The sequence below is a fragment of the Schistocerca nitens genome, chromosome 11 (assembly GCF_023898315.1).
Source record: "Schistocerca nitens isolate TAMUIC-IGC-003100 chromosome 11, iqSchNite1.1, whole genome shotgun sequence".
Classification (NCBI taxonomy): Eukaryota; Metazoa; Arthropoda; class Insecta; order Orthoptera; family Acrididae; genus Schistocerca; species Schistocerca nitens.
The window spans coordinates 7453353-7597531 of NC_064624.1; the positions used below are offsets into that span (position 1 = coordinate 7453353).

Genomic DNA, 144179 nt, shown 5'->3' on the forward strand with positions numbered 1-144179 from the left:
TAACCTAAGGACATCACACACATCCATGCCCGAGGCAGGATTCGAACCTGCGACCGTAGGAGTCGCACGGTTCCGGACTTTCGCTCCCTGAATTTGACTCCCGCCACATTGAGAATTTGTGAGAGAGTATGCCAGTCAACATTGTCGAAAGCTTTCTCTAAGTCTACAGATGCGAGAAACATAGGTTAGCCTTTCCTTAATCTATCTTCTAAGATAATTCGTAGGGTCAGTATTGCCTCACGTGTTCCAGCATTTCTACGGAATCCGAACGGGTCTTTCCCGAGGTCGGCATGTACCAGTTTTTCCTTTCGTCTGTAAAGAATTCGTGTCAGGATATTGCAGCCGTGACTTCAGCTAATAATTCAGTAATTTTCACACCTGTCAACACCTGCTTTCTTTGGGATTGGAATTATTATATTCTTCTTGAAGTCTTGGGGGTATTTAGCCCGTCTCTTAAATCTTGCTCTTAAATCTGGCTCTCCCAAGGTTATCAGTAGTTCTAATGGAATGTTGTCTGCTACCGCGGCCTTGTTTCGACGTAGCTGTTTCAGTGCTCTGTCAAACTCTTCATGCAGTATCGTATCTCCCAGTTCATCTTCACCTCCGTCCTCTTCCATTTCTATAATATTGCTCTCGAGTACGTAGTCCTTGTATAGACCCTCTACATACTCCTGCCACCTTTCTGCTTTCCCTTCTTTGCGTAGAACTGGTTTTCGATCTGAGCTCTTGATATTCCTACAAGTGGTTCTCTTTCCTCCAAAGATCTCTCTTAATTTTCCTGTACGCAGTATCTTACCCCTAGTGAAATATGGCTCTACATCCTTACTTCTTTCTCCTCCAGCCGTCCCTGGTTAGCCATTTTGCACTTCCTGTCAATCACATTTTTGAGACGTTGGTATTCCTTTTTGCCTGCTTCATTTATTGCATTTTTATATTTTCTCTCATCAATTAAATTCAATATCTGTTCTGTTACCCAAGGATTTCTCAGCATATTTCATAATAATTTTAATGCTCTGAAAACTCAAATACCCTGCAGTCTAATTTTTTCTGTTGGCTATATACTACTGACCATTAAAATTGCTACACCACGAAGATGACGTGCTATAGACGCGAAATCTAACCGACAGGAAGATGCTGTGATATGCAAATGATTAGCTTTGCAGAGCATTCACACAAGGTTGGCGCCGGTGGCGACACCTACAACGTGCTGACATGAGGAAAGTTTCCAACCGATTTCTCATACACAAACAGCAGTTGACAGGCGTTACCTGGTGAAACGTTGTTGTAATGCCTCGTGTAAGGAGGAGAAATGCGTATCCTCACGCTTCCGACTTTGATAAAGGTCGGATTGTAGCCTATCGCGATTACGGTTTTTCGTATCGCGACATTGCTGCTCGCGTTGGTCGTCATCCAATGTCTGTTAGCAGAATATGGAATCGGTGGGTTTAGGAGGGTAATACGGAACGCCGTGCTGGATCCCAACGGCCTCGTATCACTAGCAGTCGAGATGACAGGCATCTTATCCGCGTGGCTGTAACGGATCGTGCAGCCACGTCTCGATCCCTGAGTCAACAGATGGGGATGTTTGTAAGACGACAACCATCTGCAAGAACAGTTCGACGACGTTTGCAGCAGCATGGACTATCAACTCGGAGACCGTGGCAGCGGTAATCCTTCTCGCTGCATCAAATACAGGAGCGCCTGCGGTGGTATACTCAATGACGAACCTGGGTGCACGAATAGCAAAACGTCTTTTTTTTTCGGGTGAATCCAGGTTCTGTTTACAGCATCGTGATGGTCGCATCCGTGTTTGGCGACATCGCGGTGAACGCACATTGGAAGCGTGTATTCGTCATCGCCATATTGGCGTATCACCAATTGAAAACGTCTGGTCAATGGTGACCGAGCAACTGGCTCGTCACAATACGCCAGTCACTACTCTTGACGAACTGTGGTATCGTGTTGAAGCTGCATGGGCAGCTGTACCTGTACACGCCATCCAAGCTCTGTTTGACTCAATGCTCAGGCGTATCAGGGCCGTTATTACGGCCATAGGTGTTTGTTCTGGGTACTGATTTCTCAGGATCTATGCACCCAAATTGCGTGAGAACGTAATCAGATGTCAGTTCTAGTATAATATATTTGTCCAATGAGTACTCGTTTATGATGTGCATTTCTTCTTGGTGTAGCAATTTTAATGGCCGGTACTGTTTTTTATCATCATGTAATAAGACATTAAAAGCTTTATTAAACATTAAAAAACTACACTACTGATTTTCAGGTTTTAATTTTCTTCTCAGAGGTTTCCTGTGCACAAAGTTCGCCGTCTATGCGGTAATGGTTGACTCGCTCTTTATTGTGCCGTGAGCAACGAGTTTGCAGGATTCATCAAAAAATCAAAGCGGCTCACCTGAGTATAGTTTTTGTAGGAATTGTGAAGGACAAACGCGTTCACACCACTTACGTCCAACACGCGGAAAAGTATTATCGTCTGCCATCGCTGGAAGAGGCTTCGGCCACCTCCGACATTTGTTTCAATGAAACGTATATCTAGCAGGACCTTAAGCTAAAGATGGAGTCTCTACAATTGTCTTTACCTCTTCGATAACTGTCATCATTTAAGGATGTGCCAGGTGGCGAAACAAATTCGTCTGCGCTGTTCCTGTAGCGAAATAATTTTCCCTTCCAATTTCGTTGTGACTATCTAATCAAACACGATAAAACAGTATTCTCAAAGTGAAGGAGCGTAACACGGACAGCAGAGGGAGACTCGGCCACTGAATCCGTAGCGCAGAGTCCACAGGTGTGGCCTCGGAGAGCGCTGGCACGAAAGCAGCAGCGGTGGTGTAGCTTCAGGTCAGACTGCAGTGGCTGCTGGCAGAGAACTGCCCCGCCCGTACGCATCAGCAGCAGAGTGGCAGCAAACGCTGGATCGTTACGGCTTAGCTGTCAAAATGGCGCTGAGAGGGGCTGAGCGGACGTACAGGGAGTTGGTTTATTCGGAATGCAGTGTTCTGTCGCGGGAAGCGTGGAGGCTGCTCCGTTCTTGGAGAGAGAGAGAATAATAGTGCACGAGGCGCGGACGTGACGGCTCGCTGCGTCAGCTGCTGGTGTTGGGGGGGGGGGGGGGTCACGTGACGTCGCAGCCGCCGCCCCTCCTCTTCTAGAACAGTCTCTTGCGAGGCGGCGCTCAGTCGCTTTCCTACAGCAGGGCAGGCGTATTCGTGGACGCAACAGGTAGGACTAGTTACGTAAACGTCGATAAACTAACGATCAATTATTAGCCTCTGCACTATCGTCATTATCGGGTCGTTTATAATGAAATCTTCTTCTATAGACGCGCGAATGTTTTCGGATGTTGTTTTACTGGATTCCTAATATTCACGGTACACTCGTGAAATCCTCGTTCGGGGAAAACCCCACTTGATCGCTACCTCGGAGATGCTTTGTCCCGTGGCTAGTCCGCCGACTGTCACACCACGTCCCAACTCACTTCACTGTTGTTAACCTGCCCTTGTAGCAGCAGTAACCGATGTCGGGCTGAGCGCAAATCATTTTTTTTTCACTCCAGTCACTAATTTTTTAAGAGTTATCGACAGCCATAGTGCGCGTCATTTACGACGGCGGCCGAGTTTAGGTTCGTTCTGCGCATCTGACGCCACAAAACACAGTCATCCAATGAACAGAGAACGACGTTGCCAGAGCTCGACTGCAGTGCAGAGCACGGACGAGTGTCTTCAGTTTTAGAAACGTTCAGTCATAAATAAAGTAATTGAACAAAAGCAATGTCATGATAGCAGACTTTTATAGAATGTTTGGAAAAAGCATTCTTTATACCAATTGCTTCATATTCTATTAATTAAACCAAACAAGCAATAAGCCTACTAATTCAGGCGATAGCAAGGAAAGGTGTTTGTATCATTCTCACAAACCGCTTTTTTCGCAATAAAGAACAGCGGTAATTGTTTATTTCCTATTGTACTTCGACGAAACGTGAGTAATTCATAGTCATACCAACAGCGTTTGTCGGTATTTTGCGTCCTTTTTAGAGTCCTCCAGGAGTTCTGTTCACCGACGAGCTGCGTTGGCATAATGGTTAAGGTGCATAGGTGCTACGCAAAAGGTGCTGAGTTCAAACCTTGATGCCGGCACACTTAACTCGGCGTGTTCGGTCAGAGGGTTATCTGCCCTCTGAAATAAAAAAAACTGAGTTAATTGATCAACGACGAACCGAAACTGGTGTCTTGCGACGTATGCCACGAGCAGATGCAACGAACAAACACGAACAAAATGAGATTAAAAAAAAAAAAAACCTTGTTCGGAGCTTGATATTTTCTTTAATTATAAACAATATCAAAGTATCCAACTGCATGAATTTCAATGTAATTTTTTGAAATTCTAGTGCTTTGTCTCTTCATTATAATCATAAGTTCTCGGTTTTTCTAATTTCGTCCTCCAGTATTTCTTTTCACATCAATTAAAAACAATGAAAAGGCACACATACAAAATTCATGTTATCTGTTTTGTTTGTATATCTTCCCTTCCGCAGTCGCTGTTTTACTGTTCATATTGAGCTATATTCTTTCGCGACAGTATTAAAAGTATTATTGAGAGCAGAATTTCGGCTCGTACGTTGCCGAGCTACTTGATTGTCTGACGCAGTTCTTTGCTTCGCTGCTTTGGCAACGTCATATTCAATGTTTTCGTCGACTGATATATGTTTTGGCAAGTATTTGCTGTCCGTTGTGACAAACACAAATTGTTTGCGCATGGTGCCTCACTGACAATAATTTTAGTTCTATGTTTTATACATCCACAATTCAGTTTTGTGTAGTTCCCCAACTTTGTTTTAATCAGAACGTTTTGGAAAAAAGCGAAATGACTGTGGTATAAATAAAAGTTTTATTACAGTCACTAAAGATGGAATATTTCCCAGTTTATAAACACTGTTTATGTTATAAAGGATGTTCATTTTAACTGGGGACATGCTTTTGTAAGTCCACAGTTTTGTTTAATGTAATTTGTCCTGCCTCGTGAAGACTGGGTGTTGTTTGATGTCCTTAGGTTAGTTAGGTTTAAGTAGTTCTAAGTTCTAGGGGACTGATGACCATAGATGTTAAGTCCCATAGTCCTCAGAGCCATTTGACCCATTTTTTGTAATTTGTCTACTTCCTTTTGATTGATTGAAGTCCTTTAAAATACAGTCAAACGCGCCCGGTGTAAATAAAACTTTTATTTCAGTCGCGAAAGACGGAATATTTCTCAGTATTACATACGACACCTATCAGGTACCTAAATGAAATGAGATATTGTTATACAGTAAATTTTATATGAAATATAGATATCTTGTCCACATTTCATTCTCAACATTGTGGCAACTAAAATCGACCATACGGAAAGTATACGCTATGGACTTTTACCTCTGCAAAGTCTTCAAAATTTCGTGCAATGGTTTACTACATTTAATGCTGCACATCGAAACAAAATTAAGTCATTTATGGGGGGAAGGTATCAGTCAAGAACATGTGTAAAAACCAAATTTTGGGGCCAAACAGTTTATGTGAAATCGAATGATAAGAGTGTCAAAGCAGTCGGAACACCACGTGTCAGCACAGGCGAGCAGTGCAGTGATGACAAAATCGCGCACAGCGCGGAATGCGGGGAGCACGTCTCTGCAACAGCGAAAGGGTCAATGCGGCCGTGGTGGCTTTACTTCATGAACTGCGCGCTCCCCCGTAAACGTAAGCTTGCGAACTGTAGTATACTATGGCGCTGCTTCTCTTGGGCCGTACAACTGGCAACGCAGCAATCTCCCGCGTCTGGGCGGGCATGCGCGAGCCGCCGAGATAAAAGAATTGATATAGTGAAACAAGGTTTCCCTAGTATGAAAATAAACATCAAATTTCTTCTCTTATGTTACTCCAAAGTTTCGTAAGCTATTGAGGTCTTTGTTGCCAATTACTTGTTTAATGAGGCAGAATTCTGTCGCAGTAGCTGCTGTGAGATGAGTTTGTGCTAATTACGCTTTGTTTTGACAATGGAAGTACTATTAAACCTGTGAACAAGAAATGTGGACGTTACTCATAAATGGTGATGTTTCTTCGAATCAGAAAACTTTAACAACTCACACAAAGACTGCCAATTCTGTTGCAATTTTGGTTGAATCCCCATAACCCATCGGTATTTTTAACACTGAGCGACTGGAATAGAAACTTGCCAAAGGATTTTATTCCTTCTCTTGATCTGAGGATGATTTAAATTAATGACGAACGTTCTTTCAGGCGGAATGATAGGAACATGCCAGATGCTGGTTACTCACATACGGCTTGCAAAACTCACAATGTGCAGTTCGCGAATAAAATAGTTCTTACTGAGAAAAATAAAAAAATGATATGTCGCACAACACAATGGTCAGTGCATTGTCAGCAGTTGAGCATAATGCGCACGAAAGTAATGCGGAAGGTAGCCATTTGTGCCTTGTGAGCGATAGTTCGAAAAACATTGTCATGAAAGTAGAGGTACCTTTGTCAGAAATACATTTCAACAAATTAAATGTATTTAATTACCACACTCTTTCAGGAAACTCCTACTTTCGTAATAATACCGACATTTTTTTTTATTTGTGTAGCCTGTTGCATAATTAGTTTATTAATGCTGATACTATGTATGCAACAATTGAAATCGTTTCTCTCAACATGGCGAGCCAATGAAAACATGATTATTTGGACTGTTTTTCGACTGTTTCTAGCTTGCAGTGGAAATGTGATGTCCACCTGTACATAGAGTAATGTCTCTTATTACATCAGTATCCAAATAACGATAGTGGAACTTACGTACTACATTCCTTTGGACGATTTTTTCCAGATGCACAATGGGGTCATATCTGTGGAAATTACACGTTTTCGACTTTTTGCAACAGATCGTAGAGATACGTCAGCATAACAGGCAACGAGTAGATAACCATGTTTTACTTTCCTGCCTTGCCTCGAAATCACGTGATTTTATAATATTCCTTACTTCCTTAATCACCACCTTCAGGATGAATCGTCTGTCTGTTCTTACGGTCTGAAAACATTGTGGAGGCAGAAAATATAATCAGAATTGCTAATGGCTCACCAGTTATTGAACTGTGCATTGTTCTTGATGAAAGAATAAACAAAACGAAAGAACTGTACAGATGTATGTAACTGTAAACTATTATGTACTAACGAAAATAGATGGAGCGCTTAAACGGCGAAAAACGAAACATTACTCAGTGACAGTAAAATACAGTATACAGAAAGGCCATATTTTTCGGATGGGCAGTACTTTCACTGGCCATATGCGCCATGCCAAGTGGACATACGGCAGGACTGCCTCCCCCCTCCATCCCTGCCTCAGTGCTCGCGCGGCGCGAGAAACTGTGCCGCAACCAGAGCGCCACGCGACCTGGCGCAGACGCGCGTCGCGTCCCAGTCGCGTCGCGTCGCAGTTCGGGCGGTCCCATTTGAACCTGTGAACTTACGAAAACGCGTGCTGCGCTGCGTCTTGCTATACGCGTCTCAGTTTGCGTCTAGCCTGTGTTTGAATACGCATAGCTATACCAGTTTCTTTGGCGCGTATGAATAGTTTTGAAGAACATCAATAGTGTGTCGGCTATCGATGCTTAAGTAACACTAAGTAGTGGCCTTCTTTTGTTGCGGGAGCGTGAGGCCGTGGGGCGGCACGCGGGGGCAACCGCTGCCGGAGGGTGCGGCTTTGGCCGCCCCGCCTCCCCCACTTCCGCACCCGCCGCCCATACAGCGGCAGGGCGGCGCGGCTCTCACGCTGGCATTCTGGCCTAGCGTGAACCAGTGCAGACGTGACCACGTGCGTGAATTACGTTACCCGGTCGCGACTGACGTGAGGTGGCCATTCTGTGCCGCCTCAGAGGCGAGGACAACTTTTCCGCTACTGGAGACCTGCCAGTTTAGCAGTGCGGAAGTACACTTCTCGGCGAATTTGACGAATTCTTCCGAGAAAGTTTGCCGAGTAATGTGTCTCACGTCGCCAGAAGACGTCGTACAAGTGTTGCCGGTACATCGCTCCTAGACGAACGCATTACTCGGGGACTTCGACGTCGAGAACCCGTAGTGTCTGTTCCTTAGTTTAGCTGTTAAGTCCCACAGTGCTCAGAGCCATTTGTTCCTTAGTTTCTGTCGCCTAGTGTTTTCAGCCAACGTGTAGAGCACCTTTTCGGCCCGCTAGATGGCGGTGCCATAGGTCCAACGGATATGAACTGCGTTTTTAAATAGGAACACTCATTTAGCCAGATGGCGCTACGGTTGGCCCGCTAGATGGCGCTGCCATAGGTCAAAGGGATATCAACTGCGTTTTTTTAAAAATAGGAACCCCCTTTTTTATTACATATTCGTGTAGTACGTAGAGAAATATGAATGTTTTAGTTGGACCACTTTTTCCGCTTTGTGATTAATGGCGCTATAATGGTCACAAACGCATAAGTACGTGGTATCACGTAACATTCCACCAATGCGAACGGTATTTGCTTCGTGACACATTACCCGTGTTAAAATGGACCATTTACCAATTGCGGAAAAGGTCGATATCGTTTTGATGTATGGCTATTGTGAACAAAATGCCCAACGGGCGTGTCTTAAGTATGCTGCTCGGTATCCTGGACGACATCATCCTAGTGTCCGGACCGTTCGCCGGATAGTTACGTTATTTGAGGAAACAGGAAGTGTTGAGCCACATGTGAAACGTCAACCACAACCAGCAACAAATGATGATGCCCAAGTAGGTGTTTCAGCTGCTGTCGCGGCTAATCCGCACGTCGGTAGCAGACAAATTGTGCGGGAATGGGGAATCTCAAAAACGTCGGTGTTGAGAATGCTACATCAACATCGATTGCACCCGTACCATATTTCTGCGCACCGGGAATTGCATGGCGATGACTTTGAACGTCATGTATAGTTCTGCCACTGGCCACAATAGAAATTACGGGACGATGACAGATTTTTTGCACGCGGTAGACTTAGCGTCATTCACCGACAGCGGTAACGTAAACCGGCATAGTATGCACTACTGGGCAACGGAAAATCCACGATGGCTGCTACTAATTGTGCAATCTAAATTGTGCAATGTATACTGATTTCCCATGTAAAGTTCTACCGGCGTTACTACAAGATATTTCACTGCATGACAGAATGGCGATGTACTTCCAACTCGATGGATGTCCGGCACATAGCTCGGCGTGCGGTTGAAGCGGTATTTAATAGCATATTTCATGACAGGTGGATTGGTCGTCGAAGCACGATACCGTGGCCCCCACGTTCACCGGATCTGACGTCCCCGGATTTATTTTTGTGGGGAAAGTTGAAGGATATTTGCTATCGTGATCCACCGACAACGCCTGACTACATGCGTCAGCGGATTGTCAATGCATGTGCGAATATTGCGGAAGGCGAACTACTCGCTGTTGAGAGGAATGTCCTTACACGTATTGCCAAATGCATTCTGGTTGACGGACATGATTTTGAGCATTTATTGCATTAATGTGGTATTTACAGGTAATCACACTGTAACAGCATGCATTCTCAGAAATAAGATCACAAAGGTACATGTATCACATTAGAACAAGCGAAATAAAATGTTCAAACGTACCTACGTTCTGTATTTAATTTAAAAATCCTACCTGTTACGAACTGTTCGCCTCAAATTGTGAGCCATTTGTTTGTGACTATTACAGCGCCATCTATCACAGAGCGAAAAAAGTGGTCCAACTGAAACATTCATCTCTCTTTACGTACTACACGAATATGTAATAAGAATGGGGGTTCCTATTTAAAAAAAAAAAGCAGTTAATATCCGTTTGACCTATGGCAGCGCCATCTGTTTCCCTCCTTAAAGGTAGACAAGTTTCGTTTTTTTTGTCTTTTCGTTTGACGCTTATTTCGTGAGATATTTGGCCCGGTCTCTATCAATGGACCACTCTGTGTGTGTGTGTGTGTGTGTGTGTGTGTGCGTGTGCGTGTGTGTGTCACAATGACAGTTACCTTTTAATTATTTTCCTTAATTGTGCTTCATATTTTAGGAATAAATGCAACGTAATTCGTGGAATTTGGGTCTAAGAATGTAGGCGCCGTCTGACGTACGTCATGCACACCTCAGGCCGTAAAATGCTGCGTAATGTGCCGCTGAGGTGTCGAAATCTTTCTTAAAGCCGAAGATACCGTCGTGTTGTATTTACAGTCTAGTCTAAACGTGCTCGGAGCTGCAGACACGGAATGTCGGCTATCCGGTGACACAGTGACTCCGCATAGTGTTCGTCTAATACGTGATCGTATGTTTAAGGGTGTATAAAGGGCCGAAAACTGGCGGATTGGAACGAAGCAGGTACAAGCACGTCCTTATTGATCAGTGAAAATGAGAATGCAGTAAAGAAACACAGGTTTGCTGCGTGAATAAACACGGTTAAGCATTCAGAAGTACAGATAGGCAATGTAAGGCGCAAAATTAGTATTCGTCTGCAGTACTGTAAATCACACTTTGAAAATAGAACGTTGTCAGTAGGGCCTCCTTTCCTCCTATAATCGCTGGCATTCTTCTTGGAATGGATTTCACCAGAGATTCTGTTGTTTGCACTGTAATTTTACGGCATTCCTCTTGGAGAGCGGTCTGTCGATCAATTCTATTGGATGTCTGACGTGATGTTTTGGTCGAGCAAATGCCACAAATTGTCGATAGGATTAGTGTCTGGGGTGTCTGCACCCAGTGGGGCCTGTTATACACCAGCCACAGTTAGAGCAGCACGTTTTGAATGAATGTCTTGTGTGAAAATATAATACCCATATGATTCACAGTACTGTTTTTAGGGTATTTATGGTGCATCTTGTGGTCCATAATGCCATCAATAAGCACCCTCACACATGTACTGAAACCATGTGTAACTGGAGATATTACATTTCTCTCTTCAAGTTCACAATTCTTTTTCCTCCACGCTGTTACGCGCCCTTTACACGTAAACAGCTCAAATCCATTATCGTCAGTAAATACAATCTTCCTGCAGAAATCAAACGCACCTGATTTATGTTCCCTTTGAAATGCAACGCGCTTTCTTCTACTCACTTCACTTCACTGACGTACGGTTTTCTGCGGTCTGTTCGTGCAGAAACAGGCATTCCTGTACGCACACGAAAATCAGTAGCGAGATGTGGGGCGCTCAGTTTCGAATTTTTGATGTCTTCTCGAAGTAGCTGTCGTTTCTCCATCTCGGACAGAACTGCAGCACGACCGCTTCGCGATTCGTTTTCGTACTTTCTGCTCCGATTGAACGTGTGTGTAATACTCGTAACTGTACTTCTGTGTGTACCGGCGGTTTCTCCAAAACACTTTCCTCGTCGAAACAACCTGAGGCACGTATCTCTTCGTTTATAGTTTCGCAACGCTCTCGACCTATATGGCGTGAGTATGACTGAACGGCTTCCAGACCGGAGAGGCAGCTGTTCGGTGGGCTGGATGGAACACGAACGAACGCGACAGGCCGTGTGTCGGCGCGGCTGTTGCCCAGTGGGGGAGGACTCGTTTGACGGTCTTACGTAGCGTGCGTTTGGTCACAAATAGAGGTGAAGACCGGTTTATTGCCAAGTGTAGAAATCAACCGATGTAAGGAAATAGTTGCTATTCGTTTCGCAGCAATATTTGTATGACTGTATTACAGTCTATGCGCCACGGTCGGTCGAATAGTTTGTAGGGTGACTGTACTTGGGGTCACAACACGTTCCACGAACGACGCCCTGTTCTCCGAACTGTGGTAGCTTTGTTTACAAAAAGATGTTGCAACTTTTGCCGGTAGCAATACGTCAAATTCAGTGTAAAGAGCGGTGAAGTGTATACTACTCTAATTACCAATATGTGCTCAGTTTACTTTGAAAAAAAGTTGCTCTAGTGACCCGAAGAGGCGGCAACGTGTATCTCAGACTTACTCGGGCTATGCAGGCAGAATAGGTCCAGCTTGCTACTAAATGGCCGAATAGAAATGAAAGAAAATTGAAGAGTTCGCTCAGAAATGCTCAGTTACGAAACAAATGTTACTCCTGTTTAGAAGTGAAACCGTGAAAGAAAGTACACCCGAAGAAATAGGCAGCATACTTCGGACTTGGTCTTCTTCTCAATAAAATTGCCTCGTGTTTAATGTACGGAGCCCTGGAATGCAACCGATGTGATACTGTCGTAATTGCCGGCGGATAGTACCACGGAGGGCACTAGTATCAACTAAAATACTATTATGCTCAACACGATGTTTCGGCTCTTATGCAGTTTATAGTGCCCATGCGCTGATCACGAGAAAAGTGCCTATTTTTGAAGGGAACGCGTATTTCTGAAGATATAAGCATATATATGCACGGAATACCAAAAAAGTACTTATTTTCATATGGATGCAAAAAAAAAAAATCAATTAACTGTCTGCTTCGACCAACTTGCCAATATGCTGCAGACTCTTTAATATATTTCTTCACAGTCTTTACCCGTAGGTAAAGCTTACAGTTTCATACATCCTAACCATGATAGCTATAGTTGGCTTTGCATATTGTTGCATATGGTATATGTCCCTGTTGCTCACAGTTATATATATCTTGATCAGTGCGCCCAACAACCTATATTTTTCTGTTGAGGCTGTCTGTTTTGAATTATCGTATATCACTGTGTGTGCCAAAATGGCAAGAAATTTTCGAGATGTGAGTGACTTTGTAATGGAAGATTTATACCATGTTACGGAGAACACCCAAAGTTCTATACAATGGGCTAGGCAACAAGGTCTTTTGAAGAACGATATGGTGTGTGAAAATGGGAATTGTGTTGGATACACAGGAGAAAACTACGGGGAAAGATGGCGAAATTTGGCGCTGCTCCGTTGGCAGGGCCTGCAGAATGAAATGTTCAGTCAGGAAAATGTCATTTATTGCTGGCAGTCATTCGGACATTTGTAAAATTTTGCGACTGTCTTAGATGTGGGCTTTCGAACTCAATAAGCAAAAGTTTTTAATGAGGGAGCTCAAAATTGGCAGTGAGCAGACTGTGGTCGATTGGTGCCAATTTTGTAGGGATATCTGCCATGAATATTTCGTAATTGAGCCAATAGTTTTGGGCGGCCCTGGCCATACTGTTGAAGTAGACGAGAGCTGCTTCGTCAGGAGAAAGTAAAGGTCATAGTGTGCGGGAGCAATGGGTCCTGACGTTGAGACAAAGCAAAGCTTTATGGTTGCTGTGCCACGTCGTGATGCTACGCATTTGCTGCAACAGTATATTTTGCCTGGAACCACAGTAGTTTCCGATTTGTGGCAAGCTTACAACACCATAGGTAACATGGGCTACAATCATCTGTCAATCATTCGCTTTATTTTGTCGATCCCTTTACAAACGATACCACAAATCACGTGGAGTCAGTCTGGCAAAAAGCTAAAGAAAAAAATAAAAGGCGTTTCGGAACTCACCGTGCTCTGCTGAATAAGTACCCGGCGGAATTTCTCTGACGTCAACGTTTTGGGAAAAATACATTCCACAGTGTCATTGAGCGTGTTCGAAAAATCTATCGCAATGCCGCAAATTAACTTGAGGTAGCTGTTTTTATCTAATCTGTGATTCGAGCTTTAATGTATATCTGTGCAAAATAAACAAATACGATTTTTTGAGAAAATTTTGTTATTAATTCCATCTTTTTTGCAAAAAAAAATGATTTTGTAATTCCGTGCAGACATATGCAATACATCATTCCTGATAAAAAAAATTTTTTTTGAGGCAGTTAATTGATCTATTTTTTTTGCATCCGTACGAAACGCATCAGATATGATTGTAACACACAATTTTTGAAATAAAAAATGTTTTGGTATTCCGTGCATATATGTGCTTTCGAACTCAATAAGCAATTGAGAAATACGCGTTTCCTCGAAAAATAGGTACTTTCCTCGTGATCAGGCATTTACTCCCTAAACTGCAGAAGTGCCGATTTTTCTTCATAATACTACCCGTTTATGCCAGTTCCGCTCGCGAATTCCGGATTTCGCCCTCGTGCTCATTTCGCTGCAAGCCCGTAAGTCTGGAGGAGGCGCGCTGGCGCTGCGAAACAGCAGTCTGGCCGCAGGAAGCGGGCGTCCGCGCACCGCAGGTCAGCTAACTGCGTGTCGCCAGCTCAGGGTCAGCCGGTGACGTCAGCGGCAGGGAAGTGCGCAGCGGCGAGGCCGAGAGTGCGCACACTACCCTCCTCCAAATACCGCAACGTGGTGCAGGCGGTTACTCAGTCTTACTGCACTCCCCATCACAGTATTAATTCGGTACCACTTCCCGTTTAGATTTGGTTGTTGCACGAGACATGTGTTGCAGTAGAGCAATTAACGAATTACGATTGCGCGGGTGAGAGCGTACTGTTGGATTCACAATGGTAGATTCCGTACGCTTCATATCTTCGACAGCGATGTTTCAGACTGATGCGTAAAACATCGGGCCATAAAAAAATGTGTAGGCCACATGAAGTTTTCAGGTGGAAGAATGTTTCCTTCAGCTCATATGAAAGATGTGATTGTTCGTATGTTGGCGTAGTTTGACAACACAAATTGTATCGTTTATCGTTCCGGTTATAAAAGTGTTTGGTCGACTGTGAGTCAGCCTCTCCTCTCCTCTCCTCTCCTCTCCTGTCCTGCGCTTCGTTAGTGCTGCTCCCTCGTCACTGACTTCACGACGCTCCCAGTAGAGTCCCCCAGCCACCAGGAAGAGCTGCCTCAGCAGTCGGGCAGAGGTGAAGATGGGGTGAGGTGACGGGCGCCAGCCGAGAGACTCGGCCGGGGATCGAACCCGGCTACGCTGACCGCGAGAGCACGGGCTGGTGCGCGCTGCTCACTGCTGGTCGCTGCGCTCCGCCCCGCCCCTCCCCCCCCCCCCCCCGCCCCTCCCCTGCTGCACGTACTCACCCTCCCGGGATTCTTCAGTTCGTTACTCATATAGCGATGTCTGGACGAACGCCGGACATATGCCACGCCGGACATTTGCCACGCCTGCCACTTCACCAGGTAGCGATCCCTCAGGTAAGGGACGCCCTTCCTCGTACTTATTCTGTCCGCTTTCAAACCGCCGTCTCCACATCTTACTCGGTACAACCAGTACGTAAGGGACCTTCTTCCTCGACATCTTGGCCAAATACAGAGCTCCTTTTCCGAAATCGAAGTATTAATAACTTTTGGGAAATGAAAGCAATACCGACGCTTATGCCAGTATGTAATTAGTTCTGCCAAATATAAATATAGATTCGTATGTCTGTACGGTAGCTTCCTTTCACGCTTACTGATTGCGATAGAAACAATTCGTCGCCATGGGAGCAACAAGAAAGGAACGATGTAAAGAGAATGCGAATGTACGCTAATCATTTCTTTTTTATCACTGCATTTGTGCCTACTTTAATTACTACAACTGCATGCTGAAAAGACAACAAGGAAAGAAGAAATGGGTATGTCAATGTTTGAAAAGAAGAACGACATACTCCATATTAATTTACTCTCTAAAATGCGATATCCCTACTCTCTAAAATGCGATATCCCTTGCGGCGAAACATTAGTTAGTAAAGTATAGCGGGACAATGTTCAAAACATGACTGAAAATTCGTTCACTAAATAAAGGTAAGAACATCTGTGATTGACGTGTCGACGTTACAATTTTAAAATGTTAGAAATAAGGAAATAAAGTAATACAGAATGCTGTGCTTGTAACGTACGTTGTTGTTCTACATTTTTTACCTCTGGTATTTACAGGGTCACAGAGAAAGCATCCTAGGTTTTGGAGGGAAAAGCCGTGATTTTAATGATCTACACTAAAACAGAAGCAAGATGCACAACTTAAGGAAAAACAATGTAATGCGTGTTCCAGCTCACAAACGACATTGAAACAGATAGTTCCTGTGACTTAGTATGGGCAGAGGTTATATTGGACAACCGCAATAAATTGATAACTGGCTCTTTTTACCGACCCCCGGTGTCAGATGAAACAATTGCTGAACAGTTCAAAGAAAACTTGAGTCTCATCACAAATAGGTGCCCTACAAATACAATTACAGCTGGCAGTGATTTCAGTCTACCTTCCGTATGTTGACAAAAATTTATTTTCAGACCATATTGTAGATAGAAAACAAGTTCCGTAATCGTTCTAAATGCTTTTTTAAAAATTATTTTGAAGAATTAGTTCACGAAGCCATTCAAATTGCAAATGGTTACGAAAACGCACTTACCTCTTAGCCACAAATAATTCTGAGCATCACGGCGGATACAGTCGTAGCGAGGCTCAATTCTGTAACAAAGAAATTCACCAAAACTAAACGCGAAATATATCTATTTATAAAAGCAACTAAAAATTCGGTTGACGTCTTTCTAAGAGACAGTCTCCAATCCTTCAAAAGTATGTAAGTGAAGACCATATGTGGCTTAAGTTCAAACAAATAGTATCAACAGCTGTCGAGAGAAAAAATGGTTCAAATGGCTCTGAGCACTATGGGACTCAACATCTGTGGTCATAAGTCCCCTAGAACCTAGAACTACTTAAACCTAACTAACCTAAGGACATCACACACATCCATGCCCGAGGCAGGATTCGAACCTGCGACCGTAGCGGTCGCGCGGTTCCGGACTGAGCGCCTAGAACCGCTAGACCACCGCGGCCGGCAGCTGTCGAGAGATTCATACCAAATAAATTAAAGGAACTGATCCCCCATGGTACAAAAAACACGACAAAAAGCTGCTGCAGGAGCACCGAAAAAAGTATGTATAATTTAGACGAACGCAAAATCTCCAAGATTGACCAAGTTTTACCGAGGCTCGAAATTTGGTGCGGATTTAAATGCGACATGCATTTAATAGTTTCTACAACGAAACTATCTCTAGACATGTGGCGGAAAATCCAAAGAGACTGGTTCTGTGTTAAGTAAACCAGCCCCCCCAGGGGGTCCACAACTCTTTTGTGGACACGTGCGTAGCGAGCACGGGACCCCGAGCTAATGTGGCCCTCCTTCCTTTCCGGGCTGCATACCTTCCCTTTCCGCATCCTTACCCGTCCCTCATCGTCGCCCCCCCCCCCCCCCCGCTCCACGCCCCTGGTTCTTTCCTTCCCTTTCTCCCCCTCTGGGAGTATGGTTTGTGCCTACGTCCGGAGACGGACGCTCGAAACTGTTACAAATTCCTTGCTTTCAACACTTGCAAGTCTTCGTCCTTCCTCTGTCCTTCTCTTTTCCTTCCCTCTTCTCTTTGCCCTTTTCTCCGCTGCGGCGTTTGAGACCCCTCTTCTTTCCTTTCTCTTTTTTCCTCCCTGTGCGTGTCTGAAGGCCGACCCACGCACTTCCATGCGTAGCCGGTGACGGGGTAACGCGTAATTCCCCGCCCCGGGTAGACAGGTAGGACACATACGTACCCCCTGGTAACGGCCAGGCCCAGGGAGGGGTGATTACCCGAGCTGATACCTTCCGAAAGTGCCCATTGTCGGGAGGTGTGACCTGAGGTGTGAACAATCACCTAAGGCGGGAGTGCCCTCAGTGAGGGCCCCCACAAGGGAGGAGCGCGCCATCGGAGACGCCGGTAATCATGGGGGATTATTCCGCAATGGTTTCCTCACCTTCCACTATGTCTGCTCACAAACGTAAGTTCACTGAGTCTCAGCCACAGACAGTTCTTCCATCGTTGCCACAGTTCCTTGTTGTTTCCCGGTCTGCCGAAGGTCACGACTTCTCCACGGTCAACCCTTTCATTATTCAGAAAGGTGTCGACGCAATTGCAGGTCCTGTAAAGTCTTGTTCCACATTACGGAATGGCACCTTGTTGTTAGAAACAGTCAGTGCCCTCCAGGCACAAAAATTGCTGCGTTCCTCTCTGCTCCACACCTTCCCTGTCCGGGTGGAACTGCACCGTACCTTAAATTCCTCGCGTGGAGTCGTTTATACACGCTCCCTCGATGGATTGTCTGACGAAGAAATTGAGCACTACCTGTCTGACCAGGGCGTAACGGCTGTTCATAGAGTTACGAAAAGGGTTGACACGAACATCATTCCAACCCGCACTGTCTTCTTGACATTTGACATTCAACTCCCATCGAAAATCAAAGCAGGCTATGAGATAATTTCCGTTCGCCCTTACATCCCAAACCCTACGCGTTGCTATCGGTGTCAGCGGTTCAATCACACCAGCCAGTCCTGTTCCAATCCGGCCAAATGTGTTACGTGTGGCAAGGATGCCCATGAGGGTGCTTGTCCACCTCCATCCCCTCGCTGCATCAACTGTATGGGTGACCACGCTGCTTCCTCTCGAGATTGCCCCGTTTTTAAGGACGAAAAGCTCATCCAGGAAATCAGAGTGAAGGAAAAGGTGTCGACCTTTGCTGCTCGAAAATTATTCGCCAGTCGACAGCCCACTGCCTCAGACAGGCAAATACAGCACTGTCCTTGCCTCTCCTCGGCCAACAAAAGGAGGCAGCCACGCAGACTTGCGACCTCACCTTTAGTGCCACGGTCGTCAGATCGGCCAGCGCAAAGATCGCCCGTTCAACCTTTCGCCTGCCCACTCTATGGCTCACCCTTCGTCGGGTTCTGCTAAATCTCGAGCCCAAAAGTCAGACGCCAAGTCTTCGAAAAAAGAGCATACTCGTGAAGAGTTTTTACGTACCGCAACTTCACAACCATCGGTTCCTCCTTCATCTAAACATCATACTTCCAAGAAGGCTACAAAGAAACCCAGTTCCTCTCCTTCTCCGCCAAGGCGTGTCCCTTCTACAGCTCCACCTGGCGGAAATCGCCCTCGGCCGTCTTCCGTGTCGCCGAGGCGCACTGCTGGTGGCCGGTCAACCGGCCGATCGCTGGTGGCAGGAGCTGCTCCTGACCAACCTATGGATCAGGGTCTTCTGCCTTCGGCTGAATGCCATTCCATGCTGTCTGTCGCAAGCTGAGCAGTCGTTGAGTTGACAGCACCCTTGGTCCCCCCCAGGGGATCCACAACTCTTTTGTGGATACGTGCGTAGCGAGCACGGGACCCCGAGCTGATGTGGCCTTCCTTCCTTTCCGGGCTGTATACCTTCCCTTTCCGCATCCTTACCCATTCCCCATCTTCGCCACCCCCCCCCCCCCCTTCACCTCTGGCTCTTTCTTTCCCTTTCTCTGGGGTTATGGTTTGTGCCTACGTCCGGAGACGGACGCTTGTACATATCCTACATTCTTCGCCTTCATTCCTTGCTTGTAAGTCTTCATCCTTCCTTTGTCCTTCTCTTTTCCTTACCTCTTCTCTCTACCTTCTCCGCTGCGGCGTTTGAGACCTCTCTTCTTTCCTTTCCCTTTCTCTTTCTTCCTCCCTGTGCGTGTCTGAAGGCCAACCCACGCACTTCCATGCGTAGCCGGTGACGGGGTAACGCGTAATTCCCCGCCCCGGGTAGACAGGTAGGACACGTACGTACCCCCTGGTAACGGCCAGGCCCAGGGAGGGGTGATTACCCGAGCCTTCAGAAAGTGCCGATTGGTCCCTCCGTCCGTTTGTCGGGAGGTGTGACCTGAGGTGTGAACAATCACCTAAGGCGGGAGTGCCCTCAGAGAGGGCCCCCACAAGGGAGGAGCGCGCCATCGGAGACGCCGGTAATCATGGGGGATTCTTCCGCAATGGTTTCCTCACCTTCCACTATGTCTGCTCACAAACGTAAGTTCACTGAGTCTCAACCACAGTCAGTTCTTCCATCGTTGCCACAGTTCCTTGTTGTTTCTCGGTCTGACGAAGGTCACGACTTCTCCACGGTCAACCCTTTCATTATTCAGAAAGGTGTCGACGCAATTGCAGGTCCTGTAAAGTCTTGTTCCAGATTACAGAATGGCACCCTGTTGTTAGAAACAGTCAGTGCCCTCCAGGCACAAAAATTGCTGCGTACGTCACTATTACACACCTTCCCTGTCCGGGTGGAACCGCACCGTACCTTAAATTCCTCGCGTGGAGTCGTTTATACACGCTCCCTCGATGGACTGTCTGACGAAGAAATTCAGCACTACCTGTCTGACCAGGGCGTAACGGCTGTTCATAGGGTTATGAAAAGGGTTGACACGAACATCATTCCAACCCGCACTGTCTTCTTAACATTTGACAAAGTTCAACTACCATCGAAAATCAAAGCAGGCTATGAGATAATTTCCGTTCGCCCTTACATCCCGAACCCTACACGTTGCTATCGGTGCCAGTGGTTCAATCACACCAGCCAGTCCTGTTCCAATCCGGCCGAATGTGTTACGTGTGGCAGGGAAGCCCATGAGGGTGCTTGTCCACCTCCATCCCCTCGCTGCATCAACTGTATGGGTGACCACGCCGCTTCCTCTCGAGATTGCCCCGTTTTTAAGGACGAAAAACTCATCCAGGAAATTAGGGTGAAGGAAAAGGTGTCGACCTTTGCTGCTTGAAAATTATTCGCCAGTCGACAGCCCACCGTGCCTCAGAAAGGAAACTACAGCACTGTCCTTGCTTCTCCTCGGCCAACAAAGGAGGCGGCCACGCAGACTTGCGACCTCACCTTTAGTGGGCTGGCTCTGAGCACTATGGGACTCAACTGCTGAGGTTATTAGTCCCCTAGAACTTAGAACTAGTTAAACCTAACTAACCTAAGGACATCACAAACATCCATGCCCGAGGCAGGATTCGAACCTGCGACCGTAGCGGTCTTGCGGCTCCAGACTGCAGCGCCTTTAACCGCACGGCCACTTCGGCCGGCCTCACCTTTAGTGCCACGGTCGTCAGATCGGCCAGCGAAAAATCGCCCGTTCAACCTCACCACTTTCGCCTGCCCACTCTCTGGTTCACCCTTTGTCGAGTTCTGCTAAATCTCGAGCCCAAAAGTCAGACACCAAGACTTCGAAAAAAGAGCATACTCGTGACGAGTTTTTACGTGCGGCAACTTCCCAACCATCGGTTCTTCCTTCCTCTAAACATCATACTTCCAAGAAGGCTACAAAGAAACCCAGTTCCTCTCCTTCTCCGCCAAGGCGTGTCCCATCTACAGCACCACCTGGCGGAAGTCGCCCTCGGCCGTCTTCTGTGTCGCCGAGGCGCACTGCTGGCGGCCGATCAACCGGCCGGTCGCTGGTGGCAGGAGCTGCTCCTGACCAACCGATGGATCAGGATCTTCTGCCTTCGGCTGAATGCCATTCCATGCTGTCGGTCGCAAGCTCAGAGCAGTCGTTGAGTTGACAGCGACCTTGGTCGCATTCCTCCATTTTCTGTTCACCCTATGTCCATTATCCACTGGAATATCCGCGGTATTCGAGCCAGTCGGGATGAATTGTCGATCCTCTTACAATCCTACTCGCCGGTCATCTTCTGTCTTCAGGAAACAAAGCTGCGTCCCCATGACCGCTTTGTTCTCCCTCATTTTCAGTCCGTCCGATATGATCTCCCCTCTGTTGAAGGCATTCCAGCACATGGAGGACTCATAATTCTTCTCCATGAAACTCTCCATTATCACCCAATCCATTTAAACACTTCCTTCCAAGCTGTCGCCGTCCGTCTTTCCCTTTCCGGATACACGTTCTCTCTTTGTACTGTATACATTCCATCGTCCACACCAATGGCACGAGCTGATCTCCTTCATCTTCTTGGTCAGCTTCCACCCCCATATTTGCTGGTTGGGGACTTCAATGCCCACCACCTGCTTTGGGGATCTCCACATCCTTGTCCACGTGGCTCACTATTGCTAGACGTCTTCCACCAAGCAGATCTAGTTTGCCTCAACACTGGGGTCCCTACGTTTTTGTCTGCCTCCACGGCAAATTTCTCTCATTCGGACCTTTCGGTCGGTACTGTTCCGCTAGCTCGGCGCTTCGAATGGTTCGCCCTTGATGATACACACTCCAGTGACCACTTTCCATGTGTCCTTAGACTGCAGCCTCAACGGCCATATATGCGCCTGCGACGCTGGAAGTTTGCTCAAGCCGATTGGACACTTTTTTCGTCTCTAGCGACAATCGATGACCGTCACTTTCCCAGCGTCGACGATGGGTTCACACGTATTACAGACGTTATTCTTACAGCTGCGGAACGTTCAATACCACGCACCTCCGAATTGCCCCGGCGCCCCCTAGTTCCTTGGTGGAACGAGGCATGCCGTGACGCAATACGTGAGCGGCGACGTGCTCTCCGCGTTTTCCGCCACCATCCTGCTTTGGCCAACTGTATCCGCTATAAGCAGCTACGAGCGCGATGCCGTCGTGTCATCCGCGATAGCAAGAAGGCCAGCTGGAAATTCTTTACTAGCTCATTTAACACCTCCACTCCCTCCTCGGAAGTTTGGAGTCGGCTTCGACGGTTCTCAGGCGCGCCTAGTTTCTCCCCGGTCTCTGGGCTCACTGTCGCGCATGACACATTAGTGGACCCCGTCGCAATTTCTAACTCGTTGTGTCAGCACTTTGCCGAGATTTCGAGCTCTTCAAATTAACCGCCAGCGTTTCTCCCGAAGAAACGTGCAGCGGAAGTGCGACATCTTGCTTTCTCCTCTCAAAATCGCGAAAGCTACAATACTGTTTTCTCCATGAGGGAACTCCAACATGCACTCTCTTCTTCTCGCTCCTCCGCCCCAGGACCAGATGGTATCCACGTCCAAATGTTGCTGCATTTATCAACCCATAGTCTGCGTTACCTCCTTCGCCTTTATAATCGAATTTGGACCGACAGTACTTTTCCCAGACGATGGCGGGAAGCCATCGTCGTTCCTGCCGAAACCTGGAAAGGACAAACATCTCCCCTCTAGCTATCGCCCCATTTCTCTCACGAGTAGTGTCTGTAAGGTTTTGGAGCGTATGGTGAATTACCGGTTAGCTTGGTGGCTGGAATCCCGCAGTCTTTTAACACCTGCCCAATGCGGATTCCGAAAGCATCGTTCTGCAGTTGACCATCTTGTTGCTCTCTCCACTTATATCATGAACAATTTTCTCCGGAAACGCCAAACGGTAGCAATATTTTTTGATCTGGAGCGAGCATACGATACCTGTTGGAGGACAGGCATCCTCCGCACACTGTTCTCTTGGGGCTTTCGAGGCCGGCTGCCCCTTTTTCTTCGCGAATTTATGGCAGAGCGCACATTTAGGGTGCGGGTGAACACTACTCTCTCCCGCACTTTCTCCCAAGAAAACGGGGTACCCCAGGGCTCCGTGCTGAGTGTTGTACTGTTTGCCATCGCTATAAATCCAATTATGGATTGTCTCCTTCCCAATGTCTCGGGCTCCCTCTTTGTGGATGATTTTGCGATCTACTACAGCTCTCAACGGACCAGCCTTCTTGAACGACGTCTTCAAGGATGTCTCGATCGCCTCCACTCTTGGAGCATCGAAACCGGCTTCCGTTTCTCTCCCAGTAAGACCGTTTGTGTTAATTTTTGGCGACGTAAGGAGTTTCTTCCGCCCTCCTTGCATCTAGGACCTGTCAACCTTCCGTTTTCAGACGTCGCTAAATTCTTGGGTCTTACGTTTGAAAGAAAACTGTGCTGGTCCTCCCACGTTTCCTATCTTTCGGCTCGCTGTCTGCGATCGCTTAACACCCTCCGTGTCCTGAATGGTACCTCCTGGGGAGCGGACCGAGTGGTCCTTCTCCGCCTCTATCGCGCCTTAGTGCGCTCGAAATTGGATTATGGAAGCATAGTTTACTCCTCTGCTCGGCCGTCTATTCTTCGGCGTCTCGACTCTATCCACCACCGTGGATTACGTTTAGTGTCTGGAGCTTTTTACACTAGCCCTGTGGAAAGCCTTTATGCTGAGACTGCTGAACCTCCGCTGTCCAATCGGCGAGCAGTCCTTCTGAGTCGTTATGCTAGCCATCTGTCTTCCATGCCTGCTAATCCAGCCCATGACCCTTTTTTCGACGCCTCCTTTGATGTAGGGTATGCTGGCCGCTCCTCCTCCCTACTACCCCCGGGAGTCCGCTTCCGTCAACTGCTCCATTCTCTTTCCTTCCGCTTTCCTAAAACCTTTTTGACAACTTGGGGTACAGCACCGCCTTGGCTCCGTCCCCGGATCTGCCTGCTCCGCGACCTTTGTCGATTTCCCAAGGATGGTACCCCTACACTTGTTTATCGTCGGGCATTTGCTGCTCTATGTGCACAAATGACGGACGCCACATTTATTTACACCGACGGCTCGAAAACATCGTTAGGTGTAGGGAGTGCCTATATTGTTGGCGACACCCCAAATCAATTTCGGCTTCCCGACCAGTGTTCGGTGTATACTGCGGAGCTTTACGCTGTTCTCCAGGCTGTCCACTACATCCGCCGCCATCGGCGGATACAGTACGTTATCTGCTCAGATTCTCTCAGCTCTCTCCTCAGTCTCCAAGCTCTTAACCCTGTGCACCCTCTGGTCCACCGGATTCAGGACTGTCTGCGCTTGCTCCATCTGGGGGGCGTCTCGGTGGCGTTCCTCTGGCTCCCGGGACACATTGGTATCTGTGGGAATGAGGCGGCCGATATAGCGGCCAAGGCTGCAGTCTCTCTTCCTCGGCCAGCTATTCAATCGCTTCCCTTCACCGATCTACGGAGCGGTTTATGTCGCAAAGTTGCTCATTTATGGCATGCGCATTGGTTAACACTTCCCAATAATAAATTGCGGGAAGTGAAAGCTCTTCCTTGCGCTTGGACTTCTTCCTCCCGAACGCGTCGTCGGGAGGAGGTAATTTTAACTAGACTCCGGATAGGGCACTGTCTTTTTAGCCGTCGACATCTTTTAAGCGGCGATCCTCCCCCACTCTGTCCCCACTGCTCTCAGCTGTGGACGGTAAGACACCTTTTAATTGAATGCCCCTATTTTACTCCGTTACGCGCCCGTCTACAGCTATCGCCTGATCTATCGTCGATTTTAGCAGATGACACGCGCTCAGCCGACCGCGTTCTCCAGTTTATTAGTGCTAGTGAAATGACGTCAGTCATTTGAAGCTTTTTTTGGGGACAACCAACCCCTTTCTGTAGTGGATTTTTAAGCCTTCCTTCTGCTTTTAGTTTCTCCAATTTTATGACTTTGTTCCCATTGCTGCTGATTTTCAGTTTCGGTTTTTTTTTTTTTTTTACTATTTCCTAAGTCACAGGCTGGGCGCTAATGACCATAGCAGTTTTGCGCCCTAAAACCAAACCCAAAAAAAAAAAAAAAAAAAGCACCCTTGGTCACAATCCTCATTTTCTGTTCACCCTATGTCCATTATCCACTGGAATATCCGAGGCATTCAAGCCAATCGGGATGAATTGTCGATCCTCTTACGATCCTACTCGCCGGTCATCTTCTGTCTTCAGGAAACAAAGCTGCGTCCCCATGACCGCTTTGTTCTCCCTCATTTTCAGTCCGTCCGATATGACCTCCCCTCTGTTGAAGGCACTCCAGCACATGGAGGACTCATAATTCTTCTCCATGAAACTCTCCATTATCACCCAATCCATTTAAACACTTCCTTCCAAGCTGTCGCCGTCCGTCTTTCCCTTTCCGGATACACGTTCTCTCTTTGTACTGTATACATTCCATCGTCCACACCAATGGCACGAGCTGATCTCCTTCATCTTCTTGGTCAGCTTCCACCCCCATATTTGCTGGTTGGGGACTTCAGTGCCCACCACCCGCTTTGGGGATCTCCACATCCTTGTCCAGGTGGCTCCCTATTGCTAGACGTCTTCCGCCAAGCGGATCTAGTTTGCCTCAACACTGGGGTCCCCACATTTTTGTCTGCCTCCACGACAAATTTATCTCATTTGGACCTTGCGATCGGTACTGTTCCGCTCGCTCGGCGCTTCGAATGGTTCGCCCTTGATGATACACACTCGAGTGACCACTTCCCATGTGTCCTTAGACTGCAGCCTCAACTGCCATATATGCGCCCGCGACGCTGGAAGTTTGCCCAAGCTGATTGGACACTTTTTTCGTCTCTAGCGACATTCGATGACCGTCGCTTTCCCAGCGTCGACGACGAGGTCACACATATTACCGACGTTATTCGTACAGCTGCGGAACGTTCATACCACGCACCTCCGAATTGCCCCGGCGCCCCCCAGTTCCTTGGTGGAACGAGGCATGCCGTGACGCAATACGTGAGCGGCGACGTGCTCTTCGCATTTTCCGTCACCATCCTACTTTGGCCAACTGTATCCGCTATAAGCAGCTCCGTGCGCGATGCCGTCGCGTCATCCGCGATAGCAAGAAGGCCAGCTGGAAATTCTTTATTAGCTCATTTAACACCTCCACTCCCTCCTCGGAAGTTTGGAGTCGGCTTAGACGGTTCTCAGGCGCGCCTAGTTTCTCCCCGGTCTCTGGGCTCACTGTCGCGCATGATACCTTAGTGGACCCCGTCGAAATTTCTAACTCATTGGGTTAGCACTTTGCTGAGATTTCGAGCTCTTCAAATTACCCGCCAGCGTTTCTCCCAAAGACACGTGCAGCGGAAGTGCGACATCTTGCTTTCTCCTCTCAAAATGACGAAAGCTACAATACTGTTTTGTCCATGCGGGACCTCCGACATGCCCTCTCTTCTTCTCGCTCCTCCGCCCCAGGACCGGATGGTATCCATGTCCAAATGTTGGCGGGAAGCTATTGTCGTTTCCGTTCCGAAACCTGGAAAGGACAAACATCTCCCCTCTAGCTATCGCCCCATTTCTCTCACGAGTAGTGTCTGTAAGGTTTTGGAGCGTATGGTGAATTACCGGTTAGCTTGGTGGCTGGAATCCCGCAGTCTTTTAACACCTGCCCAATGCGGATTCCGAAAGCATCGTTCTGCAGTTGACCATCTTGTTGCTCTCTCCACTTATATCATGAACAATTTTCTGTGGAAATGCCAAACGGTGGCGATATTTTTTGATCTGGAGAGAGCATACGATACCTGTTGGAGGACAGGCATCCTCCGCACACTGTTCTCTTGGGGCTTTCGAGGCCGGCTGCCCCTTTTTCTTCGCGAATTTATGGCAGAGCGCATATTTAGGGTGCGGGTGAACACTACTCTCTCCCGCACTTTCTCCCAAGAAAACGGGGTACCCCAGGGCTCCGTGCTGAGTGTTGTACTGTTTGCCATCGCTATAAATCCAATTATGGATTGTCTCCTTCCTGATGTCTCGGGCTCCCTCTTTGTGGACGATTTTGCGATCTACTACAGCTCTCAACGGACCAGCCTTCTTGAACGACGTCTTCAAGGATGTCTCGATCGCCTCCACTCTTGGAGCATCGAAACCGGCTTCCGTTTCTCTCCCAGTAAGACCGTTTGTGTTAATTTTTGGCGACGTAATGAGTTTCTTCCGCCCTCCTTACATCTAGGTCCTGTCAACCTTCCGTTTTCAGACGTCGCTAAATTCTTGGGTCTTATGTTTGACAGAAAACTGTGCTGGTCCTCCCACGTTTCCTATCTTTCGGCTCGCTGTCTGCGATCGCTTAACACCCTCCGTGTCCTGAATGGTACCTCCTGGGGAGCGGACCGAGTGGTCCTTCTCCGCCTCTATCGCGCCTTAGTGCGCTCGAAATTGGACTATGGAAGCATAGTCTACTCCTCTGCTCGGCCGTCTATTCTTCGGCGTCTCTATCCACCACCGTGGATTACGTTTAGTGTCTGGAGCTTTTTACACTAGCCCTGTGGAAAGCCTTTATGCTGAGACTGCTGAACCTCCGTTGTCCAATCGGCGAGCAGTCCTTCTGAGTCGTTATGCTAGCCATCTGTCTTCCATGCCTGCTAATCCAGCCCATGACCCTTTTTTCGACGCCTCCTTTGATGTAGGGTATGCTGGCCGCTCCTCCTCCCTACTACCCCCGGGAGTCCGCTTCCGTCAACTGCTCCATTCTCTTTCCTTCCGCTTTCCTAAAACCTTCTTGACAACTTGGGGTACAGCACCGCCTTGGCTCCGTCCCCGGATCTGCCTGCTCCGCGACCTTTGTCGATTTCCCAAGGATGGTACCCCTACACTTGTTTATCGTCGGGCATTTGCTGCTCTATGTGCACAAATGACGGACGCCACATTTATTTACACCGACGGCTCGAAAACATCGTTAGGTGTAGGGAGTGCCTATATTGTTGGCGACACCCCAAATCACTTTCGGCTTCCCGACCAGTGTTCGGTTTATACTGCGGAGCTTTACGCTGTTCTCCAGGCTGTCCACTACATCCGCCGCCATCAGCGGATACAGTACGTTATCTGCTCAGATTCTCTCAGCTCTCTCCTCAGTCTCCAAGCTCATTATCCTGTGCACCCTCTGGTCCACCGGATTCAGGACTGTCTGCGCTTGCTCCACCTGGGGGGCGTCTCAGTGGCGTTCCTCTGGCTCCCGGGACACGTTGGTATCTGTGGAAATCAGGCGGCCGATATTGCAGCCAAGGCTGCAGTCTCTCTTCTTCGGCCAGCTATTCAATCTATTCCCTTCGCCGATCTACGGAGCGTTTTATGTCGTCGTGTTGTTCATTTATGGCACGCGCATTGGTCAACACTTCCCCATAATAAATTGCGGGAAGTGAAAGCTCTTCCTTGCGCTTGGACTTCTTCCTCCCGAACGCGTCGTCGGGAGGAGGTAATTTTAACTAGACTCCGGATAGGGCACTGTCTTTTTAGCCGTCGACATCTTTTAAGCGGCGATCCTCCCCCACTCTGTCCCCACTGCTCTCAGCTGTGGACGGTAAGACACCTTTTAATTGAATGCCCCTATTTTACTCCGTTACGCGCCCGTCTACAGCTATCGCCTGATCTATCGTCGATTTTAGCAGATGACACGCGCTCAGCCGACCGCGTTCTCCAGTTTATCAGTGCCAGTGAAATGACGTCAGTCATTTGAAGCTTTTTTTGGGGACAACCAACCCCTTTCTGTAGTGGATTTTTAAGCCTTCCTTCTGCTTTTAGTTTCTCCAATTTTATGACTTTGTTCCCATTGCTGCTGGTTTTCAATTTCGTTTTTTTTACTGTTTCCTAAGCCACGGGTTGGGCGCTAATGACCATAGCAGTTTTGCGCCCTAAAAAACAAAAAAAAAGTAAACCAGCGGAAAGGCTCAGTAAGTGATGAGGAGGGGGAGACAAGGGACCCAACGCTTCGGAGCAGTGAAGTCGTGGCAAATGTCCGCACATCTGTCTGGACACCACAACCACACTGCAGTGACGTTTCAGAGATCATTATCCGTCCCTTCCTGAGTGTTGTCTTTAGAAATGCGTGGAAAATTACGTACTACGCTCCAGGTGTTACACGTGCCTCGTGTACGGGTCTCAGCCGGTCGTAGAGCTATCAGGTCACCCAAAATATACGCACAGTATGTACCGAGGTCCGGCTTCCGCTGAACTATAGCAGACATTTAATGAAATTCCTGACTACTCCAGTTTCAGCGGATCTGCACTTCGGGTTAATTAGGATTTTTAAATGACACACGCACCTAATTTTTCCCTGTAAATTGGGAAAGCCACGTGTCCCGAAGAATAATGAAAACCCGACAATTGTGGATACAATTACAACGGAATCGTTACTGCGCGACTAGTTTTGCACGGTAGCGATAGAAAGAAACGTGAAACTAAGAAATAGTTACTGAAATTTGTAATAAATAATCTGAATCTGTTACTTTAGATGGCAAATTACTTGAACCGTCGCCAGCTCCATTTGTGAGCAAAAATAGCTGTACTCTCTATATAAGAGCCAGTGTTCTGACTGAATCATCGCCCAATCCAAACCGCTGAGGGCAGAAAGTCGATCTGCAGGTGGTATGCACCTTACACTGTACGCGTCGTTTGATGTTTCGTGTAGCGAAGAATCCGTAATTTTGCAGTTCTCTGTTGACGTAGTATTCAGATGTGAGTAGAGTTTGCAGCGCACACAAAAAACATGTCATTCAGAGGTAATATTTCGTCAACATTTCATTTAAATTATGGTTCAACTCTTCTACGTTGTCATTATTCGTTAACTAGTTGCTTTACGGAGCAGCAAAGTTCACCGACGTTAAATAACAGTTTTGAGTAGCACTGTTTCACTTCTTTATCGTATTTACCGAAATTAAATAATGTAACCAATCCAATATTTTAATATTCTTTCGCTCGTGGTGTTCCCGGAGTCAGTAATGGTGAAGGGATAGCGCCTGTCAGGCAAATGACTGACGTAAAGTTCATTAGATTATAACACTTGCTGATCTCAACAGCCTCACTCAGTTACGAAACAGTACTGCACCGGCCGGCCTGTTACAGCCTCAACGTGAGACTACTCGGGTCTCAGTTGGATGAGCTGGTGCTAGGTACGGCGTTAGTGGTGGACAGTGTGCGAAGACACGCAGTTCTCCAATGTCGCTCGACGTAACAAGTTTGAGGCGACAGTAGCGTCGTGGGATATTGGAGCCCCCCACTCGCCTCCGCAGGGTACGGCCGGCCCTCTATGAAGGACAGTGTCTTAAAAGGAGAATATAAGATGAACATCAACAAAAGCAAAAAGAAGATAATGGAATGTAGTCGAATTAAATCGGGTGATTCTGCGGGAATTAGGTTAGGAAATGAGACACACAAAGTAGTAAAGGAGTTTTGCTATTTGGGGAGCAAAATAACTGATGATGGTCGGAGTAGAGAGGATATGAAATGTAGACTGGCAGTGGCAGGGAAAGCGTTTCAGAAGAAGAAAAATTTGTTAACATTGGTATCAGGAAGTCGTTTCTGAAAACATTTGTATAGAGTGTAGCCATGTATGGAAGTGAAACATGGACGATAAACAGTTTGGTCAAGAAGAGAATAGAAGCTTCCGAAATGTGGTGCTACAGAAGAATGCTGAAGGTTAGATGGGCAAATCACACAACTAATGAGGAGGTATTGAACAGAATTGGGGATAAGAGGAGTTTGTGGCACAACTTGACCAGAAGAAGGGATCGACTGGTAGGACATGATCTCAGGCATCAAGGGATCACCAATTTAGTACTGGAGGGCAGCGTGGAGGGTAAAAACCGTAGAGGGAGACCAAGAGATGAATACACTAAGCAGATTCAGAAGGATGTAGGTTGCAGTAGGTACTGGGAGATGAAGAAGCATGCACAGGATAGAGTAGCATGGAGAGCTGCGCAAACCAGTCTCAGGACTGAAGACAACAACAACAACACAGCCCTATTCCGTCTTCGTGTGTGATGTTAAACAGAAATTTTTATGTGGGAGAAAAAGGAGAGGTTAATATTACGTCCTTCCCCTTGAAGTGCAAGATGGCTGTCAAAAAGTGCGGTAAGCGATTTGCGACGTGGCTTTCTTGGCGGGGGGGGGGGGGGGGGGTGGCAGGTGGCGAGGAGGGGTCAAAGTGATGGGAGGGGGGGGGGCGTGACGTCAAAGCCGCGTCCGCTTCTGGAACAGTGGCTGGATCATGGAGGTGGAATGAGGGGAGACGGCGCTGCAGACTGACGCTGTTAAGTCAGTGAGCGGGGCTGCCGCCATCTTGGATCCCACAAAACATTAGCAGACGAGTGTTTACAATTGCTGCTTGTTCGTTATTTCTGTCTTGTGCACGCGATATTTATTTTGTGCAGTAAATGTTACACTGTTTTAGTGAACAACACAGCATAAGGAACGCAACTTCAAACGTTTAATGCGTATTCGATACAGTAATACGACACGAAAATATGACGCTTCTGGCCCCAGTACTGTAATTCCGTTTTGTTTATACACTTCGAATAACCGAGAATACAAGTATGTGCTCTGAAAAGCGTGCTTTCGTAATCCATTTCTCTTCACTTTCATTGTGTTTGTGTCAATAATTGATAAAGCGAGAACTCCGAAAGCAATGATTGATAGTTTAGAGGCACCCATTTGTATTCGTTGCATTTTCATGTCAAATGCAAATTTTAAATGTTCAAATTTGCAAGAAACTTACTTTATTTCCTTTGGTGTCCCAAAGATGTCTGCAAGGATGATTTAAACAAGCCAGCTGTCGTATCAACAGAGTGAAAGATTGGTTAAATTGCGAAGGAAGTGGACGGAATTCAAGATTGTCAGGCCCATTGTAATTTACACATCTGCTTTGTTCTTAAATTGTACGTACCAAGTGACATTCCGTGTGGCGAATAACAGCAATTTACAGGGTAACACGACAGCACAATGCTTCATGTAATGATCTAAGTAGCCTGGACTTGGATAGCGAACTTTGCTGTAACAAATATCCAACCCTTTAAATACTTATAATTTAACCACTGTAACAGGTGTTCCACACATTTCACTGAAGATTCAATTAACTACTTGTAGTTACATTACTTTTGTATTAAACTATCGCAATTAAAACATTGATCTCCATTTCCAGGATATTTCCTGCCAGGACTTTCCAGTTACTTGGTAATAAGCAAACACTGAAGAGCAAGTGCATCGCTCACTTCGGCAGAGCTGTTCGCGTTGGATTGACAGAAGTCTAAAGTCACATCACAGAAATAAAACCACACTGTAAAACTTTACAGTTCATCAGAATTTCAAGTATGTATAAGAAAATAGCGCTTAAATAAGTCCACTTACGAATGAAATGTGATTTGTTTAGACTTTACTTTAGACTACAATCAGAACGATGCAAGCCGACATTTTTCCTCTTATTTTTACCTCCATGGACAGCGGCGAGTGCCCTCTCCACAGCAGAGCAGGTTGTGTGTGTGTGTGTGTGTGTGTGTGTGTGTGTGTGTGAGCGCGCGCGCGCAGCAGCAAGTAACGTACCTCTGTTGTGGACACAGATTTTTGTAAGACGCGAAGTTATTAACCTGCTACAATAAGTTTTAAAATCTTTTAATACGTATCTATTTCAGATGATTGTTTCCAGCCTGAGATCACTTTGAAACTGTAATGTTTGGAAGATACAGGTTGGCTGGTTGGTTTGTGGGAGGGACCAAACGAGGTCATCGCTCCCATCGGATTTGCGGAGGAAGGGCAACGAAGTCGGCCGCGCCCTTTCAAAGGAACCGTCCCGACATTTGCCTGAAGCGATTTAGGGGAATGACGGAAAACCTCAATCAGGATGGCCGTGCGCGGGTTTGAACCGTCGTCCTTCCGAATACGAGAACATACAGGGCGTCCGAAAGTGCGCAGCTTAATACACTATTTCTCTCTCCTGAAGCATAACAAACAGTCGTTGAAACGTGGACAATGAAAGAAACGTAAACTCGATGCTTGAAGAAACTGGTGTCCAAATCTTCTATTTACCCTTCGATTTAATAACTGAGTAATACATTTTTGCCAGCGACGAAAAGTTTCACAAACAGTAATGAAAACATAGCACAAATGTAGGTTACGGTATATTTATAACTGTCGAGAAACTGCCTTCAGTCGTAGAGTATACTGTCGTTTTCAGGTGACACTTTTCCCTCGCACACAGAAGCACTTACTCAGAATTTCTCTTGCACATATGGTAACCATAGCTTCCACACGTTAAGTCGCTTTCTGTGGTCTTTATCTCTGGCTCTCTGCTTACCTGCGTTCCTGAAGCGTGTGTGGCATCTGGCTTTCTCCTAGTTGGTTCTTCATTTGGAACAGGAGTAACTTAAATAACCTCTAGCTTCTTTGCGGGTGTGCCTCTTACAGCGCAAATGATGGGCAAATGCAGTCCTTTCAAGTCGTCGAATCGTTCTTCAAAAGTTACAATCCCGATTCGCGCGTCTGCAGTTCTCTGCCGTTCGTTGCGCCGAGGCACACCCACGCTGGACGTTGCGTAAGAGCTGACCGCAGCTACGGGAAGCAGACTGCAGAACACACGCCTCCCGTCCCTGCCGTTTGGTCTGCAGCACCCACTCCTCCCTAAGGTTTTTCTGGGCTTTCTTCTTCCGTGCGTCAAGTTGTCATTCCTGGCAGCAAATTTTTCTTCGCTTTCTCCTTTGTGATTCAAGTATAACTCTTACTGGAGGCTTACTGGTCGGTAAATCTGCGAATGCAAACCTGGAGGAATACACCTCTTTGCCTGCTGCCGTCTTAGCTCTTTTGGTGTGCGTTTCGTGTTTCATCAGGAAGTCCCAGCTGAGATAAGCCTGTAGTCCTGTGACAGAGACGGTGGGCTGCGGTGTCGCAGCCTGTATTCCTTTCCTCACCGGCTCCACCGGTGGCTCCAAACTCTCTCTCAGCACGGCGTCCACAGGCGCGCCTGCTCTCCCTTCGTTCCTGTTGTGTATCACTCGGCTGCACTACCGAACGTGCTAACGTGTACGCCAGGTTTGCCTTTGGGGAAAGCGTTAAATGGGAAGACACAACATCCCGTCAATTGTATTGTGACGACCACCTTGCGAATATACCGTTCACTTCTTCGAAGAATGTGGCAAATATCCAGGTAAGCTCTCATTTAAATTAAAATTCACAACAAACCGTCTATTTCAGAATCGCTAATGGGAGATTCATTTTCTCATTATGATTCTTCTGTTGTAGGATCGCAATTTTCCTAACAATTTCCAGAGTGAAATTTTTTTGAATGGTTCACACACACATTCCTCTCGCAGCTGTAGTTACTCGCTGAGGCTTGTGGACCAAGTTCACAAACTCACTTTTCACAGACTCCGGGATGCGCTCTACCAGAGCTTGTAGCGTATTTGGAGTGTTACCTGTGTGGATTGTTTCTTCGTTGTCCTCCATTTCTTTTTAATTTGCATTCTCTCCAACTTGTATGTAATCCGACTCGTAATCTCGTAACGCTCATAATTTTTCCACTGCTGAAAAGTTAAGCGTGAATTTCTGCCTCGTCCAGGCAAATCTATTTTAGAAGAAACACGTTTTGTCTATTGTGACAAACTGCTGCTATTAATGGTTAGTCTATAAATCAGCTATGAAAATGGAAGTAAACAATTACATTCACTTAAAACTTCCGGGCTGATAGGGCGTGTCCGAAGTATAAAACTCTCTCCTGACGTTTCGTCTACAACTGCGGGAGACATCCTCGGAGGTAAAGCGGCGAACTGCGAAGAGAACTCGAGGAAGCGCTGATTATATAGGCAGTGCAGAGGGCGCCACAGTCGATCACGTGGCGTCGGATATGAGATTGTCTCTGGTAATGCCAACATTCTCGATTGAAAGTAATCGATCGTCACGCTTGCGGTGCAACGCCGACACCCAAATTTTATCCAGTTTAACACGTTCGTCTTTCCTGTTAAAATTATTACGTTGTTTATCAATCTCGATAGCCTCTCTATACAAGCGTGCATAATAATGCGAGGTTTTGGATATGACGCTCGTCTCGATGTATTTTATTTCATGAGCACCTTCCTGGTAAACATGTTCCGCTACGGCCGATTTATCCGTGTGACCCAGGCGGCAATTCCTCTTGTGTTCTACAAGACTGGTGTTCACACTTCTCTTCGTGGTACCGATATAAACCTGTCCACAACTACAAGGAATTTTATATACCGCCGGTGTAGCCAAAGGGTGTCGTGCATCTTTCAAAAAAAATGGCTCTGAGCACTATGGGACTCAACATCTTAGGTCATAAATCCCCTAGAACTTAGAACTACTTAAACCTAACTAACCTAAGGACATCACACACACCCATGCCCGAGGCAGGATTCGAACCTGCGACCGTAGCAGTCCTGCGGTTCCGGACTGCAGCGCCAGAACCGCTACACCACCGCGGCCGGCTCGTGCAACTTTTACCGACCTTAAAAATTCTTTTATTTTTCTGGTGAGTCTGAAAATAGTTTGCACTTCATACTTGCGTAAAACTTTCCCAATGCGGTCTGTGACCTTACTAACGAACGGAAGAAAAACTTTGTCCTTGGGCGACTGTTGTTCGTCGTTACTCTTGATTCTCTGCCTAGAGCGAAGTGCTCGATCTATATCCTTGCTAGAATAGCCATTCTTCACGAAAGTCGACCGTAGATGCTCACTCTCTTCTTTTAAATAAACAGGTTCACAAAGTTTGTACACCCTGTCTACCAAAGTTTTCATTACACCTCTTTTTTGTCTAGGGTCGTGGTTTGAATCTTGGTGTAGATAACAATCAGAATGTGTGGGCTTTCTATGCACCTTATGGCCCAACGTTCCGTCCCGTCGTTTAATCACAGACACATCCAGGAAGTTCAATTGCCCATTCCTTTCCGTCTCCATAGTGAATTGGATTTTCGGATTAATGCTGTTTAAATGTGTCAGGAAGGAATCCAACTCCTCTGTTCCGTGTGTCCATACTACGAACGTGTCATCGACATAGCGACACCATCTGGCTGGTCTCTGACTGGCAGTCTGCAACGCTCGTTGTTCAGAAGTCTCCATGAATAAGTTAGCCACAGCAGGACTGAGAGAACTGCCCATAGCCACGCCCGTCAATCTGTTCATAAAAGTCATTATTGTATTGAAAGTAGGTTGTGGTGAGGCAGTGTCGGAATAATGCCACAGTATCGGTTTCAGAACATTGACCAACCATCGACAGATCTAAAATGCAGAAAATAGCATAAGAGGTGAAGAATAACATACACATTTTATCTTTAAACTTCCACTGTTTCATACGTACAAAAAAAAAAAATTGCTGCTTAATTATGTCAGGCATGAGGCATTAGACATCGTCAGGATTGGTTGTGCTGACTCGCTGACTTGTTAAAACGTTATTTTAACGCCGTTCTGAGCATTTTTCGTGAGACGTAGCGGTAGCGAGTGCGTATGCGTACCGTCGCTAGTCGAGTACTGACGTAGCCAAAAGTCGGTCGCGTCGGTTACATAATGTACGACGTCAGCCACGCAGGTCTCCCGTAGTCGCAGTGTGTGAGCGCAGTGTGACGTCAGTGGTGGCCACAACGCAGTGCGTGTGTCGACCTAAAGGCCTGGCCACACACAGTCCGTCAGCGCCCAGGGGCGTTAGTCGGCTGTTACAGGCTGGAAGGGGCCGAACCGCATTGTTAAGCTTGCATGCGTAGCGCGATTGTCTTGGCGTTAAGACGGTTTGGAATCTTCACGCGGGACACGTTACCTCTGTCCGAGGAAATGAGTAGCTCGCACTAGCGATACGAAATGGCACCGAGAAGACGAGACGTTGAGTGCACGACATTAATAGCGAGAGAGAAAGCTTAGGAGAATAGCATCGTCTGTGTATTGATCTAGAGTCTGACGAAGATAGTTTCTTCAAATATTTTCACACGTCGCGAGGATGTTTCGAGGAAATGCATCGCCTGATAAAAAGGTAGCACCGAGAAGTGCACAACGAACTGGAGAAAGCCAATTGATACAAGACACAGACCAGCCATTTGTTTGAGGTAAGTTTTACCATTTGTGGCCTCTTTGTGCTTCAAACAGAAGTCATATAATTTATTCCATTTCAGTTTTGCTGTATGATACGAAATGTTCGGCGGAAGAAAGTGCTGTCCCACTACGTAGTTACGAGTGGAGTGATAAATTTATCTGCAGCGTTTACGAATATAGCAAACGATAGTAACATCTGGTTCCGTATGTTCCGCTAGAGATAACTTTCTACTTAAGAGATTGCTTTGTTTCATTGTATTCATAACATTGTCATTGAATTTAAACAAACATATCTTTGGTCGTTAACTTATCTATTCGTTCTATCGGCATAATTTATTTTAATCTTTTCAATATACCCGACTACTAGCGACAGTCACCAGACTGTAGCTTTTTCTTCTCGGTTAGGACGTTCGACAGTCTCAGAAATTGTGAAACAAGTGAGCCAGGCACTATGGACTGTTCTACAACCCAAGTATTTATGGTTCAAATGGCTCTGAGCACTATGGGACTCAACTGCTGAGGTTATAAGTCCCCTAGAACTTAGAACTACTTAAAACTAACTAACCTAAGGACATCACACACATCCATGCCCGAGGCAGGATTCGAACCTGCGACCGTAGCAGTCGCGCGGCTCCGGACTGAGCGCCTAGAACCTATAGACCACCACGGCCGGCCCCAACTATTTACCTACTCCTACAACAGAGATGTAGAAGAAATCTGAAGAAGGATTTCTAGAACTTTGGGGGTTTCCGAACTGCCCCGGAAGCAGAGGCGGAAAGCGTATCAGGTTAAAATGTCCGAAGGATAGTGGATCCCAGTTCTCCTGTTACAAACAATTCTTTTCGTTGCTTCTCCTGGCGATCGTTGATCCATACTAAGAGTTTACAGTAGTTGATATTGGAAATTATGAACGCCACAGTGACAACAGCATTTCTGATAATTCAGCTTTCTGTCAAGAGTATATCGAGGGCAAAAGTATTCTACCTCCAAATCAGGATCGCGTGTATCGTACAAAAAGTTGTACTGCCTCACCTCCTCTATAAGTCTTTCCGTGTCCACGATGCGTGCACCACGAGCTGCGAGACAAAAACCGCCTCACGCCGCTGCTTGCAGCCGAATGCACCAGCAGAGGCAGGCAGCCGCTCCGGCTTGCGGCGAGTCTGTGACCTGTGGCAACCCGAGCCGCCATACGACGACGAACGACTCCGCAGTGCGGCCGCGTTCTGTCTGGCGGCGTATCGCTGGCAACGCCTCGCCTCGGCTGCAGTGTAGCAGAGGTGGGCCAAACTGTTACTCTGGAGCAACCGTTACCACAGTTCCAGTTACTCTTTGATAACTGTTATGTTTAACGGTTATTAATAACTGCCAAGTTATTTTTCGCTAGCGAATACCGAATACTCAGAAGGGCTACAGTTGAATACCGACATTGTTGGAATCCTTCCATTTAGTTGTCAGTATAACTGCGAGTAGTGTGAAATGGCAGGAATGTCGCATGAATCGTGCCATAACCTTAGCTTATTAACTCCGGGTACATTTTAGTCGATGTTAGAACGATTTAGTTAGTGTTTCATATTATATGTTTGTAGGTTATCGGTCGCTATTAGAAATATTATCTTCGCAGCTGCAACAGAAAGTACGCGTAACTTCGCCACAGCACTGTTCAAGTAAAATGTTAACAACGTGCGTTTTTAAGTATGAAGTAATATGTAAACTGAATACTGTAGGTTAAATCCCAAGCTTAATTTCCTGTGCTGCTCACTTGATAGAATAAGTGTACAGCCTTGTAATACAACAAAAAATATACGTAATGTGACAGATTCGTTTACTCCTGTCATGTAAAAGATAATCCTATTGGGGAAAGTGTCAGTGCGCTAATCCAAGTTTCATGTGAGATTTGGAAACTGCTCGATTTCTCCAGCTACAACATGTTTATAACATATGAAGACACGCAGATCGAAAGGTTGACAGTGTTACATTTCTTGCAGTACACCTCGATAATAAATTCAGTTGGGAAGGGCATACCACATTTTTTCACTCTTATTATTTCGTAAGGGAGCATATTCTGTGGTAACTCATCAAACGTAGCAAACGTTTTTCGCATGTAAAAGCGTGTAATGAAAATCGTTTGTGGTATAAATTCGAGAACATCATGTAGGAACCTGTTCAAGGCACTTTGTATTCTAACCACTGGTTCCTAGTGTAATTATTCCTTAATGAAATTTGTTACAGGTATTTCCAACCAATAGCTCAATACATAATATCAGTACTAGAAATAGGAACAGCAATCTACATAAAAACCTAAAATCACTTACCTTGGTCCAAAAATGGTACAATATTCAGGAACATGCATTTTCAGTAAACTGCCAGCAAGTCAGCAACCATTAAAAACTCGGTTTCAGATAAAGCACGGTTTACAGTGTGTTTGAAAGACTTTTTGATACGGAAGTGTCTGATTCCACCCGTCTGCTTTGGCCCAGGACGTCATCAATATGCCGGAAATGGCTATTTTAAGTGTGTCTATGACGTCACTACATACACATGGCAACAAACACGATGATACATATAAATAATACAATAACATCTCCCACCAAAAATACAATCAAACCAACGGGACAACTGCGAGAAGTTGCGGGTTTTAGGGTGAGGACAAGCTAGTATAAAAAAAAAAAAAACACACCATGGTCCCAAAACACAAAATCAAGAACAAAAAGAAAAAAATACAGCATTCCGCTACACCAACAAAAATCTGCAGGAATCGGACACTTCCCTTGAACAACATAGGTGAACCATAGGTGACCATACCAAAACACCAATACCCACAACTAAAAGTACGAAAATTGGAATCTGACATTTCCCTTGACCTACATAGGTCAACCTCAGATGACGATACCAAAACATCAACACCTACAACTATGAAAATGGGAATCGGTCATTTCCGGTGACCTATATAGGTCCACCACAACTACTGATGCCAAAAAACCAATACCTACAACTGCGAAAAATAAAACCACAATCCCAAAAATCCACAAATCAAACATCCCTACATAAATTAAATCACATTCAGTACTCCATAAATACACAAAACATCACAACTAGAAAAAAAAAATTAATTACCACCAGCAAATTTCGGCACTGCCCCCCCCCTCCCCTCCCCCCCACACACACACAAAAACCAAGTCATAAACACCGTGCCGTAATGACATTCAGACACACCTTTACGTCGAAGCAGACGGGTGGAATCGGACGCTTCCATTGACCCCTCCTTCTACTCTGTAGATGAATATCGTAACAGAGACTGATAGACCAGCTTAGGTAAAAATTCTGCTATATTTCAGTTTTGACAGCACTTGGTTGCAACAGTTAAAGATCGGGTATTCTGTGTATGATAAATTTATTAAAAGTGCGTAACTGTAATATTCAAATATTTTGACAATCCCCTGACTGTAATATACTCACATATTTTGACAATCTCCTGACAAATGATGAGGATAATAATTATTATATTCAACTGTATTATGTTATACTTCCTGACATGTTATTTGTCATTCGCGATGGCCAGCGGCTATTTCCGAAGAAGTACGTAACGTAAATATTTGTTGGCTCCAGTAACTATCGTCTCTGAAATGTCACCGGGGTCTAAGACGGGAGTGACTGTGTCAGCAACACAGACACACAGTTATTCCGTTACCAACCTCCAGGTTACCTGTAGTGGTAGCCCGATAACTGCCAGAGGAGAATACCGATCTCTGACAGTTATTTCCATAGTCGCTCGAATTCCTTATGGTAACTCTCCTTGTACTACCCGTGCAAACTAAATTAACACTAAGGCGGTGGCTCAAGGGATCGACTGTACTTGTTAATGCCTGTACTGCAGCTCCTATCAGTCACCGCTCGGACCTAAACTTTATTTGTTTGTGCTAAAAGTAACGAAGGCCCACGAAATAGTACACAGTTCTTATCAACAGATGGCGCGCAGTCTCAGTTATTCCCATGGCCTATAGAACGCCTTCCAAATGCGCAGTACGATCTTCGGTCAACAGATGGCGCGAGGCACTGTTGACACTAGACAGTTATTGAAATAACTGCCAGAATCAGAGGAACGGTTATCGCAGTAACCGTTACTTCTCAGTTACGTTATTTTCTGCCACTTCTATGCAGTGAAAGGCAGAGTGGCAGGCGGCGCTGGTGGCCAACGGATCTGTGCCTCTGTAGGAACACAAAGGACTGCAACGTAACCAACTCCCTACCGGGTCTGCCTTACAAGGGTGTGACAAACTGGTCGGTTTCCACAATCTGTAGTAACCAATTCACCGAAGCTGTTTGTAAATTTGTACAAAACAATGACATTATAAAAAAGGAAATTAATACGGTCACAATGGAAAGCAATGCAATATTTTAAGATACAGGAAAAGTTCGAGGGCTAACCACAAAGTACATTACGTTTTGGAATAAAAAATAAAAATAAATAAAGTATTGGAATTTTTTTTATTATATACAGATGAAAGTCACACTTAAATACTACTTTTCTACATAGTTGCCATTTAAATTAAGGCACTTATCGTAGCGATGGACGAGCTCTGAAATTCCTTCGTCGTAAAATTCGGCCGCCTGCGCCTTCAACCACGTGGTCACCTCTTCTCGAAGCTGTGCGTCGTCATCAAAACGCTGCATAGCCAACCACTCGGCAAGATCTTTGAGCCCAACTTTCCCCTGCGCTTGTTTTGTATCGCTCTTCTGAGGTTGTGCAGAGTTTGGCAATACCTTTGAGAGTTTATTGTATTGCCTCTTTCCAGGAAATCCACAAAAATCACACCTTTTCTGTCCCAAAAGAAGAGGTAACCACGTGGTTGAAGGCGCAGGCGGCCGAATTTTACGACGAAGGAATTTCCAAGCTCGTCCATCGCTACGATAAGTGCCTTAATTTAAATGGCAACTATGTAGAAAAGTAGTATTTAAGTGTGGCTTTCATCTGTATGTAATAAAAAAAAATTCCAATACTTTATTTATTTTTTATTCCAAAACGTTATGTACTTTGTAGATAGCCCTCGTATATGCAATACTACTGATAAAAAATTTTAATCCACAACATTATTAAAGCGAGTATTAACGTAACCTGAAGTTCAGATGCCAGTTACAATATGAGTTGTAAATGGCTTCAATCAGAAGCGAGTAAACAGATGGATAAAGCCTCATGGCTAAAATTGAGACATTATACGATGCATTTATGACGGTTACCACTTCATGAATGTAATCATACTACGTCACATCTAGGTATTTGCTACAAATTATACACCAAAACCGAGACATACATTGCGTGTCAAAACACCAGTCAACTGATAAACTATAAGCATTTTCTGTTGGTCATACAGAGGACGAACGCGTGTGTATAACCCAAATGAGTCTCAAGGTCGAGGTGTTGAGTCCACAGTACTTACATGTCGAGTAGGACAACTGAGTTTCAGAGGTCCACACACAAACGAACCGCTCGAGTTCGGTGGTGTTGTGAGCTGAGGTGCAGCAGCCGTGTTCATTGTACGCGGCTGACCCCACGAAGCCAGACAGACGTCGCCCCCTGCCAGCCAGTGATGGGATGGCGAGGCGCGGCGACTCGAGCGCACCGAGAATATCTCGAGCCTCTAGTTCTCGAGCAGTTCTCGAGAATCTCACGAGAAACGGCTCGGCGGCGTGCGCCGCTGCGCGCAAGTTGGCTGCCACAACATATGCCGCGCCGCTGTTTTATGAATTGAATGCCGCCGCTAGACTTCGTTTCTTTGGCAACGTGTAGATATACAAACCAAATTAGAAGAGACAAATTGAACACACAACAGTTACGACTCTAGATCAGTTTTTACCAAAATATGCGTAGCTGTTGACACAAGAATAATTGTGCTGTACACCAATTAGCGCAAGGAACATTAAAATTGTGAAGTAAAAAGTTTCTAACATGAAAATGTGCTTATGTCTTGCGATTTTATACTGCGATCTGTAGCCCGCGACCAAGTGAGAGGAAACGCAAATACCAGCCAAACAATCGAATAATTAAGTGGCCACTTGTTCAGGCAAAAAAAGATGATGTGTTTCATAACCTACAATTGTGAGTCCACTGGGAGTGCCTTAAAGTAAAAGGCGAAAAGCGTCTTGGGCAAATAAAATAAATCACAGAACGAAAATGGCGTTTGTTATTTACAAAATGAATATTTATGTGCTTGCTGCAGGTGATGGCCACGTTAACGAACTTATTGTTAATTATTTCGTTTTGCCTTAAAGACATTTTATTTGCAACGTTTAGAATTTATAATTACCTATAATAACACCAGATTGCCAATTACTCTTTCCAGCATCGCTAAAATTGTCTTCACAGGCAGGCTGTATACGCTGTAATAAGTCGATTTCTTTTACCGAAAGATTTTACATCCCTGATCGAATCTTTGTGTCAAACACCTTGGGACAAAGTACCAAATACACTACTAGCCATTAAAAGTGCTACGCCAAGAAGAAATGCAGATGATAAAAGGATATTCATTGGACAAATATATTATGCTAGAACTGACATGTGAGTATATTTTCACGCAGTTCGGGTGCATAGATCCTGAGAAATCAGTACCCAGAACAACCACCTCTGGCCGTAATAGTGGCCTTGATACGCCTGAGCATTGAGTCAAACAGAGCTCGGATGGCGTGTACAGGCACAGCTGCCCATGCAGCTTCAACACGATACCACAGTTCATCAAGAGTAGTGACTGGCGTATTGTGACGAGCCAGTTGCTCGGCCACCATGGACCAGACGTTTTCAATTGGTGAGAGATCTGGAGAATGTGCTGGCGAGGGCAGCAGTCGAACATTTTCTGTATCCAGAAAGGCCCGTACAGACACGCAACATGCGGTCGTGCATTATCCTGCTGAAATGTAGGGTTTCGCAGGGATCGAATGAAGGGTAGGGCCACGGGTCGTAACACATCTGAAATGTAACGTCCACTGTTCAAAGTGCCGTCAATGCTAACATGAGGTGACCCAGACGTGTAACCAATGGCACCCCATACCATCACGCTGGGTGATACGCCAGTATGGCGATGACGAATACAGGCTTTCAATGTGCGTTCACCGCGATGTCGCCAAACACGGAAGCGACCATCACGATGCTGTAAACAGAACCTGGATTCATCCGAAAAAATGAGCTGTTCACCAGTGGCAGGTATCTCGGTGTCGTAATTGACACGCACGGACAGGTTTCGCGAACTGTCGACCGACGCAGGTACACTCGTCGACGGTGCTGGGTAATGATGAAGAGCTGCCCCGTAACGCCGTGTTTCAGAATCGACTACGATGGCGGCCGGCGACGAAGCTCAGCACAGCACACCGGTGTACCTGGGCGCCCTGCTGGATGACGGGGAGGGCGCCACCGTGACTCTGGCGGCGGGGGAGACGCGGCTGGTGGCGCACAGGGCGGTCCTCGTGGCCGGGAGCCCCGTCTTCGCAGCAATGTTCCGCCACGACACGGCGGAGTCGCGCGGCGGCCTCGTCGACGTCGCAGACGTGGACGGGCCGGTGCTGAGGGAGCTGCTGACGTACCTGTACACCCTCTGTGCCCCGCAGCTGGCGAGCCTGGCGCCCCGTCTGCTCGCCGCCGCCGACAAGTACGGCGTGGCGAGCCTGAAGGCGCAGTGTGAGCAGCAGCTGGCCTCTGGGCTGACGGTGGACGACGCGGCGGCCACAGCTGTTCTCGCGGTGCGACACTGCTGCCCCGGCCTCCGGCAGGCCGCCGTCTCCTACGTAAAGGCCCACACACACCGAGTGATGGCGACGCAGGGCTGGGCTGACGCAGTGCGCACCCGGCCAGAAGACGTCGTCCAACTCAGCGGGTTGCTGGCGGAGACGCCACCGGAATCCAGGTGAGCACTAGGTGATCACCGTTGATCCACTGTGTGTGAAAGGTCCCGATTTCGAGTCTCAGTCCGGCACACAGTTTTAATCTGCCAGGAAGTTTCGTATCAGCGCACACTCTGCTGCAGAGTGAAAATCTCATTCTGGAAACTCGTGTGTGTGTGTGTGTGTGTGTGTGTGTGTGTGTGTGTACAGGTATTACTTTATTATAATTTGAAGAAGATGAAATAGTTTACTTTGCAGAACAATGAATTTATTGTTGTCAGTTTGCTAAAGATATTTGGCTTCATTAATCTTTCCCACTGAGGCAGTCAAATAATTGAAACAAAGTGTTTCATTCCACAGTTGTTCGTTGAATGTAAAGTGCATGTTTTCATCTTGTGCCATGTGTGAGATTATGTGATAATGAAGAACCAGACATGAGATAGTACAGTACAGTACAGTACTGATACTTCAGGAAAATTTACGCCCCAAAAACCGTACTGAAAATCTTAATGTCAGGTGGGACATACTTCATTGTAAGTCTGCCCAAACCAGTGTGCACTTCAGGCCGAATTATGCATTTTAGTATAGTTTACGAAATTCTTATGCTCGCGGAGTATCCTCTCGTGTCCTGTTTCTTTTATGCCGTAATCTAAGCTCTCTTTATGCTTTATACACACAAACATGTGGCCTTCCTACATCACTGCAGGTGTGCACGCACAGTAATGCCTGTTTTGTGGCGCTCTGGCTACTGCTAAGCCGAAGATATTTCTGACAGTCTCGGGGTAGTACTGTGAATGGTGGTTTGAAAAGTGTTACTTTCAAAGTAAATTTCCTTCTACGCAAGATGAATTGTTACGTGTGAGAAAGTGGGTTGAATTTCTTAAATAACAGAATGTTTGACTCTCGTTTAAAAGTGAACACTTTCAGGACCAGCCACATAGAATAATTTCTAGCCCAGAAAATGAGACATTCATGTCAATATTTTAAATTTACTGGCACATTTGTGTGAAGTACCTTAAGTGTAACACACACAAAAAAGATCAATATTAGATGTGAAAGCTTAGCTTCCCTTGTATGTTATTAATCTCAGAGACCAATATTATATGTGAAAGGTTAGCTTTTTTTTGTTGCGACGCTATGCATATTAATGTAAACCATTAACTTTTGCTCTTTGTGTCCGTGCGCTATGTAAGTAATGTTGCTATTGGCTTACCACATCACGTGTCCTATGCTCTGAATATCTGCTGCGATCGGCTGGCGAGATCACGTGACACGAGATAAGATTGGCTGACAAAAGGGCATCGCAATCTCGATTTCGAAGCTCCGGAAACTGAGGTGCTGTGTGTGTTCGGTGCAATTCGAATTTACACTTCTGTAATACGAAAATATGCAGCGTATATGTTGCTGACATCAAAGGTCTTTCCAAAACTTCTCTCCCTTGTTCCCTTTTTTCCGCTAACTTCTGCGCCAGTGTACAAAACGTTAACCGTTAAAAGCATTGATAAGGTTTACACTTGGGAGGGAAAATCTACGGAAAACTGTCACTTAGCACGGAAAAAGTGTATTTTCGCCCGGGTAAGAGTGCATTTTTTAAGCGGGATATCTGGGAAAAATCCGGGAATTTTTTCCTTGTCTGTTTATACACCCTGATTTCAGTAATTGCGACTGCCTCACTGCAAGTACATTCTACAATGCGGCGTTTTGCAGACATTTTATTTATTCTAGTACATTTTGGGACTCGGAAAGTAATTTATGTATTAGCTGTGTTGCTGTGAGACATGTGACTGACTCCACACTTGTCGTACATTTATGGTATTACTAAGAAGCCAAAACTTTGTTTTATTGGTACTACTTTACGTTTATGTAAGGGTTGTGCCATCTGCAATGGTTCACTTGGGTTGCAGTCATTAAAGATGTTCAGTGACACATCCTGCACATGGCATGTAATGTTGTGTAATTGATGTACAACTACGTACAAACAGCATGTATCTCTCTCTGTGGCCCTTTAACAGCCATTAATTTTGTTTACTCTGGCCAGTGGTCATCGGCATTTCGTCGCCGTTATGTGCACTGTAGTACTGTCAAAAGCTCAATGAAGCACATATGAATAAACCGTGTCCCTGTTTACATTGCAGGTGACTGGACATCTGGATGTTTCCCAGGCCGCATACTAACAATGTACACAGCAGTACGTAAATACAGCGTTTGTTGTATCGTAGTAAGTCAATCACATTGCAATTTCGAGCAGCGTGCAGGTCAGTCCTGTATCGCAAAAAGTACAATAATGTCGTGTTCCACCCATTTCACGTGCCAAATTTGTGTACGAATTTCTCGGGATGTAACTGACATATTGCGATGCAATCAGTCCCATTACTACGAGTATTATGATTTCTCATGTTACTGTGTATGGAATAATATGGTGTGTCCATTTTGAAAAAACTTAAGATCGTGCTGAAACCAGTATTTGCACACGGTTCAGAATGTCTCGCAGTACTGGCTTCCGTGAGCCCTTGCCATACATTCGTACCTATGAAAGCTGTGAGTCAGTATCTGTTGGTGGTGCCAGAGATTTTGACGGTGAAAAGTTGTAAGTGGGACACCCGTTATCAGTAGAACTCTGCAAGTCGTCAACATTTTGACAGTTCACTTGTATACTTCGACACACAAAAATGTTGTTAGAAATAATTTACAGAATCTGCAGTTTTCCAGGTAAAAGTTTTTAAGTCATACTTTACGTTCTTTTCAACACGTGAAAACCCTCCAGAGGCCATTTTTGCCTCTGTAGTACCACTTAGCTTGTATTTGTATACACATGAAGTGCCTGTTTTACAAACCTCATAGGGTTTTATTCATGGAAAAATGCTGGCTGAAAGCGACGTTTGGTGATTTCAGAACCTATGCAATGGCCCTAAAACCCTTGGCATGTTTTCATTACGTGAGTTAAAACTATATTAATACTTTGCCTGCATATACAGGGTGTAAATTTTAAGTTGACGAAGCAGCATAACTCTAAACATAAGCTTCACATGAAATAATGTGTAAAATGCAAAGTTGATTATTTTTGAGGGGGATATCTGCTGGTGCTAAAATTAGCCCGCCACCCCAGCCCACTGCGGGTGGGGCGTAAGGCAACTTTAAAATTTCAAATGGGAACCACCATTTTTTACTGCAGAACCAGATTCTACATAAAAAAAACTACGTACATTTTGTCTTAAACATGTGTTTTGATTCTTGGTAGTTGGCACTGTAATTCAAGAAAATCCATGTTCTCATGTTTGCATGGAAAATGGTTACGGATAAATAAAAAGCGGGATGTGTGGTTAGTTAGTCAGATGATTTGTTTGATAATTAAAAGTTGTGTGGCATCATGACCACGAAACAAACAAAACTTACCAGAATCTGCAGAAGAAATTAATACAGTATTTGGGTCAACATTTCCTCTCTCAAACCCCACCCTATGGGGAGAGAGAGAGAGTTTTAGTTTCAGTGAATAAAAATTTATGAAGTAAGTAAGTGTTTTTTATTTATCCGTAACCATTTTCCACGCAAAAATAAGAATATGGAATTTCTTGATTTACTGCGACAACTAATAAGAATCAAAACAAATGTTCAAGAAAAATGTACATAGTTATTATGTAAAATCTGAAGCTTATTTTTCGAGTTATTCTGGTTTGCCAACTAAAAAGTTACACCCTGTATATGCCAAACGTGAACTTTCGGCTATCATAACTGATAATGATATTGGGGGAAAAAAAAGTTCAGAGTTACGCAAGAATGTAGTCTCAAGAAGACATGGCAAGGACGATGTCATGACTAGAAATGACTATCCGCACTTGGCCTACCTAAAAATCGTCTTTGTCCTTGGCTTTCACAGGAACCGCCTGTGGACAAATAGTGCTTTTATAAGCCGCCTAAGGTGCTGCGTTGGCCACACCTTACGCGAAAGAACCAGCTGATTTGCTCAGTTTGCCTGGGCTGTAGGAAGTGTGACGTGTTCAAGCTTTGACCGTGTACTGAAGGATAGCTACAGTATGGCATCTCTCGCGACAGGTGTACAGATGGTCTTCAGGCTAAGGGCAATCCGAGGCACTAGACGCCTTGTCTCTGCCACCAGCAGAACGCAGTTTGTGACCCCCCCTGAAAAACTGCATTTGTGGGCGCAGCGTAACGGTACCTTGCAGTGTGGTCAACGGGCCAACTGAAACACAGTGTCCTACAAGCGTGTCGCTAGCTCAGAAGTGTGATACGTCAGTGAGTGTAAAGACCAGCTGGCGTTCCGTACGCTCTTGCCACCGAATGCTTCTGCCGCAGTGCAGACAGTACCGGGTGATCAAAAAGTCAGTATACATTTGAAAACTTAATAAACAACGGAATAATGTAGATAGAGAGGTAAAAATTGACACACATGCTTGGAATGACATGGGGTTTTATTAGATCCATAAGAAAGAGGAAAAAAACACACACACACACCCCATATTGCTAGAGGCCTGAAAGATCTCTTGCGCGCGTCGTTTGATGATGATCGTGTGCTCAGCCGCCACTTTCGTCGTGCTTGGCCTCCCAGGTCCCCAGACCTCAGTCCGTGCGATTATTGGCTGTGGGGTTACCTGAAGTCGCAAATGTATTGTGATTGACCAACATCTGTAGGGATGCTGAAAGACAACATCCGACGCCAATGCCTCACCATAACTCCGGACATGCTTTACAGTGCTGTTCACAACATTATTACTCGACTACAGCTATTGTTGAGGAATTATGGTGGACATATTGAGCATTTCCTTTATAGAACATCATCTTTGCTTTGTCTTACTTTGTTATGCTAAGTATTGCTATTCTGATCAGACGAAGAGCCATCTGTCGGACATTTTTTAAACGTTTGTATTTTTTTGGTTCTCATAAAACCCCATGTCATTCCAAGCATGTGTGTCAATTTGTACCTCTCTGTCTACATTATTCCGTGATTTATTCAGTTCTCAAATTTATACTGACTTTTTGATCACCCGGTACTTTGTGTAACTTGCTTTAATTTCCTTGGCACTTGTATCCATTATGCCAGCAGTTTCTGCAGCCAACGTATTTTATTACCCCCAAGCAGTGTGGGGCGGGGGGGGGGGGGGGGGGAATGTGGCGTAATTTTATATGGCACATCAAATAAAAAATAGTTTCTTGTACCATGTGTAATTTAATATAATAATTAAAGTTTGAAACAGCAGCACACGTTGTCTTCTCAACAAATCTTGTTACTCTGATATTCAGTACATGTAAATATAGTTCTGATTGCCGTTCAGCAATTAGCTTCCTAAACTCCTCAAACCAAAAGTCACAGCCAGCTGATGTTACAACTAGTTCCTTGATTATTTTAGGTAACATTTTTGGAAATCAGCGATATTTCAGTTAAGAAAATTTGTAAAAAACAGTGTCGATCACTCACTTGTATATTAAAGATATGACCATTTTCCAACTCTAGAAGTAGGCCATTTCCACATAATGCTGTGTAGAGGTGAGTACTAAAAATTCTCATTTGGACAGGGAAGTCGGCGAACATTGAGCAGAGTGTGTGTTCAAACCACGTATCGTTAAACCACGCGGCTGGCAGGGAGGTCGCTGGCAACAGCTGTGCTCGCCTCAGCTGAGGAACTACAGCCGCGCGTCAGACAGCGTGCAAGAGGGCGCGTCACGCCAGTGTTAAGTCAGTGGCAAGCGATTCACGTTTACAGACCTGAAACTCTGTGTTTAAAAATGAACAAAAGTTTAACCCAAAACAGGGCTTCCTACACCCTACGCATATCGTGTATCTGAAAAACAGTTTTGTGAAACAAATAGTAAGCGAACGTGATAGGTGGAACTGTAACCCAGAACCCCATTTTTAGGCGATCATTAGGAATGCGAAGACGCCTTTCCCATAGCAACTAACTTATCTCACATATTCGTAATAGCCCAGCGGCCTGGAGACTCAGGCGACCACCGGCGATGAAGTTCATCCCCCCTCCCAACCCAGCAGCTCAGGCCTGAGACTTTGACCCTCGTGTCTGTGCGGTTACATGAAACGTGGCGCTCGTACCCCACCTGTGCCTGACACTCTTCAAAGTCTGCGACACCGCGCTGTTGAAGCTGCGAATTCTGTAACGAGACACCAGATGCTTTGTGTGTGGCAGGAAATGAGCCAGTGGTTTGACACTTTTCGTGTAACGCATGGTGCTCACACTGAATGCACAAAAATTACTGTTTAAACCATCACGTTGGCTTGTTATTTTTTTATAAACTTTTTAACATACATGATATCCGTAGGGTATAGAAATACCTGTTTTTTTGTGTTTACGGCGTAATTTTTGTACATTCGTAAAAATGGACATTCAGATCTTGATATACGACACGTAAATCGCTTCCCGGTGGCTGACACTGGTGTGACGCGCCCTGTTCCACGCTGTCTTGACGCGCAGCTGAGGTGAGCGTCCTCCCTGCCAGTCCCATGGTTAACGATACGTGGTTTCAACGCACACTCTACTTAATGTTAGCTGACTTCCCCGTGCAAATGAGAATTTTTAGTGTTTACCTCTACACAGCGTTATGTGAAAATTATCAAACACCACAGGCAGAAACCATTCGTATCTTCAATAAATAAACGTGCACTTGAGGCCGTTGTTTACTAATTTTACTTCCACCGTGCAATCGTTATTCCTCGAGCCGTCACAGAAATCCATTTTCTTCGATTCTATTTAAAGTGAATACAATCATAAATTCAAACTTTTAATTGTGATACAGTGGCAGCCTCTTACCATATGTCAGGCAGTACCATAACTACGTTGTCATTATGTACACCAATTAGGCTTTGTAGTTGGATTGTGTTTAGGACGGGCCTATCTAAGTGTGGCGTTAACTCGTGTGTATTGACCCTGTTTAGTGGACAACATTTAGATGTTATGATATTTTCAATGACTGTAAAAGTTTCCACTGGCCTAGCTCCATTGTCTCATGTATTGCAGTCTTTCTGCACTGCTGCCTTCTCTGAGGTACCTTCCCTGCAAAGTTAATAATCTGGTTTCTTAATGTTTATTGCCTGTGCCTGTTACAGTCAAGTCCCTGATGAATGAGCTAGTGGTTTATTTGCAGTGTCCTGTTCAACAACCCTCCTATCCGTCCAGCTGTGCTGAGCCCTTATATTCATCTTCGGCTTGGTACACTCAGCTGCTGTTACGGAGACAGTTGGGAGAACCGACCTGTAAACTGATGGAACGGTGAGTCGTCGAACTCGGGAGACCCACCAGCGTGACAGGCAGTGTGTGTTGCGTAAGCGGCCCCCCACCCCCAGCACTGTGCACACGCCCGCCCACGCAGCGCCTCTTGTTTGCAGCGCCTCTTGTTTGCAGCGCCTCTTGTTTGCAGCTCGCCCGCCAGCCCCGGCCCCAGCGCCGCCACTCAGCCTCCCAGCGGCGCGGCTGCCCGCCACACTCGGCCACCTCCTGACGACGCGGCCGTCTCTCGCCTGCGGTGAGTGCTGCGACTTGCTCACCCACAGCAATGCTCAGCGCCTTGCCGCGTCAACCGAGTCTCACGTTAAAAAGATCTAATTTGAATTTTTCTGAAATTTTCGATTAATCTGAGCTTACAGCTATCAGGAAAAATTATTTCTACATTTAATTGGTGTGTTCAACGTATCTGCTGCTCTAGATGTTCCTTGCCAATATTAGAAATTAGTTCTGAAGGAAGTGGGTATAAAGCCAGCCTGTCGGTGCTCTGTCATTCGACGAAACCTACGTGTCACGGCAATGAATGTAGAACTGTTTGGAAGTACTGACGAGGAACCTCTTTGAGTGCAAGATCACAAATTCAGTCTTCTGCTCATTTGTAAGTGTTAACGTTTCTAACGGGGAAAATATCAGCTGCTAATGACTCACCATCTCGAACAGGAGGGCGACAGAAAATGAGTGTCCGCAAGGTATCGAGACCCACCTCTTATGGGACACACGTAACACACTTAACAAAATAGACATTGTCCACATTTCAGAAATGTTCAGGACAGATCATCAACTTGAACCATGAGCACAAAATGCAAAACCGTGAGTCACAGTGGTCGCAAAGGTGCGCACCCTCGAGATCGAAGCCAAGACCTTGGGAGCTACAAACCTTTCAGAACGTTCGGCTAACTATCCACTCTTTTAGATGACGCATACACGTGCAATGGTGTGAGGGCAACTGCTGGAATGTGACGGCGCACGCCAAACGAATGCGAAACTGTGTGTCGTGGTGTTCGTCGTGAAACTGGCTCTCCTTCAAGGCGTATGTGCAGTTAGTGCGATAGTACGTTTTATAGGCACGGAACAAACAAATATTTTCCAGTGATGAAAATCGCAACATCAGACACCTTTCAGGAGGTACAGTTCGCTCTGAGACAGTATGGTTTTTATACGCAGACCAGGAATGGAGTGAAAGAAAGTTATTTTAACCAGCTATCGATCAAAAGTGGTGCTCGTACCGTACGTCCTCTTACGCCCATTTCCCTGTTCTTGCTCGGTTTGGCGTAACTACTCCATACTGCCCTTGCAAGATCACGCACACGACAAAGAATCGGAGGGGGAGCAGCACCCCCAACTTGTGCCAGCACAATAACAAACTTGTGCCAGCACAATAAATAACTTTGCAGCCACTCTACCATCCAGATTAACAGTCGGCACAGTTGTATACGGCTGCATTAAGGCATTGATATTAGTTCATCTTGACAGAACTTTTGCGGTACCTCTAGTCCCCTGTTACGTGCATTTTCTCTTGAGGTCCCGAATGGCCAAAGTTCAAAAAAAGTTCCGTACTGATGATGTGACAAGTTTATCTCATCTACGAATCTTCAAGTGACTCCTGCAGTTGGTTGTGCATTGTCGACTTCACGCCTTATTTGAAATTTCGTTACCTGTTTTTTGTCATTTCTGTAGCACTTTCCGGAGCTATTCCCATCCACTGCTTCCCCACAAATGACTGTAACCTATGTCACACGCAGTCTGATGTGCATAACGTAGTAGGTCACTATCGTGCAACCCTGTAAACTGTGTCGGGCATCCTCGAAATGCACAAACACCACTTTTTGTAACGAGCGTGCTCCGTCCTCTCTCGAGGGCGGACGGCACGGTCATATTGCTGTGCTTCTTGGCCAGAGATAGTCCTTCACTTCGTTTCAGTGGAGGCAGGATTTGTGGATCCCTGTCTGACAAGAATGATGAACTATGTGGCTCGACAACTGTTTCAGTATCACTTCCACTCGTTAAGCACATATCACCATCATTGCGTTCCTCATGTACATTGTCTGCACTGTCAAACACATGAGACTGTACATTCTGCTGACTCTCTGCTGGCTCTAGAAACACCAATAGTTCATCTGCCATTCCTTTCTCACTCCACGGAATTCCTCGGTTTACTTTCTGACGAAATGTCAACTTTGATAACTGTTAATGCAATGTCCGCTTTGTTTATCATTGTCATTACTTTGCCATGTATCAACAGCACTAGCAGTGTAGCACTGTTGTGAATTGCTTGTCAACTGATCAGTTAAACTATGGTGCACAGCCACATGCTTTGCTCACCATTGGTTACTTCCAATGTCGACCACTGTTGCCATTAACAGGCCGTATTGTGGGGAACCAAATGTCGTAAACGTCATTGGCCTTTTGTGACCTCGCACGGAAGTGGTTCCCTGTCGGTGGGGGGGATGAAGGAAGAGAAAGTAGAATTAGAAGTACGACGGCCAACTAACTGCAGGAATGTGAATACGGCTTGTTTAGTCTGTCTGAGTGCTCTTTGAATTTCCTTTAATTGGCATTTATTGACACTTTCATTTGTAGCAACCATTGAAAACTTTAATACAAAGCGTGTATATGAGAAGCTCTGGAAATGATGTATAAAGGTCAGGGTGAAAACAACAGCCGTAATGAAAGTTGAATTCAGGTGTGAAGGCACGCTCAGCTGTGGTGCTCGTTCACAGTAAGCGGGAAATGAGGTCAGTTCTGTTGTGGGTGTGGCAGGCTGGAGGCGTGTTAAACCACGCCCTGCAGCTGGTGGGATTCGGCACGTCTCTTCAGTTTTGGTTTTTCTTTCACCGTGGAGCAGTTTCTCCTCAATGCCTTTCTAATACTCAGTTTGTTTATTGCATATCAGCGACCGATGGTAGCCGACATGGACAGTTTGCTTTATGAAAATAAAAATTTATATCTGACACTGAATTGAAAGGTTTACGAGATGGCTTCATTGAGACCGCATTGACTTTGCTTAATGTCCTAGAATAGTACTTGCTCAGGCCTCAGACTAGCAACAGTGCAACTATTCAGCATGAAACTGATCGGAGCAGAATGCAGCAAGATGCTATACGGAGAGGTGTGTCCTAAGTTTCAAGTGGAAAAGTGGGTGGGAAGCATATATTGTACCTTTCACAGGACAGGATATGTATGAACTGATTTTAGAAAACACATTACTCCTCCCTATACAGTGATTCAAGGGCTTCATTGCTCAATTACCCATGGTGGACAGCCGCACACGTGCGGAATGTGTGGATCTATCTGTGATGGATCGCATGGCTTCCTATTGTTACAATCCAATTTCATTATTCTGTCCCCTGAAACTGACTGTGCTAGTCTCTGTGTTCCACCGCCCAGAACCCTATCAGACTCACTTATTGATTTGGGTCTTTTCTCCTAGTTCAGTGTATTGAAACTAGTTAGGTAATGGGGGAGCTGGGACACATTTTGGGACGTATATACGCAGCTAAGGTTAGCTGCGGTACCGTACCCAAGCTGCCGTTGCTTGTCATCTGTTCATTACGTCACACTTAGCAGCCTTCCAGCTGGCGGGCTACACAGGCACACACGCACACGCACACGCACACGCACACACACACACACACACACACACACACACACACACACACACACCTAAACCAACATATGTAAGATGTAATTCAACATATGGATATTTTGTTTTTTGTAGCTCTTCTGCATAGGAAGCTCCAGCTATGGGCTGAGATTTGTAATCTTCAAGGAGATATGTTCTCGGATTGGTTTCTTGCACTTTACGTATTTTGAAAATTTCCGTGGACCAGTTGGCAGTGTATCCTTTGTCAAAGACTGTTTTCTGTTTACTAATTCTGACATAATCACCAGTTTTGAGTGACGTGGATCAATCATTTTGATTTTGTTATACACAGTAGATAGAAGGCTATTATCTTTTACATCCACCGGCCTCATTTGACTTGTTCTGTGTTTCGTGTGATTATACTGTGTGACCAGATCTTGTACAGTGTTAATCCATTTGTATGAGCCCTGAGCAGTAAATTTTCTGAACATAAGACCCTTGAGAGTTCTGTTAAAGCGTTCGACTACAGAAGGTTTCATATTTGAAAAAGTGGAATACTGATTAATTCTGAGTTGTTGCATTAACTTTTTAAAACTAGTATTGTAGAATTCTTTCCCAAGATCAGTTTGTAAATGTACTGGGATTCTCTTGCTTTTTGTGTATATATTTTTAATCGCAACAGCAACTGCAACACCAGATTTAGTCTTTAGAGCAGCAACCCATGCGTATTTGGAGTAAACATCAATTACTGTTAATAAATATTTATATCCAGAATTCCATTTTGAATATGCAATCATGTCAACTAAGTCTGCCTGATGGAGATCATCAAGTCCTTTTGTGATAACCGGTCTCCTAGGATACGTTCGACGAGCAGGACGATGAAGCTCATGAGCAATTGCAGCTTGCATCATGCTCTCTCCTTAATGCGTATTCCTTATGGAAGACAATATATCTTTGTAATGACAGAATTTTGATGAAATGATTGCTTATATGGACTGGAGTGCGGGAAGAAAAAGAAGGGAGGGAAATAAAAATAAAAACGAAAGAACACACATATATTCTAAGAAGAATTTTTATTATTCTCAAAGTACCATCTCATAATAAGTCTTGCATTAGTCTTTGCTAACAATCGATCTTCAGGAATATTAAAAGATGTTCTCAGAGTTTTCAATGAAGGACACTCGAAAGATTGCATGTTGACTACTCTACCATGATGCACACCCAGTAAAGCAGATGTCCATTCTACTTTTTCTTGTCCCATTACCATAATATAATCACAGCATTTACACAACTCCCACAAAGTATTCCTTGCTGTAAGTAATGACACGCCATCCATTCCCCAGTGCTCGTGGTGATTTTTTTTTTTTTTTATTCGTGTCAGAATTATTATTTTTTTATTCGTGTCAGAAGCACCATGGATACAGGAATTAAAAAAAAATGAATAGCACACAGAAAAAAATTAATTACAGGCATATGAAAATATATATAAATATATATATATATATAAATATGTGTGCACAGAAACAAAATGTTACAGGCATTTGGCCCAAAAGCGGGCTGCGTCAACAGCATTTGGGGTTGCCAACATCAGATCCTCTAAAGTGCAGTGTGAAGGACATTCAGGGCAGTTATACACGTGCTGGGTCGTCTGCACCTCTCCACAGTCGCAGAGATTAGATGTAGTAGAATATCCCCACTTCAGAAGGTTATCTCTTGACCGTGCAGTGTTGGTGCGTAGCCTGTTTAGTGATCTCCAGACCATCCAGTCCTCATCGTAACCTAGTGCCAATTCTTCCCTTGGTTCCATCCAGTGCCCTTACTCGTGGTGATGATTACGTGTCAGCCACGAGTTTATCTTCTGAGTCTTTTCTGATAGGCTGTTAAAGGCTACAACTTGAGTGATAGTGAAATATTCCTCTGCAATAACATGCATTCCATCTACTATGATAGCAGCTGCTTGTTTAGGCACAAAATTATTTGCATCATCTTTGAATCCTTGCAGATCTAGGAATTTTATCTTCATTTTGTGAGAGGAAGAGGAAAAAGAAAAAAAAAAAGAAAGAAAAGTCAGCGGTGGCTTACTACTGCTGTGACTGGAATCGTATGTGCGTATGTGACAAGAAAATTTCTGTTACCTGAAACACGACAAGATGATGATTGATTCTACAGAAACTACAATAGCGTAAACCCGCTCAGTGGAACAATATCGACTGATAGTATTTCTCTAAAAGCATCTCGTTTTATGTGTTATGTGTACGAGCACCCTTATTTTTTATTATTATTCCCCCTCCTCTCATCATATCACAATCTTCCTGCTAGCACTGCTAAACTATTAACATCTATAGTTGAAAGAAGAAGAAGAAGAAGAAGAAGAAGAAGAAGAAGAAGAAAACGAAAGGAAATTCATTATTATTTTTGGAAGACGTGCTGTAAAATGCAGAAAACAGTATCGTTCTTCCTCCAGAAGCTAAACTGTATGTGTAAGCACGTGATGTGCACGCAGGGAGCCAGCAGATATCAACAATAATAATAACAGCGATGAGAACACGGGCAGGAGGTTTTGCATCTGTTTCGGAACATCTGAAATAACATCAGCAAGCGTGGCCCTCCAGTTCTCCAGCATGTGGCAAGGAGCAGCTGTCTCAGCGTTTTTTGTTGTGCACACGCGGAGGTGGTCAATGTCATGTCCTCCTCCATACCATGCCACACGTGTGTTACGTAATACTGCTATTACCATCATCACGCTGGAGGCTGCATGGAGGAGGACAAAAAAGTAAACATTTGTACACATGCCAGAGGCTGCTCGTATGACCTATTTCTGGTCTTCAGCGTGTACCTCAGTGCCTGAGGAGGGCAGAGATCGTTGCCAAAGTTTACTTTAAAAGCCATACGCAGATCTGTAGGAGGTGGTTTCATAATCAGCAGTAGCACCTGATTGTTTCTGTTTTGGTTCACCGACCACTCCACAATGTTTCTTTTATAGCAGCAACAACATTAAGCATAACAGCAGTAGGGGGGTGGCGTTAGTCTGCCCATCTCTCTCTCCTTTTTTTTTTTCACTTTCACTACCTTCGTGAATGTTTTGGAAAAGGATACTCTGATTTTGGTTTTGGCATCTTCTTCTTCTTCTTCTTTTGGAGAAAGATACAGACAACTCTCCAGAAAATGTAAGTTCAACATACATTAATTACTACTAATTGTCACATTTTTTTCTATCTGTAGTGACTGATTGCTGTGTAACTAAAGAGAACAGGGATGCTCCTCTTTTACAGAGCTTGAAACAGCTAGGCGAGGGCAGAAACGCAAAACCTACTCAGCGGCTGTTGGCGCTGAAACAGGGAGAGAAGTACCTGATTCTCAGCGCCAGGCGTACAACTACAAAATTTGGAGCAGCAGTTGTCGTATACATCAAGGACAGCAAAATATATCTGCCAGCGCGCTTATCTGCCCTCAGCAATGAAGAACTGGAATTTTTAAACTCCGGGCAAGTGCTTATGATTTCTCGTGGTAGAGTCAATAGTATGGATGAAGTTGATTTCGAAAGTTTCATAAATGATAGCCTTTCTGTTTTTCATAGTATTAGCATTAATGTAAATATTTAGTTTTGTGTGTGTGTGTGTGTGTGTGTGTGTGTGTGTGTGTGTGTGTGTTATTTCACTAACAATGTCCATTACAATTAGGAAAGTGTCAAGGCATGGAAATATTAAAGAAATTGACTTGCGTTCATTAAAAGAAGATAACTGTGGCTCAGCTTTTGTCTCGCGAGATACTTTAGTGTTTACAATAAAACTAGCAGGCATTGGTGAAAATGCGAATGCATTTTCTGAATTGAATGCAAAAATAGTGCAGCTACTTCAGAAGGACTGTTTTAAGGAGGGGGAACATTTTGCTGCCTTCGAAGTGTATGATAAGTACGAATGCATCTACTACAGAGACGTATTCGTTAGCAAGTATAATACCCTAGTTGACTACTATATCAAAGAAATCCTGTTTGTTCTATACACAGTCTGCTCTCATAATGCATTTCAATGCCAGTTTGATTTCTTTAATGGCGCTGCTTGTCTCAAATCGTGGGTAGAGGCTGGGGACGTTTCTTTTATTTATTCAAATTGTAAAAATCTGTTGCTTGCAATAGATGATATTTTGACAAGTGCAGAAAGTGAACAATGAGTCAACCATCTCCAAAGCGCATTAAATTAAACCAAGATCAGCAGGAAACCAATGATCTGGAATGGGTTTCTTTAGAATGTGCTTTCAAGTCGAATATGTACGGGTGAAATATTTAATCGGTCTGGTTTCAAGGATCCTCTGTACTTCTTGGATGCATGTTTTCCTGTCATTAACAATAGAGTGCGAAATGTCAACCGGCTTCGTAAAATTAATTTTGTACTTATCTGCAATTTTGCATTGCCTGTCAGGAGAAGTACAAGAAATGGGCATAAACACAAAGAATGTTGAAATATTACCTTCCGAAATTGACAGTGATTGGTATTCAACAAAGATTAAAAAGAAGTTGTTAAAGAAACTGGAGGCTTTCCAACAGAGAGATTCCGGTTGGGCACTAAGAGACATAGTTAAACTGCGTGTTAATGTTAGCGAAAATCGAGGGTTTCATGGAGGGCGTTACAGAAAACTGCCAAAAGTTATAGCAAATAAACATGCAGTAATTAATGTTCGCTCAAAAGACAATGCCTGTTTCAAGTGGGCAATTGTAGCCGGTTTGTACCCCGTAAATATTCATCCAGAACGTGCTTCTGCGTATGTATCACATGCAAACAAACTGAACTTTGATAACATACCTTTTCCTACAGAACTGGAACATGTGCACATATTCGGAAAACAAAATGAAAACATCTCTGTTAACGTGTGTGGTATCCAGTATTCTGATTATCAGTGGATGGTAGTTAGTGATGGAGATGATGATGATGATGAGGAGGAGGAGAAGGAGAGGAAAAAGCAAAGGGAAAGGTGGGAGAGAAATAAAAAAGGAAAAAATTTTCAAGTTGTCCCCCTGCATGTTACGAAGTACCATCGTGAAAAACATGTAAATCTATTAATGTTACAGGTCAAAAACAGATATTTACCATTTCTATTATATAAAAAACTTGTCAAAGCTGTCGCATTATAGCATTACTAGTCATAATAAATCTATAGTGGTCTGTCATCGCTGCCTGTATTTTCATTCCAAAGAAAAGTTAGATGTACACTTGACTGACTGCATACAATTTAAACCAGTTAGCAGTGTTATGCCTAGTGGTGAGAAACAGTATGTAAAATTTAGCAACTTCAGAAACAAGCTAAAGCTGCCTTTTAGAATTTATGCTGATACGGAATGCATGCTAGAACCAGTTGCTACTTGTAGTCGTAGTATTAATTCAAATCAAGTACATTTACATACTCCATTCAGTATAGCCTATTATATTCACTGTACCTACAATGATGAATATTCAGAATTTAAACTGTACAGAGGTCGTGATTGCATGGATTGGTTTACTCAACAGCTCTATGCAGTCGCTGACATTGTGAATGGCTTTTTAGCGCGAAATAAAGAGATGATTATCAGCGCTGAGGAAGAATTAGCTTTTCGCTCTGCGAAGAATTGTCACATTTGTGAGAAACCCTTTCAGGAGGATGACGTGAAGCATCGTGACCATTGTCATTTCACAGGCGTTTACAGAGGTGTGGCTCATGCCGGCTGCAACGTAAACTATAGACCTCGTTTTACAGTACCTGTAGTGTTTCATAATCTGACAAACTACGACGGGCATTTCTTGATGACAAGCATTTGCGAAAAAACTGTGCCTGTTGATGATAATGATAATGATAACGATGATGATGAAAAAATTACATTAAATCCAGGCCCTGTTTCCATTCTACCATCAAACATGGAAAAGTATAAATCATTTACGAAGAGCATTCCAGTAATGCACCGAGGTAGGAAATGTAGCATAAACTTTCAATTCATAGAGTCCTTAAATTTTCTGACATGCTCGCTTGAAAAGTGTGCCTCATACTTGAAACCAGAGGAACTCAAGATAATTAGGAAATACTTTCCTGATGATCAAGAGTTTAATTTAGTCAATCAAAAAGGTATATTCCCATATGAGTATGTGAGCAATGAATCTGTTTTACTAGAGGACCACTTATCTCCAATTGAAAATTTTAAAAGTTTATTGACAGGCGGTGGAACTGTCTCGGAATCAGATTACCAAAGAGCATGTGATGTATGGCATTTATTCAAATGTAAAACACTAGGAGAGTATTCTGATTTGAATTTGAAAATTGATGTATTGCTGTTGTCTGACGTTTTTGAGAATTTCCGCAACCTGTGCATTAAAACATATGAGTTAGACCCTGCTCATTACGTTACTTCTCCTGGCTTGGCATGGGATGCTTTACTTAAAAATAGCAAAATAGAACTACAGCTTATTACTGACATTGAGCAACTTCAGTTTATTGAGCGAGGTATTAGAGGTGGGATTGTTCATTGCTCTTGTCGGCATGCTGTTGCAAACAACAGATTTATGTCTAATTAGATGAATCTTACATCTTCTATCCCGATGTTAATAGCCTTTACAGCTGGGCAATGATGCAACACCTTCCTGTGTCAGACTTTACTTGGATTGACTCAAAAACATTATTAGATACTTTTGATGTGACAACAGTGCCAGATGATTCTGATGTAGGATATATTTTAGAAGTAGATCTTGAATATCCTGAAAATATCCATGATCTGCATTCCGATCTACCACTGTGTCCTGAGAAGATCCTACTACCACCACCACCAACAACAACAACTGACTGTAACAGTACCAAATCTAGTGCTCCCAAAAAGTTATTTCTACTTTGTATTGGTAAGAAAAATTATGTAATACATTATAGGAATTTAAAACAGTGCTTACATCATAAGTTGCAATTGCAAAAGATTCACAGAATACTGTCATTCAAGCAAGCACCATGGATGAAACCATACATTGTCATTAATTCAGAGAAACGTATGAGAGCAAATAATGACTTCGAAAAAAATTTCTTCATACTTATGAATGACAGTGTTTTCGGGAAAACCATGCAAAATGTAAGAAAAATGGTAGATATAAAACTAGCAACACGCTGGGGTGGTAGATATGGAGCAGCTGCACTGATTGCTAAACCTAATTTCAAAAGGAGTGTAATTTTCAATGAAAATTTACTTGGTATTTAACTAAAAAAAGTTAATGTTGTGTTTGATAAACCAACAGCAGTAGGTATGGGTATTTTAGATATATCAAAGACTCTTCTCATAGAGTTTCATTATAACTACATACTAAACAAGTTCTCAGCAAATCATGTAAAACTGTGTTATACAGATACTGATAGCTTAATTTACCACATTAAAACTTCCAATATTTATGAAGATATTAAGACTGATGTTCATAAATGGTTTGATACCTCAGGTTGTCCTGTAGATAACAAATATAATCTTCCAATTGTCAATAAGAGAGTGGTAGGGTTATTAAAAGATGAATTAAATGGTGATCTATAACAGAATTTATAGGTCTGCGAGCTAAAATGTATGCTCTTGAGACTGAGTCACAACGTGTAATGCATAGGGCAAAGGGTGTGAAGCAATCTTCTGTCAACGAGTTGACCAATGATTTATTGTGTGAAAACTGATTTCTGTATGTAATGTCTTATATATGCTGTGAAACTGATGTATTGTGTGAAAACTGATTTCTGTACATAATACATTATATATGCTTTGAAACTGATTTATTGTGTGAAAACAAACAAAAAGTTTTGTAACTGATTTACAGTGAGCAAGGAAAAAAAAAACAGAAAAAAGTGATTGTAACTGATTTATTGTGTGAAAATAAAAATACGTATTACATTATTTTTCTTTCATTTCATCACGATGTTCCTTTCTGCAACCTCTACAGTTCATTTTAATAGGAGGTGGACCATCAATCCGACAACGTGCATTCAAGTTGTAATGCTTATACAATGCTGATACTTAGAAATAAGAGCATCATTCTTAAACACTTGTGGCAACCTGTGAAAGTTGTGTGAAATATCACATATAGATAGTAACAGTTGTGTAGGAAATAAATAACAATCAATTGCATTCAAATGTTGACACTGGACAAGTTTCTTATAAATTTCAGAAAGCACTTTACAAATGTTTTTCGATTTAATCCACTCGAACAAGAAGTTAGCATCAGCATCAGCCATAAAAGTAGTAGCTCCCTCTTTCTTTCCAGCACACCAGTTGAATCCATAGTCTTCCAGTCGGAGCATTTTGACATCTTCAGGAATAATTTGTTGCAGAATACTTAAGACGAACGGACACAGTAGGTCTTGTGAAAACACCAGCATTTTACAGTCAGTGTTTTCTTTTAGTAGTGATTGAATGGAAGAGTTCAATGCATTGAAAGAGGCTTCTGTGTCTAGAACCTGTAGTATACATTCACTTCCACCACTTAAATTTGCCACTAACACTCTCACTGACTGCTCGTCTGAACTGGTATTAATTATCAAAACTTTCTTCATTCTGTCCTGTTTCTTCCCCTCCAACGATGTAGCACAGTAATGATGAAATGGTTGAGAAGCACTTCCTTTTATATCTGTGTACGCTTTGCAACCTGATTGCTTGATGGAGTCATTTCAATTACTGAATCATGAATGACCAAGCAGTAAGCTATTGTATTTTTTGCAAATGCTTTTTTTGTTTCTATTTCGATCTTCATGTCAACGATGGAAGATTTCAGTGTTTCGTCTTGATGTGAACAATCAATGAAAAATATAGGACAGTTCTGAAATTCGGTACGGTTCATTAGTGGATTTCCTCTTCTTACACCGCTGTCTCCATAATATGGTGACTGAAAATTCGCGTACATTTCAAACACTTGTGCTGTATTCTTAGTGTCAAAATCGACAGCAAAATTCTCCTCTAGGAATTTAGATGAATTTAAATATACTTATTTTGTCGAATACACTAGAGTCAGCAATAATCAAATTTCTATTTGACTGAAAAGCCAATATTACATACCTTGCAGTTTCAAGGGCTGTATTAAATTTAATTTGTCATGTCCAGGAGTTAATTTCTGGTGCAATGCTTTCAATCAAATCCCAGTGACGAAAAGCTAATCTGAGACTGATATCATTTTTCAAAATATTCCACAGTGATATTTGTTGCTTTTCAGAAACTTGGACATGTGGCATTTCCCAGTGCATGTTCTCCAACACAATTTTCGATTTGGTATCTGCTGTTTCTGAGACAATACAGTTAATTTCTTGTCTACTACGAATCAGTACCAATTCATGACTAGCATTTAAAATTATCATTTTGTAATCCTCTGCAAAGCCTAAGATCATTTTAAGCGGAATGCAAAAATTGAAACGTCCATCGTTATCGACTAACTCTTTCAATTCACTTCTTGTCCCCCATCCGGCATTTTGTAATGAGTTTGCTTCACCTGGGGTAAAAGATGCATATCCTTTCATTAATGCTGCAATTCCAGGATTACGCACATGGTCGATAATTTGGTTATTGAGACGGTACTGAATTTCTGAAAACAGATGAAGCGCGCAGTTTTTTGTTAACTCAATATCAGTAGCTTTTCCCTTTCCCTCTGCATTGACAAGTCGTCCTTATACAGCAGACTCTCAGAGGGCAGCAGGTAAGTATTTTCGTTTTGTATAACAATTGATATGGAATCGTTCTGAGCAAAAGCTGGTTGACCAAAAGGTTTATACTTATGATACTGAAGGCGAGTAACCAAGTCGTCGACGAGAATTTTTTCTCTAACATTCAACATTTTCTTTTCCTCCTTAACCTCCTTCTGTTTGATCAGTGAAAGTTGGAAGACTCGAATGAGAGGTTACAGAGAAATGTATCAGTATTTATAGCACTCTATATCCCAGTGCTGACAGTATTTGTCTATTGTACGGAGTTAAAACGTTTTTCACTTTCCTCTTCTTTGCATTTCTTTTCTTCTTATTATTCTTGTTGTTGTTGTTGTTATTGTGGCTCACATTGTCAAGACATCTAGTGTCTTTGTCTTTTGTCAAGACATCTAGTGTCTTTGTCTTTGCTTATGTAGGCATCCTGTTGGTATATGATACCCATTCCTTTCTCTCTTTTTTTAACGTATTTTCCTCAAATGCAATCGAACAGTTATCTCTTCCCCGTCAAAATCCACAAGATTCCCGTCTTGATCTCTAATTGCCACACTTAATTCTGAAACGTATCTTGCAACTACTGGCATGTAAATGGGTGAATTAGGCGTTTCCACAATCTTATATCCTGGTGGGACAGTAGGCCAGAACTGATGTAATGTATGTGTAGGTTCTCCATTGTGAAACGACCCTCCTGAGATATTACAGTCAACACATAAGAATGTTAACTTTGAATGTTAACTGCATATTCAGACGTCTTCGTGACTCTTTTGTCAACTACAGTATTTGCAAAACCTAAAACTGAACCTATGTTGTTAGAGATATTAAAATCAATAGTAACATTACTCCTAATCTGACATCGATTCAGTGTTTTATTGAAGGAAATATTTAATTGTACTTCATATTTTTTCTTGTTGGTTGAGCTATCATTGACAATCTTCAAGTTGTATGCTTCAATTTCTTTCATTAATGCTGAAAAAATGTCATGCAGTTCATATGTTCCATGTGGCAGACTAACTTTGTCCAAAATTTCTACATCGTTTAAATAGTTGTAGAAGTAGAAATTATTGTTTGCTGATGTAATATTTGGGATGGAATTATACGTAAAAATGTTTAGCAGAGCAATTTCGTAAACATGAGAGGATAAATTTAGTGCAGGATTGAAGACAGCAGTTAGAAGTGACTCTTTCCCCATCAGACTTAATGTTACACCGTGTTCAATGTTCATTGTTGGACTGAAACAGTGACCTGCAAAGCTGACTGTTTTATTTGGAATTCAGAAACTTTAAACATAAATGACCACATCTCTGGCTGTTAAGTGACTGAAACGTATTGTAATTACATTTTATGGTACAGTTTTTCAGATATCTTACTATTTCTGGAGGAGGTGGTAAATTTCCAAAGCTGAGGTGGTAAATTTCCAAAGCTGAGGTGGTAAATTTCCAAAGCTGAGGTGGTAAATTTCCAAAGCTGTCGAAATAGTACACAATATTACCTTTCTTTTTGTAAGCTACCCAATGTGAACCTGGTTCATCTTCGGTATTAAGATTAATAATTGCACTCTCACGAGTGTTAGACTTTGAAGGTAAAGTATCTCTCATAAAGACACCTCGAAAGTGTGGTATCTGCAGCTTTTTAGCGTTGTGCTGTAAGTCAATGTTGGAAAGTGGTCTTGTAGGAAGGCTATTTATGGAGAAATTTTTTTTCCTCATTCCATTTATACCAGTTGGATACAGACCGAATCCATTTTTCCTGTATGGACCTAAGTACAGTCCTTTTCCATCGCGCAAAGCAATTGCCTCAAGTACACGATGATGCCTTTGCATTTCAGCTAACTGCTTTCGAGCACTCTTTGCATCATTAACTGTCTTAGCAATTCCAGCAGCACCTCCGGCTAGTCCTCTGAGTGCCGATAATGCAGCAAATATTGGAATTAGAGGTATTATTCCACCTGTTTTGGGAATAGGTATTATTCGTTCTTTGTCGAGCAATTTCCCCATGGCTTTTTTCGGTGCAACTTGTGAAGCAATTTTACGAGCTACTTTCACAACTGTCATCAGATTACTGCCTGGCTTCACATATTTGAGACCACTTCGAACTTATTCAGTACTGCCCCAGCTGCTTTCAACCTTTTCTTCACACCCATCCCCATTCTAAGTTTAGCTTTCATTGCACCGGTCACAGCTAAAGCAGCCAACTTTTCCTTCAAATTGGCATCTTTTGCCTTTACTCTGCCCCATGCTTTTCTAGCCAGAATTTGATCTGGTCGATGTACGCTATGTCATGTTCTTTACACGCTTCATCTAGTGGATTGGTACCAGTGTCACCTCTTTTGAGTCGTTTCTCTAACATTGTCCCTGGACCGCAGTACGAGTAACCAGCCAAATGAAGTTCGACAGGTAACTTATTAATCATGCGATTAAGAAGAGAACCACCATGCTTCTTCTTCCTTTTCTTTTTCTTCTGTTTATTGTTGTTACTGTGACACATCTTCATTGCTCGAGTGTTAACTAAAGACTGGTCTTTTACAGTTTAGAATGTTCTCTTATATTAGCAATTGTAATATGAGAAGACTTCTTAGTGTGTCTGAAGATGCATTTCAAGAAACATGTACTTCAGCTTCCCATCAGTCCTATTACTGAACACAGATTGAGTGCTAATGCAAGATCGTAGACATGGTGATCTATTTCCCGATACGATTAGATGTATAGTAGCAGGTCCCTCCAACTGTGGAAAAACAAATGTGGTTGTTAATCTCCTAATTCACGAAAACGGTCTCAAATTTAAGAACGTTTATGTGTTTTCCAAATCGCTGCAACAATACAAGTACAAATTTCTAGAAGAAGTTTTAAAGAACCTAAATGATATTGGGTATTTTACATTTTCCAGTAAGGAAGATGTTATACCACCAGATCAAGCACGTCCGCTTTCAGTTTTTATATTTGATGACATTGCTTGTGACAAACAAGATCACATGAAAGCTTACTTTTCCATGGGACGTCATTATGGTATAGACAGCTTCTATTTATGTCAAACATACAGTAAAATCCCGAAGCAATTAATCAGAGATAATGCTAATGTTATTGTGCTCTTCGAGCAAGATGAGCGTAATTTGAAGCATGTCTTCAGTGATCATGTCAATCCCGATATGACATTCAATGAATTCCTTGAAATGTGTAAGCGAGCATGGAGTGGGAACACCTATGATTTTCTCGTTATTAGCAAAGATGATAATTTAAACAATGGACGTTATCGAGTAAATTTTGACAATTATATTTGTATTTAACTCGAGTCTTGGAGCAACACAGATTACTAACGCCATGGCTTCTGCAAAGGCAACATCATCGTCATCATCATCATCAAGCATCAGCTGCAGCAACAATAACAACAACAGCAGCAGCAACGCTCTGCTGCTGGTGCTAGATCCTCAGTACAGTAATGACATTGCTAATAAAAAGTATGTGGATTCAAAATTCCAGTCATACTCCAACGTTTTAGCAGATGTTATCGATAAAGTACATCAGTTATTTCAGAAACACGTAACAGATACGAATAGTGAAGGTTTGTCGCCGGAAGCAAAAGTAAATGAAAATGCTGAAACAAAATTTTGTACTGATACTCTCTTGGCAAAATTATTGCCGCAGATGGCTTCTTTCTTTTCTACCATATATGCTACTGACGCAGCAGTGTATTTCAATAATAAACGTTTAAGTGGTTTGCATGAACCTGCTGAGAATCATGACGCTTGCACGAAAGCCTATGTAGATAACGCAATGGAAAAAAGACACGCATTCCATGTAACTGAAAGGTCACTTAAGCTCAAGAATCGTACAACTATCGGTAATTTAGCTGATCCCGCAACTGGTCATGATGTAGCTACGAAAAAGTATGTTGACGATACTCGAAGAAGAATTGAAAATTCTGTGAGACGTGTGAAGGAAAAATTCGATTCTGAGATGGCAAAGCCACAGAGGAGTGATGTAGCAAGTAAACTGTATGTTGATCTGTTGTTCCATAAGCTGCAAAATCAGCTTAGCAGCTTGAATGAGCTAAAAAACAATGTACGTGTCTTTATGGCTGCAAAAGTTGAAGAGTTTTTTGACCTCATTGATGTAACTGAACGCGTTTTAGACGTTCAGAACAAACGTATTACAAATGTACGTGAACCAATTTTGGATTCAGATGTGATAACGAAAGGATATTTTGAAAAGCAAGCAAACTTGAGGTTTTCTTTCATTCTTAGAACTGACAGCATTCCTTCGGGAGATCCCAACTAATTGGCTTACGTTTTACACAATGGTCAGTATGAATATATATTACCTTATGATGGCGAAGTTACTTTGCGCTCTATTAGCCCAGATATCGAAACAGTTGTCTTTGAACTGAATGGCGACATCCGCCAACTTTCGACGAACACCGAGATTGCTGTACGCAAGGGAGACAGATTCAAGTTCACCAGAACCGATCGCTTAGTAATCGGAAATAAATCACTTCATGCCGAATTTGACTATCATGTTATATAAATTAAAGGAATCACTTAAATTATGTTCAGATGGTGACTGATCAGTTGGCAATGACAACATGCTTCGGAATTCTTCTTCTTCGTCTATCGAAAGAAACATTAATCTTAAAAAACAGATCGTCAAACCGCGACAGAACATACGAAGAAAGCTGTTAGCTCTTCACAATAGAGAAGCTCAAACCAAGTCTGCGCTAGAGAAGACATTTAGACCCCTTTCACAGCCGCTAAAAGAACGATTTCCGAAACAAGACAAGGATAGCACTACGGCTGCTGCTGCTGCTGCTGGTGTTGCTGATGATAATGCTGCTGCATATGATGGCGATATCAATATCTGTGATGTTAAAGAAAGAAAAAGTGAAAAAACGTCAAATACACGTGTAGCAGAGACTGCAGCAGCTCGATGCCAGCCTCATACTTTAATAAACCAATAGACAGAACCCGTGACACCGTGTATGGTATCAGATTCGACCCGTCACGAGCTGGATGGATGATTGGAAAGTCACCAGTGGACGTCGATGAAAATGATTTAATAATTCACAATGTAAGATATCCGGGAACTAGAGGTTTATACAATTTACTGTTCAAAATCAGGCCTAAGAATTACACGACCCGTGATCTTCAAAATTACGCCAAAATTCTCAAAGCAACCAATGCCTTTAGACAGCATTACCTGTCCTTCAAACCTGTGAATGCAAACAGAGGGTATAAGTATACACACATCATAAAGCCATTGATTAAAATACTTGAGTCTCCAAAACATCACACTGTTGGTGCAGAAGGAGCGTCAACTTCTTCCCCAGCATACTCTGCAGTAACAGATGACGACGATGATGAAGAAGAAAAAGACACTAGTGACAATGATGATGAAGAAGATGATGATTTCAAAAGTGACAAAGCGGTGAAAATCAAAAGTAAAAAATGTGCAGGAAAAGGAATCTACTATGGACCTGCCAAAGAAGAAGATAAAAAAGACGAAGAAAAAGAAAATATTGACATTAAAGACTGGAAGAGGTACTCCACTAAATCACATACTGACTACATTCACTGGAATAACCCCAACGAACTTGTCGAACGTTTAGTTTTCCTGCTTGCTTCAAAAACAGCCGGCAAAAACTCGCACGACAATGAAATTATTTCAATAGAGGAAGAACTTCGAGAAGCTGCTATTATTGATTAATATATGAAATTATGTAGTCTATTCATTCATCATTCTATGTATGTTTATAGAAAAATTATTTGTAAGCTAATCCTGCAATAAACATTTTCTCACTTAAAAAAGCCTTGCTTTAATATTTTTTTTATTTGTTTTCCTTTTCCCTCTCGTTTAAACAGATGAGTCCAAGGAATGTCCTTCATAAAAAAAACACATCTACAACATGTGTGTGTGTGTGTGTGTGTGTGTGTAGCCCACCAGCTGGACGGCTGCCAAGAGTGACGTAATGAACAGATGACAAGCGACGGCAGCTTGGGTACGGTACCACAGCTAACCTTAGCTGCGTATATACGTCCCAAAATGTGTCCCAGCTCCCCCATTACCTATCTACTTGAAACGTCTGTTCACCTTCGTACGTTCGCGCGTTTGTCACGCACATCACGATTCTCAGCCGTCTTCGACGGAAACACAGCCCGACTGTATGCCACGCCCACCTGCATAGCTCCATAAATGTGCGAACTTCAGATACATTAACTTCTTACACAGGAAACAGCCTCTTCACGCTCTACACAGTATCGCTGTGGGCAACTGGGAAAATAGCAACGCCAGAATAACAACCCTCACCCCATAGGAGTGAAGCCCAGCGTACACACTAACTGTGAAAGCTACTGACAGCTGCTACTGGATTTTATACTACTGTAAACGGTAAGGCTAAAATTAATGAGAGTAATTACGGGCTCCATCAGAAACTGGATCGTCCCAGTGGGAGGACGTGACCAGGGTTTAACGTGATGTGAGCGGCCACTTGCTTTTTGTAGGCTGGTGGTTGCAGCTCTCAGTGCGGCGACGTCAGGCCGTGTACTGCCTGCACCTACTGATGTTGCATGCAAGTTTCAATGACAAAGTATTCAGGTTTTGAGTTAGGAATATTTGGGGCTTCAGAGAAATAAGTCAGTAAATCCAGTGAAAAACTGCAAACATTTTATTCCCCATTAACTGACACCACAGTTTGTAACCAGCATAGTACACTGCTGCTGGCCGCTATTGGTTCACATTCCAGTAAGTCTCTGGAGTTAGTGTCCTCCCCCAGTCACAGAAACTGATGGTGCAACTGACGCCGACACCTTCACGGCTCGGACTGCTCCCTGGACAGCATATATGCCGACAGCCGATTTCTGTCGTTCTTGTGGCTGCAGTATCCCTACCTCTTAAGAATAATGATGTAGAGGTCCTTTGTACACAAGCACGTGTCCGAAGGGAGAGGCACAGTGACAACAACAGCTGTTAAGAAGATAGAGTCAACAACATAGGCAAGGAATTATTGTCTTCATCCTCCAGCACCTGACAATGACTTTCAATCAGAGTATCCTCCCTTGCACGGTGATTGATTTGTTGTTGTGTACATAGTTCCACGTAGTCAGCGAGTACACAACTTTCCAATAGAGCGCGCCTCGCTAAGCACAACAGCGCAGGCGCAGCGCTCGTGAGTCTCCGCACTATGAGATGGTGCTGCCTTAGAGATGGACCAAATTCTGCTTCCGCCGATCCGCGTATTAATGTGTAACGCAGCCAAGGAGATTGCTGCTAATGTAGAACCTTTTCTCCTCGCGGATCACACTCGTGCAGGGATACCTGAATGTGCGAGGTATTATAACGAGTGTACAGACCTCCGATTAGTCAGTCTGCATTAATCTGTAGTCAAGTTTCAGTCTGCACCTAATAAGATTATCATATTCCTGTACATAGCCATGAAGATAAATGAATAGACACTTTGTCAAGTATCAGAGATATGTGAAAATAAGATTAACGTACCAAGACCAAAGGAACTTCAGATTGTCAATTGTAAACAGCATCCAGAATCAAGTTACGTAATGCCTATGATTTCTATTATTTCAATAAATGTGTGTGAAAATTAATCAAGTTCTGTTTAAAGTTGGTCACCGTCAATCTGCTACTCTAAGCATGCAAGTGGCATTTCTATCGTCTGACCTAACGGCAGAAGATAAACATGCCACGATAAGACCACGAGACATATTGCTGCCACTCGCCTACTTCGTTAGAGCGACAAGTCAAATAATCTGATGGTGTGTGTACCGAAGGTCTTACAGTACGCACGCCACATGTGTGTACATGAGTACAGACTGTGATGGAGTAAAAATGACGTTTGGGAGTTCGGGCGTGGCCGTGAGTCATGCACGGATAGCTGAAGTGGTTAAGGCGAGCGCTCGCGCAAAGAGAGAAATTCGGGGCCGAGTCCTTGTCCGGCACAAATCTTCATTGCCTTCCGTTCCTCACACAGCTGACGGTTGTCCGTATTCTCGTCTGTGAGTACATTTCAAGCTCTTCACAATGACTGCGGCCACTGCAGTGCCTTCTTGCTCGGACGTGCATGCGTGTCAGAAGGAACGTCGCGTCGCTAGTCTTAAAAGCACAGGCGCGGCAATATCGTCAGTGCCAACACACTGGCGTGACAAACGTCGTGGGATACCTCCTGGTAACGTGGCGGGTATCCCTTTGCTCGACGTAGCGTAGCAACTGGACACGGTGCAGACCCAGCAAGTCGCCAGAGGTCGCCTGCACAGGTACTGAGGCGTGCTGCCCCTGCAGCGAAAGTGCAGCCGGTGCAGGATTTTGTGCACTAACAGATCTCTCAATTATGTCCATAAATAGTCAATGAGATTCATATCAGGCGAGTTGGGTGGCTAAATCATTCGGTCGAGTTGTCCAGGTCGTTACTCAAACCAGTCGCAAATACTTGTCACCTGATGACAGGGTGCACTGCCATCCACAAACTTTCCGTCTTTGTTCGGGAATTCGAGGTCCTTGAGTCACTCCACGTGCCCCCAGAGTGCCCGACCTCAACTGATTCCCAGCCAGTGTTGGGTTCAGCTCGACCAGAGGACCCAGTCCATTCCGTACAGACGCAGCCCTCGCCACAGCCGGGCCACCGCCGGCCTGCACACTGCCTCGTCGACATCTCGCCTCCGGGGCTTCGTGGGGTCCGCGTCGCAGTCGAACCCCACCGCCAGCCCTCACCACCTGAACTCTGGAGTCAGCTGACCGGGCCAGAGTTCTCCAGGCGCCTAGTCTCCAGCCACAGACCGCACACAGGCGATGCAGGCGATGTCGCACTGTTCGCAAAGGCACTTGCGTCAGAAATCTGCTGCCGAACGCATTAGCGCCAAATTTCGCGACACAGCCCCAACACATACGTTCGTCGTAATGTTCCACGTAGATTTCTGCGGTTATTTCACACAGTGTTGCTTGTCTGTTAGCACTGACGACTCTTCGCAAATGCCTCTCCACTCGGTCGTAAAGTGAAGGCAGTCAGCCACTGTGTTCTCTGTGCTGACAGAGAATACCTGAAATTTGGTATTTTTGTCGTACTCACATCACTGTGGATGTCATAATATTGGAATCCATAACGATTTGCAAAATGGAATGTCCCATGCCTCCAGCTTAAGGATGGTGATGAAATGCGGACACATCAATATCTTCTCCAAAAAATATTGATGTATATCGGCAATCATTTTCTGTCGGTATATCAATATGTCGATATCAAAACGGCAATATCGACTGTGATATTTTTATATTATATTTTTTTCACAATTTTCGATAAACATTTGAAGCTGTCTTTTTTCAAATTGTAGTGGGACATGATTCTTACCTTCAAGTGTGTAATAATATTACTACTTTCTCAGCTTTAATCACGTCCAAACTTTCCCTTTGAGTGTGTGAATCAAGCATTTGTGGGAGAGAAGAAAAAAAAAACACTGATTGCACTGTGGCGTGGGAGGGGGGGGGGTTGAATGGAATGACAAGATTTACGATGTGAAGAAACAAAACACCAATTTCATTATAAAATAATTTTCAACGTGTCTGCTATTTTTGCACATCGAAATTCTTGAAAAACAGTTGCTGAAAATGAAGAACAAAAAACTAAATGACAAGCCGTGGGCGCAGAGGTGTGAGGGAAAATGCTGACGTAATCAGCGGGCAGTACTGCCAACGGAAAAAGCAGGCTTTAACTTCGCTGCAGAATTTCGACGCTGCAGCTGGTAGGTCCCTGGCCTTTATAGAAATGGAAAAGTGGGGAATCGGGCATGAAGTGTTCCAGACAAACCCGCTGTGTGATGAAACACGGCGATGGACCCATCACATGCCTTTCATGTGCCACCTGCGTGCAGGTACCGGTTTTAGCAAAGTGTTTATCGGTATGCGTTAACGTCCAACGTTTTACTTTAAATTTTTGCTGTAAAGGGGATAGGCAGGCTGCTAGCTCAGGGTGTATACGACCTGGGAACAGAGGGAGATCCGAGAAAAACCCGGGAATTGTTTAGAATTGCGGCAACTTTTCACTGTTTTAGTTTTGAGTTAAATTTTTGTGACTTTGATTGGTGAGAACCAATACTATAACAAAGGATATTAGATTACATTAGATTAGATTAATACTAGTTCCATGGATCATGAATACGATATTTCGTAATGATGTGGAACGAGTCGAATTTTCCAATACATGACATAATTAGGTTAATTTAACAACATACTTAAGTTAATATATCAACTTTATTTTATTGTGTTTTTTTGTTTTTCTTTATTTTTTATTTTTATTTTTTTATTTTTTATTTTTTTTATATTTTTTTGTTTTTTTTTTCTTAATTTATAGCTAAAAATTCCTCTATGGAGTAGAAGTAGTTGTCATTCAGAAATTCTTTTAATTTCTTCTTAAATACTTGTTGGTTATCTGTCAGACTTTTGATACTATTTGGTAAGTGACCAAAGACTTTAGTGCCAGTATAATTCACCCCTTTCTGTGCCAAAGTTAGATTTAATCTTGAATAGTGAAGATCATCCTTTCTCCTAGTATTGTAGTTATGCACACTGCTATTACTTTTGAATTGGGTTTGGTTGTTAATAACAAATTTCATAAGAGAGTATATATACTGAGAAGCTACTGTGAATATCCCTAGATCCTTAAATAAATGTCTGCAGGATGATCTTGGGTGGACTCCAGCTATTATTCTGATTACACGCTTTTGTGCAATAAATACTTTATTCCTCAGTGATGAATTACCCCAAAATATGATGCCATATGAAAGCAATGAGTGAAAATAGGCGTAGTAAGCTAATTTACTAAGATGCTTATCACCAAAATTTGCAATGACCCTTATTGCATAAGTAGCTGAACTCAAACGTTTCAGCAGATCATCAATGTGTTTCTTCCAATTTAATCTCTCATCAATGGACACACCTAAAAATTTGCAATATTCTACCTTAGCTATATGCTTCTGATTAAGGTCTATATTTATTAATGGCGTCATACCATTCACTGTACGGAACTGTATGTACTGTGTCTTATCAAAATTCAGTGAGAGTCTGTTTACAAGGAACCACTTAGTAATTTTCTGAAAGACAGTATTGACAATTTCATCAGTTAATTCTTGTTTGTCAGGTGTGATTACTATACTTGTATCATCAGCAAAGAGAACTAACTTTGCCTCTTCATGAATATAGAATGGCAAGTCATTAATATATAATAAGAACAACAAAGGACCCAAGACTGACCCTTGTGGAACCCCATTCTTGATAGTTCCCCAGTTTGAGGAATGTTCTGATCTTTGCATGTTACGAGAACTACTTATTTCTACTTTCTGCACTCTTCCAGTTAGGTACGAATTAAACCATTTGTGCACTGTCCCACTCATGCCACAATACTTGAGCTTGTCTAGTAGAATTTCATGATTTACACAATCAAAAGCCTTTGAGAAATCACAAAAAATCCCAATGGGTGGTGTTCGGTTATTCAGATCATTCAAAATTTGACTGGTGAAAGCATATATGGCATTTTCTGTTGAAAAACCTTTCTGGAAACCAAACTGACATTTTGTTAGTACTTCATTTTTACAGATATATGAAGCTACTCTTGAATACATTACTTTCTCAAAAATTTTGGATAAAGCTGTTAGAAGGGAGATTGGACGGTAATTGTTGACATCAGATCCATCCCCCGTTTTATGCAAAGGTATAACAATAGCATATTTCAGTCTATCAGGGAAAATGCCCTGTTCCAGAGAGCTATTACACAGGTGGCTGAGAATCTTACTTATCTGTTGAGAACAAGCTTTTAGTATTTTGCTGGAAATGCCATCAATTCCATGTGAGTTTTTGCTTTTAAGCAAGTTTATTATTTTCCTAATTTCAGAGGGAGAAGTGGGTGAGATTTCAATTGTATCAAATTGCATAGGTATGGCCTCTTCCATTAACAGCCTAGCATCTTCTAATGAACACCTGGATCCTACTATATCCACAACATTAAGAAAATGATTATTAAAAATATTTTCAACTTCTGACTTTTTGTTCGTAAAGTTTTCATTCAATTTGATGGTAATACTGTCTTCCTCTGCTCTTGGTTGACCTGTTTCTCTTTTAATAATATTCCAAATTGTTTTAATTTTATTATCAGAGTTGCTGATTTCAGACATGATACACATACTCCTGGATTTTTTAATAACTTTTCTTAATATAACACAGTAGTTTTTATAATTTTTGATAGTTTCTGGGTCACTACTCTTTCTTGCTGTCAGATACATTTCCCTTTTCCGGTTACAAGATATTTTTATGCCCTTAGTAAGCCATGGTTTGTTACAAGGTTTCTTACAAGTATATTTAACTATTTTCTTGGGGAAGCAGTTTTCAAATGCATTTACAAAAATGTCATGAAATAAATTATATTTTAAATTGGCATCAGGTTCACGGTACACCTCATCCCAGTCTAACTGCTGTAGGCTTTCCCTGAAATTTGCAATTGTTAAATCGTTGACTGAACGTACTACTTTGGAGGACTGTTTAGTATTGCTGAATGGAGCTATGTCATATATTGTAACTAGCTGTGCACCATGATCAGAAAGACCATTCTCAACAGGCTGAGCATTTATCTGGTTAAACTTATCTTGGTCTATAAAGAAGTTATCTATCAGTGAGCTGCTATCCTTTACCACCCGAGTAGGAAAATCAATAACGGGTGTCAAATTGAAAGAACCGAGTAATACTTCAAGGTCATTTTTCCTATTACCCTCTTTCAGAGAATCTACATTGAAGTCCCCACAAATAATAATTTGCTTCCCCCTGTCTGACAGATAGCACAACAAGGAGTCCAAATTTTTCAGAAATAGATGAAAATTTCCTGATGGGGACCTATATACAGTTACAATTATAAATGTGCCTTTATTTAATTTAAGCTCACAGGCACATGCTTCTATATGTTTCTCTACACAAAACTTTTTTGTTTCTATACTTTTTGCACAATGATAACTTTTGACATATATGGCAACTCCTCCTTTCTCCATATTTTCTCTCATTACATGTGCAGAGAGCTTATATCCACTTACATTTACCTTATCCATATCAGTAACAATGTGATGCTCAGACAGGCATAGTATATCTATTTCATTCTCAGCTTCTAAATCTTCTAAACAAACCAGAAGCTCATCTACTTTATTCTTTAAACTCCCAATATTTTGATGAAATAACATTATTTTTAATTATACTTTTATGAGAACCTTTCCTTATTCTAACATTTGCAGTACTCTCCTGTCTGAGTTTCTCATTGTGCTTAGGCCTAGTTCCTATACCAGTGGTCACACGGTGTTCAGAGAGGCAGATTATGTCAACTGGGTTGGGTGACTTTAATTCATCAATGCAATTACCTAGGACTGAGATACAACTTGGTGGAGATAAAATTTCTGGTGATTGGTGAAAATTTATAATTGATAGCTGTGATTGGTGATCCAATGTGCTAGAATTGTGCTGTTTAATTTCTTTCCTAAACTGAAGATTTGTTTCAATCCTGACCTCTCGTAGAACTTGACATCTTTCTGTCTTACCTATCCTAAAAAAGGTGCTGCTCCAACACCTGTAACCACTGGTATTTTACCATTCATGGCAGTGCCCCCCCCCCCCCTTAAATTTCCTGCTATTACCCCAGCCAGTTTCCCCTTCCCTTTCCTGTTGAGATGTAGGCCGTGCCTGGTATAGTCCCACCTACTGAGATAATCAACAGGAACCACACCAATATGAGGCCCCGCACCCGACCCAAGCAGCCGTTCCAACTCCAAATTAACTCTCCCAACAGAAGAGTTCAAATGAGGCCGGTCATGGCGTCTCAGGACAGATACAAATTCAACATTGGTGTGTCTCGATGCCAACGCAATCTTTACCAGGTCACACTCTATACCGTACCCAGGATCTCTGTCGATGCTGTTCCCTGGCCCTCCCACAATAACCACGGTGTCTTCCCTGGTAAATCCTTTACAGAGTGAACCTAAATCCTCTGTCACCTGATCCAGACTAGCACTTGGTTTGAAAAAATTTGTGACCTGGTATTCTGGTCCTAATTCCTCCTGCAGAAGTTGGCCTACACCTCTGGCATGAGAACTGCCTAACAACAAAACTTTCTTCCTTTTCGATGACTTTCCTACATTCCTTTTCAATTTCCTATTGAAAGTTTGTTGTGTCCTGTCTACACCTACCTCTGCTTGAGGCTCATCAGTTTCTAACTGAAGCAACAGGTCAAACTTATTTTTGACATTCACCACAAAACTGTCAGACTTAGTTCTAGGCCTGTTCCTTCTGCTACCTGTTGCCACTTCCCACCTCTCTTTGCCCTTCTCCCTCCTTAACCTGTCCAGATTTTCCCTAGCCTGATCTAGCTCAGCCTGAAGGGCAGCAATTTTCCCCTCCTGTTCCACTATCTTCCTATCTCTGCTGCAAATCCTACATAACCACTGATGAGCCTGATCCACTTTCCCAACACCCACGCCACTGCAATCCCCCCAGTGAAAAAAACTACTACATCCATCACACCAAACCCCGGAACTAACAATTCTACGGCGAGTCAGGCACTTCTCACTCATGGCAAAAATAATACTTTAGCTACAATAAATGAATTAAATTACCGAAAATCAAAAAAGACGTTACAAGAATTAAGCCTATTCACAAATGTATATAAGCAAGTTTCTGATTTAAAATTCCGCTGTTTTTCTGAGATCTGTATTAAAACAATGAAGGTGTACGCTATTTATTATATATTTCACTCGATTGAATGAAAAAAAGGACAATTAAACGAGGTACTTTAACTTTGATTCTCCAAAAACGTTACGAGAATTAGGCCTATAAACAAATGTATATAGGCAAGTTTCTGATATAAAGTTACGCTGTTTTTCTGAAATCTGTATTAAAACAATGAAGTTACACGCTATTTACGGTAGTTTACCTATTTGTTACCGAGAAACTAGTTAAATTACCGTGAAACAATAATCAAACACGTTTACAAAATTTAAGCCTAAGCGCGACTTCGCGAAGTTACGATCTTTTCGTGTTTTCTGAAAAAATACGCAAAGAAAAGTCAAACCTTTAATGGCAAGACTAAACGATACACTAATGCACGTATTTAATTTGTTGTCGGCGTTAAACTAAATTATATTCCTGTCTAAATCACTTAACTTTCTGGAAATGGTTTCTGGCGTCACTTACTCGGCGGCCATCTTGGAACTCATGTACCCTACCACTGCAGAATAATACTGCAGCAACAAAACAAGAACAACAGAAAAGAAACGAAAATAAAACTTGAGTTGCGAAGGCAGGCTGACATCGAAATAAGTGTCCAAGGAATAGAAAAGCAACTGGAATCACTCAACAGAGGAAAGTCCACAGGACCTGACGGGATACCAATTCGATTCTACACAGAGTATGCGAAAGAACTTGCCCCCCTTCTAACAGCCCGTGTACCGCAAGTCTCTAGAGGAACGGAAGGTTCCAAATCATTGGAAAAGAGCGCAGGTAGTCCCAGTCTTCAAGAAGGGTCGCCGAACAGATGCGCAAAACTATAGACCTATATCTCTGACGTCGATCTGTTGTAGAATATTAGAACATGTTTTATGCTCGAGTATTATGTCGTTTTTGGAAACCCAGAATCTACTATGTAGGAATCAACATGGATTCCGGAAACAGCGATCGTGTGAGACCCAACTCGCTTTATTTGTTCATGAGACCCAGAAAATATTAGATACAGGCTCCCAGGTAGATGCTATTTTTCTTGACTTCCGGAAGGCGTTCGATACAGTTCCGCACTGTCGCCTGATAAACAAAGTAAGAGCCTACGGAATATTAGACCAGCTGTGTGGCTGGATTGAAGAGTTTTTAGCAAACAGAACACAGCATGTTGTTATCAATGGAGAGACGTCTACAGACGTTAAAGTAACCTCTGGCGTGCGACAGGGGAGTGTTATGGGACCATTGCTTTTCACAATATATATAAATGATCTAGTAGATAGTGTTGGAAGTCCCATGCGGCTTTTCGCGGATGATGCTGTGGTATACAGAGAAGTTGCAGCATTAGAAAATTGTAGCGAAATGCAGGAAGATCTGCAGCGGATAGGCACTTGGTGCAGGGAGTGGCAACTGACCCTTAACATAGACAAATGTAATGTATTGCGAATACATAGAAAGAAGGATCCTTTATTCTATGATTATATGATAGCGGAACAAACACTGGTAGCAGTTAGTTCTGTAAAATATCTGGGAGTATGCGTGCGGAACGATTTGAAGTGGAATGAACATATAAAATTAATTGTTGGTAAGGCGGATACCAGGTTGAGATTCATTGGGAGAGTCCTTAGAAAATGTAGTCCATCAACAAAGGAGGTGGCTTACAAAACACTCGTTCGACCTATACTTGAGTATTGCTCATCAGTGTGGGATCCGTACTAGATCGGGTTGACGGAGGAGATAGAGAAGATCCAAAGAAGAGCGGCGCGTTTCGTCACAGGGTTATTTGGTAACCGTGATAGCGTTACGGAGATGTTTAACAAACTCAAGTGGCAGACTCTGCAAGAGAGGCGCTCTGCATCACGGTGTAGCTTGCTCGCCGGGTTTCGAGAGGGTGCGTTTCTGGATGAGGTATCGAATATATTGCTTCCCCCCTACTTATACCTCCCGAGGAGATCACGAATGTAAAATTAGAGAGATTAGAGCGCGCACGGATGCTTTCAGACAGTCGTTCTTCCCGCGAACCATACGCGACTGGAACAGGAAAGGGAGGTAATGACAGTGGCACGTAAAGTTCCCTCCGCCACACACCGTTGGGTGGCTTACGGAGTATAAATGTAGATGTAGATGAAGGAAATGCGCCACATACAACAAAGCACAGTGCTCATACAAGCGTCTGGCAACAGCAAAGTATGTCAAAGGTCTTAGGAAGACTATGCAGTGCTCGATAACAACAAATTGCTTCCGATGAGCGTGACGTGACGACTGTTTGAATTGGATTCCTTTGAGGAGTTGCGGGCTGCCTCTCGCACATGCGCAGTCGAGTCACGTATGAGCAGTCCCTCCTCCCTGTTGTGGTTACAGAAGTGTGGCTGGGAGCCGCCATCTGACGTCGCCGCCCTTGGGAAATGCGGTGGACCCGGGGCTGGTGCAGAGAGCAGCCCCAGCTGTGGTGGGCGGGTGGGTCGCCTCCACATGGCCTGTGTATACGTTCAGCGGTTTTACTGTTTCCTCGTCGTTTATTGCTCTCACGTTAAATTAAACCAAAACGGATTTTTGTGACCAGGAGCTGTCAAATGAATTAAAATACATTCGCATAATTAAGGAAGGCTAAAATATGTTGTCAGTTTCAGATTTTATTTCCATCTTTGACAGTCAACCATTAATCGCCTTGCAGAAGAATGAAGTTATTTTTCGCTAAAGAGAAGTGGCTTTTATCAATCTTTCCCGCTGAGGCAGTCAGTTTATTTGAAACAAAGTCTTTAATTTCACACTATTGCCTAGTTTCAACTGTTCGCTGCGTTTCAGGTGCACTTATGGCATTATACCATAATAAAGAACCAAACATGATGTAATGCAGTACTGGTGCTGCAAGAAAATTAACATCGGAATCTCGACTTAGGAATGCGCGCTTTAAGGCGAATTGTGCATTTTAGTGTGGTGCACGAAATCCCGATGCTCTTGAAGTAATCCTGTGATGTCTTTTTTCTTTCGTGACATAATGTAAGATCTTTCAGTGTTTTACACGTACGAACATGAGGGCCTCCTGCGTCATCCCGTAGCTGCGCAAGCGCGGTGACTCCTTCCACCTGGCGCTCTGTCAACTGCTGAAACGAACCTCATATTTCTAACAGGTAGCGGGAAAATACTGCGAATGGTGGTTTCAAAAAAGTACAGCGTAAATTTCCTTTTTCGCAAGATGAACTATGTACGAGAATGTACGATGAATTTATTAAATCACAGAGCGTTTGACTCTCATTTAAAAATCAACTCTTCGGTGACGGGCCATTTAGAGGAATTTCGAGCCCAGAAGATGAGACATTTAGGTCGCTACTTAAAATTTACTGGCAGGTTAGTGTGACGTGTATTAAAGTGTAAAACGCGCACAGATAATCAATACTATATGTGCAGGCTTAGCTTCTCTCGCAGCTTATTAATCTTTGAGACCAATATTGTATGTGAACGCTGTGTATATTAATTTAAACCACGAGCTTTTATTATTTGTGTCTTGGCGCTACTTACGAGTGATGTTGCTATTGGCTGACTAGATCACGTGTCGTGTGCTGTGATCACATGGCGAGATCACGTGACTTGAGCTATGACTGGCCTACAAAAGCTCACCACAATCTCGATTTCAATGCATCGGAAAGTAACGTTCGGTGTTTGGGGGAATCTGAATTTATACCTTCATAATAGGAACATATGGATGACATCAAAGGTCTCGCAAAACTTTTTTTTTCCCCGCTGAATTTAGTTTTCTAAAGTGCCGGGGAATTCTACGTCGGTATAACAATCAAAGAAGTGATGAGTTTTACAGTGGGGAGGAAGAGTATAGTGTCGCTTAACACGGAAAAAGTGTATTTTGATCTGGAAGAAAGTGTATTTTTAAGTGGGGAATCCGGGAAAATTTCGGGAAGTTTTTTTCCTTGTCGATGTACACACCCTGTTATCAGAATGAGATTTTCACTCTGCAGCGGAGTGTCCGCTGATATGAAACTTCCTGGCAGATTAAAACCGTGTGCCTGACCGAGACTTGAACTCGGGACCTTTGCCTTTCGCGGGCAAGTGCTGTACGAGGAGCAAAGGTCCCGAGTTCGAGTCTCGGTCGGGCACACGGTTTTAATCTGCCAGGAAGTTTCACACCCTGTTAGCTTGTTGATGTACAGAACATGTAATAATAAGTCGATAGTTCTACAACTCTAAATCCAGTAGTATATTTACAATGTGCAGCCGATATTTTTATAGGCAGGAGTGTCGCGATATTTTGTCTGCCGATACACACTTTTCAAGATATGGAGAGTCGGTATCGACATTTTAATTGATATCGATGTATTGGACACTCCATATTTTTAAAAGTACCGACAATCCTGGTGTAGCTCCGACTGCCGTTCCGCAGGCGAAGTGTGTCAATTGCGGCGGTGCGGCCATCAGAGAAGACGGCGGCAGCCCTTGCAGACGAGTCAGCCGAGTAGAGGGGGCAGCCCGGCCGACGCTCGGCCCTTCCTGCAGCTCGCGTGCGCCACGCCGCAGCCGCCTGCGTCTGCAGACACGGCTGTCAGCTCAGCCTGACATTCGACCTGGTCTCTGCTCGAAGGCACGCGGTAGCTTCCTGATGGTTAAACACCTGGTCTCAGGTCTAAATTAGAAACTACTCGCAATTGTACGTAGACGGAATACACTTTAAATAGAGTAAACATTTTGTTCAAAGTAACTGATCACTTGTGATCTGCAAAGTAAGTAATTTTGTTAAGGATATGTAGTTTTACACTTAAGTATGTCCTCGAATTGTATAGCATTGACTGCAGGGACACATTTGGAATTGCTGTTTGAGAGGTAGATGAACAGAGGAGGGTGCGTTGGATGAGATGCAGTTGCATGGTGTGGCGGTTCGATGGCGCACATCACCTGACATCGTCGGAGTTCACGACAGACCGCGTCTCTCACTGCTGCCCAGAGGAAGAAATCGGGAGGAGTGGAATCAGGGTAGCCGCCTGGCCGTCGTGCTGCGGCATTCCGCCCTGTCCGGCGGTTGGCAAACTTTTCATTCGGTGGTTTCTCTACGGCAGGGGAAGCGTCTGGGTAGCGGTCGTCTTCCAACCACACACACCACCTGTTATCCAGTGGTGCTTGCTCTGGGAGAACAGGCAGGATGTCCGTAACGACATGTGCGTACGTACTTCCATTTAAGCTCCGCCCCGTGGACGAAGTAAGGTCCCACAGTGTAGGCGTAATTCCCTATCGTGGCACACCACGCATTCGCAATCAGAGGCCGGTAGTATCTTACCTGAGGAAGCCGGCGCGGATTTCCGGTGTCGTGTGCCGTGGGCTGTGGATCAGACGGACGTAATTGTGTGCCACGTTCGCAGTCTGGTGGTCGACAGTCGCTGACGTACCGACAGGCGGTAGCGGGCGTCGCTTGTGAGGGCCGCCTGCAGACGGCGCAGCCTGCCCTGGCTGCCCTCTGCACTGGACGCGGTACAGTGTGTCCGTCAAGTCGTGCGCCCTCTCCGCTGCACAGTGCTGTCCCGGCGACCCAGTCTGGCCACACAGCCTGGCGGCGCTCACTCCCACCTCAGCGAGCCGACACTGCCGCAGCACAGCAGACGACTGGCCTGTCCAGAAAAACACGACATTGTGGAGTAAATTACATTTTGGGAACAGGAATCTAATGTCAGCGTTCCCGTATCTGTTAGAAATATAGAACCGAATTCCTGTTCGTCTGAATGCGTGTTCGTCTACAACTTCATCCAGAATTGGCGGATACATTCTGTCCGATACCATTTTTCAACAAAACATAGTGCAGCTGTACTGGACAATTTAAGCCTTTCCTTTGATGCGGTCCGCTTAAACGCGACAACTCTTGCGACACGAGTAGTGCTCAAAAGTAACGGGCAACTCGCCATTTTGCGTTTTTTATAACTGAGATTCGCACGACTTTTTTGTCGTTGTGATGGTAAACGTGCGTGAAAAGTTTCTGTACACCAGGGAAATGGGATATTTAGTCTTTTGTCACATCTTGGAAAGGTTATTGGTGTGTTAGTAGAATCGGCGATTATTTCTTTAATGTAAAAGCGGTTTATCGCGTTTGTACTACATTTGGCTATGCGAACAGAGTCAAATTCATCAACCTTTTAGAGACATTAGATTTTGCTTTTGTCGAATCTACTATCAGTACGGGAAGTGTTTACGACTGGTGTAAATGTTTCTTCCACGTCAACAGTTCGGTGCAGCACAAAGTCCTGTCACAAGGTGAAACGGTCAGCAAGTAGTAAAACCTACAAGCTCAACGCCAGCGGCATGACGCAATCCGAAACAAAAACCTCCAGACTTGTGGCGGAACAGTTGATGATTTCTGCACTGCGATAATGCATCTGCTTAGAATTCGTTGCGTGTTCGTGAGTGTTTGGCTAAAAACCATACTGTGGTGATTTCCTTGGCTGCACGATCACCCGATGTGAAATTTTGTTCCTAAAAATTAACACCAACAGTAAAGGGCTGTCTCTTTCATAGAGAGATGAGATTTAAACTGCATCGCTGAGAGAACTACAGGGTATCACAACAAAAGTTCAAGAATGGTTTGAGGAAGCGGAAGAAACACTGGAATAAATGTATTCACATGTATTGGAAAATATTTTGATGAAGACAACACTGATGTAGAGTAATACATAAAGCCAGTAATGGATCCAATATTCACCGCTCTCGCTTTCACTAATATTGTCCGTGTTGCGACCTACGTTTTGTTAACAGACGAGGAAGTTTTATTTCTGTACTTAGAGATGTCATTAGTTGCCTGTGTTTTCTTCCCGAGTGTCGGAAGGGATTGCTGCAAAGGCAGTCTAGCATTAGAGGTATGTTTCTCTGAAGATCAACGATCAGTTACGACAGGATGCTGAGGTCATAGGAGGTGAGTCTTTGGAATGAATTAGGAGAAAAAGTAAAAACAGCTGGTAATGAGATGCAGTGCACCAATTTTTAACAGGAAGTGGCTGCAGATTTCAATTATCAGATACTGGTATGTATGTGTCCGCGATACACTGGTTGATCTGTATCACAGAGGGAAGATTTCTAGATTTGTAACTCGTGGCTGGGCAGAAGTGTATTCAGGACTGGTCGCAGTTTGGCGTCTGTGACGGTTTCTTTCATTTGGTGTGTGTGTGTGTGTGTGTGTGTGTGTGTGTGTGTGTGTGTGTGCGCGCGTGTGTGTGTGTGCGCGTGTGTGTGTGTGTGCGCACGCGCGCGCGCGCGCGCGCGCGCGCGCGCTTGTGTGTGTGTGTGTGTGTAGTAGAGTGAGAGAGTGTCAATGTTTTGTGCAGGAGCCTGTCTCAACAGGAGAGAGGGAGGAGGCTGATAGAGGCGGCCAGGCAGGGGGCGGCGGAGCAGCTGCGCGAGTTGCTGGCGGCGGGGGCGGACGTGGAGGCGAGGGAGGAGGAGGTGTGGTGGGGGGGCAGCCGGACCACCCTGCACCTGGCAGCACGCGGGGGTCACGTGGCGGCGGCCAGCTGCCTCGTCGGCGCCGGCGCGGAGGTCGACGCCAGGACCAGCCTGGGGCAGAGGACGCCCCTGCACTTGGCTGCACAGTGGGGCCACGCTGGTGTGGTGCGGCTGCTGGTTGGCACCTCTGCTGACCCCAACGCCAGGGATCGGTGGGGGCAGACGCCGCTGCACAGGGCGGCAGAGGAGGGCCACGCAGAGACGGCGGCTGAGCTCCTGCAGGCGGGGGCAGACAGGAGGGCCCGGGATGGGGGTGGCAGGACCCCCCTGGACGTCGCCAGGAAGAACAGAAAGCGGGAGCTGGTGTATATGCTGAGACAACGCTGACATACGGCATTCGGGAAGCACAATCAGTTACATCATATGTGTTGGTATTTCAAATAAAGAGTACAAAAATGAATCCTTTGATCATTTATTTGTACATACCATTTTGTGCTGTGTATGACAATTCTGGTAACACCGTGACAAATGCAACGACGAGAGATACCTGTCATCTAATGCGGGAAAACCTTTCTTTTGAGGATTCAGTCTGTAAAATATTCACGATCAGTTTTTGCAAAAGCTGAGTAACAACTGAAAAACACTCCACTATTACTAAGCACCACTTGTCTCTCTCGAGATTGTCTTCCTCACAGGGTACAACATATGCAAGCAACTTACAAGAACACAGCTGACATCTATCACGACCACCTGCATTTCAAAACGTCACCACTCAATCTCTTTTAAAGACACGAATGGCGCAATATTGTTGGTTGTCTACCACATCATGCAGCTGCATTAACGTTCCTTGTTCGAACCAGTCCACTACATGACCCCATTACTGGGAACTATATGCTGCTAGCATGTGGGGTGCTATGTTACACCAGCATATACTCCACCATACTCATAAATTACTGGCACACAAGTCGTTCAGTCAGAATGTATCTTCAGTTCCGATCTCACGCCGCGTGTACCTGCGTATCTGCAGTACGCAAATACTTGCCGTCTTGAATTGCAACCTCAGATTGGTAGCAAGAGTTACACCACATACTTGGCAACACTACACATGGAACGTGTCACACATCAGGCAGATTCGTAGAGGTGACACTATCACAAAAAATAAAATAAATAAAATTCTCTACTTTGGCCCACGAACCGAGGAAGTGCTTCCAACTGTTGGTGAGATTCTAATGAGCAACTTACTGTTACGTTAATTCAAATGTAGATGTGACTGTCGATGTAAATTACACAGTTTGCCATACTGCCGCCATCTGTATATGAGCGTGTCGTTATTTCGTAACTTTCGTCACCTGAGTCTATGACGTTTAATAAAAATGACGGAACGAGCAGCGGGGATGTCAAAAACGAAACGCACTATGACAACTGAGTTTCAAAAGACGTTTCCTGTGACAACAGTGCTACACTGAAGCGAATCGCTGGTGGTTACAGAGATGGAAGAGATACATGTCCAGTGTGCACAGAAGAGGTTCTTATAAAGTGCCAACCAATGTGAAAGACTCATAAAATGTTGACGTCGAAAGTGAACTGGCCGGATTGAGCGTGTGAGGTTCCTTTCCCTATCGACAGTAACTTATTTTTCCAGATTTTACGTTTCAATGTGACACTGCAGCTAAGGGAACAGTGCAGAATACAGCAGCAGCGGCGGCGAGTGAGAAGGCGTTCCCCGCGCATGCGCCGGCAGCGGATTCGCCACGCGGCGTGACGGTGAGCGGCTGGGGTGAGGGCTCGCGAGCCAGCCGTGGGGCCGCGAGAGAGACTCGCGCCCGCCAGCATCCAGTACTCGGCTGCGAGATGGACCTGGAACCAGTGTTGCCAATTTAGCGACTTTGTCGCTAGAAATGGCGACTTTTGCCTTCGTCTTAGCGACAAAAAAAACTTTTTAGCAACAAAAATTATTTAGCGACTTATCTGGCGACTTTTGGAGTACTGACAACTTTTGAAGTACAAATCAAAATTATTTTGGGCCAGTATTTTCATTAACAAAACTAAGATTTTAACTATAAAATGGTTACTACACTGACTTTGTTCTAGATTTACTAAGTTAAATTAAGTTCTTAGCAGATCATGTGTCATTGTTCAGAAGTTAGTAAACCTGAATGTGGGAATTGCCTACAGAGTAAGAAAACCTCGACCATCGAACAATTCATCATTCATTACCCACTAGCGTATCGATCTATGATTCTTCAACTTTTGAACTACCTTTATTTTTCGAATTGAGAAAAAACATACGTTATATTAAGTATAATAAAATACATATCTGTCCAGAAACCTCTAATTTTTTGAAATGTTAACTCACAGTTAAAGTATTACCACATGCACAGTGGTAATGCGAGAACAATTCGATGGGGGTTTTAAACAATGAACAATAGGACTGATATCGAGTTACCGAGTGAGTAGATTGTTTCATGACCTCTAGTTCGCCTGAGTTTTAATGTATTTTCAGTGATTCTAAATTGGTGAAACTTATGTTGTGGTGGCTTACATAATGGATTTACTGCAGAAGAAGAAGCAGTACTCTCATAAATATCGGGATGCGTGGGAAGCAGAACCTGAATTCAATGAGTAGCTGAAACCAGTCATTGGAGACTTATCCAAGGCAAGATGTGAAGTATGTGCAACAGAGTTTTATGCTAAATTGTGTGATATTAGAAAGCATAAACAAAAAATTGATTTAAAAAAAAAACACAACCCACCTTACCTGTGAAAATTGTTCCGAAAACTACAGTTATAAAAGCAAGCAGAGCGGAAGGCGCTCTTTATTTATTGCTGAACATTGTTCTATTTTAGCTGTAGATCATTTAGTAATACTGTGCAAAAAGGTGTTTTCTGGGGGCGCTAAAAACATGCAATTACATCGTACAAAGTGCACTAACATTATAACTGAAGTTTTGGCTCCATATTTTACACAATCATTGGTTGAAGATATAGGTAACCAAAAATACAGTGTACTAATAGGTGAATCCACAGATGTATCAATATCTAAAATGCTAGGTATCGTTATACAGTACTATAGTGTAAACAACCAAACCATTAGAGCAGCATTTCTCAAACTCGCTGTAGTAGAAACTGCAGATGCTAGAAATCTGGCTGCTGTTCCTGTGAATTCTTTGAAAGATCTCAAACTTCCAGTCGCTAATATGGTAGGAATTGGCACAGATAATGCTTCTGCAATGGTTGGAATGAACAATGGGCTTTTCGAACAACTTAAGAGAGAATATGGTTTGAAGCAGTTGGTATTGATCCGTTGCATTTGTCACTCTCTGCAGCTTGCAGTTTCGCACGCCTCGGTGAATACCATACCTAGAAACACTGAGTTTCTTGTACGGGAAACCTGCAATTGTTTCTCCATTTCACAAAAAGACAAGAGGAATATAAAAAGGTTTATGAGACAATAAATTGTAGAAAACAGCAACTAAAATTTTTGAAGGTCTGTGCAATACGTTGGCTTTCAATTGAACCAAAAATATGAAGAATTCTGGAGCAGTGGGAAGAACTAAAGCTACATTTTTCACTTGCCATGGTTCAAGACAATTGTTACACTGCCGATCTTTTGTACAAGATGTATTGTGACGAATAAATCATCTTTACATGTTTTACCTTAAACATGCTTTAAAAGACGTACAAACAGCAATAAAAGCTTTTGAAGGAGAAGACAATAAACCCCACTAAAATACTAGATACACTTGTATTTCTCATGCAGTCAATCGGACAAAACATAGTTTTTCCAAGTGTTGATTTGTTGACAACACCAGTTCCAAGCGAATGTATGTACGTAAATCTGAACCTTGGCTTTATGTTTGAACAGAAATTGTCTGAGTCAAGTTTGTCCGAAAAAAATAAAGTTTATTTCAAGAAGAGATGCATTCAGTTTAGTCTGAAACTCGTAAAAGAAATTCAACAAAGACTGCCAAGTAACGTTACGATCCTGAAAAAAATGTCAATGCTGAATGTTGAAGAAACACTAAAAGTGAATAAAAATAATGCTGTAGCGGATGTAGACAAAGAGTTGGGTTTTAGTGGCGATTTCATAGATGGTATGCTGCAAGAATGGCATAATATCAACTTTGTTAGGTGGAATAACACTACTAACACTATTCTATTTTGGAGTGAGGTTTTGCAGTATAAAAATGCCACAGGGGAGAATAGCAGTGAATGTTGTAACCTAATTTGAGTTCTTGCTTTCTTTTGTTACAAATATAGTTGTATATTTCTAGTATATTTGAGTTCTGTGATTGAAACAACAATTTATGTGTTGTGTCAACTATGATAATATGTTTAATTAATCGTTAGCGTATTTTATATGTATGTTGTTGCAAGCGATGCATCATTTAATTAAGACAATATAGCAATTACGTATGAGACAATTTTTATTAATATTTTATTGCCCCCCCCCCCCCTCCACCACCACCACCACCACTGGCTTATTGCACCATTCACAGCACGAATTTTTCAGTACACACATAGTAAAATCAGTTTTAGCGACTGTTGATAGTGAATCTAGCGACTCGGGTTTTTTAGAGTTGGCAACACTGCCTGCAACTTCCCCTCAGTCAGCATCGACCGCCAGGGCCCACCTGTGGCGCAGCAGGCGGTCACGTGTGTAACCGATACACGGCGAAACAAACAACTTACACCCACACATTCACACCAGGCTATGATCGGAAACAGAAAACACACTAAATTTTCTGAATATTGCAGTAGAAAAAAGGAACAACACCCATGGCTTCAGAATATTCGGGAAACCGACAGCCACGAAGCATCGCCGTTCACAAACTGCCGAATCACCCAGTGGCGCACGAGCTTCAGATTCTGACTCCACAGATTGAACAGAACATCCGTAAGCAAACACCATCACACACAGGAGCTACACACAATAAAACATATAGGAGAGGAAAATAGTGGCAAGTCTCATATGGTCGAGAAATTAAACAAGCAAATTAGTAGAGATAAAAGGAACAAACAAACACACACACACACGCACACACACACACAGAGACAGAGAGAGAGAGAAAACAAAATTCAAATCCGTCGCCAAATACTCTCGACAACAAATGGACGCCAACGGCGTTAGCAAACACAACAATGTGTGTGTGTGTGTGTGTGTGTGTGTGTAGTGCCCTCGGAACACAAAACAAGAATGTTACAACAAAACCTGACTAATAACAAATATGTAAGCAAAATATTTTCATACGCCAAAATCATGTCGTTTAATAATCAAGAGATGTGTTAGCTTGCTGATAAATTTCACATTTCCAGCGTTTGGTTTGCAGAAGACAAGCAATCATTGCAGGACACCTTACAGATAGTCCTGCAAAACTTTGTAATGTGAAAATTTCGGTAAAGAGAAAAACGAACGAAAACTTTCTTTACGCCACAGTTTGTTAGATCAATGAAAACATAAAATACGTTCACTTTCTACAGCTTACAGTAACCAGATCTCACTCTGGATGGCACAGAGGTGCCGAAACATGTTTGGGTAACAGGAAAAATTAGTGTTTCAGCATAAAAGGGAACCCGTTTTCAATAATATATGTTTATATTCGCCGTTTACTGTAAAAGTTATTTTCACAACTGGAGTGTCGCCTTTGGGCTCTGAAAAAGATTTCATCTCGGCACATGTCAGACTTTAAACTCCTCCGACACACACACACACACACGTCCCGATTTTTGTAACTTCATGTGGTGAACCGTTTCGCCTATTTAAATGCTGACTGTTTTACTGCATTCTTTAATAAATGTACTGTGATGGCGTCTTGGAATTTATTCCAAATGTGTTAACTACTCTCACCACCAAATTAGACACACAGACCGCCTGCTTGCATCTAAATAGCTATCCGTTCTGCTGCAAGAACTGCCCAAGTGGCCATATCAGCGAGAGACGTACGAAGGACAATCAGGAGGTTGGTTGGTTGGTTTGGTGAAGGAGACCAGACAGCGAGGTCATCGGTCTCATCGGATTAGAGAAGGATGGGGAAGGAAGTCGGCCATGCCCTTTCAAAGGAACCATCCCGGCATTTGCCTGGAGCGATTTAGGGAAATCACGGAAAACCTAAATCAGGATGGCCGGACGCGGGATTGAACAGTCATCCTCCCGAATGCGAGTCCAGTGTCTAACCACTGCGCCACCTCGCTCGGTGGACAAGCAGGAGGGATTGTGGTGCGTCGGTTCACTAACATCGTACAGGAAATAGTTAAGTGTAGCAGTCTCGGGTGGGAAGTTAGGGGGTGTTTATTGCTTTCTTCGGAGTTGTGGCTGCATTCAGAAACATGTACGGAGATTTGGTACCAAATGGAGGTCTTCTGTGTAAAAAAACGTTCGGAAGAAAAGTAAGGAGTAAATATTTGTACAAAGAACGGGTGTTGAAAAATTACAGGGTGTATACGACCCAGGACAACCGGAAATCTGGGAAAAACCCGGGAACTTTTTCATTATTTTAGTTTTCAGATAAATTTTTGTAATTTTGGCTGGTAGGAACTGATTCTGTGGCAAATAATGCTACTATATCCCGCTACTGGAGAATAATACTGCAGCAATGAAACATAAACGGGAGGGAAAAAAATAAATCTGCAGTTGCAAAGGAAATGCGCCATTTACAACAAGAAAACACAGCTAAAAATATGTCAAAGGCCTTAGGGCGAAGACGACGTGATACTTCGTAACAGTAAACTCGTTTCTGTGGTCGTCACGTTACAGCTGCTTACGTCAGGTCCATCTATGCAGTCGCCTTCGGGCTGATGCGCATGCGCAGTTGACTCGTCTGCGAGCAGTACCTTCCCCCGCCTCCCGCTGCTCGGACTGCTCCGGCCGTTAGCTGTATTGCGCGCCCTGTCCGCCGCATTCGCGCATGCGCAGAGTTATCTGAGTTCTAGCGAAAGGGGGGGTGGGGGTTAGTGTCCACGTGACCCGTGTTTGCGATCAGTGATTTCGCTGCTTCCTCTTCATTTACAGCTTCCACGTCAAATGAACACAGTACACGTATTTCTGTGGCCGGGAGCTATCAAGCGAATTAAAATGCGTTCACATATTTAGTGAAGGCGAAAATATATTATTAGTTTCAGTTTTCTGGATTTTATTTCAAAGTTTTTGGCAGTCAAGCATTAAGCAGGAAACGTAGTATTACATCCAGCCTGCATCGTAACAGTGCATTTACCGGTATTTTATTGGTGATGTAGGCTGGTATAATCACGAAATATATAAACATATGATTTTATTCTTAGTTTCAAGAATGTGAGATAGCCTTCGTCATGACTGTGTCACACTTGTTAATTCCATCTTCTATCACAGACAGCAGCGTCTCGAAACAGGCCACATCCATCCTCAGGAAGTTCCAAAATTGTTTAGGATCTTTGGCCCTCACTTCTTTCATAAGCAATACAATCGTCTGCCTTGGTTCCTGCTTTTCAGCCTGGGTCGAACTCAACAACGTCTGGCTTTTCATTTTCGTCGTCTGTTGTGCGCTAATCCGAAGATTTGCGTCACTGTCAGGGCAATAGCTCCAAAAAAAAGTGGGTCCTCGATGTACAAAATGTAAATTTTGCTATAGAGTGACCTGTGTAACCAAGTGTCGTAATGTAAAACTAGCTGTTGAGTCTGTAATTCAGAACATTAGTAACCTACATAAGAAATTAACAACTACTTAATAAATAATGATACACAGTTTCTTATGAAAGAGGAACCTTGAGTGACATGAATAATTAGAACGGATGACGTTCCAATATGTGACACGGTCCCCCTCATGTTTTGCGCGGAAGAACGAACGACACCACAACAGATCAGACAGTTGTGTTTGCGTTTCGCGCGTTACCACTGTCTGCTGCACATGCGCGCCAGGTATGACCCACGTGGATGGTGTATCAGGTCTACGTGAACCAGCCTGTAGTTACGGATATGCACGTTTGTGTCGCTGGTGCATAGGTCTACGGTTTAGGGGCATAAGTGTTCAAAAATGGCTGAAATGGCTCTGAGCACTATGGGATTTAACTTCTGAGGTCATCAGTCCCCTAGAACTTAGAACTACTTAAAGCTAACCAACCTAAGGACACCACACACATCCATGCCCCAGGCAGGATTCGAACCTGCGACCGTAGCGATCACGCGGTGCCAGACTGAAGCGCCTAGAACCGCTCGGCCTTCACGGCCTGCGGCATAAGTGTGATATTGACTTTAAGGGTGTGCCCCCAAGGGAGTACTACAGGACCGTTACTTTTCACTATATATGTATGACGTAGTAGATGACGTCAGAAGTTCCGTCATGCTTCCGCTGCTGCACACGGAGGAGTCGCAACGGTGGGAAACTGCAGCGGAGTACTGGAGGATCTGCAGGGGTTGCAGGCTTTGGTGCAGGGAGTCGCAGCAGACCCTCAACACGGACAGGCGTAACGTAGTGCGAGTACCTACACAGGAACACCATTCACTGTACGATTACAAAATTACAGAACAATCACTGGAAAAATGGTTGTAGTAAATATCAACTCTTAACTTCTCGAATTTTCTCGCTGTGGCCATTTCGCGAGAAGTGTGTGGGGGGAGAGGTAGTGTGTAGTGCGACTCTTCGTGGAAAATGCTCTCTCGAAATGTCAGCAGCAGACCTCTCCCTGATGCACAACGCCTCTCTTGCAGCGTCTGCCGCTCGAGTTTGTTGGCCGTCTCTGTGACGCTCTCGCGCCGACCAAAAGGTCCCGTGACAAAACGCGCCGCTCTTCTTTGGATCTCCCCTGTCTCTTCCTCCATTCCCACCAGGTGAGCGTCCCAGACTGACAAATAGTACTCAAGAATCGGTCGCACAAGCACCTTGTGAGCCACATGTCTCGTGGATGGTTTACGTTCCCTTAAGGTTCTCCCTACGAATGTGTGTGGCATCCGCTTTTGCTGCTAATTGGTTTCGATGGTCATTCCACATAGGTTCGCTCTGGATAACTACTCATAGATTTACGATAGGTAACTTACTGCTTCCAGAAATTTGTCATCAGGTATGTAGTTTTAGAGCAGTGGATTTCTTTCCCTATGTTTACAATATGTTACATTTATTTACGTTCAGCGTCAACTGCCAGAGCCTGCAGCGTTCATTAATCCTCTGCAGGTGGTTCATCAAATCTGCACCGCCTTCTGGCGTCGCTGCTTCCTTACAGACGACCGTGTCATCCGTGGAAAGCGTTACAGTGCTTCCAACTGTAACACTGTCACAGCAGGGCCACAGAATCACTTGTTCAGAATGTAGTCTGCCACTGCTAGTCACACATCCACGGACAGGGATGCCAAGTCTAACTCTATGACAGCAGACAGGGGAATCGATGTTCGATATATCGTTTGCCAGAATACGCACACGGGAACGCACAGTGATGCTACGTGTGATTTAGATAGGCAAGTCCAGTGTGTCCTCTGCACACTTCTCGTAACTTACTATTAGTGCTTTTTGATTATCTGCCACCTCACAGCTGTTGCCCCAATAAGTTTCTTCTCTGTCGTTTGCGAGCTGTAACGCTTCTACCATAAACACTGCTCAATAGTGTGATGACTACGTCCGTTTTAAAGCTCAGCATAACAAGAACCATAAGATGCTACGATCCCACCTAATTCTGTCGTATTTCACCAATGGCAAAATCAGTAAGACGATTTCTACAGCCAGCCTGTCGTTAACATTCACAACAAGATTCCCAGTCGCTATTCAGTAGTTCGCGAGCCCTCCTAACTTCTCAAAAATGCTTCACACGGTCTTGGAATCAGCTTGATACCACACAAACACGTTTGTCGAGACAGCTGTAACAATTAACTCTGTCTTTACGCGGAGTTGCACTTCACACACCAGCTCGCGTGTTGGCCCTTTGGAAACCTATGGCAGACTAGTCGTGAGCTATCTTAACAGTCTGAGTTCGGCGCCTACCCCTTGGTCCATGATTTCCATCAATAAGCACTGAAGGTAACTGGAAGTCCTAATTAGCATTTCCTGATGGACAGAGAGATATTGAAATTATTACCAATAAGTTCTCACTGCAAGTAGCGTCATCAGGACGGCCGGAGCTGTACGTTAGTATTTCAACGGTGAATATAAAAGAGGAGAGACGCGCTCTGTGGCGCCCACCTTGCCGGGTGAGTCCCCACCGAGGCGAATGCCGGACATTTGCCACACCGGACATTTGCCACACTTGCCCCTTCGCCAGGTAGCTTGCCTTCGCCAGGTAACTTGAGTAGCGATCCCTCAGGTAAGGGATGCCCTTCGTCGTACTTCTTCTGTCCGCTTTCAAACCGCCGTCTCCACATCTTACTCGATACAACCAGTATGTAAGGGACCTTCTTCTTCGACGTCTTGGCCAAATACAGAGATTCTTTTCCGAAATATTTATAACTTTTGGGAAACGAAAGCAATACCGACGCTTATGTTAGTATGTAATTAGTTCTGCCAAGTATAAATATAGATTCCTCTGTCTGTACGGTAGCTTCCATTAATGCTTACTGATTGCGATAGAAACAGTCCATCGGCATGGGAGCAACAAGAAAGGAACGGTGAAACGAGAATGCGAAGTACGCTAATCATTTCTTTTTGAGCACTGCATTTGTGCCTACTTTAATTACTACAACTGCATGCCCAAAAGACAATAGGGTAGGAATAAATGGGTTTGTGAATGTTTGAAAAGAAGAAAGACATAATCCATATTTATTTCCTCTCTAAAAACATTAGTTAATAAAGTTGACCGGGACAATGTTCAAAACATAACTGAAAACACTTTCACTAAATAGAGATAAGAACATCTATGATTGACATGTCATCTAAAGTCGACGAACAATTTTAAAATGTTAGAAATAAGTAGAAAACAACTTCCGTAATTGTTCTAAATGCTTTTTTTAAAATTATTTTTAACAATTAGTTGACGAGGCCATTCAAATTGTAAATGGTTACGAAAACACACTTGACGTCTTAGCCACAAATTATCCTGAGCATCACGACGGATACAGGGATTATTGGGGACTAATGACCTCAGCAGTTGAGTCCCATAGTGCTCAGAGCCACAGGGATTATTGAAGACACAGTCGTAGCGAGGCTCAATTCCGTAACAAAGAAACTCACCAAAACTAAACGCCAAATATATCTATTTATAAAAGCAACCAAAAATTCGGTTGACGTCTTTCTAAGAGATAGTCTCCAATCCTTCCAAACTATGTAAATGAAGACCATACGTGGTTTAAGTTCAAAGAAATAGTATCAACAGCACTCGAAATATTCATACCAAATAAAATAATAAGAGACGGAACTGATCCGCCATGGTACACAAAACACGAAAGAAAGATGTTGCAGGAGCACTGCAAACGGCACGTATAATTTAGACGAACTCAAAGTCTCCAAGACTGGTGAAATTTTACTGGGGCCCGAAATTTGGTGCGGATTTCAATGCGAGATGCATTTAATAGTTTCCACAACGAAACTCGCTCAAGAAATGTGGCGGAAAATCCATGTTAAGTAAACCAGCGGAAAGGCTCAGTAAGTACCTTTACTGCGCGACTGCGACGGTAATGTTACTGATGACAGTGCTACTAAAGTGGAGTTAGTAAATGCATTTTCCGGAATTCCTTCACCAAAAAAGGCGAAGTAAATATTCCAGAATTCGATATGAGAACACCTGCAAACATCATTTAGAAGTAGATATCGCTGGTGTTGCAAGGCGATTGAAATTAAACTGTCAGTGACAGACGAAATGATCAAATATCTTTTCAAAAAGACTCTAATGTATAAGAAAAGTGGGTCTAATACATTTTTTTTCTGATGTCCTTTAGCAACAATTAATTTTTAGTAGTAAACTCCTTGCTTTTACTGACCTGTTTAAAGATAATCAACAATTTACTAAGAAATTTTAGTTTTTAAAGGAAATATCTAAATGTACTTAAGTAGATTTACATCTACTATAAATGTTTGCAGCTAAACTTAAATAAAAAATATTTGAGGTGCCAAAATTGTCAACCTTGGGATCAGGTCAGTTTTGGGATGTCAATTATAGGTGCAAATCAAAGCTTCAGTTCCCATTTTCTTTTACAAAAGCGTATACTATCAGTTTAACAAACCATGATATTTTAGGTGATAGTTGCGATTATGAAGCTTCAGAAAATTATTTTAGAACTCACAATTATTTAATAGTATGGTCATAATATTGGAAGGTAGAAAAAAGTTATCTTAACGTGACAACAATAGGGATACTTTTGTGAGGCTTGAAACACTTTTTAATTTTTACATTAAAGGCTGATTCAGATCACACTTTGCACAGGCTTTGGACCGTGAAAATGATAAATGACCATCTACCATTCTGGCGTGTGTAAAGTCAGCCTAAACACGCTGACCTAATGCACACTCTATTTACAACTACAACTTAATATTAGCTCCGATAATGCTGCTTCAATGTTTTAATAATTTTATCTCAGTAATCTGCGAGGAATTAGTGGTCTTCATAGTTTTTAATACATTATTTTTGGCGTATTTTATTCCAGTTTCTGAATATGGGCAATGGCTTTCAAGCAAGGCCTAATGTTGCCAGTCTCTTCATAATTCTTTACGATTCTCTCTATCCTGTCATCCAGCTTCAAGTACTTCTTCTTCCTCTTCTTACCTTCAAGATTCATTTCCATTTTCATGTAAATGCAGTTTGTGAGCTCTGCTTCCTTTTTCAAGCACTCCACCAAACAGTTGATTCTAGGGTGAGGGTTTCCAATAATAGTATTTATTTTGTTGTGCCACCCTTCAACAGCATTCGTCGTTCAGTGCCTTTTTCCGTAACAGTCCCACATTTCTATTGCGATATCCCCATTCTCTAGCCAGTTATCCACAAAGTAGTCAAAAAAATGAGAGAACCTTCCGTTATCAGGAGCTTTTGCATGAATCTCAATCCGTCCATTGCTTACATCCTCCGGTTTTACAACTGCCAGCGCTGCACACATGCTGACGTGAAGTCTGAAATCCTCGTTCTGGCGGTACTCCTCAGTTAGACCGAGAACTCGAGTTCTTCTGCATAAACTCTTCTTCATATGGAAATAGAATCCATTTATTTCAGTTGTGGGAAAAATTTGGCGAATGGCCGACTTTACTTGTTTAGGACACCACTCAGACACTGCCTGTTTTATCAGACAAACAGATGTGTCTTTCTTCTTATTAGGGAGCAGTGCAAATACAGTAGGAGGAACGTTTGTTTCTTTAATCGGGCCTCCTAAGTCTACGTGTATGGTGTAGATCTGTGCAAACTGCTTGCTGCATCTCTTAAATGTTCCATCCATAAAAAAATGGGAACATGTTTTTAAACTTACTTTTCCTTTGCTTCTACTAAAAATCGTTATTCTCGCCGCTAATCTATCGTCTTCCAGAAGAAAACTACTGCCATCTCCCATTTTTAATAGATCTTCATGAAGATCAATTTCATAAGAGTTCTGAGGCTCTTGTGGGTTCCCCCCACTCTTGACTCCATCGACGACGCACGGTTCTCTTCATAGATTCTGAATTAGGCATCACCGTAACAAAGTCATAAACTTTATTATGTAGGTTTCCCATTTCATCCGCGTGTATCTCCGATAACTGTGTAGTTTCTTCTCGAGACCTTCTCTCCGCCCTTTCCACTTGCTTTCTCACTTTCAGAGCTGCATCGTCAGGTGGTCCACAGAGATGTTCTAATACGCTCAACACTTCTCTGTTCCTCGAAAGCAGCTTTCCCTTGCAATGATCCGCTTTTCGGCGTAAGCACATCCGTGTAACAACACCTTGTTTAGAGTCCCTCTGTTTAAGATACGCGTAACCTTTGTAATGAGCAGGAGGCCTGTCCTTGTTCGTTGTAATAACTTCCATACTGATGGTCGCGTTAGGAACTTCGAAAGGAAACTGGGAGGGCGGGTGAGGAGGAGGAGGAGGAGGAGGGGGATGGGGAGACAAGTGACCTGACCCTTTGGAGCAGGTAAAACCGTGGCAAATGTCCGGACACCACTGAGGCGGCCGTCTGCCATCTGGCGCGTCGCCCCACGAGTCCGCCCTGTGACCCTACCCGCTCGCCAGCCAGCCGCGGCCAAACCTTCCCACAGCGCGCACTCAAGCGTAGCAGCAAAAGGCAATGCGTAAGCGTGGGCAGGGATGTGACGTAAACGCCACACGAAGCTTTCTACTGCATCATTTCCACACGTAGTAAACACCAACAGCTTATGAGAGTTCCTTGGGGTACTGCGGAAGTTGACGTCCGCATCTGTCGGTTTTGTTACGCTAAGAGCGGCGTGTCGAGTTCTGGCTGTAAGCAAGTCTGCTGCCTGTGGCGCACCTCGCCGCCGATGTCTCGCGGAGGAACAGGCCGGGCTGAGGTCCGCAAGGTCCACTGTCGCGGAATCCGTGTTCATTTTTGTACAGCATAGCTTCGTTCTGCAAGGACCTCGTAATACGCAACCACAAAACGTGTCCCATAACTGTACAAGAGACCGACGTCAACGATATAGGCGCATAGCTATCTGCCTCTGTCCCGAGGTCCTTCTCCAAAACGGAAACGACCCTCGCTTTTCTCCGGTCGCTAGGTACCCTCCCCTGCTCCGGCGATTCGCCATGAACTGCTAGGGAGGGGACGAGGCAGATGGCAGACAGGTCCATTCTGAGAATCTTCGGGAAATGTAGTCCACCAACGGAGACAGTCGCTTACAAAACACTCGTTCGACCAGTACTTGAATACTGCTCGTCAGTATGGGATCCATACCAGATAGGGCTGATACAGGAAACAGAGGAGGTCCAGAGGAGAGCAGCGCGTTTCGTCACAGGTTCGTTTAGCGAGCGCCAAAGCGTCTCGCACCTCCTCAGCCGTCTCCTGGGGCAGGCGCTGCAAGAGAGGCGTTCCGCGTCACGCCGTGGCCCACTGCTGATGTTCCGAGAGCGAACACCGCTACAACAGTCGGCCAGTGCGTCGCTGCCTCCTACGTGCGTATCGCGAAAAGTCCGCGAAGGTGAAATCAGAGAGGCTTCCCAGCAATCGCTCTCCCCGCGAACCATACGCGACTGGAACAGGAAGAGGGGGGGAGAGCGACACCGGTTGACAAAACTACCCTCCGCCACACACCGTCACGTGGCTTACGGAGTACAGATGGAGACGCAGAGCCACAGGACTTGTGATTTTCTTTAAACTCTGAGTTGTCTCTCTTCACTTCCTATCAGCATTTCGCCGTTTTGTTTTAGGAACCGAACTGAAATGACGTGAAAGTGAGACAGTTTTATTTGAAACCGAGTGCGTTGTACCGTTTTCTTCAGTGACTGTTGTGGGAAATGGCGGCGTCTCAGCTCAGCTGTTGGCATTCTTCCTATCCTAGGTCGCCAGCCATGGTGTTTACCTTGTTTTGAAACTGTTGTTCATTGTTAATAACAAACTTGAGGAGGAGTTAAACGTAACGTCAGGCTGTTGTCAGTCTGTGCAACGCTTCGGGGAGCTGCCTCTCTTTACACCAGATCTTGCAGAAAAGTGTGACCTACATCTGTCCATCAACTATGCTATACTGTATCCCTATAGGGTTCTGTTCGAATACAATAATAGGTTTGCTCAAAATCATTCAAAGATGCAAGTAATTTCATTTTTCTAAACAAACAACATTTGAACTTTACCTCAGTTACCTCATACGGTACCTCTACCGTTTTACAATCTGACGGTGCGCTACGAGACTCCCACCTAAAGTCGCCTCCCACGCCAGCCTCTGGCTACAGTCTCTGTGGACGCTGTCGCGCATTTAAGCCAGAAAAATTTCTACACTTTGAAAGGTCTCTGTTGAATTCCTTTCATGTTAATTTATTAAATCTGTTGTCATTTACGGCATAAATTCCTCTTCTAAATTTACTGTCGTGTTTCTGACTATCTGGGAGGAGACTGAGCAGTGAAACGTGTTACTTTTACACATAAACAAGAACGATCTGTCACACTACTACACTTTAAAACACAGTTTATATGTAATTCATGTCACACAGTCTCATACGGAACCTACATCCGCTTTCTTTTATATACTGTATATGATAAGATACTGTCATCCCCCTTCCCTTCTGTGTGAGAGGGTGAATGAGCAAATGTATTTCTAGTGGCATGCTGGATGGTAACAGACAAGCCTGTCTGCTAGAGAACAATAGGACCAACTTTGGAACAGGTAGCTACACTTTCTAAAAGCAAAGAGGTTTCTATCCTTAGTATGGTCCTGTCTGTCCCTTGTCATGTTGGTATAGGAAGCTGCCTCTCTGGCCACTTCCGTTTGTATTTGTGAGCCACCCTCAGGAAGGGACCAGGGCAGTCTGTCCACAGCGAGCGTCTGAAGTGGTAAGATCTCCGGCTAAGCGTGTGTCTGCTAAGTACGTAGGACAATGGATTTCTTAAGATCAGCCTAACTGAAAATTTAATCACCTTTATTTCAGGTTTAGTTCTAAAATATCTAATGTTATCTTAAATTGCAACGCAGTGTAATTCGAGTGTGAAGTTCAGAATATATTTCGGTAGTTGCTTTGTCACTACTTTGTGAGTAAAGTGGAACCACGTGTTGATCAGTAACTCTAACTAGCATCATCAATCTTAAATGCGAATGTGCGTGAGATTATAACGTCTCGTCTTGACAATATTTTGCAATATAGCAACTTTTCTTTATGTTCAACCCACGTGGGCTGTACTTTGTGAGACCAGTACCATCTGCTTATACAATTGTTTGACCCATCAGGTTAATAGTAAGACGATAGTAACCAGTTCAAGGTTTTTTTTTTGTAAATTGCTTTTCGATGTAATTTATTTTGATTATCAAATTTATTGTGGAGTTACACTCTTTGTGTAAACCAAGTTGACCACGCGAAACATGTAGTGTAATCATCAAGGTATCCCTCTGCTATTCTTTTCGGGAAGATTTCACAGAGAGTTAGTATGAATTTAGTATACCAGTGTGTGGTAATTACATGACGGACAGGATTGTGCTACGAACGTAACTTCTTTGGGTGAAAATTGAATCGCTTGGTTGTGGTTAATTTCCTCTTGCATATGTTTCAACGTTCTTCGTGTGTTATTTTATGAATGCAGTGTTTGTATGCAGTCTCCCAATCTTGGCTCCATATTTGATGTGTTCTGTAAGATTACAAACTCACATTTTCACAATCCTAAATAAGGCACCAGTTTAGTTATGAATCAAGTTTAATATGCTGAAATTTCAATTATCTATGTTAAAATAAATTTCCAAATATAAACTGATTTATTTCTTTTTATTTAAATTCTCTTATATATATATATATATCTCACCGGTTGTCGTATGACTATTAAAAGATTATAATTAATGTTAGTCTGGTTGGGAATTTGGTAAGCTAGACTGGATACCTGGTGAAACAGTTGCGCAGTAATGCAAGGTTAACTTCCCCAGACAGCTCACGGCTTTTAACCCGCTTTTATTGTCTATCAGCACCGCTTTCAGAAGAAATTAAAGCAACAACCTTACAACTTTCCTCACCTACATATCTCTTGCAACGACGAGTCTTTAAGGGACAAACATTAAAGGCAAAAGAAGTAACGCACCTCAGCTCTGGAAACGACACGGGAGCTGGAGGCGCACTCGACTCGCCTACTGGAAAGCCGCTTTCCTCCAGAACGAAATCCGCCCGTCCCACCAGCTGAGTGGCTCAGTTTCCACCCACGCACTCACATTAGCTTTACTGTCAGCTGTTGGTGCTCTACATCACAAAGAGCAATCCATGAAGGGGGTCCAAAACTGGACGGGAAATGCTATTACGACCAATAGCCGAGTTTTTTAATACGCTCTTAAAATATGTAAATGACGTACATCTAAGCCATCGTTTGAAGCACGGCTGCTTACAAGCGTCAAACGTAGAAATTTCCATCCTTTGTTTCCTGCCTCTACACTCGAACAGTGAAACGTCTGCTGTCTAAATATTTGCGTTGTAGTTGGTTCTCCCTCCGCTAAGTAACGCTGCGGCATCTTGCGCATTCCGGCCACGTAGTGAAACAGTGGCGCAGCGATGTTGAGGGCGACAGGGGGGAGACTCGTCAGCAGAGTCTGCTCGTACCAAATGCGGTCTCCACTCTACGTCAAGTTTAAATACAGGGTGTCTCAAAAAGTGCGCTGCAAAGTCATTGTCACATAATTCGACTTTTCAGGGAAAAAGTAAAGTTTGTGTGATGCACCAAGTCAACAAGTTTCATTCTGGTTCTTTAACAGAGTTGTACCCGCACTCTGCTTGTGACGCATTCCGTGTCTCGTCGTTTAAGACGCCTTCGGAATGTCGGCGTACCGCACGAGTGCTTCGCCATTGTTTCGGTGCCTTCAGAAGAGACTTGATGATGTCCTCCTCGCCGTGTCCGGCGACAGCGACTCCGTCAGTCTTCTCTGTCCTTGTTGTGGTAGGCTCGGATGTGGCTCGCGAATCCGAATTCCGCTTTGAATATCCTGTTGCATGAAGCACAGTGAAGTTGACCAGCAGAGTTGTAAGTATACGCGTAGACAGGCTTGAGCTGAGATTTTCGGAGCTCTCTTTTAGCATCCAGGTTGATTAGACGGTTTTGCTCGAATTGTTCGACGCTCCTATGTACAGTTGATCGCCACTCCGACCGGCGCAATGCTAGCTCCGCCCAACGGTTGCTCGGAATGCCACAGGCTGCAAGGTGGCGTTTAATGGTGTCTTTACATCGCAGGTGTCGACCGCCTTTCCTCCTCTTCCCGCACGAGAGCTGCGAGTAGAACACCGCTTTAGGTAGCCTACTGTCATCCATGCGTACTATGTGACCACTCCATCTCAGTTGATGTTTCATTATTAAAGCTTCAATACCAGCCAGTTTCACGCGGCGCAAAATCTCCGTGTTAGGGACACGGTCTTCCCATTTGATGCGCAGAATTGATCTCAGACATCGAAGATGAAATTTATCTAGCTTCTTAATGTCAGCTTTGTAACAGCACCAGGTTTCCGAGGCATAGAGTAAGGTGGATAATACTACTGCTTTGTAGACTGCAATTTTTGTTTGTAGTTTGAGATCATGTGATTTCCATACTCGGTCATTAAGCTTACCGAAGGCTGAGGCTGTGCTGGCTGTACGCGCTGCGATTTCCGTTGTCAGGCTGTTGTCACTTCTAATTTGGCTTCGCAGGTATTTGAAATTTGACACATTTTGCAAGGGTTTGTTATTTATCTCAATACTGGAGTCATCTGCATTAAGACCTCTAAGTGGCTGTTTGAGAACTTGCGTCTTAGTGATGCTAATGGCTAAGCCAAATCTTCTGCAGGAGGCATTTAGCAGATTTATGTAAGTCTGAAGAGTTTCGCAAGAATTAGCCATCATGCATACATCATCCGCGTAGAGAATCTCTAAGACTGATAGTTTGGTTACGCGACTTTTTGTTCTGAGGCGAGAGATGTTGAAGACACTTTTGTCTGTCCTTGTGTCGAGACTGATTTGATTACTACAGGCTTTGGTCGCGTCTCTCATAACAACTGCGAAGTAAAGTGAGAAGAGTGTGGGAGCCAGGACACAGCCTTGTTTTACACCACATGTCACGGGAAACTGTTCAGAGACCTTGTCCTCATGGCGGATTTTTGCCATCATGTTTTCATGAAACTGCCGAATCAAACTGACAATTTTGTCAGGGCACCCAGTTTTCTTTAGTATGATCCAGAGAGCTTCCCGTGGGACACGATCAAAAGCTTTTTCCAGGTCTACAAAGCACATGAACAAAGGCCGATGTTGCTCTACGCTTTTCTCTTGCATTTGTTTGACAACAAATATGGCATCCACTGTGCCTCTGTTTGGGCGAAAGCCACACTGGGTCTCTGGTAGCAGTTTTTCTGCAAAGTGTGTTAACCGGGTGTTAATTATGTGGGCAAGGACTTTTCCCGCTGCTGAGAGAAGAGAAATGCCCCTGTGGGAGCTGCAGTCTGATATGTCACCCTTGCCTTTATAGATCTTGGAAATGCAAGCATCTCTCCAGTCTTGTGGAATCATTTCATACTCCCAAATCCTTAAGATCAGAGCAAACAATGGTTTCTTGATGTTTGGCCCCCCATATTTATATAGCTCTGATGGCAAGTTATCTAATCCTGCTGTTTTGTCATTTTTCAGCTTAGCCAGTGCTGAAATGAATTCATCGTAGGAAGGGGCATCCGCAAGTTGTTCCTCAACTGGGAGGTCTTCAAGTGCTTCTATGTATGGAATATCGGTTGTCTGATGGTCGGGATTAAGAACGTCATTAAAATGTTCCGCCCACCGAGACAGGATGTCACTCTGTTGCGTCAGCCGACAACTTTTATCTTTGTTATAGACTGGTGCTATCTTCCCAACTCTTGGACCAAAGATAGTTTTCAGGGACTCAAAGAATCTGCCCGTTTGGTGTGAGTCAGCATATAACTGTATTTCATTTGCTTTATTTGCCCACCAACTGTCTTTGAGAGCACGTACCTTCACTTTCAGATTGTAATGCGCTGCTCTACGCTTGTTATCATCAGGGGTACGAAGAGAAGTTCTGAAATCATTAATTAGCTTTCTGATCTCTGGATCTGAGTCGTCAAACCAGTCCTGGTGCTTCTTCTGAGGCTTTCCCAAGACTTCTGAAGCACAGCCACGCAGTCTGCTAGCGTATGCACTCCACTTTTCATCTACAGGGGCAGATTCAGATATCAAAAGGCCATCGACACCAAATTTTTCATCCAGTTTTGCTCTCATAGTCTGATCATTGTCCAAGATTTTGCAGGACAATTTTGTTGGTATTTTGTGTGAAGCTCGGCGTGGTGCCTTCAAAGTTATCTTTAATTTGGACCTCACGAGTCGATGGTCTGTCCATCCCTGAGCGCCTCTCATTGCTCGTGTGACCAGTACGTCACCAAGATCTTTTTTCCGTACTATCACATAATCCAGAAGGTGCCAGTGTTTAGATCGCGGGCGGATGCATCCATGTCGTTTTATATTTTTCAGGCAGACGAAAATATGTATTTGTCAGACAGAGTTCAAACTCGGCACATAGAGTTAGAAGAACCAAGCCATTCGAGTTGCATTTTCCAATCCCATGGCGACCGAGGACTCCATTCCAAGCACTGAAATCATTCCCAACACGAGCATTAAAATCACCAAGTAACAGAATTTTATCTGCAGAAGGAATATCCCTAAGGACATGTCGGAGGTCTTGGTAGAACTTGTTCTTCTCTTCGTCCGGAGATGGCAATGTAGGTGCGTATACATTGATCAAGTGAAGATATTTCTTGGATGCCAGGTGAAGTCTGAGTGTTATTATTCTGTCACTGATACCTTTTGGGAGTTCTGTTAGTGAACATGCCAATTTATTGCGTATGGCAAAGCCTACCCCACTTTCCGCCCTTTCAGTGGATGATTTTCCACTCCAGTAGTAGGTATAACCTCCGAGCGGTTCACATAACTGTCCAGAGTCACTAAGATGTGTTTCACTTATGGCGGTAATGTCGATGTTATATCTAGCCAATGCCCTTGAGATAAGTCCTGTCTTTCTCTCTGGGCACTGATTATGGTCGTTCTCCTGTAAAGTACGGACATTCCAGACTCCAATCATTAGATATTTAAGGTAACTATTTATTTTATTATTTTTTTGACCGCATATGTTAGTGAACAAGTGACCGCAGTTTGCCACTTGTGCTGGGTTGAGACGGGCTATGTTTAGGCCACCTTTTCTAGGCCCCTCCCTGGATTAGGGAAAGCAGAGCGATCCTAAATAGGGCTGCTTTGTCGTCTGACGAGCTGCCGAACCGGTCCTCCCGTCTCTCACGAGTACCAGAACGACCATCACCGTCTGACCGCCTAACGTGCAGAGCACCAACTAAGGTTCAGGTACACCAAACCCTTGCCTCACCATCAGTACTCCATCGCCGCAGGACTTTCAGAGCTCATAGTCCATTGAAACTTTGCCGGAGTCATCTGCGCGTGAAGGTATTTAAAGTGGACAAGCAGTTGCGCAGATGCAGATCCACTCTCTCGTCCTCCGCCTCTGGTTGGCAGTGGATCGTAGGGCCGATACGACTGGCAAGAGGCAGGGGATGCAGTGAATGGCCATATGCCACTGGAAGTATCCTGACATACGCCCTTAAGGCACATCACAGGTGCCTTGCTTCGTCGGTACAGAAGCCGTGAGTGTTTACCTATCGATATTACCCGCCTCCTACACCGATGAAGAGACTGACAGAGGGGAAGAAGGAAAGGGAAGGGACTGGAAGGGAAAGGGAGGAAGGGACGGTAGGTCGTTGTGAGGCACACTTCGTCTGGCTCCTCTGCTGAGACCTGACCGGCTAGGTTGAACCTGCCAGTAGCTACGCTACCACCGGTATAGCTCTCAGCATCACAGGAACACGCAAACTCTCCCACCCGCACGGACAGTGCTACGATAAGGTGGTGCCTCCAGGGAGAGAAGAGACTTACGTCGGGAACGACAGGAAAACCTGCCCAAGTCCCTCTCTGCCTTCCTCACTGCTCCTCGTGATGCGTGTTCGGCGCTTCAGACGCACTCTCGCTGTTCACAGCAGCTTCCCGCGCCATTTTCTTACGGGTGACAAAAGAGGGCGGGGTTTCCCATACCGCGTTCTCAAGTATCTCTCAACTTCGGTGCCTGGCTGTGTTTCAGTAAACCTAGCGGCACACGATTCTGCGATTCATTTGTGGTTCCTACGACCCTGTAATAAAAAAAAAAAAGCCAGCCTATTTTTCACTTACGCTGCTCTTGTCGCCCGGAGAGGGGAAACGTTTATTCGTTACCTCACGTAGAATTGGTTGAGAAAAACTTTAGATTTTTCTCTAAATTAATTACGAGTCGGGCACGAACGGTGTGTGTGTGTGTGTGTGTGTGTGTGTGTGTGTGTGTGTGTCATCTTACGAAACCATGCCCCATCCAGGGCGAACACATCTCCTTGTGATAGAATTACTGTGTACTTTCCCATTTGCACACCAAATTTTTATGACGAATCGTATCTGGTATTGCGATCACATCTGTGACTGGCGAATAGTAAGGACTCTTGTTTCGTTCAGACAGGTGCTTCGATGTAAAAAGCCAAACTTACAGCTACGATTAAAATTTTCTAGCTTATATACGTACGCTTCCGGAGACAATATTTAGCGGCTTTAATATTACTCATTATTGGTATCTAATGAAACTACATTAGGTTCTGGTCATAACAAAACAGCAGTACCTAACTGTTGGCCAGGTTGTGTTCAGCACCAAATGGTTCAAATGGCTCTCAGCACTATGGGGCTTAACATCTGAGGTCATCAGTCACGTAGAACTTCGAACTGCTTAAACCTAACTAACCTAAGGACATCACACACATCCGTGCCCGAGGAAGGATTCGAAGCTGTGACCGTAGCGGTCGCGCGGTTCCACACTGTAACACCTAGAACTGCTCGGCCACTCAAGGAACAAAGATATCTCAACTGGTCAAGCTGTTGCATTATGGACCTCGTGCAACTGTATTTGGACAATGGTCAGACAGTACACGTTGACAACTGGTACACTTTCCTGTCTTTATTTGTGAGGTTCACTGAAAGGGGCACAAACACCATAGGAACAGATAGATCCACAATGTAAAATATGCCAGAGCAGTTCCAAAAATATAAACTGAAAAAAGGAGAGCCTTGTATTATTTTCACACAAGTTCATAGCTCTGAAGCAGATGAATAAAAAAGAAGGGAATATTCTGTCTACTATCTATGTAGATGTCAGTGTGACAGAAACAGGAGAAACTGATGGGAAAACCAAAACTCCAGTCCAGAAGACTCAAGCAATTACGCAATACAGCAGTCCAATGAATGCAGTTGACACACAGGACTGGCAGTTGTCATCTTTCCTTCGTATGAGAAAATATGCCGAAAGATACAAGGAAATTTTCTTCTATCTGATGAAGAAGTTGGATTTTCATTAATATGTCCTAGTAAACGAAATGACAGGGAAAAGAAACATTGTTTCAATTAATTCAGAATTTAGATGGCTGGCACATAACTCTATAGCAGACTACCTTAGATGTGGATGGCCCAACATGAAGTTTCCCCTATAAGACTGCAAGCATCAAATTGGGCTCATTTGGTTTAGTTTATCCCCTCCCAATCCCATCAAGAAAACACCCTCCAAAAATTGTGTCCAAAGCAAGGAAGAAGATAAGTGACACATGGTATGTGTGTAAGAAATATCTAATGTTTCTGGCCATACCACATCAACAAAAACATGTAAATCAGTACCATCTTCACTCCTCCTCGCTTCAGTAAATAGTAAGGTAAGATTTATAAAGAATTCCCATCAAGAAATTGTATAATATTAGGAAAAGAGTGTAACAAAGATCCCCTCAAGTTCGAGGTCGCAAAAGGCGAATGATGTTTATGGCATTGGATGGCACACGTATTGTCTACTCTGCAACCACAATATTGGCTGTCAATGGCAACAGGGGGGGGGGGGGGCAGGACCGGAGGTATCAATTATACACCACAGCACAGCACGAGGCTACGGAGCGCAGTCGAACTGCTTAGTCGACGAGTAACTCACAACAGTGCAGCAGTGCTAGTGGTGTTGATACAAAGCAGAGCAATGGCAACGATAAACGGAGGAAAGATTGCATTGTATTAAAAAAAAAAACAACAACAACAACAGATGCTGAAGTTGACAGTTCATCAGAAAGGAACCCAATGAACTTCGTAGAGTGAGAAAGAAGATGCCGGTGACATATTATCATTTCTGCAAGATGAGTCAGTGGAGTGTGTGGTGTCCCGTATGCTCTACTATGTGGGCCATGTATGCGAGGAGTTGAGTGATGACGATATGTGCTCAATGAGTGAAAGCAATGTGGGAACAGGCGTCTGGCCCTGCAGTTCATCAATTTTGCCAGGCGGGGAGCCACACAGCCTGCATCCGGTGAAACATAGTGAAGGACAACCGTTGTCCGAGGAGCGGGTACTAAACATGATCATGACACGGAAAGTAGTCCGAAGCACAGTAGAAAACAATAATGAAGAGTTTTCGAATGAGACTGCAGCAATATGACCGTGCAGTGTGTAAGAAAAACTACGGATATTCGAAGGAGGACAAGGTGCACTTGTTACGAAAACTGGCATTTGCGCATTTCCGGAATGTTCGATACAGGTTACCGGATGTGCACAATAGTGACCTGCTACGTTACGCGTGCCATACTTAGTCTGACATACAGCTTACAGCCACTCTGAAGGAAGCAGCGCATGGCTGCAAACAGTTATACAGAACTGCGAGACGTAAGATAACCAAATTTCGTGCAAAACGTCCACTTGACAGCGCACACCAAGCAATGGAATCGGCTCAAAAATTGGTATATGAGGTAAGTTTATCTCTTCATTCAGTAAGGAAATTGTTTACAGCCGTGACCCGTCGGGATTTGAAGAGGATATGTATGTTAAAGGAACCCTGCAAGTTAGGGTTACCAAGAGACTTGTATCAAGATCAGCCGACTCCAGTGCCACAATGCATTCGCATGCAATGATGTGGTCTGTTAATCTGGACGGTAAATAGGCTGGGAAGCCATTTGTTGTGCTGTGAGAAGTCAGAGGTGCTCTGCTCCCTACGATTCTTTCTGCTATGCGTGATCTTGCAAGGGCAGCGGGGAGTTTTTACACCACAGCAGAGAGGCAAGGCCTGGTCAAAGTACCTTGCCCTGCCCGATTCCTGGTCTACGTATAAAAATCGTACACCCTTAGAGCAAACTATCGCCATGAAAAGTGTGTGACATCGCAGTTCACACGATCTAGATAGAACCACCGGAGGAATGTTTGTTGTTGTCCGTGCCTATTACACGTATTATCGCACTATACGCAGCTATGCCTTAAAAGATGGCGAGTTCCATGATAAAATCTACAACAGACTGTTTTGCATTTGGTTGTGTGGCATAACATTCCATCAGTTGTCATCACCCTGTTACACTAATATGACTTTATGTGCATTTCCTAACAGTAGATCTGTAGCTGAACGTCCTGCAAGGTTCGTAACTTCCAAGGAGGTCGCCTTCGATATTGAGGGTGCGAACATTTGTGATCGACGTGGTGCGCCATTTTCCATTCGGTGTTCATGTTGTGAGTTAATGGATTGTTCAGAACATATATCAGATGTTGACGATGTCCATTTTGTGAAGTGTGATACGTACATCCCATAGAAGGTTGATTGCTCCACCTCCTGGACACTTGTGTTCTGTCAACCTCCTCATGCACATGGTAAATCATTAGCAGCTAATATTTTTCCTGTCGTAATTGTTAACACAACACTTACAAATGAACCTTTATGAAGACTGAACCTGTGAGGGTTACTTGTAATATAAGATATGCTGATTTTTCTAAATGTAAATGGTAAAAATAGCTCGGCTGTGGGGATAATATTAGTAAGCGAACGGTTTAAGAAGTAAATCTATTGGCAAGTGGCTGTAGAGTTCCAAGACTGTCACAAACGTTTCAACAACATCTGCTCACTTCTGCTGAACAACCACTTCATTTAGGAATGGAACACAGCCCTGGAAGATAATTCCATATGACAAAATAGAGGCAAAAAATGCAGAATAATACAACACTCTTTCCTTTAGGTCAACACAACCAGAGATTCGTCTAAGGGCATAAAATGCTGAACTGCGCTTGTCCACCAGTTTTTCCATGTGTTGACTCCATTTTAACCCGTTATCGAGCTGGACCCCCAGGGAACTTGAGGCAGGGAGCTTAAAAAAATGGTTCAAATGGCTCTGAGCACTACGCGACTTAACTTCTGAGGTCATCAGTCGCGTAGAACTTAGAACTAATTAAACCTAACTACCCTAAGGACATCACACACATCGATGCCCGAGGCAGGATTCGAACCTGCGACCGTAGTGGTCGCTCGGCTCCAGACTGTAGCGCCTAGAACCGCACGGCCACTCCGGCCGGCGCAGGGAACTTCATTTGGTGTATGACACGAATGCCTACCTGTGGCGCTAAAAGGACATGACTGCTTCTTTGATACTGGACGATGCAATGAGGCGACTAAACTCACGGGACGCCTGCTAACAGTGTGTCAGACCTCCTCCTGGCTGGTGGGTGTGGCAGCTCGACGTGGCAAGTTGTCGGAAGTCCACTGCAGCAACACTGAACCGTGCTGGATGGCCATAGAATTCCATAACAGCGAAAGCGTTGCAGGTGTACAGTGTTCTACCCGAACTGCCCTCTCCATTATGTCCCACAGATGTTTGACAGGCTTCATACTGGGTGACCTGGGAGGCCAGACCATTCACTCAAATTGTCCATAATGTGCTCCAAACCAAACGTAAACAACGGTGGCCCGGTGACACGGCACATTGTCGTCCACAGAAATTCTGTCATTGTTCGGGAACAAGAGGTCCACGAATGGCTGCAAATGGTCTCCAAGAGGCCGAATGTAACCATTTCCAGTCAATGATTGGTTCAGTTGGACCAGACGACCGAGTCCATTCCACATAGACATAGCCCACACCATTATGCCGCCTCCGCCAGCTCTCAAAGTGCATTGTTGACAACTTGGGTCCATGGCTTTGTGGGGTGTGTGCTACACTTGAACCCTGCCACCAGCTCGTACCAACCGAAACTGGGACTCATCTGACCAAACCGCGGTCGGCCGGCCGTCCAGAGTCCAACCGACACAGGCACGAGCCCCAGGAAGGAAATCAATGTGTCCCACATTGATTTCTGCAGTTATTTCACACAGCATTGCTTTTCTGTTAGCACTGGCAACTCTACACAAACACAGTTGTTCTCGGTCATTAAGTGGAGGCTGTTGACTGACTATTTCATTGTCTGTGGTGAAAGGTAATGCCTGAAATCTGGTATTCTCGGCACACTCTTGACACTGTAGATCTAGGAATCTTGAATTCCTTAATGATTTCCGAAATGAAATGTCTCCACAATCAAAGCCTGTTAATTCCCTCGTGTGGGCACAATCGTGCCAGAATCACCTTAGTACAAATGACAGCTCATCCGCTTCATACCATGTGTGTGTGTGTGTGTGTGTGTGTGTGTGTGTGTGTGTGTGTGTGTGGTATTACCATCATCTGCGTGTGTCGTGTCACTATCCCACAACTTTTGACACGTCAGTCCATGAGCCTTTGTGATGTTAAGGCTTAGACTGTTATCTGACGACCTATTCAGTGTGACTGGCAGTACCCAAGATCGACTGACGACGACAAGGGATCGTAATGTACCAACGTCTCTGTGCCGTTACTGCAGAGTATCCTTAGGCCACCAGTCGACCACCACACCTTTAATTAGGTACAGTTTCTTATTTTTAAATAGATGTTAAGACTGCAGAACGCTATCTAATTGCAGAAGATTCCTGTTGGAGAGGAGCCCCTGATGACGACAAGAACCTAGCCCGCGCCGCAATCATACTGGCAATGAACTAATCGGACACGAAATCAGCCTCAGTACAGTTGATATTGCAGCCACCTCAACCGCTGACCATGCAAACAGCCTGTCTGCCAAACAATGGGAACAACACCCTGCCTAGACACGACGCCGAAATCGTACCGAGCCACGACAGAACTACGAATAATCAGTTAACAATATTCACACACCAATGATTACTGAAGTTAAGCAGTAGTGAATAAATGGGCCTATTTAATGAACCACTCTCGTTGTCTACGATACTGATCTCGTCAGAGCAACAAATTACTTTAATTTCAGTTCCTGATTATCTTGCGTGATGATAAATGCGACATCCAACTAGCAATTGTTATCTTTTGCAACGAGCTTTTCACAACGCAGTACGTACTCTCTGACATAAACTCGGAACTATTTCATTACTTGCACTAAAATACCAATCTGTCTACCGTCTTGAAATGATTATTCTGTTTATGGACACTTACATCACTACTGTTACAAATTAAAACATTTTTAATTCTCCCTTAAATATTTTTCCAACTCGACACAGCGATAATATGTAAGTGATGAGACTTCGCATGCGTCACAGACTAACGAATCTTTCATGGAGGTATAAGGAATACTTCAATTAAACTTATTCGTCATTTAGAGAACTTTTTCCCTTAGTTGAAATCTTTTCTTTAATATTGTAAAGATCTACTTTCAGTAGATTATTTATAATTTCATTCGTTCAAGAACCTTTTCCCAAGCACATTTAAAAACACCACATTATACGTCATATCGACTCCACTGTATCAATATCTCTGAATTACACTCTCTTATACTTCCGAAAATGATATAGATATATTCACACTGGATACCAATTAAATAGACTGGAAGGTTTCCTTTAACCCCAATAAAATTGGATTTATTTTCCTTCTAGGTATCTCAATACACCCTGGTTATCACCAGTGAACGAGTGCAGCAAATATATCATTCCCCACAATACAGAGACAAGTAATAAAAAAAATCAAACAAAAATCCTAAATGTCACGGCCACTTTTCAACTAACCTTAAGTTTCAATTTAAAAGCAAATCTTGACCTCTTCAGGCGTTGACCACACGCGACCCGCTAAGTTCCCTAACATTTAAATTGGCCACTCGTCACCTCGATGAATCAAGTTTTGGTTTAGCTACGTGTAGCTCGTTAAATGGTTCCTTCAATTTACTATCACTTGTCTACTCAGTGATACGTGCACACCATCACCGTATAGTGAAACAGTTTGTCGTTATATGAGCCAATTCGCTGTCTGCTGCAAGCTAGTGGTCTTGAAAATACAACTACCGACACGTGTTCGAGGCTTTCCCTTCTCGATTCACACACGCACAATACCCAAATCACCTCAATAAAAACGACAAGCAACCCAATTATCTCTGGGCGCGTCGCGACCACTCAACATACAATGCATACGGGATATCGGTCACACCGATTCCACAAAACTCAGCACCTAACAAATCAATCTCTCAATTAAACCAGGCTCACGTGGGACTCACCCCAGCAAATTTTACGAACGAAACTGTTCCCACAACTACAATCGACAAAATTCCGTGCACTCTCCCAAGACTTGGGTGTCAGCTGAGTAGCCTCACTACACCACGCAGTGGAACGCTATAAGACCAGACCTGATATACACCACTACCAACACTTGGTCGGGGAGAGGTCTATCCGGGAACTAACTAACCCTTTATGTTGTACAATAGGAACCATTTAGCGCCGGCCGTTGTGGCCGAGCGGTTCTAGGCGCTACAGTCTGGAACCGCGCGACCGCTACCGTCGCAGGTTCGAATCCTGCCTCGGGCATGGGTGTGTGTGATGTCCTTAGGTTAGTTAGGTTTAATTAGTTCTAAGTTCTAGGCGACTGATGACCTCAGAAGTTAAGTCCCATAGTGCTCAGAGCCATGTTTTTGAACCATTTAAAACGAACAAACACGCAACGCCACGCCAACTTTTAACAATTAAAGTATTAATCATCGATGCTGTCAATTCTTCGCAATAGCGGCCGGCTGCTGGGCGTTGCTTAGGCAGTGGACGCAGCGTGGGCGATATGGTATATCGCTGCAGTCGCGCATGCTCGCCACCTGCTACTCTGTAGACGCCCTCACATCATCTAGAACACAATTTGATTTTGGTTTTACCACACCACACACGTATATTATGGTGACCACCAGGAGGCTCAGCACAAGTAGGGGCGAACGTACCCCGCGCGTTTTGACAGAGCACATCAGCCGCCGTCTGAGTTGTGGCTGCTAGGGCTGTGTTTGGACCCTTGATTAGTATACTTCGCTATCAGCCAACATTGTAGTTTTAGAAGTGCCATTTCAAGTGATTGACAGATCATTTATGTAGGTTAGAAACAAAGTGTAGGTCCAGTTGAACTACTGCGGCACTCCACATGTTATGTTCCTCCATTCTGAGATTATTAGATTAGTGCACAAGTTTGTAGTATTCTTGTTTTGCATGTTGGTATTCCAGTTCCTGTGGGTTTCTTATGAATTGTCATTTTTATTTGTAGTTCACTGTTGCTACTTGGGTTTATGCATTGACATTTTGTCATTTTAAGTTAGTAAGTGGGACTGTGGACACTAGAAAATGAAGTGCCAAGTGGAGAAATAGGGACATTTCCAACGTATTCTTCTGTCCGAGTTCTACAGAGGGAGTGTCATCAGCAGAGGCAGTAACAAACTTTAGCGCGATGTATGGGGATAGTGCCATTGGACAGAGCACGGCAAGGAAGTGGTTTCTCATTTCAATGAGGTCGTTTGACATTAATGTCTCTCCATATTCAGGAAGACCTTTGCGGTTTGATGAAGATCATTTAAATGTTTTAATTGACATTGATCCTTTTCGGTGTACACAAGAACTGGTAGATTTAATGAACTGTGCTCATTCCACCATCGTGTGACGTTTGCGTGAAATGGGGAACGTTCAAAAATTAGATGTACGGGTACCGCACGCTATAAGGCAACATCACAAAAATCAGTGTGCTGCTTGCTCCTAATCACTTGGCTTGTGATCAACACCGACCATTCCTATTGTGTATCATTACTGGTGACGAGGTATGGTGCCTTTGTGATAACATAAAGAAAAGGAAGGAAATGGTTGCGCACATGCGCAGTGTTATGTATCTGGTGGAACAGCGATGGTGTGGTGTACCATGAACCACTTTCCCATGATGTAACCATCACTGTTGACATTCATTGTCAACAACTGAGATGTCTTGCTGACACAATTGAAGCACAACAGCCAGAAAGACTGCACGAATTGAAGCTACTCACCCGCATTCTGCTAGACTGACAAAAAACACTGTGCGGGAATTGAGTTGGGAAGTTGTTCCGTAACCACCTGACATTGCGCCCGCAAACTTTCACCTTTCCTGGCCTCTATTGAACAACCTTCATGGAACTTCTTTTTCCAGGTTAAAATGTGCTCCGAATTTGGCTCGACAAGTTCTTCACCTCAGGACCGTGTGATTTTTACAGTAGCAGAATCAAAAAGTTACTCCAGCATTGGCACACTGTTGTAAACAGTGAAGAAGGATATATTATTGATAATTATTTTTATCTCTTGTATTTATTAAACTTATGGGAAAGTGCTGCCAACTTATGCACTAAACTAATATTTTGTGCTGCGATGCAGTCTGTTCATCCCTGCTACAGAGATATCATTAATGACATGCCATTTTAGTTTGCAATGTACAATTTTGTGATCCACAGAGTCACAGAATATATCAACAGGATACGTTTTTGCTTGTATAGCTCTATGGCACTGGCATTGCTTTCTCTGTAGAGAATCCTTTATGAAAGCAAAATTGAGAAGCAGTTAACAACTTCTGCTCACTTCAGTGAGTCAGTATTCTGTCATAGGCAACTTTCTCAAACACTTTTGAAAAGACTGGAGGGATCAATATGTCTGTAATTAAAGGTGGTTTGCTTATCTCCTGTTTTGTACATGAGTGTCATTACAGCATATTTAAGTTGTCAGGAAATGTACCACAAGTCTTGCAGTGATTACAAAGATAACTTAACAATGATTCAAAGTCTGCATAAGATTTTGATATTCTAGTGGAAACACCATTATCGTTCTCATTCTGTTGTGTCTAGTTTGTCGCCTATGCTGTATTCTAGTATATAATGATATATTTTTTAAATTGTCTACATTGTTCATATTTTTCACCAAGTAAAGTGAGCAAGAGAACATTTTATGGTCCTATTGCTTAGTACGGTTTCTCTGGGCCTAGAACTGAGGGAATCCATAACGTCATTTTCCAAAAGACTTAAACCTCCAATGTAAATAATTATCTCATTGAAGATAAGAAGACTAGATAAACATTAAAAGTTCAAGGACATGTTCTGAACATTTTCAACCACCAGATTACAAACAGAAGACGCAGAATGTGATGTTGGGTCTAGCGTGTGAAATGCAGTTCCGTGCCAGAAATCTCCAGCTGCCGTGGAAATAGCCTTCGTGCTGCAGGTTCTGACAACACAGAAGACTACATAGCACAAAGGTAATGCCATAGTGTGGTTAGAGCAGTGCACTCTGCAAGTTTTGTCTACCAAGGAAGCCAACCTGTAGGAGTCATTTCACAAAGAAATTCGTCGTGATTTGACAGTTATAAAAAAAGAGAAAAGAAAGTAATATTTGAAGAAATGGCTGTAGTGAAGAAAACAAAATAAATTCATTCATGAAGTAATTAAAAGAGTGGGGTAGCTTTCAAAACACCTGTTCTTAATAGTAAGGAGACAAACTATACTGTCTCAGCATTTCATCCAAGGGCAAACACAGCATCTGCTGAAGAAAAAGAAGAAGCAGAAGAAGAAGAAGAAGAACAACAACAAAAATTTGTAAAGTGGAATTCAAATGTTACTGCAGATGCCATCAGGTTGAGAGCTTTGTCTTCAGAAGCATGTGATTATTCAAGGAAGAAGAACTGTACTTCACCCTGCCATTCAGTATTCCAAGAATGAGCAAAGCAAGTTAAGCGTCAAGTAGGCATTTTAAAAGTACGTATTAGGTATCACTAAAGCTTAGTCAACAATATTTACATCATTTAAAGCCACGGCTATCATAAGCTTTTGTGAAATGAGATTGAGAGTCATGTAAGTTAAGATTAAACTGATGTGATACTAAGATAACACAAGAATGTTCTAGTAACCATGATAAATTTTATTTTCAAAGTGATATGGTAGCAAAAAGTTCAGAATTGTGAATGCAACATGGTGTATTCTCCAATAGAATGTGTTTTTTGAACCCTATTGACAATAAAAAGGACCTTTCTTATTTAGCATACCATACTTGCTTATATTATTAACAACTTATTTTATAGACAACAGTCACCATGCCTGACAACACTCTATTTATGAAGAGTTCAATAAAAGATCTTCCGCAACACCAGACAAGTGTTACCGTACCATTCACCACACTGCCTCCACACCCGTATGTGGCTATTATCTGTCCCCTAAATGGATTGGGATGCGTCACTAAACACTGCATTTTGCCAGTCCGTGGCAGTCCACACCATTCTGGTTCAGCACCTACTACATACCGTAAGCTGGCGTCAGTGTCGATGGATGTGCACACCAGAATGGTCACATAGATGTTTTCATGCCACACTGCTCAAGCTGTGCAATATATGGAGCATATCAGAGCTTCACAGAATTGATAAATCATGTTTTTGTTGTGTTGAACTGAAATACACAATAGATGGAAACCACATTTTAGAAGTGGTTATGGTTTCAACCTCTGAAGTCAAGAAAAATCTATGAAAACATTTGTGAAAATTTGTTCAAATATGCAAGTTGGAGAAAGAATCTGTCCTCCTACCCTACCATTTCAGAAAAGGTTTATTATTTAAGTAAATGGACTTTTCAAACTTTTCACATATGTCGACATTGTCGATGCAACATGTATCCTGACTGTCAGACTGAATGAAGAGTTTTCTGGGATTTGTGGTCTTGGCATACTCTATGATGGTGGAAAAAAGAATCCGCCCTGTAATGCTGACTTGCTTACCCTTAGTCTCCTATGTTTTCCTATGTATAATGCAGTATCTGTGCTACTGTGTTCTTCATTCCATCACACATGTTAATAATTGTTCTTATTTTCTGCATATTTATTTAACAAGAATTTACTTGTTAATGTAATTTTCAAAACTTTGTTCGAGTATGATGTGAATATATTAAAATTTAATGTATAAAACTGGTCCACCCACGGGGTATGTAGGTTTATATAGATGTAAATGCTGGAGGATTTAACAGACCTCTTCCTATGATTTCCACAGTCTATAAGTAGTGCTACTCCTTTGTCCACATGATGACTTCAGGCACTACAGGAGATTCAAATTTATAGTCCGAGGTCGTTAACAAGTACGAACAGTTTGGTACTTAACTCATATCGATGGCTGCGTTGTTGTCTTCGTGAAGTCTAGAGGTGATTCCACTGCGATGTTCCCGTGGTTTTCTTTGTGTTCGGATGAGACTAACTGGTTTGTAGGGTGATGTGGTATTTTGATTTTTAGAGAGCAAACGTTACATTAGTTTTGCACATCACTATTTAATTCATTTATTCACATTTAACACTTCTACAATAATATGAAATAAGACATTGTTTTACACCACATCTAACAGCTCTTCATTCACTTTAACATTAAATTATCTAAACTATTACAAAATATTCTCCCACAATATAAACTTCAAAATTAGTATCACATAACCTTCAATCCATCACAAGGGTTTCAAAAGTAACACACCAACGTCTGTTTCCATAATGCTCTAAACCTCAATACATTCTTAATTTGCATAATTAAATTTCATGACTACCCACTATATTTTTAACACACTGTAACATACCTCGCCTTTCAAAGCACACACTTGTAATCTGACCGGTACCTCCAGTTTTCTTTAGCCATTAAATAATGTTCCATCTGACATAGCTTACAAATGACAAGGTTTTGTCTTTTTACACACAATCACTATTCATATCTTACTACTTTAAAAGTGCCCACATCATTAACTTTGGTTTCTGTTAAGAGACATTACTACGACACTGTAGAGTAGTTCGTAGTCTGACACACTGATGTCATACCAAATTTAATGAATTGGTATATTAGAGAACAAAGAGAAATTAGTACAGACATAATTCACATTAACACAAAATCTACTTCATACTTTTAGCTGACATAGTCCCACACTTTGACATGAAGTTTTCCTTGAGTGGTATAGTTGGGCCGGTCAACTAGTTCTTTCCGAGCAGCATTTTACTTATTAATGACTCTTTTATAGGTCATGTTTGTAGAGTTTTAACTCTGTAACATTGCGCAGTCCAAATAACTTCTTGGATTTTGGGTAGATTAGCCTATAGGCATTAGGGTGCGGGTTTTCCTTGATTTCAAAGGGACCTATATAGATGTCAAAAAATTTCTTTATTTCAGAACTCATCAATTTAGATTTTTCCTGTGTTTTTACTAAAACCAGATCTCCTGTCCTGAACTGTACTCCTTTACTTATTGCATCATGTCTCCATTTTCTTACCTCTCCTTGTCTTTTCATAGTGTTCCTAACAGCTGTCTCTCTTTCCTGGGGAGTCATAGTTTGACAAGGTGGGAAATCAACATTCTCAGAAATCAAATTTGCAGGTCGTCTATTAAATATTACTTCATAATGTGAAAAACCAGTGGATGAATGCTGTAGGCTGTTCATTATATCCTCGAAATCAGTAACATTTTCAATCCAATTAACATGATTTTTACTACAGTATGTTCTGCAAAGCCTTCCAATTTCCCTCATGTACCTTTCTGCTGGGTTACTTGATGGGTGACAAACCGAAATCAAAATATGTTTCATTCCTGTATCTTCAATAAAATTTTTCCATAATTTAGATGTAAACTGTGACCCATTATCAGACATGATGGCCTGCGGTATACAAACATTTGTGAAATAATGATTCGTCAGCTTGATGATAATTTGTTTACTGGTTGCTCTCTTTAATGTATACAATTTTATAAATTTAGAGAAAACGTCAACGATAACAAAGATGTAACTGTACCCTCCCCTTGATCTTGGTAGTGGTCCATATAGATCAATAGCTGTAAATTCAAGGTTTTTATTTGGTAAAATGTTTTGCATCAATCCTTTAGAAGTCTGGTTACTCACTTTTACCCTCAGACAACGATCACAGGTTTCAAGTTTTTTCTTCACTCTCCTGCTGATATTATAGAAGTATACATTTTCCTGTAACTTCTGTATACATTTTGTTGCTCCGCAGTGTCCGAAGCTTTCATGTATGTAACTGATTAACGTGTCAATACATTGCTCAGGCCAGCATAGTTTCCAATTATCTAAGTCAGGTCTAGGTCTTCGAAACAAAATCCCTTTTTGTACTTTATAATACTGATCTACCTTTTCTCCTCCCTTTTTCCCTATATAACTTTTAACCAACTTCCAATTTTCATCATGGTTTTGGTTTCTACGAATATCATTACAGATTTTCAGTATTTCAGCTTCTACACCCTTTAAGTACATAAGTTTGAACTCTTTCTCCTCTTTTCCATAAGTATTTTCAACATCTGCAGCTACTGGTAGTCTGGAAAGGGCATCTGCAATGACATTATGTTTACCCTGAATAAATTTGATCTCATAGTCAAACTGTTGAAGGAATAAAACCCACCTTGTTATACAGTCATGATAGAGTCTGCACTCCTGAATGTACGATAGAGCTTTATGGTCAGAGAAAACAATTACCTAGTGCCCTAACAGATAACTTTTAAACTTATTAAATGCCCAGTGGATGGCAAGTAGTTCCTTCTCTGTGACTGTATATGATTTTTCATACTTTTGTAAAACCCGGCTAGCAAAAGCAATAGAATGGTGTTCTGTTTTTCCTTCTACTTCTATGTTTTGAAACAAGTGTGCCCCTAAACCTGTCTCACTACTATCTGTCATTATACAGAATGGTAACGACTTAACAGGTCTATACAACATCTGACTTTCGGACAGTTGTTTTATTTCCACGAATGCATCCTGACATTCTTGTGTCCAATCCCAAACAGTATTCTTTTTTAGTAAGTTACATAAGCAGTTTGCATTTAAAGCTTGGGTACTAAGAAATTTTCTATAGAATCCAGTGAGACCAAAAAAGGACTTGAGTTGTTTTTTGATCTTGGGAGTAGGGAAGTTTACAATGGCCTCAAGTTTATCCTTATCAGGTAAGATTCCCTTTTCTGAAATATTATGCCCCAAAAATTTCAGTTCATTAACTCCAAAACAACATTTTTCCAATTTTACAGTCATTCCCCCTTCCCTCAATTTTAAACAGACTTGTCTCAGAAGGTTTAGATGATCTTCCCAGGTTTTTCCAGTTACAAGAATGTCATCTACATATACTATTAATTTTGAAGACAATTCATCACCTAATACAAAATCCAGTGCTCTGATAAATTCAGCCACAGATACATTCAATCCAAAAGGGACAACACAATATTGGTAACTTTTGCCACCATACAAAAAGGCAGTATACTTCCTAGAATCAAGTTCAAGTGGTATTTGGTGAAAACCAGATGTCAAGTCTAGGCTACTCATAAATTTTACATTATCAAATTTGTGCAGGAGTTCATCCATATTGTCAGGATGGTCATTTTCTCTAATCAAAAACTTATTAAGGTGCCTAGTGTCAAGTACAAGTCTAACCCCACCATTTCTCTTAGACACAACTACTAATGGGTTGTTGTAAGCACTTCTACTTCTTTCTATAATCCCCCAAAGTTTCCATTTTTTGGATTTCCCTTTCTACATCTTTTTTCCTGGAGAAAGTAATGCCATATGGTTTTAGAAAGAAAGGATGGTGATCACTGAGTTGAAGTCGGCACTGATAGTCTTTTACCTTCCCTGGTCTCTCACTGAATGCATCGTGAAATTCCCATAACACTTCTCTTAACTGATTTTTCTGACTTTCACTTAGATTATTTACTGCTTCCTTCAATTTGACTTCGACTAATTCTTCGAAATTTTGTTCATTTATAAGGTCAAAGGATTTGTTATCACTTATGGCTTGATTATCTACCTCGCTTACAACAGCTTTGATATGGTTGCAAGAATTACTACAGTTAAGGATGAACATTTATGTTTTCAGAATACTATTTTTCTCAGGTTCAGTAATTATAACACTCTTATCTTCCCAAGAGAAGCTTACACCCACTTTTAAGACCCAATCCATGCCAAAAATGATATTTTCTTCTAACCTTGGGACCACAAGGCAACCCTGCTCAAATTCCACATTTTCAATTTCAAACGTTAACAATACTTGACTCTTAACTACCTTACTTTGCCTACCAGTGGCACCTCTGATTTTTACCCCTACAACCGGCATTTCTACAAAGTTCTTACCATCTCTAATTTTATCTCAAAATTTTTCTGATATTGCACATATGGGGCTTCCTGTATCAATAAGACAGTGTCCTTCCCACTGATTTACTCTTATTTTAATGTATGGACAGCCTAATTCCTTTTCATCTGCCTTCCCCTCGGGGACTTCATATAATAAATCTTTTTCAATTTCTTTATAATTTCCATCTACTTACTCCCTTTCAGTCTTCATCAGGTTTACCTGATTTTCAGATTCTAAGTTACTAGTGTCAAGTTTACACTTTGGCTGCACACAAAATATCTCCCTACTGTTTATGTACCTTTCACTCAGACTCTTTCTTTTACTCTCCCACCAGCGTGGGCATAAAACTCTACTAATTATACTTAGATGATACCAAAACACTTTGTTACTACAACTCTCATTATACTGGTTCCACAGGATTTCTAAAAATTTACTTTCAATAATATCACGCAAATCTAATTCTTTCACAATATTTTCACTTTTGTTATCACCACTTTGATTAACCATGAAGTCATCAGGACAGACATGTAGCAATTGATTTTCAGCTGTCACTTCATTATTCTTATCATATTCCTTTTCTTCGTCACCACAACTATCATCAAGTTCCAACACTTCATTATTTATTTCAATAAAAACATTGTACTCACTTTCTGGTTTGCTTACCATACTTTCCACATCAAAAATACTAACATCATCACTACTATGGTATACTTTACTGCCAGTTTCATCTATTTCTCTCTGTTTCTCACTTTCTGTGGTTGATTCTTTTTCCTGTTGCTTAGGTTTATCATCAACTGATTCACTATTACCTTCTTGTGTAAACAACCCCCCCCCCTTCAATTCTGAACTAAAACATTTATTACTCTCTTCATTGTTAGCTTGCTCTCCCCTTTTTGCCCAGCTGTAAAAATCATTTAACATCTCCTCATCCAGAATTCAGTAAAAACTTTGATCTCTCCTATGTTTATTTTGTGGTGGTCTACTGTGCCACATAGCATCCCAAAATTTTTTATCAAAATTTATATAATTCACTTGGAGTCTGACATTTCTCCCACTTCCTTTTTAATTTCTTCTGATAGCGTCATGATGACACCACGTGTTTGGACACAGTTTTGACGAAAAGTTTAAAACAAAGCAGAATTGTATTTATCTTTTCACACCACGACGTCGATCACAGGTCCACCTCTCCGATAAGCCAGCACTTTGTTGGTTCTCACACTACTTTTTCTGGTCCAGGAAACGTGTACAATGTTATTAATGTTTTATGAATTATAAAGATTATAATGTTCCGCAAACGAAGCACAATTAGTCTCATCGCATTTAACTGTAATATCCTGGACGAGCCCCCAAGTTTAACAGACCTCTTCCTATGATTTCCACAGTCTATAAGTAGTGCTACTCCTTTGTGCACATGGTGACTTCAGGCACTACAGGAGATTCAAATTTATAGTCCGAGGTCGTTAACAAGTACGAACAGTTTGGTACTTAACTCATATCAATGGCTGCGTTGTTGTCTTCGTGAAGTCTAGAGGTGATTCCACTGCGATGTTCCCGCAGTTTTCCTTGTGTTTGGATGAGACTAACTGGTTTGTAGGGTGATGTGGTATTTTGATTTTTAGAGAGCAAATGTTACATTAGTTTTGCACATCACTATTTAATTCATTTATTCACATTTAACACTTCTACAATAATATGAAATAAGACATTGTTTTACACCACATCTGTATTACCACCTCCAACGCACACTCCCGATCCAAATACCATCAAGCACCTCTTCCAGAGATTGACATCCTTCCCGCATGACCGAAGATAACTGTCTCTTAGTTGTTAAACTCGCAGTCAAAGGCTGTATTTACATAAAACATCACACGTAAAGAAATTTCTGACATACATGATTTTACGTTCTGTTATAAGGAGAAGTCCATCTAACATTTCAGTAATCGTGCCTTGGATGCGATTTATGTTGGCTATTAGGTCATGACATTTTTTGGTTTACTCTGAACCACAAAATTCCGGCACAAAGAAAATAATTTACAGAGCCATCTTACATCTAGAGTCACAATCGTACACTCAGGAATGTTGAAAATTGAGCACCTGCAGAGAGGAAAGGTGTAAACATGAAATTTTACAAATAAGAACAGTGAGATCAGATAAAAATATTATCAGATTTTGGTACCAATGTGCATGTTCACATACCCTGCTGTAGCACCAGAATCGAGCTGGGACCCAACTTGAAACAGCACGTTGTGGACGAGTTGTGTACGGGACGATCACATCCCGACTCAAGGAGGATGCCAGAAGGTGCAGGACGTCAGGTAGATGTATCAGACAAAATTTCTCACAGTTGTTTGGCCAATTTGAGAGGGGCACAATCATGTGCACGAAAACTGCAGTCCTGTCGACACGCCATCTGCTCGCCATATCGGCCGTTCGGAGACTCCTGTCAGGCAGTGTCGGGAGCAGTGGACACGAGACGGTACCGACTTGTGACGTAGCGGGTTTGTAGTGGCCAGGAAGGTGACGAGGCGAGGAGGTCAGAGCATCAAGAGGTGAGTGACCGGGGATCCTACAGTGGCTCACTCCACAATAGAAGCATATGTGCGAGTGACATTTGTTCCACACACCCTTTCCAGATGCGTAAATGCACATTTACAATCCGAGCACCCTTGTTGTACACTGCCATTAACACTGAGACATTGGCAGCTCATTCTATAGTGGTGCCAAGCACGAACAATGTAGACTGCCACAGATTTAGAGAACGCAGTGTTTATTGATGAATCCTGATTCATTTAAGGGACAGTTAATAACCGCATATGGGGTGTGGAGGCAGCCTGTCATGTGCCACACAGCCCACACACCTAGTGTAACGATCTGGGGGGGAGGGGGGGGAGGTCGGCCTACGATAGCCAGTCTCCTCTAATTGCAGTACATGAAATCTTAATGTGCCAGCGTAATTTTGATGACATCTTTTGAGCTCGTGTGGGACCTTTTTACATGATCTACCAGGAGCAACTTTCCAGCAAGATAATGCTAGGCCACATATGGATCAAATTGCTCGAGGCTTCCTACATCACGTTCTGGCTCTCGCGTAGCTGGCATAGTACCTGGAGTTGTCTCTTATAGAGCGTGTGTGGGACTAGCTGAAACACCAGATGCCACCGTGTGACTCTACATGCGATTTGGAGATGGCTCTTCCATTTGTGGGCCAATCTGTATCAGGAGAACATCGGATGTCTAGTCAGCTCGATGCTGGACCACGATTGGTCAAGTATTGCAGCAAAAGGCAGTCCAATGCACTGTATTTGTCAACTTGCACTCACTGTATTTGTCAACTTGTCTCGATTTTGGAGTGAAGATCTCTCAGGTGTATCACTATTTCATTTCGATCTGATGCTCTGCTTTTGGTGTGCTGTTCTCACTGTGTATATGACGAGTTCATACTATTGCCACAAAACATCGCCACAGACACCACATTTGCTACAAATAAAGTTTAGTATCGTATTTATTTGCATGGGCCACTAAGTCACTTGAAGTACAAATAATAATTAACTCAATTTCAACTTTGTGTTGAAACACTAATTTATTCCTAAGTCACTCACTTGGACAGGTTCCTATTTCTAGAGCTAAAATAAATCTGAGTGTCCGATTTCTAATGATCTACAGAATCATTGCTATTTTCATGGAACTATGATTTTTTCATGTGTACAATTAATCTTTGTATGAAATGCTACACACACACAAAATAGAAATGGTAAAGATACAATGAAAACCATTCACATTAAATTTAATGACAAAATGTCCCTGCAATTAGAAAAATGTTTTAAAAAGTCTGATGTCAGATGTGGCTGTCAGGTTAACAACACCCTAAAACTGCGAATAAAACAAACTGAAAGGGAAGTATGACAAATTTGATGGCTCTGGAGTATACAGCATTGACCGCAGTAACTGTGACTAATATCGTATCGGTCAAATAGGCCGCTGTTTTAAATTAAGGTGGAAAGGACACTCACACCCACGGAACAGAACTGCTTTGGGACAGCATTGAACTGAAACTGGTCATTCCTTAGGGAGCACTGAGAATTGTATGCATAGTCTCTCCAAAAACAAATGGCTCTGAGCACTATGGGACTTAACACCTAAGGTCATCAGTCCCCTAGGACTTGGAACTACTTAAACCTAACAAACCTAAGGACATCACACATATCCATGCCCGAGGCAGGATTCTAACCTGCGACCGTAGCAGTCATGCGGTTCCAGACTGAAGCGCCTAGAACCGCATCGCCACCGTGGCCGGCTAGTCTCTCCAGAGTGGAGAATAGCTGTGCTCTTAATTTGTTAGAGAGGCTTGAAATTTATAAATCAAAAAAGAAAGAACCAACAATACTGCTTAACTGGCAGAGTAACTTTAGGCTCAATGCCTACTTTGCTTTGGTTGAAAATTTTTTACCTTAATCACTTTTTTTCCTTTATTTTGATTTCATTCCCCTGCCCCATTTGGGCAGGGGAGGGCTGTCAGCAGCGCAATCCGCCACCCTTCAGCCAAGTGACACGACAACTAAGACAAGAATAAAATGTGATAAAAGAAGGAGGACATAAAACAGAGTAAGGGGAGATAATGGAGGTGAAAATACACTGATATGGAGACGTTCATGGGTGGACTATTAAAAAAGTCAACACAAAGTTAAAAAACACAGTTGGCAATTTTTAAAACACAAAGAAGCCACTGAAAGCACACGCACAGGTTAAAAGTCGGCCACGGTATTGAAAACTCTCCAGAACGGCTCACTTTAAACCCACTTGGAGTATGCAAGAGGAAGAGTAAAAGTGCCGGGTGGGACCTGCCGAGGGAGAGGCCAGAGAGGATGGAACAGGAGGGGAGAGCAAGGGGCAGCAGGGGAGGCAGCGGGATGAAGAGAGTAGGGGTGTCAGCGGGTACACCAAGAGGCAGGAGACTGGTGGGGCAGGAGATGAAGAGGGAAGACAAGGCAGGAGGGAGTGCAGAGACACTGCAGGAGAGCAGAAGAGAGGGAGGGGAGTAGGAGGGGAAAGCCACTCAGGAGAAGGGAGGGGGACGAGAGGAGAGGGAGCCCTGAGGAGGAGGCAGGAGGAAGAGTAGATGTCAGGGTGAACCTCATCAGCCGGGAGGACCTTAAGCACTGCACGCCTCTGTTATATATAATTTGTTGATAGTTTCACCTAGTATTGAGTGCCTCACATATTTACTTTGTTTTTCTTATGTTTACACATGACTCTAGTATTTTCTTGTTCCTTCTCTGTTCATTTCATATACTGCATCATCTAGATAGTGTTGGTCATGCACTGTTACGGAATTTTGTCATTGTTTGCTTGCAACGGAGTGCCGCAGGGTAGGAGGGGTCATCTGGCAGTCACGTTCCTCCAACCAATTATCGCCTGTGCGCAATTCTGGCGTTAGCGCTAACAGAGGGTGCTGATTATGTGCAGCACTATGTTTTCTTTCATTGTGGCTTCTTTAGTGATTTGTTTTATAGTTTTTTTTTAATATTATTCCATGCACAATCAAACGTGTTTATTACTTATGTCATTATCTAGAATATTTACGCCAACTACTATCTCTTAACTCTTCCTCTTTTTAACAATCTGACTTTTGTCATGTTCTATTTCATTGCTTTTTATTACTGTATTGCCTCTTATACATTATAAGCTCGTTACAGACTTCAACTATTGTATCCCCCTTTATTTTACGCTGTTCAATTAATCATTGAAAACTAGTGACTGCCTACATTAGCGACATCTGGTGAACTTACAACACAAACATCTTGAGGCTACTGTACATACCTTGTTTTGAACAGTAGTGCTACTGACAACTTGACACATGCATATGATGTTATTTATATATATTAGACGATGCTGGTGCTGATTTTGCATTTAACATTTGATGATGCTACTATGGCTGCAGTACCTACATTAGGACTTTGTTTTTATGAAACAGGTATGCCTCTTCATACTTAAAGCGCACAAACGCATATATATGTCAGTAGTACTTTTCATTATGGTCTATTTGTTGTTTTTAAGCTGCAGACAATCTGCGAGTGTATTTATGTTTTTTCCCATTTTTTGCTGCTGATCAGATGATGGTCATTATAAACCGAAACCAGTAATCTGCTAACAAAAAGTTTGTGACCATAGACGTAAATTAAAGGAAACATATTGTAAAAGAATAATTGCAAGTAAAAGGCCTCAATCCATTAATCAGTTTTTATTCTAATCTAAAGCTTTGCTTAGTACTGAAGTAACTGACTAGAATGGTGGTGATTAGAAGTATTTATAGGTCATTACAGTCTAAAGGCTGTCACAACTATTATGTACTTTACAGGTTTGTAGTATTGCTCTTATTCTAATATTTCCATTTGTGCATGCATCTTCACTATGCCTGGTCAGAAGAGTTTGTAATAACCTCAGTTAACAGGCAGTACTGTTTCTGGAACCCACTTAATGTTGACCCAGTAGATCGACAATTAGTGTAGTCAAATTATTTATGAAGTGTAGTGGTCATTCTAAAGATATTTGTGTTCTTATCAACATAACTGGCTACAACTTAACAAGACTTCGACAGATTCAACATAATGCAAATAGTTATATTTTCCACTCGAAAACATTTAGTAATCGTACTTGTTAGCACAACAATTTGATCATCATTTCTCTGTTACCATCTTTCAACTGTGAAGTGTTAGAGCCACCTCATGTCCAATTTAACTGCACTTTTCCCTTAGTAAGTAGCACCATGTAATGAAAATTATCGTACAAACAATGGAAACTCCAGGTTGGAATATCAGCAATCCAAGGAAAAGGATAGGTTGGTACTCACCGTGAGAATGACATGTTGAGTTGCAGATAGGCACAACAAAAACACTGTTATGGTGTAGCTTTCAGCCAAAGCCTTCTTCAGAAAAGAAAACAAAACACACACACATTCATCCACATGAGCAAGCACACCTTCTCACACACACATGACTGCCACCTCCAGTAGCTCAGACTAGAATGTATTCTGGCCCAAACTGCCAGAGATGGCACTTGTGTGTGGGAGGAGATGTGCTTGCTTGCCTTCAAAACCAGACTGTAACAGTCTCTCTGTTGTGCCTGCCTGTAATTCATTGTGCCAACTTTTAGGTGAGTGGCAATCTATTTTTTTCCTTATATTGTTGAACATTATCTTTCTTGCTTTAGAACAGACAGTGTGTGCTAATGAGAGATAGTTTGTTGTCAAGACATTTTAGTTTAATTTTTTGTTGTTGTTCATGAATAATGACTTATTTGTTTGGAAACTATTTCGTCTGACACAGCAACAGTTTCTTTTCACAGCCAGAATAACATTGGTTTGACCCCCATTGACTTAACTCCTGCCCACTGCCAAATCTTAATCTTTCAGGTAATGAAACAGTCCAATTCCTTCCCACTAGTACATGTGGGCCATTGACTGCCTGGTCTCTCCATCTAATTTTTGGTCTGCCTAAAGGTCTTTGTCCTCTGGGTTTCTTCTCTGATACTTCTCCCACTTTTAATCCCCCTCTCTTCTCCTTGTCTAAGCTTCTGCAACAGTATCTGGTTCATTATGTTCCATCTCCTCGCCTGACTCCTGTTTTTATGTTGAAAGCCCTAAAATATTCTTCCATTTTCACTGTCCCTTTCAAGCCTTCCAGTGTAGCTTCCACAAGACTTGTAATCTTCTTTGATATTTCAGATTTCTGCATTTTTTCCCACAGCTTCTCTCTATTCTTGCTATCATTGACTTTCTTAAAATCAGCAAATAATATTGCCATTATTTATTGTATTCCTGATACTTTCCTATGGATTCTTTTCCCATAAATATCTGATCAGCAGTAGATTGCCTCTCTGTAAGTCCCACTTGTTTCTCATGTGTTACCTCTTTTAAATATGGTTGCACTCTTTTCTGGAGAATCTTGAGGAACACTTTTTAAGCCGTGGTTATTAATGAGATGCATCTATAAGGTGTTCATTCTTGTTTATTGCCCTTCTTGTGGACTGGTACTACGACCCCTTCTTTCAACTGCGCTCACACTCTTTCTTCATTTCAAACATTGGTCACAAGTTTGTGTATTTGTTCCACAAGTGGACCTCCTCCCTTCTGAAGCAGTACACCTGGTATCTGATCTCTCTGTGGAGCTTGGTAGTTGCTAATATTTTCATTGCATCTGCTGTCTCTTCCATTGAAGTTGTGGATCCAAGGGATCTACATTCTGGTATTTATGTTGTCGATCCATTCCTATACTTCCAGCTTCGACATTTTAAATGTCCTCAAAATAGGACTACTTCCTCCAAAGTTCCATGTCTGTAGTACTTGGGAATGCTGTATTGCCATTTTTATCTTTAACACCATACATTCATCGTATATATTTATTTCTGTCCCCATGAACCATGGACCTGACGATTGGTGGGGAGGCTTGTGTGCCTCAGCGATACAGATAGCCGTATTGTAGGTGTATTGAGAGGTTAGACAAACGTGTGGTTCCTAAAGAGGGGCAGCAGGCTTTTCAGTTGTTGCAGGGGCAACAGTCTGGAACAGCCTTGCTCTGCTGGTACTGCAAATGGCTGAAAGAAAGGGGAAACTACACCCATAATTTCTCCCAAGGGCATGCAGCTATACTGTGTGGTTAAATTATGATGGCATCCTCTTGGGTAAAATATTCCAGAGATAAAATAGTCCCCCATTGTATCTGTGGGTGGGGACGATTCAGGAGTATGCCATTATAAGGAGAAACAAAACACATGTTCTACAGATCAGCATGTGGAATGTCAGTTCCTTTAATTGGGCAGGTAAATCAGAAAAAGTAAAAAGGGAAATGGACAGGTTACAGTTAGATATAGTGGGAATTAATGAAGTTAGGTGGCAGGAGGAACAAGACAGGAACAAGTAAATACAGAGTTATAAACACAAAATCAAATAGAGGTAATGCAGGAGTATATTTAATAATGAACAAAAAAAAATAGCAGTGCAAGTAAGCTACTACAAACAGCATAGTGAACGCATTATTGTAGCCAAGATAGACTAAGCGCATGCCTACCACAGTAATACAAGTTTATATGCAACTAGCTCTGCAGATGATGAAGAGACTGAAGAAATGTATGATGAGATAAAAGAGATTATCCAGATAGTTAACAGAGTCAAAAATTTAATAGTCATGGGGGTTGGAATTCAATAGTAGGAAAAGGAAGAGAAGGAAAAGTAGTAGGTGAATACGGGCTGGGGGAGGGGGTAAGGAATGAAAGAGAAAGCCACCTGGTAGAATTTTGCGCAGAGCCTAAGACTTGGTTTAAGAATCTTGAAAGAAGGTTGTTTATGTGCAAGAGGCCTGAAGACACTGGAAGGTTTCAGATAGATTATGTAATGGTAATACAGAGGTTTCAGAACCAGGTTTTAAATTGTAAGACATTTCCAGGGGCAGATGTGGACTGACCACAATTTATTAGTTATGAACTGTAGATTAAAACTGAAGAAACTGCAAAAAGGTAGGTATTTAAGGAGATGGAACCTGGATAAACGTAAAGAACCAGAGGTTGTAGATAGTTTCAGAGAGAGCATTAGGGAACAATTGACAATAACAGTGGAAAGGAATTCAGTATAAGGGTAACTTTGAGAGATCAAAATAGTGAAGACTGCAGAGGATCAAGTAGGTAGAAAGGTGAGGGGTAGTAGAAAACCTTGGGTAACAGAAGAGATATTGAAGTTAATTGATGAAAGAAGAAAGTGTAAAAATGTAGTAAATGAAAGAGGTGAAAAGCATTACAAATGTCTCAAAAATGGGATCGACGGTTAGTACAAAAGGGATAAGCAAGGATGGCTAGAGGACAAATGCAAGGATGTAGAGGCACATATCATAGAGGGTGAGATAGATACTGCCTACAGGAAAATTAAAGGGACCTTTGGAGAAATGAGAACCACCTAAATGAATATCAAGAGATCAGATGGAAAACCAGTCCTAAGCAAAGTAGGGAAAGCAGAAAGATGGAAAGAGTATATAGAGGGTCTATACAAGATGATTTACTTGAGGGCAATATTATGGAAATTGAAGAGGACATAGGTGATGATGAAATGGGGGATATGATAATGCGTGAAGAATTTGACAGAGCACTGAAAGTCGTTAAGTCAAAACAAGGCCCTGATAATAGACAACACTACATTAGAACTACTGATAGCCTCGGGAGAGCCAGCCAAAACTAAACTCTACCATATGGTGAGCAAGATGCATGAGACAGGTGAAATACCCTCAAACTTTAAGAAGAAAATAATAATTCCAATCCCAATAAGAGCAGGTGACAATATCCACAGGTCTCGCAGTAGCATTCTCGCTTCCTGAGCATGGGGTCCCGTATTCGATTCCTGGCGGGGTCAGGGATTTTCACTTGCCTCGAGATGACTGGGTGTTGTTGTGCTGTCTTCATCATCATTAATCCCCATTATGGTTGGAGGAAGGCAATGGCCAACCATCTCCACTAGGACCTTGCCTAGTACGGCAGTGCGGGTCCCCTCATCGTTCCCCTATGCTCTGTCAAAGAGTATGGGACTTCATCATCATCATTAAGGGCAGGTGTTGACAGGTGTGAAAACTACTGAACTACCAGTTTAATAAGTCACTACTGCAAAATACTGTCACGAATTCTTTACAGATGAATGGAAAAACAGGTAGAAGCTGACCTTGGAGAAGATCAGTTTGCATACCATAGAAATGCTGGAACACGTGAGGCAATACTGACCATACGACTTATCTTTGAAGATGGATTAAGGAAACACAAACCTGCATTTCTATTATTTGTAGACTTAGAGAAAGGTTTTGATAATGTTGACTGTAATAGTCTCTTTCAAAATATGAAGGTGGCAGAGGTAAAATACAGGGAGCGAAATCCTATTTACAATTTCTGCAGATACCAGATTACAGTTATAAGAGTCAAGGTGCATGAAAGGAAAGCAGTGTTGGAGAAGGTAGTGAGACAGTATACTCCATATATTCAATCTGTATATTGATGAAGCAGTAAAGGAAACAAAAGAAAAATTTGGAGGGAATTAAAATCCATGGAGTAGCAATAAAAACTTAGAGGTTTGCCAGTGACATTATAATTCTGTCAGAGACAGCAAAGGACTTGGAAGAGCAGTTAAACGGCATGGACAGTGTCTTTAAAGGAGTGTATAAGATAAACATAAACAGGAGTAAAATGGAGATAATGGAATGTAGTTGAATGAAATCAGATGATGCTGAGGGGATTAGATTAGGTTGGGTGTTGGGTTGGGATGTTTGGGGGAAGAGACCAAACAGCAAGGTCATCAGTCTCATCGGATTAGGGAAGGATTGGGAAGGAAGTTGGCCATGCCCTTTCAAAGGAACCATCCCAGAATTTTCCTGGAGCGATTGAGGGAAATCACGGAAAACCTAAATCAGGATGGCCGGACGCGGGATTGAACCGTCGTCCTCCCGATGCGAGTCCAGTGTGCTGACCATTGCGCCAACTCACTCGGGGATTAGATTAGGAAGTGAGACAAAGTAGTAGATGAGTTTTGCTATTTGGAGACCAAAATAACTAATGATGGTCAAAGTAGAAGGGGTATAAAATGTAGAGTGGCTGTGGTAAGTAAAGTATTTCTGAAGAAGATAAATTTATTAACGTACGATAAATAGTGTAGACAAGAGGAGAATAGGAGCTTTCAAAATGTTGTGCTACAGGATAATGCTGAAGATTAGGTGGGTAGATCACGTAACTAATGAGGAGGCACTGAACAAATCTGGGAAGAAGAGGAATTTGTGGCACAACTTGATTATAAGAAGGGATTGATTCAGAGGACACATTCTGAGGCATCAAGGGATCACCAAATAAGTATTGGAGGGCAGCGTGGAGTGTAAAACTTGTAGATCGAGACTGAGAGATGAATGCACTAAGCAGGTTCAGAAGGATGTAGGTTGCAGTAGGTACATCGAGATGAAGAAGCTTACACAGGATAGGGTAGCATGGACAGCTGCATCAAACTGGACTGAAGACCACAACAATAACAACAACATCTGTTTCTGAAGAACTTAATTGACCTGTAAAACTCTCTTGCAATTTGCAAAGTTTTAATCCACATCTGCTGACTAGCAGTATGAAAAATATACCCGACTCATCATGCTTTCATTGCAAAATATGCTGTGAGAGAAATCGAGAATTTTATTTCATGTGAATTGTGGAAAAGGAAATGATTATATGATGATACTTCAGAGAACGGATACTTGCTTCAAGATTGTGATCTTACTGATTTGGCAAGGTTTGTTGAAAATGTTACTCATGTTACCTATGATGATACAGCACACTCAACTACAAAAACATTGGAAGTGCATTGGGAATTACAACAAGGATGTGTCACACTGTTTCAAAATTAACAGCAAAACAGGACTGGATCAGTGTACTACTGAAAAATGGACTTACTTTTCCATCTCCCAAGGCAGAGTTAGAAATTATTTATGCTTCTTTTCGTGCAGAAAATAGTTCACATTGTGAATCCATGATGGAATTTCAGCTACTAATTCTTGCAAAATATCTTTCAAATATCTTGTTATCCCCCCTCCCCCCCCCACCGGGAAACAAGGACCTTGCCGTTTGTAGGGAGGCTTGCGTGCCTCAGCAATACAGATAGCCATACCGTAGGTTCAAAGATTCAACTGCAACGGAGGGGTATCTGTTAAGAGGCCAGACAAACGTGTGGTTCCTGAAGAGGGGCAGCAGCCTTTTCAGTAGCTGCAGGAGCAACAGTCTGGGTGATTGACTGATCTGGCCTTGTAACACTAACCAAAACAGCCTTGCTCTGCTGCTACTGAAAATGGCTGAAAGCAGGAGGAAACTACAGCCATTATTTCTCCCGAGGGCATGCAGCTTTACTGTATGATTAAATGATGATGCCGTCTTCTTGGGTAAAATATTCTGGAGGTAAAATAGTCCCCCATTCGGATCTCCGGGCAGGGACTATTCAGGAGCACGTCGTTATCAGGAGAAAGAAAACTGGCGTTCTACGGATCAGAGTGTGGAATATCAGATCCCTTAATCGAGCAGATGTTAGAAAATTTAAAAAGGGAAATGGATAGGTTAAAATTAGATATAGTAGGAATTAATGAAGTTCGCTGGCAGGAGGAACAAGACTTTTGGTCAGCCGAATACAGGGTTATAAATACAAAATCAAATAGGGGTAATGCAGGAGTAGGTTTAATAATGAATAACAAAATAGGAGTGTGGGTAAGCTACTACAAACAGCATAGTGAACACATTATTATGGCCAAGATAGACACAAAGGCCATACCTACTACAGTCGTACAAGTTTATATGCCAGCTAGCTCTGCAGATGACAAAGAGATTGATGAAATGTGTGATGAGATAAAAGAAATTATTCAGATAGTGAAGGGAGACGAAAATTTAAGTCATGAGTGACTGGAATTCGGTAGCAGGAAAAGGGAGAGAAGGAAACGTAGTAGGTGAACATGGATTGTGGCTAAGAAATGAAAGAGGAAGCCGCCTGGTAGAATTTTGCACAGAGCACAACTTAATCATAGCTAACACTTGGTTCAAGAATCATAAAAGAAGGTTGTATACATGGAAGAAGCCTGGAGATACTGACAGGTTTCAGATAGATTATATAATTATAAGACAGAGATTTAGGAACCAGGTTTTAAATTGTAAGACTTTACCAGGGGCAGATGTGGACTCTGACCACCATCTATTCGTTATGAACTGTAGATTAAAACTGAAGAAACTGCAAAAAAGGGGGAATTTAAGGAGATGGGACCTGGATAAACTGACATAACCAGAGGATGGAGAGAGTTTCAGGATGAAGTAGGCAAAAAGATGAGGGCTAGTAGAAATCCTTGGGTAACAGAAGAAGTATTGAATTTAATTGATGAAAGGAGAAAATATAAAAATTCAGTAAATGAAGCATGCAAAAAGGAGTACAAACGTCTCAAAAATGAGATCGACAGGAAGTGCAAAATGGCTAAGCAGGGATGGCTAGAGGACAAATGTAAAGATGTAGAGGCTTATCTCACTAGGGGTAAGATAGATACTGCCTACAGGATAATTAGAGACCTTTAGAGAAAAGAGAACCACATGTATGAATATCAAGAGCTCAGATGGAAACCCAGTTCTAAGCAAAGAAGGGAAAGCAGAAAGGTGGAAAGAGTATATAGGGGGTCTATACAAGGGTGACGTACTTGAGGACAATATTATGGAGTTGGAAGAGGATGTAGATGAAGATGAAAGGGGAGATATGATACTGCGTGAAGAGTTTGACAGAGCACTGAAAGACCTGAGTTGAAACAAGGCCCCGGGAGTAGACAACATTCCATTAGAACTACTGACAGCCTTGGGAGAGCCAGTCATGACAAAACTCTACCATCTGCTGAGCAAGATGTATGAGACAGGCGAAATACCCTCAGACTTCAAAAAGAATGTAATAATTCCAATCCCAAAGAAAGCAGGTGCTGACAGATGTGAAAATTACCGAACAATCAGTTTAATAAGTCACGGATGCAAAATACTAATGCGAATTCTTTACAGATGAATGGAAAAACTGGTAGAAACCGACCTTGGGGAAGATCAGTTTGGATTCCGTATATATATTGGAACACATGAGGCAATACTGACCCTACGACTTATCTTAGAAGCTAGATTAAGGAAAGGCAAACCTACATTTCTAGCATTTGTAGACTTAGAGAAAGCTTTTGACAATGTTGACTGGAATACTCTCTTTCAAATTCTGAAATTGGCAGGGGTAAAATACAGGGAGCAAAAGGCTATTTAGAATTTGTACAGAAACCAGATTGCAGTTATAAGAGTCGAGGGACATGAAAGGGAAGCAGTGGTTTGGAATGGAGTGAGACAGGGTTGTAGCCTCTCCCCGATGTTATTCAATCTGTATATTGAGCAAGCACTAAAGGAAACAAAAGAAAAATTCGGAGTAGGAATTAAAATCTGTGGAGAAGAAATAAAAACTTTGAGGTTCGCCAGTGACATTGTAATTCTGTCAGAGACAGCAAAGGACTTGGAAAAGCAGTTGAACGGAATGGATAGTGTCTTGAAAGGAGGATAGAAGATGAACATCAACAAAAGCAAAACGAGGATAATGGAATGTATTCGAATTAAGTCGGGTGATGCTGAGGGAATTAGATTAGGAAATGAGACACTTAAAGTAGTAAAGGAGTTTTGCTATTTGGTGAGTAAAATAACTGATGATGGTCGAAGTAGAGAGGATATAAAATGTAGACTGACAATGGAAAGGAAAGCGTTTCTGGAGAAGAGAAATTTATTAACATCGAGTATAGATTTAAGTGTCAGGAAGCCGTTTCTGAAAGTGTTTGTATGGAGCGTAGCCATGTATGGAAGTGAAACTTGGACAATAACTAGTTTGGACAAGAAGAGAATAGAAGCTTTCGAAATATGGTGGTACAGAAGAATGCTGAAGATTAGATGGGTAGATCACATAAGTAATGAGGAGGTATTGAATAGGATTGGGGAGAAGAGAAGTTTGTGTCACAACTTGACTAAAAGAAGGGATTGGTTGGTAGGACATGTTCTGAGGCATCAAGGAATCACCAATTTAGTATTGGAGGGCATCGTGGAGGGTAAAAATTGTAGAGGGAGAGCAAGAGATGAATACACTAAGCAGATTCAGAAGGATGTAGGTTGCAGTAGGTGCTGAGAGATGAAGAAGCTTGCACAGGATAGAGTAGCATGGAGAGCTGCATCAAACCAGTCTCAGGACTGAAGACGACAACAACAATGACAACATCTTGTTCCATGCCAATAAGATGTTCAAAATTGAATGAAAGAAGAGATGTGAGAAATGGTTTTACTCTCTGTGATTCTCGCTCAGTGCCAGCTACCGGGTCACACATGTCAGTGACTAGCGAGAGTGCATATTACTGAGTGGTCCACCTGTTACTAAGTGCACCCTGATAGAAGTCATTACAGTGGTTTAGGTGAGTATACAATATGAGCATATTTTGTAATTGGAAAGCCTTGTCTTCTCAGGAGTTTGATGTTTTAGTATGTTATGCTCAATTTAATATTCTAAAATGAAATTATGCAATTAATAATAACACAATGATATAATACACTTCATTTTTAGCCTTATCAAAACAATGCAAAATTATAAACAAAAATACCGTACTTCTGCACAGGAAACAATATAGAACACAATAAAGAAACAATATATAATTGAACAGGCTATTTCAGAAAAAATACACGTAAGATTTTTCTCATTTGAGAAAGTGAAGAAAAACTGTTAAATGCTTGACATTGTTGCTACCAGACTGTATCTAAAATATGTGTTAAGAGATATTTTCCCAATGTATTGTCTTGATATTTTTATGTCATAGTGTAGTATTGATTAGATAAAAGCCTTTAAACCTCTTACACACATGTTGTTCCTGCAGAAATGACTTTTTCAAACTGTAACTAATACTTTTATTTATTTCCATCCAGTAATATTATTGAACTAAGTAGTAATTCTGATAAAAGGAATGTAATGTGTAGCACATATTTTAAAAAATCACGTTTGTACCAAAGAAAATGTCATATTTATAAAAGAAGGTAATATTACTCATTAAAAAAGAAATATGAAGAAATTTAGTGTATGAAAAACCATGTAAAGCCTATTTAAAGTAATGAATCAATTGTAACTGACCATTTAATAATGCAAAATCTTGAGCTAATTGTGCGAGACATGTATAGAGCAGTGCGGTAAGGGCCACATAGTCAGCTTTTGTGTTTTAGGTTTTGTCTGTCTTTGTCGCAGATGGCTCATTCAGTAGCAGTAAACAGAGTTTATTTATAAAAGCTTCTGACTTAACCTGATGACTGATGGTGTATAGTCAAAGGTGAGTGAAATTTATTGTACGCCCAAAACTTGATTTCACTTTTCAATTGCAGTGAAAACCGCACACCTCTTAACTACTATCCAATTTGGACATTTGAGTGGACAAATTGCTGGTGGTACACTGCAACAGCCACCTCCACTCACTGCTTGCAGTACAGCACTTGCCAACGTCACGAGTGTCATTCCCAGAGCAGTGCTTCTGTGATTCATGTCAGTTGCCATAGAGACTATTTGCATTTTCATGCTTACAGTACGGGCATGTTAGGTTCAATTTTTGGGGCCTGTGCGGGTGATGCTGAGACAAGTCCATCTGTCTTTGGGCTCAGCTTCCTTCCTTCCTTCTTCCTTTCTTCAGTCCTAGCAAGTCTGTTCTTATTTTCCATTTTCTTTCTTCTTTGAAATCTCAGTGGATGCCCAGGATATGCCGACAACTTAACAGGTGGGGAGAAGGTGCGGCTGAGATTATTGAAGGCCATTTGTCACTTCACAATAGTTATTTAATAAGATATACTTAAAAACATCAAAAATATATAAGTTAGTAGTAACTGACGGATAAATTTCAGGATGGTGAACGAAAAGGACCAGACTCTCAACAATTTTTTTCATTTTTTTTCGTGGCAAGTAATTCCACTTTATAATAAAAATACAGCCCAAAAGCACTTTAGGCATCTGTAAGATTTCATCCAGGCAAATCTGACTCACTATAATTATAGACAGAACATTACCATAGCAATTAGAATACCTCTCTTATACAGTAAACTTCAAACAATGAAGGTAGTCCTTATTTAGAAACATTTTTACAAATTCAGGATTACCATTAAAATAACTTGAGAACACTAGGAATTTA

At 43.0% G+C, this 144179-nt stretch overlaps 1 protein-coding gene across 1 annotated transcript; it reads left to right on the forward strand.

Moving 5' to 3' along the window:
* Positions 1–3175: 3175 nt before the first annotated feature.
* LOC126213579 (serine/threonine-protein phosphatase 6 regulatory ankyrin repeat subunit A-like) lies at positions 3176–88089 on the forward strand. The gene is made up of 4 exons (XM_049941426.1): positions 3176–3237; positions 44441–45017; positions 52378–52482; positions 87512–88089. The coding sequence occupies exons 2-4, from the start codon at positions 44452–44454 to the stop codon at positions 88014–88016; spliced, it is 1176 nt and encodes a 391-aa protein (XP_049797383.1). The 5' UTR covers positions 3176–3237; positions 44441–44451; the 3' UTR covers positions 88017–88089.
* Positions 88090–144179: the final 56090 nt, after the last annotated feature.

What these genes read in the sequence shown, in the direction of transcription:
- LOC126213579 (XM_049941426.1), top strand. Translation starts at nt 44,452, where the DNA reads ATGGCGGCCGGCGACGAAGCTCAGCACAGCACACCGGTGTACCTGGGC. An exon ending in GAGACGCCACCGGAATCCAG is followed by an intron (nt 45,018 to 52,377) that starts GTGAGCACTAGG and finishes TCTTGTTTGCAG; the next exon opens with CTCGCCCGCCAGCCCCGGCC. An exon ending in GCGGCCGTCTCTCGCCTGCG is followed by an intron (nt 52,483 to 87,511) that starts GTGAGTGCTGCG and finishes TGTTTTGTGCAG; the next exon opens with GAGCCTGTCTCAACAGGAGA.